Source organism: Calonectris borealis, chromosome 1 (genome assembly GCF_964195595.1).
Source record: "Calonectris borealis chromosome 1, bCalBor7.hap1.2, whole genome shotgun sequence".
NCBI lineage: Eukaryota > Metazoa > Chordata > Aves > Procellariiformes > Procellariidae > Calonectris > Calonectris borealis.
In genome coordinates, this window is record NC_134312.1 from 71,611,367 (window position 1) to 71,755,545 (window position 144,179).

The following is a 144,179-nucleotide window of genomic DNA, read 5'->3' on the forward strand; positions in this document are numbered from 1 at the left end:
TAATATAAAGCTAAGATGTGTTTTGAAAGTTGGATACTAGTCTTTCCTTTATGTTTTCTTCTGTAATGTTGCAGTTACTTGTTATTCGGGATATTAAGTCAACCTGCAGATGCAAATGCCAAGAGGGGGACCTCATTCTGAAGCTTATGCTTTTATTTTTTTGAGGGTCATCTCACTTTGCAGTTGCATTGGATCTCTGCTGACACTACAGATGATTACCTGCTGAGCTCCATTTCTAATATATAATTCAACAAAAACAAAAAAAAATTTGTGCTTTCATTTCGGAAAGCGTGTGGTTTGTTTTTACAGATTTAGGCTGGTCACCATTGCCAGATCTGCTGGCTACATGCCTTCCCATAAAAAATAAACTCGTTTGCTTCTCGATGAACGGAATTCAGATTTGTAGAGTGTGGTGCTTGTTTGCCAGGCTTTTAAACTCAGCTAAACAGTTCACTTCTATTGTACAATTTATTTAATTAATGTTCATCTCATTAGTAAGGATCTATCTTAGCCATCTACCGTTATACAGTAAAATGCTTTAATGAATTCTGTGATTCTCTCAAAATTCCCAATCAGATGAGAGGCACTGCTAATGTAATAAGTCAAGAAAGTACAGCTTTGGAGATTCATTAAATTTTATTTCTTAAGGATTGTCTCTGGAAAAACTCTGGAAGAAACACAATACTAAAAAGGGGCCATTATTAGACCTGCTTGTTATAGATGACCAGAAAGTATGAATTTTAGTTTGGCTTTGAACCCCACTAGCGCACTGTTGGTTTTTTATTTTGTTTGGGTTTTTTTAAAATTTGTTTTTATTTATTTATTTAATATCTTGTAGGAATGGGGGTCTACTTCAAAGTATTATGGTCAAATTCCCCTTTAAAATAGGCTGTCCATGTCTGAATTTCTGCTTTGGCTTAGCTCAAATGACAGAATAACAAAGTGTGTTCTAAGAATAGTCTACACAAAATGTGTTTAAATTCAGTTGGAATGTGAGTTTACCTGCACTGTGTACCAGAAAGGATTGGACAATGTGACAAAAAAACCAACAGTATTGATAATTTTCCACTTAATTATTTTTCCTAACCTTTTCCCTTTTGCCCTTCAAACTAACACTCCTCCAGTTGAGCTAGTATTCAACCTGATCAAAAAATCATGTGGAAAGGAATTAGAGCACTTATTTTTGTCAAACTGTTTGAGAATAAAACCCAAATAAAGAAAATTATTAATATAATATCTTTTTCTTCATTCTCTATTATGTGAAACAAAACAAATACTTGAGTTGAAGGTATCTGTTCTACGTTTTCACTTATTTTCCTTTATATTCTTTACAGAGAAGGTAGGCTCATGCCCCTAACCTGTATCAGAGTGGTGGTTAAGGCTGATGATGCACTGTTTAAATAACAACTGTGATGCAGAATGCACTATCTGATTGTCAGCCATTACTTTGGCCACAGCCTTCACCTGGTTGAGATCTCTAAATCTTAGAGGTGCCTTCTGCTGCATAGAGTGAGCTGTTACCAGTCTCTGCCCAATTTTCTATGCCTAGAGAAGTCTTTTTTCACTATTTTAACTTTTTTCACTTCATTATATAGTTTATGTCCTGTTTATGCTGCCCCCCAAACTCTGCTGTCAATTAACACTATGCTTCGATGATGCAATTTAATTTTCAGACAACTTGAACACGCTTTTGTTTACAGGCTTAAGTGTCTAGATACTTCTTCTTATGTCTTATTGTCTAGATACTTTTTAATATGGAAATATCCTGCAGTCATCTTCAACTTCTAGAGGTTTATAAGTCTTTATGTTGATAGTTGTAAAGATGCTGAAACATACAGTATGCTTTACATTAATATGCACAAAATGACATGGTACCCCTTTCCTGAGGGAACAGTGCCCAATACAAAAAAGCTCACAAGCTTCTACAATGATCACAACATAGTGCCATTTGGAACTGTAGCAATTTAGTTAATTAATACAGTATTTTTTTTTGCTGCCAGCAAAACGGGCAGTTCTACTTTTCCTCTTCTCCCTCTTTGTCCCGGTGTCTTCCTCAAAGCCTTGAAGCACAGTTGTTCTCTGGAAAGCGACTGTGTAAAAGTAGCATCATCCAGCTCAAAATATTTGCTTCCTGTGTGTGCAGAGACACACAGCTGCTACATTGTACAAAACAAAGTCTTCAATCCTTTTCCTCTCTTGTCAGCACCGCAGAGTTAATACAGAGGCAGAGTGAAATAAGAGTGTGCACTTGTGTGGCATCAATGAAAATGTTTATTTGGCCACAGTCTAGTTACTCTTGCACAGCCCTAGGAACAGCAAGCGTTGCCCAGGTGTTGTCGTAGGCAGCCCTTGCAAATGAGGTGTGTGACGGAAAAGAAGCCGCTCTTCGACTCCCAGCTCCCAGGCTGCCTTTCCAGGGCTTAGGAACGTTTAGGCTGCACCTCACTGAAAAGAGATAAATGTGGAGTCTCCTCTGCCCCTTTTTCAAAGTTAAAGTATAGTTAGTTTACCAGGAAAAAGAGGAAATGTTTTGCAGCCAAATTTCCCATAAGCATAGATTTGTTTTCCTGCTGGAGTCAAGGATGTATGAGGCTGCATGAATTACATGTAATTTTTCAGACACCAGTTTTCTTGTGTAGGGAAGAATAAGGGTAAGTCAAACAATTAAACTTTTTTCCTGTCCTCTCCCTCTCTCCCGAGTAACTATCCCTTTCTTTAAGCTCTTTGGTAGTCCCCATTCATAGGGCAGTAGAATGATGTTCCAATAATTTCCCTTCAGCAGCAGGAGATACACTGCTGTATATTATGCCCTTTAGCTAAAAGAAAAATTGATTCTGTCATGTATACATTTATATCTCATCTATTTTTTTCAAGGAAACTTTTAACTCTTCCTATAAGACTAAGGTAGGAAATATAAACTACTGACGTACATGACATGATTCTCCCATCTTGGGAAGACTGTCCATCTTGAGAAACAGGAAATTCAGAAGCAAAGCTAGACAATGATTGGAGTTCTAGGTAGAAAGGAAAGGGAAAAAAAAAAAGAAAAAAGCAAAAAGCTAGAGAACGGAATGCAACATATGTCAAGTGGAGTCTTACTTTCTGAATCCTGAAATATGAAAAAAATATTTTTTCACAAACAGCCAAATTTTAATCCATGTGGTATTAAAAGGTCTATTATCTTGAGATAGCTGTATGTTCTCTCTAGGAGCAGGAGAACCTTTTGGTTAATTCACTGGGCTAATCAGGCCATCTGGCTTCTATTCCTGGACTGTCCTGTGTGATGTTGGCCATCTCAATTAAAGTCTGTTTCCTCAGCTTCCAATCTGAAAAACTGTGATAATGGTTACTTTGCTTCACCAAAGTGGAGAAGAAAATATAAAATGATGATGCTTGGTGCACAAACAGTTTGTAGCACTGAGCATCCCCTAGGTTCCGTAGAAAAACAAATGCAGGCTGTATTACAGTGTTCTCATCCCAAAAGGTGGTCCAAAGACTTCTATTAAAGGTTTTCCTTGTAAAAGTACTTTTCAAGTCAACACAATCATTATTCATGGGTTGTTGGGCATTGACCAACTTCCTACATAAAAAAGGGAGGCAAAAGTAAATAAAATAGTCAGAATGAAAAGTTTCTCACTTTCTTCAATTACATTAGTAAATATATAAAAATCAAATACTTTGAGCCAAAAAAACCACTGAATATTATTTTGCCGATGAAACCAAATATTTATTTGGTGTGGTGATTTTTAGTTTGGATTTAATTTGAGATCAATTTAAAAATCCATTTTGAGGAAGTGAAAAAGATGCTCTCTGATCAAGTGCCCTGTTTTATAACTTTGTTTCAAAACTGTTTTTCTCATGCTGTCTTTTTCAGCATAAGAGGCCTGTAGCTCTGTAGCTATAAAGGTTCTTTTCCTGAGCTTGAACCCTAGTCCTGATTGAAAAGCATTGTTAAAAGTTCTTACTACCAGATATATAATTTTGATATTCCTGGATTTTTTTGGTGTGTTTTTTTTTCTTTTTCCCCCGCTTTAGAGTAGCTATCAATGATCCTGGTATTTGTTATTGAAGGCAATGGGCTCACTAAATTGGTTCCCTCTGACTTAAAATTTTTATTTCTAAGCATTCTGCAGTTAATTCCACAGTCATTATCTTTACTGAAAACTGAGACAAAAGTATATGTTTTATTTTTTGCCCATATTTGTGTTGCATTTAATGTTAAGAGCATTTACAATCCTTTTCTGCTCTGTCAGAGAAAGAAACTACTGGAGACTGAGATTGAGAAAAGGAATTTGGAAAATATAAAGCAAAATTGATCAAAATAGGGAAATTAATACTATCTAACTGCTTTTCAGGAAAACTTTTTGGGTGGAAAACTTAACCAAAGTCAGAAAACTTGGAGTTGCCAATGTTGTCAGGGTTCAGTAATTTGAGAGTTGGATGTCTCATGTTAATTTTCCCCGAGTAGTCTAGATGAATCACATTTCCTGTGATTCCACACAACCTCTTATAATGTCAAAGAAAAACCTAAAATCGTGGGAGCTCCTAGTCGTTACCCACTATGGGAAGTTGTAGGCTGGATAATACCCAACCCAGTCTGTCTGATTGATGTCAAGCAAACATACCTTAAGATTCACTTAAGAAGGGGGAAAAAACATCCCAAAAAAACTCTACAAATACATTTTCATTAACTTTTTCAATGGAAAATTTTAATCTGCTACAGTGAGGAATAAATGGACAAACGTGGGGAAAGAACTTAGAACATTTCTATATGTAAATACATGGACAAACACGTTTTCCTAAACTGAAACTCTTTTTGTTGTAATAGTAGAGGACATAGTGTTGCTGGGAGAGGAAACTTACCTGATATAGAGGAAGATCCTTATTCCAGAATGGATTCTATCCTCTCAACTTATACCAGGCCCATGTATGTCCCCCTGACTGAGGATCCCCAGCTGTATCATCTTTTTTTCTTTTTTTTTAATAGCAGCACTTCATGTTATCTATGAAGCAAAGTGAGCCAAATTCTTTTAAGAACATATGTTTGATTATTTTATTTTATCTTAGTACGTTAAACTTTAAAAAGCGATTTAGAATTAATTCATTGTGGAACCCTGGAGGTAAGAACCACATGTCACAGGTAACCAAATTAGAAGTCCATGGGTTATGAGATCACAACCCCCTAGAGAAATATTTAGCGGTATGTTTACTTAATATCTAACAGCATGTGAAGTTTATTTATTAATATGCCTGCAGGTTTCTCTCTAATCCCACTTCTCAAAGATACTCACACATAGATAGAAATGCCAGGAGGGGGTGAATTGCCCTGGCACTATTTCCATCTAATAGAATAATGTATCTGTTAAAGAAAAAAGTTAGGGTACAGTACATACCTTACTGACCTTGACCAAGTCTCAAGTCCTGTTTTATACAGAAGGCTGTTGTGTGCTGTTTACAAAGAGCAGAAAAGCGCATGCACAGCAACTTCCTCTTAGGGTTATGAATCTTTAAGTAAGAAGAAAATTTATTTTTTAACATAGTCGGAAGAGCAATTGCTTTCAGCTAAGCAATGAGAGAGAAATTCACCCCTCCTTCCTCACACCATGCTGCAGTAATTGAGCTTAGTGGAAGGATTTCTGCAAGGAAGGAAATCTTCCCCCTTCCCTCCCTGTTAACAGCGGTGGAGCTCTGGTCACCACTCGTATCCCAGCCAGGGCTAGCAAACGGAGGACCTGGCTTGGCTCCCCCCGTGCTGAGGGGCCAGGCGCTGCTGCCTGCCCCTCTCTACCTGCTGGATGTCGCCCACAGCCCTGACGGACTCGTAAGGTCTGTTCTGCACAGGGCTCAGGAGGTGCAGAAGTATGTCTGTCTGTATTGGACTTGGCTTAGCTGCCCGGGACTGCTGGTGTATTTTGGAGGCAGCGTTACCAAAGGACAGGGCACTGCTCTGCAGTTCGGGGGATCTTTGTTGTACTCCCAGACCTGCCATTAACTCCCAGATTTTTGAATGGATTTTTATGGGTGTCTGTGCAGCACAGGAATACTAACATTTACCTCCTTAATGAAGCATTTTGAGATTTACTGACAAAAAGTTTTATGTGAGAGCAACAGGGACTAGGTAGTTGATTACATTGCTGAAGTACTATGAAGGATCAGTTCTTTGTGTTTGCCAGAGTAACTTCAGCCTTCTTGATCACTTAGCGTCCTATTAACGCACTAGATAAAAAATTAGATCAAGGCGCTGTTAAAAAAAAAATACTGAATCAACACTATCCATCCTCTCTTGTTCAATCTATGCAGCAGATCACTAACTTAAATGTTAATAGGTAACTGCCTGTATTTCCTCTGAGTTTATAATTATCAAGCTCATAATAAACCTGAAAATTAAAGGCAAGAGAGGTATTTTTATATTCTTGTTAAAATGTCAAAGCTTCAGAAAGTTTTAGAAAACGCTGAGCTCTTTCTGTCTTCTGTGTCAAGGGCTATTACCAAAGTAGGTGCTGAGACAATCTGGGCACCTGCAATCTCGAGACAGATTCCATCAAGCTCCTATCTGTTAGAAGCTGCAGTGCTTGCATTTGGATTCGATGTCTAACAATAATGTGGTATTTTATAAACATTAGTGGGCCTGATTTTGCACTGGTCAGCAGAGGTAAAAAATAGATACTTTTGGAAAACAAATAAAAAAGGAATTGGAACTGTCTCAATAAATAGTGCAAATTGTAAATTTCCCAAAGATGTAGTCTTTTGCTCAGGCATAAGAAAATAAAGTTGGCAATTACAATATTGAGGAATTGCACAAACTGCTTCTGCAGTTAAGGCCTAATATTTACTTGACAATACTTTTATATTATTATATATAGCATTACGTCCTTTTAATATAGAGAGTTGCAATTTCTCCTTTCTGTTGCATCAGAAAAATATTACCTACTATCTCTGTATATGGAGTAAACCCAAGAGTTTTCTGACTCTTTATGTCAGATGATATTAATGTTTCTTTTTGGTAATGCTTTAAAGGAATAAGTGGAATATTTGTATTAGGACAAGTATGGAAACTTGGTTGAAAGCTGGAAACTGATCTTCACAAGTCTATTCCATAAGCTTTTTTTGGTATGACCTTGATTAAGGAATATGCTCCCTATTTTCCCTGAGACTAGTTCCCCAAACCTCAAAATGAGAATGAGAATTTTTTACCCACAGAATGTAGGAAATGTTGAAGTTCTGAAACATGATTTCAAGCAATACAGTAACTTGTGCCTCTGAAACATCATTTTGATGAAAAATATCATAGTCCTATTGCTAAACACCTGTTTCAGAGTGTGATTTTTGGCAAAGAAGCTCAGTGAATATTAATGTTTAACATATTCCACATTACCCCAACGGTTTGGTTTCAACCAGTATTGTTTTTCATCCAAAAATACCTTGTAAGTGGCAAATATATATTTTTGAAATGGATACTGAGAAACACAGAAATATAGCGATGTTTAGGTATTTGAAGAGGTGACCTGCTTTTCAGAGGAGTCAGGCACCTCATTTTCTTTGGAAGCCTGTGGCCGCTGAGGGCATTTTGAATGTTCAAACTCAGTAAGAGCCAATGCACGTTAATTTGAAGTAGGATTTGGTTAAGTGTAACTGTAGAGTAAAATGTGGTTGAATTATCAGCTATAACATAGCTATTATACTGCAAAAAGTTGCAGACTGCATGTATAAGGGAAACTGCTGTAAGGACTTTCTTCTCATTCACAGTGTGGGCAGGTCATCTTGTCACACAAATTTGGTTTAATTTTCATGCGTTTGTTATTGTCTTTGTAGCGTGCCTACCCACTATGTGGATTACAACTTTTTAAAAATGTTTATTTGTAATTTGTGGTTCTCTGGTTGTCTGAGTTTTGACAAGTTTTCAGGGGTTTGCAAATCTATCTTGCAATGATTATCGCAATGAGAGCTGACCAAGACTGACTATGGTCAGTCCACCTTGCACAGCTTCCATTGTTAGGTAAAGTCTGGTTTTCAATAAAAAGAAGCACTTATGAAGTAAGAGAAAAGGCATGCAGTATCTACACAGATCTGCTTCACAAGTAAATGAAATGCCTCTCAAGTTTTCCTCTTCCTTCACTAAAGCACAGCTCAGTTGGTGCTATAGTTGACCAACAAGCACAATTCAGAAGACTGATTGACCATTGTCTTTCAGTTGCTGGTGTGGCTGCATATTTAATCTATTGGTTGCTTTGAATTTGCACAGAAGATGGAACTGAGAGCTACACCTCAGACTGTGGTAGCCGCATTATACCAGTGTCTAAGGAATTAGCAAGAAAACCTATTTATTCACAATAAGTTAAATTTCTAATGAAGGCAAAAGGCAGATTCTTAAGCAGAAACAATTTAGAAAAAAAAAATTGTGAAGGAAATAGGAAAGCTCCTTTTATCTTTTGTTTATAGATAACCTAGACCATCTAGAGCATGTCAACTGTAATCTATGGTAGATGCTTTTCTTTTAGAAAAATACCTTAAAAATCTCAAAACTATATTTGAGCTTGTACATGCAATCAACCTTAGGCTACAAACAGAATCTGTCTCAAGGAACTTTCAGCACAATTTCCATCTGTCAAGCACAAGCATTAAGGCCCCTTAAATGGTGTGGAATTTCCATTTCCATGGGAAATTTCAACATTTCTACAAAAGTACAAGAGTTTTACATTTTTTACTTCTTTAGACTGGAAATTCTAAAATAGATACTGATCTTGGGAATGCTATCTGTTTTTTTGACATTTTGATTAAAGCACTTAGTTATCCCCAATATTAGAATACTTTCATTTTTTTACCCATGCAAATCCATTTGCTTTGGTAAAGTTCTACATCGAATGGTACTCTTCCATTATAGTACACACTCACAAGGAGATCTGGAGTTCAGAAGTCTAATCCCCCCTTTTAATCCAGATAAATTAATTCCCCCAAAATACGTCTGAATCATATAATTCCTATGACAAACCTATCAGCTCTTTCTTGCTGGGCATTCTATGTTGCACAAAGACATAGCTGAAGATGGAGAGCATCCGGAAGGTCAGTCTCCAGTATTAGTTCAATATTGGTCCACACACAGATTTCTTCTTCTCTCTGCAATGTTTCTGTGGCACATTTTTTCTTAGACATTTTGATTATTTGGTTAGCAACAAATGGACATCAGTTCTTTCACCTTAAACATGTACAGTTTATCTTGAATGAATTGTTCTCCAGATAAAAGGGTGCAGTAGAGCAACATACAAACGGTACAGCCACTAAAAGTCAGTTTTCTTTCTTTTCTTTAATGGCTTGCAGCAACTATTATAGACTATATACTAATACACTATTTCAGTGGCGAAAGATGTTTAATAGTCCAAAAACATCACATTGACTTCACAGTGACTATGTGCAGGGAGTAGGCATTGCTTACTGAAAATGGCTTTCTGGATGAGACGTTACAGTGAGTTAATATTTCTAAGCAGCAGCAATACATAGCATGATAAAAGAGAGGCATTACACTCTAAGAGAGATGGAGAGTATCAACATTAGTCTGGAATGCACAAATTATCATGGCATCCCATAACTACTAGTGTATGGAAGTTTTACTCATCAGGTCTTTGTAAGAGGTTATTTCGTTTGTTTGTTTGGGGTTTTTTGTTTGTTTTTTTTTTTTTTTTTTTTTTTTAATACTCCATAAGCTTTGCAAGCAATGGCAATATCTTTTCTTGAACTGAGTGACAAAGTTGGAGGAAATTATATTGAACTAGAAAAAATATTTTCCCATCAAATCTATTGATAAATTGATCAATTCTCCCTACAAAGCTCGTCACAGATATGACAGCATTACTACGGTTTTAAACTGTATCAGTCTAAAACCTGCCCTGGCAAATGTGTTACCAGATTCCAAATATTTGATATTTGATTAAAAAGAAGTCTGTTATAAGTCAAGTTATTTCCAAATGAGGGGTCTTTAACAATGATTTCTGTTACATTTCACATAATTTCAGTCTTTGTGTTACAAAAAAATAACATTGTTCTACAAAAACTATTAAGAAGTGCATTGCAAATTGCTGGGGTTTTTGAATTAGCTGGTGAATAAGCAAAATTTCAAAAGAAGATATTTTACTTTATAGCAAATGCTTGTAAGTTTATTTGCCAAGTGTAGTTAAGCTGTAATTATTTATGATAAAACGTTATGCAAGACTTAACTGAACATTCCTCATTGTAGTTTGCACAATTCAGAAGCGAGATAGCGGAATTACCTCCTACTGTTCTCAGTTGTAGTTGCACACATTTATTCTATCCTGCTTTAGTCTTTAAGGTCTTAGCAACTACAGCATTCTGCTGTTAAATTTTGATATTCAAATGGAAACTGAGTCTGTTGTATTCAAAATAAGGCAAGGTTTACAAATGTTGTTGTACACAAAATATTTATTCTGTATGATGATAATTTTTAATAGGTGTGACATAAGAAATACATATTAATACATCATGTATAATTCTGGATAATTTAGCTGAAGTCTTCAGGAGTGAATTTTGTCCTGATTTGCAGCATAAAAAAGAACTGCTAGGAAGCTTTCATGTCTACCAATTTTCCAAATATTTCTGCTTGGGGAAATAAAGATGGGAGGTTCAGATGTCTAAACACACATGTCTAATGCTATTTTAGGTGCCACAGGCCATGACGGACACCTACATATAGATGGCATATGCCCTAGCATAAACTGGAGACCTGTGTCCTTCCAGACTGGCAGTTGGGGAGTTTGTAGGGTACCTTAGGGTGACTAAAATGATGCTAAAACCTGGTCTAGGCAGTTAAGTCTAACCCTAAGTTTCCGACTGTGTTTATCAGTGCAGGCATCTCAAAGGTGGGCTCCTGAGCACCAGATCTTTTCCATGAAATATCTGCATGCCTGCATACCAAGTGTTTGGAAAAAAGGTGCAACATAGTTTCAAAATAGATGTATAAATGCCTGATTTTATATGCTTATTCTAAATTGTTTCAATACCTGCTATCATATTAATTTACAATTTCATCTGAAGGAAGCTGATTTATGATTCTTTTTTTTTTTAAATTTTCTTTTTTTCACTTTTTTCGCCAAAACATCCATGATCCTGGGTTGGACATGAATCCTTCATCCCAAGGAGGCTGTGCTTGCAGGAAGCACAGCATCCATTCTGTGCCTTGATTATCCGTGTGCTATGCTAGTAGAAAGGGAAACTTATTCATCCCTCATCTTTGAAATGTAGTTAAGGTAAGATAAGTAACGTGGCTTGCCAAAGTCTGTATGTGTAATGGATTGTAACCAAGGTCCCCTGACACTGAGTTTGTGGCTTAACCACAAGACCATTGTCTTCTATTAAAGAAATGTTAACCTCAGAGAAGTGGAGGAGTCTATAAGCTTTATTATCTTTCAATGTCTGGCTTAATGAGCTGTGGTGTCTGATTTTCAGTAAAGAGGAAGGCACCATGGAGGAGCCTGAAAAGCAGCAAGAGATGCGAGTTAAACACTGCTTTCCTTTTATTTCTTATTAGTGGGTAGAAATGGTTAGATGAGGTGCTAATCTGAGGGAGAGTATTTCCTCAAGCGTTTTTCACATCTCTCTCTCCATCCTGTATCCATCTTGCTGACCACTGGGCAATCAATATTCTCATAACAAGTACAGAAGTCTAGAATATTAAAATAAAATGAAAAATCTGTAAGAATAAGGAAAATGTCCTTACGATTGGAGATGATTGTTATCCATCACTAATATCAGCACTTTCCTTATAGTAGTGAGAGTAACTACTTATGGTCTAGGGTTTGACTGCTCTCTTCAGCCCTTTTAGTTTCACCAACTTGAGCAGAGCTGTTCTACCTCAGAAGCCAGAGGACTCCATGAGGAGACACAAGTGACTGAGAGTTGGCATAGTTTACTCACTATTAAGAAAATGTATTTTAAGATTCTTCATCAAATATAGCGTTACCTAAAATGGGCTTGCCCTCTAGTGTCAGGAAACCTGAAAGATGATCTAATTTTTATCATTTTTGTCTCTCAAGGAAGATTCTTTCCTATTTCAAGTGGTGGAGCTGCTGCTTTGCAATCTGTGACTTGCCAGGTCAAACCTAAGCAGAGCTGACACCTCAGAGAGGGTGACTCCTCAGACAGCGGCTATCAAGTACTGTCTCTCTGCCAGTGAAATTTCAAGGACTTACCATTTTACCAGACTGGTGTTTACTGTTATTTTCAAAAATCTCTTAAAAAAGTGAGGAAAAACACCAAAACATAAGTCTGTTTCGTGTTTGTATGATTAGAAGCCAGTTGGTATCAGGTTTAAATCTCCTCTGTAGAAAAGATGCTGTTGTGACTTAACTCCAGTCAGCAACTAAGTATCACACAGCTGCTTGCACACCTTCCCCCCCCGACCCTGGTTAAAAAAAAGTAAAACCCATGGGCTGAGATAAAGACAGTTTAATAGGACAGCAAAGGAAGAGAAAATAATAATAATAATAATAATGATAAAAGAATATACAAAACAAGTGATGCAAAGAATACACAAAACAATGCAATTGCTCACCACCCTCTGACCGATGCCCAGCCAGTCCCCAAGCAATGATCGTTGCACCCCCAGCCAACTCCTCCCAGTTTATATACTGAGCATGATATCATATGGTATGGAATATCTCTCTGGCCAGTTTGGGTCAGCTGTCCTGGCTGTGCTCCCTCCCAGCTTCTTGTGCTCTTGGCAGAGCAAGGGAAACTGAAAAGTCCTTGACTACTGTAAACACACCACTTAGCAACAACTAAAACATCAGTGTGTCATCAACATTATTCTCATACTAAATCCAAAACACAGCACTACACCAGCTACTAGGAAGAAAATTAACTCTATCCCAGCCAAAACCAGGACAGATGCCATACTAAGACTGGCAATAAATGAGATGGAGGACTTTAGGGGACATTGATGCACAGTGGGCATGCTATAAAAACATGCTATATGATGTTATATATAATGATATTACAGTGTTTGACTCAGCAAGCTGTAAACAGGCTCCCGGTTTTCAACCCCACCTTCTCCTCTGAGAAAGCCCAGATCCAAAACTGTCAGAGTTGATGAGAGAAGGAATCAAACCAGAAAGAACAGTTCTATTCTAACTGAAGAAACACAAGATGCTTCCTGGCTGATTTTGTGGCACAGAATGAATGAGAGCCCTGGCAGATTGTATATCCTCCATCCTGCAGTACTGCAGAGCAGATGGGAATAGGACAAGCAGGAGAAAGCAGGTTCTTTGTTTCATGAGCTGGAGGTAGGGGTGATGATCTGAAGGCCAGGGCTGGAAAGGTTACATGACCCTGAAACCATGCACGAGACCACAGAAAACATGGCTGAAGACCTAACCTTGTGAAAAAAGATTTGGGTCCCATACTTGACTTCTGTGAATTTTTCTTTGTAGACTGCACATTTGCTCACTGTGAGTGCACTGGTTGGACTGAGCAAAGACTTCTGAGTGGAGGAAAAGGTGTTGCAACAAGTGGTGGTAGAAGAAGAAGGTAGCCAAATAGATGAGGGTCCTAAGGCAACACAATTAATGAGCTGCTGTTTTCCACAGGCTTCCAACAAAAGGAATGAGAAAGAAGGTGTAGGAGATCAATTCCAGTGAAGGATGATCAGCACTTTCTGTACTATTGTTGCTAGTTTGTCTCCATTGGGCCTCTGTATTTCCAGCTTTCTAGTTAGCCACTCCTCTATGTCCTTGTCTTTATGGTATTTTCTGCCTGTCAGGTAGTGCGTGTGAGGGCCTTTAGAAAGGCCACAAAGAGTGGCTGATGATAAATTCCCAACACCTGGGTTCCCATGAAATCACAGGATGGATATTAAGAGCGTTGGACAGTATATGTGTGATTAATAGTATATTTTCCAAAATGGCTGGGAATGTCATTATAGGGGAGGAAAAGAATGCTGCAAATCCATTTGCAAATTTGAATAGAATCTGACAAACTGAGACATGAAATTGGGGAGAAGAAATGGGAAGATTTGAAAACATTTTAATTCTTGTGATGTAAAGTCTCATTTCAGAAAAGATGTACTTTTTCATTTAAAAAAGAAGCTTCTCATTTCAAAATAGCACTTAAAAAGTTATCTTCAAGTGAAAGACAGAAAACTACTACAAACCAAATAAACAAAAAAAAAATTACTGAAATCTTATAATAGGTTACAACCAAATGTTTAGGGTTGAATGAAGTGATTCAGAAAACCTGTGTTTCATGAAAGTTGCAGAAATAAGGGAGATGAGTTCACATTTTGATGTGCTTAATTCTGCTTTGATATAATGCATTCTTAGAACAATACTGATCTGTGGCGCTAGCAGGGCTTATGGTAGGGAAGGTCACGAGAAAATGCTGTTTTATACTCTGTAAGGTAGACAAAGATCTGACCCAAAACCCTAGATTCCAGTTCTTCCCTTTTCATCCTTCCTTCTTCTTTTCTTCTTCCTTACCTGTCTTCCTCCTTTCTGCAAATCCCCCAATATTTCAAAGCTTCAAGATCCATTTTTTGTTTAGTCTATTTTAGCTATAGGTTTTGAAATTTGAAATTTTGAAGTTATTTGAGAACGAGGAAAAACATATTTTATACTCACAAACATGGTTGGTTGGGAAAAGGGTTTATGTTTGATAAGAAACTGACACATTCCAGATTTTTAACAAAAAAAATCAAGTCTTCTCATGAAACAAGTTCTTTAAAATATGAAGTTGTAGTCCATAATTTAATTTGGATAATTTCTCATCAGTTCATTTTGCTCATGGCAAAACATTGCTATACAATGTACAACATATAAACACTGCCTCATAGAATCTCATATATCTGCTGTTGCATCAACGTGTTTGGCATAATGTGAAATTCTCAAATAATCAAAATTATGATATCTAAACAAAATATTTTTATCTCTCTGAAATAAATCACCTCAATGTAGAAAGGATCAGTATGGACTTCTCTGGTTTTAAAAACAAACAAACAAACAATATTCTAAACTAGCAATTTCCTGCAAATTTTTTTTAAATGAAATTACATTTCTGCGTTGGAAAATGGTTCTGTCAAAAAAATTTTTTTAGTTCTGCTTATAAGCTTATCATTGACTAAACTGTGGCCTGAGAAGGGGTAAGAACAGCATTTGCATCAAGCTTGTGTTACAAGATGTCCATGATGCCTGTTTGTTTGCCTAAGATGTGAATGCTGTCCCCCGCCTCTACACAGTCAGTCTGAAATGTCTAGTCCAATAAATTAAAACAAAACAAGCTGAATCTGAACCAAGTTTTCTCTACCCATATTATCCATTCTCACCACTCCTGTAATAGTAACGAGCAGGGTTACCATACAAGTTTTCTATTAAATTAAGAGATTAATTTAAAACTACTTATTTTCTCTGTGCCTACATGAAATTAGTCATCTTCCTCACTCTAAGTGGCTTACTATTTAACTTAGGGACATCTTCCCTGTCGAGTCATTGTTTTAGAAATATGGATTTCTAATTCCTTGTCTTTTTATTTATGATCTTGCTACATTTTTTTATCTGTCTATGTTTGTTTATTTTTTATTTGACAGTCAATGAATTTGCTCTAGCTCTGTCTTTTTAGTACTGGCTGATGTTTTATAACGTATTGATTCCCAATATTTTAAACTGACCCACTGTTGATATGAGGATCACACTGGGAGGTAAGATGTTTACATCTCACTATGAATAGCAGATAAACGAAATAATAAAGGCTGTCAAAAGCTGAGAAATAAAGTACACTGGGTTCTTGTTTGCTCTCAAGGATATATGGCTGTGCAGCTCAGAGCTAGCAAACTTCAGAATTCAAGGCAAGTAGTTATGGACTCCAGTTTTCTCTTTAATTCTATCGTTTGGTTTTTTTTTTTTTTTTTGATAAAAGAAAAATAATGCCAGTATCCAGGACTATAATTTACCAACAATGTTGCATGAAAATTGTGACTTCACCAGCAATTTTCTCCTTCTTCCAGCTAGTTCCTTTATAAATAATCCATGTTCTAACGAGCACATAAATGAAGAAAACTAACTTTCTTTCCTTTTTGTATTTGATCATGTTGACTAATTAGAGACTTAGAATATGCAGAGATATTGACACAGATTTTTACTGGTTTCGCTTACAACTTTCTCCCATATAAGAACATTTTTTTTTTTAAACTCTCCTTTTAAATTGCAAACATTTCCTATTGAGCTTACTTCCTTCTGGTATTTACTGCAGTAACATTAATCATGATGAACTAATCTGGTATTTAATTTTGATGCAATTTCAGTATTTACTATTTCTGAATTAAAATACTTATTTTGTAGACAGTGAAAAATTATTTACTGATTATAGCACAACTCTGTGTGTGTGTGTAGATATAGATATATTGTATACATTAACGGTGACATGTAATTTAAATCTGCACATTTTGCATTATTCAGTAGTTGGATGCCAGCTGCTTTTCTTTTGTACTTTGTGATTAATTTCATTGTCGGTAGATTTTATGTTTCTGAAGAGTCTTTCACAGAACCTACACAGGATTCAATGAAGAGAATATGAATACCCAGTTGTCAGTTGTGTTTTAGCCTGATCTACAGCACTAAAGTTCAATGGTCAGAGTTATAGGATAATGAGGGAGGAAGAAAAAAAATGAACTGTGGCATTATTTTCAAAGAATAGTTAATTGACTTTTATCACATAACTAAAAGGAATTAATCCTCCCCATCACCCTTTTTTAATTTCCACTGCAATAGTTTGTCTACTTAATGGAAACAAATGCAAGGTAGGGGAGTGCTTTGTCTGAATTTGCATGGGTGTTTTTCCATGCAACGGGAGAGACATCTTCAACTCTGAAAAGCACAGAGCTGCTATGTGCTTTTAAAGAGTTTAAATGCTGGAGTTTTCAAGCCTGTTTTTTATATTGCATTCTTGCTTGCTTGATCAGGACAGCTTGAAACAAGAGCATGTGGAAACAAAAAGCAAGAAGTAGTAAGCGTGAAAAAGAAATCTCAGCTCTCAAAAGCACTACCAGCAATTATGAGTTCTAAAGTTCTATATCTTTTGTGTTTGTTTTTAAAAGCAATTCAATAAACTACAAAATTTTGGAACACTCTAGTCAGGGAAGTTGCAGGTAGAATTTATACTACATTTCTCAAAAGACGTAAATTCCCCTTTTTTGTAAAGCATTAAGTCCCTCCCTTAATTAAGCCTTCTGGGGTTTAAATGTGTTGATCTCATTTTAAACTGAGCTCAACACACACTGAGAAGATAGCAGATAATCAGCACACACAAAAACATTTCAGACATAAATGTTTCATCCTGCCAGGCCCAAAATTACTATTTCAGTTTTTTTTTTTTTTTTTTATCGAGGGGCAGGGACGGGGGGAGGAGAGAGAGAGAAAGAAAAAAAATTGATTATTTTCAGCTCGTCATACATCTCATTTGTAGTGGGTCAGACCTTCCCCATTCACAATTACCACTAGTTAATCTTATCAGAGAAAAATTCAATTACATTTATCAAGGTTATTCCATACACTCAAGTTATTGCCTCGGAAAAATCGGGTTTCAGTGTTAAGAATGTTGGCATTGTGTATGTGTATGGGGTTTGGCTTTTTTTTCTCCCTATCTTTAAAAAATAAATAATTAAATCCTGCTTTTACACTGACGTTACTAATATATAGTTATAATAAAGTAATATTTGACAGCTTTGTAAAAGGGATCATTAATACATAGATTATGGAAGTTTAGGAGGGAGGCTCATAACTGTTAATAGACTTCAATTCTCAGCCTACACTGACATTTTAAAAAATCTAGTTTCAAATTTGATAACAGATTACCAGCTAGGCTGGGAGCCAGCCACCTGATTAAGGCAATTTAAATGCTTGCAAAGTGGTGAGATTAAAATCAAATAAGTGCCGATTTTTTCCCTGCTTCACTTATCTTTCCCTGGATTCGTTCCTTAACTACCAGGTGGCAGAGGACTGTGGGTAATTTTCCTCTGCGCCAATTACCCCAGGATGGTTTTTAGGGTGAAGCAGAATAATTACTGCACTATCAATCCAAAATGGGCTGCTTAATGTGTTTAAGAGAGATTTTGAGCCTTAGCAGGGAGGCTGCCTGAAGCGTGCTATGCTTGTGGTGCCAAAGCCCGCTCGGCCTGCTCGGGTAGTTAACTGTTCGCGGAGAAGGCAGCACACACCCAAGGTGAAAGAAAACAAGGAAAACTCCTGGGAAGCTGTGGGAAAGTTAATGAGCTGCTTCCAACGCGTGGCAGGCTGCGGTTGCAGGTGGCTGACAAAGCTAGGCAGGTTAAGAAAATAATATTTATCATCCAGCTGCCAGGACCATCTTTATCAGAAGTCTTTCTAAAATCCATACAACACGCAGAAAAATGGGTTTGAAACAACAACAAACAACAACAAAAAAGGTCCGGGGGTGGGGGAGAAAACGGGGAGAAAAATGCAGTCAGTGAAGCAGCGTATCCTTGATGGGTCATTTGCAAAGCTTTGTAGGGAAGCTGATCTGATATGAGGACACATTGATTTTAATTTTTTTTTTTTTCCTAAGTAGGAGGAAGGATAGGTTTGTGATTACAGTGGAGAAGGAGAGAGCTAGGGCTGAAGTGGGCTCTGCCATGGGGCTCCGGCGTGCCTGGTTAGCACCAGCCTGCTCGTAGAGGTCTGCCGACGGAGGGGGTGCCCGGCTGAAGCCTGGCTCCCGCTTGCTTCCACGCGGCTACATCCGCCCATTGGTTTTAATTGGCGCTGCGCTGTAAAAGGAGGTGCTCTCCAGATGCTCCCCCGTTGACACTCTAGATGGGAGCCAGCTACCCTCCCCTGATCCTGGGACTGCTGGTGAAAAATTTGGCAGTAATTCTCCCACTTTACAGCTTTCTCCCTGCATAACACGGAGAAAGTAACACTTGGCTAAGCCACAGTATAAGAAATAACTCGTTAATTATTGGTTCATTAAAACATTTGAAGATTATTGGAGGAAAGGCAATACAGAAAAGCTCAGTGCAAGGTGAAGAAGCGTTGTGTTCTGTTATCAAACTGGTGTGCGGTAGGGGAGGGATGGAAGAGCGGAGCGGGGCTTAAGCTCAGCTGAGACTCTAAAATGACATTACTAGATAGTATACTGTAGCAGCCACAAAATAAGTATTATCTTCCATCTGGTGACTATGCACTGGATTTCTTTAATTATTATTATCTGAATATAAATTGTGAGTTTCAGCCAAGAATTCTGGAAGGTTGTCCTTAGAAACAGAGAGATAATTAAAAAAAAATCATTATATTTGTGAAGGGGTTGCTGCTGTTGCTTGCCTTTCAGTGATTTGCTTACACAGTTTTCCATATGATCTCTACCTACTTGATGTACAGAGCTTTTTTATTATTTAATGAAAAATTGATCTGTGATTTTGCTTAGCAGATGGTTTGGATAATGCGAGTTAAAACATTCAATTTTAAAGAGAAAGTCCCTATTCTGAAATTGTTTCAAGGTGCTGAGTGACCTCAAGTGGACTTCAAATATATCTGAAAATCACCAGATATTTCGTGAAGATGTTGATATCTCCCAGGAGCACAGGGAATGGGTGTGAATGTGCGTTTGTGACTGGAGCTGTGTAGCTTATGGGTTTATATTCCAGTCCAATTTCCCATGCAAAACTCATTTACCTGTGCACCCACCCTCTGCTGCCTTCCTCTGGTAGAACAGTGCCCTCCCAGGAACAGGAGGAGCAGAGGAAAGAAAGATCAGCTCCGTGATTTAGATGCCAATTTTAAGCTGACCGTGCTTAAAATCACAGGAGTCTCACCTGCCACAGAAAACCTGTTCATGTCCATCTCGCCAGATGTGACAGTTTATGCAGAAGTGTGTCTTGTAAGACACATGCAATCCATTTAAAGATTATCACATGAAACCATATTTACTTCAGAGGCCTGTAATAATTACACCTTCACTTGAAAAATCCCCAGGACTTTGGCTGCTGTGCCACAGATTTATACTCAAACATTTTCATTTGATGCGCAAAGTGTGAAGTACTCTTTAGTGGCAAGACAATTATCTGATTCTACTAATAAATGAATGCACTAGTAGTCATTTTTAATTGAACAATTATAGGATATTGCACTGTCAGTTGATTATAGAAGTCATTTCATAAATGTCAAAAATCTCTTTAAACGAATTATGGAGCTCCAAAATAACTCCGGCAATCAGCCAGCAATAACACAATAATCTGTTTACCCTGTTGTCAGGCAAACTACCGCCATTTTTTTTTCCTTTTGAGGGGGAACTGAATCTTACTCCCTCTCAGGTTGCAGCAACTACCGAGACTTTGATTAATAGAGATTGTGAGTGTTGTCAAGTGCTCTGACATGTAATAAATGCAAGAGAAATTAAAGTTGTTTTAGAAAAACGTCAATAGCAAACAGAAGGACAGATCTCCTCTTTGAGCAAAGAAGGTGGAAGTCTGAAAGGTGCTTCTAACATGTTCCTGTTTGCAGATGCTTCAATTTTTATTTTGGCGTTGAACGCAAATACCACTTCCTTTCTGTTGTTACGTGATAATCTATTTCCTCCCTTTTCCTCATTGTATGTACAAATGATAAGCTTGGACACACAAACAGGCTGGGGCTGCTTCTATCTATGAACACCTGTGTTCATGAACGTTAGTCACACTGTTTTTTCTGCCTACTCATACAAATGAAGACAAGAATTTGGCTCACAGGTATTATGGATATGGCATGTTCTTCCCTAGCGGATTCATCCACTTTCTGTCTTGGAGTAGAGTAACATAAAATAGTCCCAAATGCAATTTAGGTAGGTCTGTAGGGATGGATTCCAGTATCAGAAGAACTATTCTGGCCAGGGAAAGGTGAACCGAGAGCATCAAAATAAAGGAGGTTGGACCATTGCTGTGGCATAGACTTGATCCATCTTTTGCTTGCTGAGAGACAGAGAGAGGCCTTTTTAATCAAAATAATGAGAGTGTGGCTCATAGTTTTGCTAGTAATAAAAGGCTTTGAAATAAAATGTGGGTGAAATGTGATCAAAGGTAGAATTAAAATAAACATATTTTGAAAATTGTTCACTTTCTGGAGGTTTTAGGTGTGTAGATGGAGCGTGGGATTGTTTTGTTTCCCTGTTTTAAGTGCTCACCTCCAGATACCTTTGGTCTGAATAAATTTAATGGGATTCTACTGCTTGAAATAATTTCTGGAAATCTGATGCCCAGTTCTAAAGCTGGTGATCTCAAAATGAGTGATTTTGCAATAGTGGATCGTATTTTGGGGGCTGATGGTAGTAGAATAGATGTACTGCTGGTATACGACAAAAATCTTTAATCCCTTTTAATCCTTAGCAATAAAGGAAAGATACCTGCAGCTTTGGGTCTGCTTCTCGGCATATTCCTGTTCTCAGATGTTGAAAACTGAAATCCTCTGAAATCAAGCTCAGAGTGGGGATGACAAGAAAAAGGGATTTTTAGTCATAAATGGTGCTAGAAAAATCCAGTCTGGAGTCTGCATGACCTCATGATGTGTTAAGGGAGGCATCACCATAGGAGCAGAAGAACAGGGGCCCTCTGCATTGTCTGTGCCTCATGGAGTAATCCTGTGCCAGCCCTGCATGAGCTAGCACAGAGGGTAGTTTTGGAAATGGAGCCAGAAGCATTATGCAGATTCAGTGTCATAATCATCCTATGCAAGCAAGGTATGCCTGTGGCTGTAGCCATACTTCCAGCTCTGGAGCTGGCAGTAGTGATACTGGGGTATATTTTCATATTGACCTCTTATTCACGATTCCCACAAGAGGACTGCTTGTTGGAATCAGATGCATAGAAGCTAATAGAAGTTCTAAGGAAACGTCTGTGTGTAGGGCTTGATTGCTGAAGTCTGGAATTGGAAAAAATGAATACTATTGTTCAAGTGCAGAGTTTTAAGTTGGCAACACTGCAATGGTTCGATATGCTGGGAGCTCTAAGTTTGCCATACCTGGCCCTTTAGGCTGACTACTCTCTAAATAATAAATCCAAATATTCTCTCCCTATTAATAGGGCAAGATGTGTACATGAGCGATGATGTCCCTATTTGCTACATATTTCCTGAGGTTAGTGCATCTATGTTATAAAGAGTTACTATGCTTTGACACCAAAGAATAGAATGGTCTGAAGTATTTGGTTAGACAAACAGAAAATTGTAAAGCAGTAGGAATAGTCAGAGGTTCATAAGGAGATAGCAGATAGTCAGTACTAATATTTATTTCACTCCTATTGTGAGGCTTTTGATTTACAGTTTAGGCAATTCCACAGATTTGAGGTGAGCTGGATGGCATTTTGCTTGGTGAAGATGCGGCCCCTAAAACCTGAGGATCTGCTTCTTCCCTGACTTATACCTGTGTCACCATGTATATTTTTGCCAGGTCTGTGCCAAACATGGACAGTTTGGCAGTTTTCTTGCACTCACTTTGCTCTGAATTTAACTGACTACACAAAGTGCAAGGCAGTCAAGAAGCAGCCTCTGACATTTTTAATTGGCATTGAATTTAAGTCATCATCAATTATTCTGCTTTAAAGGCAGCTTTATTCCTTAGAACTGCCATGCATGCTATTCAAAACTCTTGCAGGGATCCATCCCTGGTATCTGTCTTGGCTAGTAGGATTAAGCCCTTATGGCTAGTAGGTGGCTGAGACCTTACCATATGCTGCTGGTAGACAGCAGCAAAGCTTTACCCTGTGATAAGCATACTAAAAGCAATCTGTTGGGCGCTTTTTTTTTTTTTTAATATAATACACCAGCACGTGGTTAATTGGCATTCATATTATTAAACTAACTTGTAAATAATGTGATTCTCTCAGGAATCACATCAGTTGCACTGTGGGTAAGTTTAGATTTCAAAGGTGCCACAGTGCCTCATTCTGTGTTGACGGAATTGAACAGCATTAACCTTTTCACTTACACTAACAAAGACAAGTTAAGACAAGATGTGCTATGACTACTGCACATCTATGTTTTGTTTTTGCCCAGGGCCCTGTACAATTACCCAGCACTTCAGAGCTAATATTGGTTGGATGTTTACATTCCCTCCCCTCCCCTTCCCCTTCAATATTTCTACAAAATGACAACCTCAATTTTTGACCAAAAAATAACCAGTTACATAATAAATATATTCTCTTAAAAAAAAAAAAGAAAAAAAAAGGCTAAAAAGATATTTCAGGCACTTATAAAGAGATTCTAGCAATGAGAAAAACACACAGACTCTGCAGTACAGTTCAGCTAGCATTTTCTCAATACAAACCATTCTGCTGTCATTCTAAATTCCACACTACATACAAAATGGTATTGATAGCAATGAAACATTATGCTGTGCATCTATCCCAGAAAATAAGAAAACAAAAAAATCCTCAACAACTTACAGGCAAAGAAACCTGGTTTATTTATTTTTTTTAACATGCAGGCTCTTTACATGTGTGTAACTAACTAGTTCGAATATTATCATTATTACTTGATGTTAGCCTCAACTGTGGTACTGAAGAACCCCATGCATTTACAGAATCTGTTTGAGAGTCTGGTGGCTAATTAACTGTAGCCTGACCTGAGACATCACAGGTTTTGAAATAATGGTCTAAAAGTTAGAAAGAATACATATATGCAAGCTGCAGTGATTGCAGGGCTGATATTTTCAGGATATTCCGTAGCACCAAATACATGCTTTGGCTGCTATATAATTCACTTTAGAAGCAAAAGCTTCCAGAGGGCTGACTGAAGAATAGCCTTCTCCCTCCCTGTCTGTGGTGGAGAAAAAAAATGTGGAAAATAGAGCAGAAGCACAGAGACAATTAAGTGTCTTCCTTGAAGTCACATAGCAGTTGTGCAGTGGCCAAGCCAGGAACAGAAAACTTATTCCGTGACTTTTATCAGCTGCTCACTACGTACCTCTATAAAACTCCGCAGATTTACAGGGGGGATATTCACATAGCTTGTTGAGACCTGACTTGTTTGGCATATGTGAGATCGGTAACTGATTTTATCCTAGCTTCCATAGGACACTGTCTCTCACAAATTCACCATAGGCAGCACTTATGATGAGCTTTCTTTCACTTAACTTTAGACATCTAGAATGTAGGTGTCTCTCTTGGAGGTACCAAAAGTTTCCCGCTGTGGACAAAAGGCAGGAACACTGGTTCGGCTCATGGTAATGCTGACATCTATGATGTCGTCCAGTTATATCATAAAAGAATCTATTTTTCTCTCTTGACCTACGGGAATTCCAAACAACCGCCCCTATATAAATGTCTGTATTGTAAATATATCCCACCCCTTGTTTCAACATTCTTAGGAGACTAAGCTTAGAAGAGTGAATATAATCTTGATCATTTGTGAATTAGCACAGTAAACCAAGAAATTATTCCTTAGATAATTATCAAAATATCACATCACAAAATCTTGCAGGGAAGACAGCAATGCATATTCTAGGGTTGATGATTCAATGCCTTTCATAAATGTTAGTGAATCTGCCAAAATCTGGAAAGATGTAACATACAGCTTACATAAAAAGCACCTAAATCCCACCAATTTTCCCTGTAACACTAAGAATACAAAATGTTCTTTCAACTGAGATGTGGATCAACCTTTATGAATTTCTAGTACAAACTGTAACCTATAGTTATGATATATCATGACTCTCATCTTAAAATTGGTCTAAATTTTAGTAGGTGTACAATAGTAAAAGTGATGAGAAGAGAGATTGCCAATGGTCTAAATGTAGATAAATGCAAGATATAGCCTTGGTTGCCGTGGTGGGTATCCCTGAGGAACCAATTTGTTCATTTGGTAGTCAGTTTTGTGTGTAAACCTTAAACATGAATGTATGCTGTTTTAACATGCTGTGTAGATTCAGTCTTAAAATCATAATCAGTGGAGTTTATACCTATGATATTTCTCCTTGCTGTTCCATAATGTCTTTGCACAATTAAAAATGTTCATTGGGCTGAGGTTTGGACGTTTCTTTTGGGGTTTTTTTGGGTTTTTTTGGGTTTTTTTTTTGTTTTGTTTTTTAATTGTCTACAAACTTCCCATTAATTACAAATACATTTGGAAATAAATGTCATGCATTTCACATCACAGGGAATGTGGAAGCCTTCAATTTTTTGTGTGGTCGCAGAATTGCCGCATCTTAGGCCAGTGCTAGCTGAATGATGTACTAAGGTTTGAAATCTGAGTCCAGGTTAGTTTTTGCTCTTTGTTTCATTGTTGTTGGTCTTGTAAGACTTCATTAAGGTCAGAGGACCAATTTCAGGTTTACACTGATATTACAGCATTGAATCTGGCCTTTTCTGTTCAACCAAGTCACTTATTTCAAAAGTGAATTACGTGACTGATGTGATGCAGCAAGTCTGGTTTATTCAATCCAAATGTTGGATTATCTTTAAAGACCAGTCTAGCTGGAACTCTGAAAGGTGTTGGGTATGGCCAGGTCAGCAAGCAGATATTATTGATGGCAGTAGGCCTTAGGGGCAGGAAGAAGATGTTCAAGCAAAAGAGGAGGAAAGAAGTCCTTAAGAGAAATAACATTCTGTGATCTTGACTTTCCACAACCTAAATCTCTGAGCTATCCAGATCCAACCCATGCCATTGATCTCGGGACAAGTGGAGTGTTGCGATGAGTTGAGGCTTCCTTCCTTTGGAGGTTTCCACCATGCCTTCTACCAACATGGTAGAATGGGATGGAAGTAATTTACAGACATTGCGTGTTATGTGTTTTTTGCGTCTATGGGCTAGAATAAAAATGTAATAAAGCAAAAGTACTTCTGAAACTGTTGTTTTGGGTTTTTTTGCTTGAAAATGTCACTTTAGAACTGACATCAAACTGCATTGCCTAGGAGGTAAGGAAGGCATTTTAAGGTAATAGGTATTTAACTGCCATTCATCTTTCTAATTCTTTGAGTTTTAAAAAGAGTTTTCCTCTAATAATTTGACACTTCTTCCCCTTTCTTATGATAACCATTGTACAGTAGAACTCTCTTTAATAAGGCATACAGAGTTCTACCTTCACTGACCCTTGTGTTTCTGGATTATTTTGATCAAATTCAACTTTCTTGATTCCAGCAGACTGTTGATAGAATAACATATTTAAATAAACACCTTATCAGTTCAGGTATGGATGTAGAATTAGATAGCATTCAGGAGACAGACTGCTTTTTGTAGTGGGTGGTGAAAAAAATTGCGTGTCATTCACAAAATGGTGGGAGAATAGTCAAGATAAGGAGGAAGGACTTGGAGAGGACACTGGAAAGGAGAAGCAAGGATTTAGTTCTAACAGGCCTTGAAGAATTAGAATTGGAAGCTGAGCTAGTCAGAGCAGCACGAACTAGTGAGAAACAGGTTAAAGGTACACCATTAAAGTCAGATTACCTTATCAAGAGACACAATTATTTAAAATAAAATGGACTTTACACTGTGTCAACTCATGTACTGAATAAAAATAGGAAAGTGGAAGATAAATGAGCAGGACTTAGGGAACCCAGACATTTTAGTCTGTCATCTCTCTGTTGTTTTCACCCTCCTAAAACGAATCTGGTATTGACACATTTGAGAACAAGATTCAGTCCATCTAACTTTAACTGTGTTTTTAAGGATCTAGATTCTGTTTATGAGTGTAGAGGCACCTCCAATGAGGTTAATCTCCCATATTCTAATTTCTACATCCAGCTAATGATATAATTAATTGTGTTCTTGAGTTGCCGGTTTCCTTTGTCTGCAGAGAAAGTATGGACAAATAACTTTAAATATCTAGAAGTTAGACATCTAAAGCCAGGTGAGGTGAATCCTGTCTTGAAAAACTGCATTATGGGTTAGATATGCAACTCAGTTAATCCAGGAGAGTTGGTTTTCTGTTTGTAACAAAAATATTCAGCTCACATCTTTTGTTCCTGAATGTGTGATAACTTTGATTAAACTACCAGATTAAATTCTCCTGGTTTAGATTTTAAACTTGTTTGAAACAAGGTTAGATGGCATTTAAGTTCCATATCACTGTGTCTCCCCTAATGAAAATTAGTCTAATAGGCTAAGGTACCCATTATTCAGGCTAAATTAGCTTCCTGGGAGAGATCCCTGTAAAGTAGCCATCATGATGAAGAATGTACCAATTAAACAAAGTAAACCAAGCTGATTATTGACATATTCTGAATTTCTTTTAAACCTTTTTCTCTTTTACATCCTTTATGCTTCTGCCTGTTGCAGAAGATTGGATGCTATTGAATGGAGAGAAGGATAAATAAATGTGGAAGGGAAAGGGAGGAATTGTCCCATGTCTTGTTATTGCCATTGTTTTGACTATATATTGATTCATTCTTGAAAGTATATCCTTCTTTCTAGATCTTCCTTTGAGATCATACAGGCCATCCCCTTCCCCACTAGCTGCCATTGGGATGATATGTCCTGACTACAGCAGCTGTACATACGGAGAAGTAATCAAACAAAAGTGTTTCATGTATTTTTTTTAGCTACCTCTTAATGGAAATTAATATCTGGAAGAAGACAAAACCAAAAGCCACTTGGTGAGCTAACTTTTCACAGATAAGAGTTAGAGAAGCATCAACGTGTCCTGTTTCTGCTGCTGATGCAATGATTGCTGAGATTACCTTGGTGATCTCAGAAGCTTTCTATTGATAGGATTTCTTCTGATTAAATGAGGAACGGGTATTTTGGAAGATCTGGATTGTATACTTCATCAAAGTTACAGAGGGTGACAGCAGAAAGACACACTGGAATCAGTTTTTAGGAGCACCTGTCCCATTTTCAGAAGTCATTTGGATTTAGAGGAGCTTTTATTGCAGAGATGTAAAACATCACTATCGGGTAATGGTTAGCAGAATGAAAATTGTGCAAGTGGCTTTGTTGTTCCAGGTCAAATTCTACCGTCTTGGTTCTGATACATCTTCACTAGCAGTTTCAAACAGTATGCTGGGCTTTGCATTGTAATGGCTGAGGGACAGGTACGTGTTTGTTTCTGCTGTGGATTTGGTATGCACCATTGAGAGGTGAGGATGACGGTAAGAAATTGCATCAAAGCCCTTACACACTTATATCCATATATCTAGGCATTACTATTTTAAGCATACCAAGCTAAGGTGACATGTTACATAAAGGTGAATTAGTCATGACTTCCAGAAAACCAAAATTATTATTCTGAAGAATGGTCCTCAGTGACTTAGGTGGTCTTGACACATCCTGTATCTCCGTTTCACAACTGTGAGATGGGAAAACAACACTTACCTACTTCTAAGAGATGTTTCACTGCATAGTTTTCGTGAAGCACAAGCCTCCTGTGGAATGAGTGCAAAGTATTATTCTATTTATTTTTATGAACTTTCTGTTTTACTGCAGTAGGAAAGCTTAAATTATCCATAGAGTTCTTGAGCACATTGGGGAAGCCAAAGATCCTGATTTTGGCCACTGTGCTCCTGGCAAAGAAAAGACCCAAGGGAGAATCCTAAATGAAAAATACAAACAAAACCCTGAAGCTACTCAGACCCTTAGAAGATTAGATTTTTGAAAATATGTTCTTTATAAGATAAGTTAAATGCATTCTTTCCCTGATTTTTTCCCCTGGTTTGGTCACAGGTTGCTCCAGGCATCCAAATGGGGGTATTCAATCCCTTGCTCTATTGATCCTGACAGGGACACAGGCTAAGGTGCCCTTATGCTCCCTGAGGCCATCACTAACTGCAGATTTAACAGGTCCAGCAAGGAGAAGGAGAGGTTCCAGGGGCTGTCATTCAGCCTGGGGTCCATACTTCACCCTTTCAATCTCATCCACCTCTCTGTATATTTCATTATTGTCAAGATGTGCAATACTTGAATTTCCAGTTGTACTGCAGAGCCCTTTCAGGGCTGGTAGTTTTTTTGGGGGGTTTAGTGAACAACTCATAAGTGGGAAAATTACCTGTGAGACCAAGCAGTGCTCTTTGCGTCACTCACGTGGAGGAGGGACAGTAGAAAGAGTGGAAGCGTGTTTTTGTGTGAATTCTTCTTCTCAAGGTACTTTGGGCGTTGGTTGCATAAAAGATAAGATAGGTGGTCTAGATGTCATTTTTAGATTTTGACTGCAAAGAGACATTTTAGGCATTTTTCTTTTCCTTTTGCTGATACCAGCAATTTAGAATTCTGTTATAACTCTTCAGTTTTAGATTTTTGAATAAGTGGTAAACTCATTCTCTCACATTTGGATTTATATTGAGTCTTGCTTTTGCTTTTTTTTTATTAAGAATGTTATATACTTGTAAAAGTTAAGTACCTTGATAAAATGCTAGTGTGGATCACTGCTTTTCTGTTAAATATGACCTAGGCTCCATGAGTTGGTGTGTTACCCTGGAGTTTTGTAACTTGGTGCTTTTAGTCAGTGTACTCAAAGGTACATTCTGTGAAATAAACCAAGGTTTATTTCGTCAAGGTTTTTATTTCTAAAAAGATCTCAAGGCCCTTTACAGAGGTTTCAGGAATGTATACGCTGTCTGTATGGAGCACTGAAGTACAGTATGAACAGTGTCTAGCTAATGTATAGCTCTATTTGTCTCAGTATTTCTAATTAGCTTTTCACTGATATAGGACATAAAGGCAAAATTAGTATTGGAGATGAAAACAAAGGAGGTGGAAACTAAACTGAGGGTGAAATCATATTATGTGGTTGAGTCTGAGAGTCTGTTATCACCATCAGGCCCTTGTTACTCCCTGTTTCCCCTGCTTCTCCAACTCCTCCCCTGTCCTTAGCAGGTGCTTTGTCATTTCCCCTATGCTGGCTCAGGTGTGTCAAACCAATGGTCCTGCAATGTTTTTTATTCCAGGCGAATGAGACAGACCAGCTCACTAAAGGTGAGAAGAGCACTAGATTTTTGAGAGGAAGGGGGGGATGTTAGGAGCACATGGCTAGGAGCAGCGTAGGGATGGGAGGAGTGATACAGGGGGGTGTAAAGGGTAGGAGATCCCCTACCCAGTTTTCACAGCAGAAGTCACTGAAGTGTTTAAGTGTTGAATAAGAATGCACGAAGGAAAATGGGCTTTAATTTGGTCCCAAATGCCTATATTTCACGTATCCTTACTTCTCAGATTTTTACAGACTGATATGGCTGTGAAATTTATCTTCCATTCTTCTCATTTACAAAAAATGCCTCCTATTGCTAGTGCTTTCCCACCCACCCCTGGACAACATATTCTTTTCAGAAGACTTGTACTCAAGTGTCACTTCAAGCAATTGAGTGACTACTCAACCACTAAAAAAATCAGAGAATCTAAAGCAACTAAATGCAACTTGGGTGAATACCTTAGAATTAGCAGTTATGTGCTTACCTACAGTTAGGCAATGGACAATGTCAATTAACGCTTTACAGATTGTTTAAAGAGCAACCTCTCCTGCTTTTTCTCTGGCCCCTGCTCCTCCTTTTCAGCCTCTGCCTCCTGCACATCAGGAGAAATATCTTGTTGCTGCTAGTACCTTGGGCCATGCACTGTAAAATGCAGAACACAGGAGTAGTAAGATGGGTGCTGGCTGTACGCTCCCTGACACTTTGAACTCAGCTAACTATTAATACAGCAGTTAGTTGAAGAGGAGTGGTAGTCAAACACCAGCTACTCTGCAACAGTAAACAGTGTCATTGTTTAGTAGCATCCGTGATGATTTTGCCACCCTTGATATGCTTCACACTTCGAACAGCAACAACCTGTGTTACACACCTAATTTTATACACGAAATTCCTTTGTCACCAACCAGATGGATCACAGTGGATCATAGCTGTGGCTGCAGCTCTGAGCACATCACATTGCCTTTTTTTTTTTTGGCCTGACCATTTTCTTATGGGCTGTGATGTTAAAGCTTTGGTTCTGTGTTTATTAATACTCATTAACTGCACTTGTGATCTACTGCAAGATCTCGTACTTACAGGACAGATTAAATACATGTCTTTTATGGGTGACAGCAGAATGGGACAGCTTATCGAGAGTTTATATTGTCTTCAAGATTTTATTCTGGTTTTTATGTTGTCTTTATGTTGGAGGACAGTTGATACTTAGTCCAGCGTGAAGTTAGAGAGATGAGGACAGAAAATGCATAGCCTAGTTTAATGCCTTTACTACAAAATTAAGCCATTAAAACATTTTCATTACATTTGATGGGGCAGTATGAGCTTATACAAGATCAGTGTTTTGTGTTGTGTGGTCTCAGACATTTTGACCTGGTACAGAGAAGACCTAAAGCTGGATGCACGATGTTGTCACACTCTGGCCTTAAAAAGCATATTCTTTCAGTCTTCTCTGAAGTCTTGGGAAGCAATCTAGTCAGCACTCCTCAGGATGAGCCCCCATGTCTCCATCTGGAAATAATGCTTACCTGCTCCATGGGGATCTGTAAAAGTAAACTGATTACTCATTTAGTCGGTGTTTGTACAGCACTTCGAAGATAAAAAAGCTGTGCTATGATTGTAAGTGCTATTCGCTACATTACATTTCCTATGTAATTATATATTTTTTTTTTCCTGAGATTCTTAGATATATTTTAATCTTTCTAATTGATACTACATAAGGTGGAACATTATTCTATCTCTAGCTAAACAGGGTACTGTAGAACTGTAGGGAAAGAAAATGATCTATCTGCTGCGTTATCCACTCTGTGCTCTTAAAATATTTTTGCGAACTGCTTTCATCAAGCTAGTAAGGATTTGTCAAGGTATTTACCTGTTGGGAATCTCAACATGATTTCTTGAGGGTGCAATCTGGGGCTGAGTTATGTTTTCTCCTCTTCTGCTCTTCTAACTATTCGTACATCAAAATCTCCACCATTGTAATTCTTTTTGGCCTGCTCTTTATTCAGCAGTTGCTGTACAAAACAAATATATGTTGTGCTCAGAGAATACTGTATATCATATACATTTATCCACACAATGAAATGAATGCATTCAGTGCACATAAGCAGAAATGTCTTGTTGGGGAAAGCTAGTGGTAGCTTGTGCCTCATGCTGTTGAATGCAGTATAAGGAGTAGTGTATTGGTGGTGTAAGACAAAATTAAGCAATGGAAATTTTGGATGAGTATCAGGAAATATTTCTTAGTACTGAGCTCAGGCAGTGGAACAGTCTCCCAAGGAACATGATGGAAAGCCCATTGCCCGTGTCAATTAAAACTAGAGTAGTTTTAGAACTGGGGAATATACTGTAGGGAACAATCCTGCACAAGTCTAGATGACCTAATAACTCCTTTCCATCTGTAATACTTATGCCTGAGTTTCAGAGTTATGTATTGCAATATGATTTCATCCTGACTGAAAAAGACTGAAATATCTTTCTTTCGTGTAGGATTTTTCTGACACTATCCAGAATTTTCATACCCACTGAAAACTGGTAGGGGAAAAGAAAGCAGAACCGGGTCTACACGTGCAGTACTCTTAAACCACTGCTCAGGCAAGAATCTACCCACTCTATTTGCACCTGCTACTCAGGGTGGTTGCAAAAAGAAACCCCAGACATCATTCCCATAGATGACAACTTGAAGCAAGCCAGGCCTCACAGACACCCTAGGCAGGGCAGAGTAATGTTTTGGAGATCCTCTTTTTAAGCAGCAGTCCCAGGATTTGTCTTCCTGTTGACCACTGTTGAGTTTTCTCTCACCTATACCTGCAGTCATTGTGGGGAGCCATGGCTGATAAGAAGGTGCAAAACATGAAGTGTGCACTGATGTGCTGTTTTGGGGGGAGTAAAATGTTTCTAGCACATTTTAGATTTCTTTCTTGCAAGACCCCTTGCAAAGTTCTAACATGACATTATTTTGAAATACAAAGAGGCATTGAGAATAATCAGTGATGCATCACAGAAAGGCCCAATTTTTTCCATTTAACAGGGAAAAGGTTAGAGTAGTACATCATCTTGTGCTTCCATTCTGTGCATTAAGAAACGGTCTGTCCAGCCACTAATTGAGAAGTGAATTTGTATACAGAGAAACCAGTTTAGTAGTGTCAGTAAAGGAATTGGTAATTTTCCCACTAACGAGATGCCACATTGGTAAAATAAACCCCTATCAAACTGAGACATATAGTTTATCTGCTCCTTAAATATTTCTTGACTGTGAAATATGAACACCTGGCTTTTCCTTGCTTCTCTTTCCTCCTGTTGACTTTTTTTTGTGGCATCCTGAAGTTGAGGGGAAAAACTTGTAGTAACATCTGACCTTCTTTCCTGGATCTAACACACCATAAAATACCCGTTGTTCTATAAAGACTTCTTTACGTTCCCAGAAAAGTCAACAGGAGTTTAGTCATAAACTTTGTGGACAGCATGTTGAGTACCTAAGGCTTGTACACTTGCAGCATGGGCAGGAGGCCAGATGGGCTAGAACTAAAAGTCCAAGTTTCAATGCCTGAAAGTTTGCATCCAAACTTTGTAGCCTGGCAAATCTCTGCAAACAATCTTTCTGTAAAACAATCTTCTACCCAAACCTGTTACAAGTCTCGCTCAGTTTGCTCCTCCTTAATACTTTGTTTAAAACCTGTTTCTTCAATATTAGCTTGAATCAGTTTTTTTGAACGTTTGCTTACACTTATTTGGCTTTCTCTCTTTGCCTTTTCTCTTGTCCCTGATCTCATTTTTTCATCTATATGACTCCATTTCTATTTGCATATATGCTGCTATAAAAAAGATAACCTAACTAATGGTGCCAGCCTTCCAGCAAGGACTTTGAGGGACTTTTTTGTCTCTCTGACTAATTCTTTTTGTGGCCTTGGGAAAGTCACTTATCTTGTCTTTCTCAGTTTTCCCATATGAAAAATGGAGGTAACAATGTACATTGATATCCAAGAGATCCTGTTTGTGTTGCACTAAGAAGTCAGCCATCTCCAAATACAGATTTACTCTATGTGAGTATGTGAGTTAATTAAAACCTAAGATGTTGTAACATTGTGGATTAATTTTAACCTCTGTGGTCAGCGCTGACTGCATCACTGAGGGGAAAAAATATGAATTAAAATGAAGAGCTGGAAAAGTATTAACTTCTTTTTGTTATTAATCATTGTGTTATTTATTGCTGTTTATTTTGTAATTATTGCTTGGGAAATAAAAAATAAAAAATCTGTCACTGCTTTGTGCCAGCTCTAACTGCAGCTGCAGATTTAGAGAAGAAATTCAGGCTTCAGCCTTTCCCTGGGGCTGATGGACTTCTCCTTTCGAAGTAGGACACTTCTATCTGATGTCATTAACCATAAAATCCCCCATTTCAAGTCTATGATATCCTGAAGGACAACGGCTCATTTCATTTCTTATCAAGAAATCGGGCAGATCAGTCATATTTCCCGAATCAAATGACATTTTCAGAAAATTCATTTGAACCAAAAATGAGGTTTCCTCTCCACAGACTCCAATTAGTTTAAAAGTGGTTTTCTGATGAAAATTCTTGAAATAACTGAGCTGTATAAAGAAAAATCTATATCTATATATGTATGTATATAGATATATGTACACATGCACAGTCGCTGTGAAAGCCATAGCCAGAGTACCCTATCAAGCAGAATAAATCTTTAATTTTGGCGATCAGCAGTAACGGTGAAATACCTTAAGATCTCTCCTTGCTTCCTCCTCATTTTTCTTCCTCTCATCCCATCACTCTGGCTATTCCAGTGGGAGTGCGCACACTCATTTGCTCCCTAAGTACACAAAATTAGCTGCTTATCTGTTGATCTTCTTACATGATCCTTTAAAAATCCTTTCTCTGTATGTGTGTCCAAGGCCGCTTTTGCCTTCAGAGGAAGCCCAGACAAGCCAATCCTCAGCCTTTCCCTTACCCACTCACAGGGGGCCTGGGCCTAATTAAATTGCTCTCAAAGACAAGAAGGGATGAATTTCCTTCTTTCCATCTCCCTTGTCACCCATTTAACTCAGCTGAGATCCGTTCGTTCCTTTTTAGTTATGTTAAAATGGAAAGGGGGGAGCTTGGATCGAGGGGGACGTGCGTGGAAGGGGGAGGAAAGTAGGGGAGGAGGAGGCGGCGCGCGGGTTGCGCTGCCGAGGTGCAGCATCCCAGGCACAAACAAAGGAGCAAAACCCAAGTAAATAGGAGGTGAGCGGAAAAGAGCGAGGGCCAGAAGAGTGGCTGGGTTTCTCTGGTTGGGGCCTCCTCTGGTTTTGTTTACTGTCCATTTTTGTACTCAAAGTGAAGAAAAATGTGGCGTTAAAAAGACAAGAAAATATCGATGTACATTTTTATGCACTCTTTCAGAGCAACGTTTGTTCCTTCCCCCACACCTCCCAAGACCTTTCTCCGATGAACGAGGAGGCCTGGGAAATTAGGATGACCCTTGCCTGCTCGTGTGGCATTGCCCAGGAGGGGCAGAGGCGGCTGCTTTGGCTCATCTATGGTCAGTTGCACCGGGAGGGTGATGGGGAGAGCTGGGGCAGCAGGGCTGCTGCAGTGGAGGTGCCCGTGCCTGGGGAAGGACAGCCCCGGTGCTGCCAACGCCAGGGTCCCCACATGAGCTGAAGTCTGGCAGAGGCCTAGGAAGGGCCAAGCAATTAGCCTTTGAAGGTCATCCAAAGTTGTCGGGTTTTTTTTTCCTTTTTTTTTTTTCCCTTTTTCCTTCCTCTCCCCCCACTTCTCTATTCTCAGTGCTGTATCCTCCTCCTCCATCACCCAAACCCCAAACACATCTGAGGAAACCATTCAATTAAATCTCTCCCGGCTCCAGCTGGCTCCTGAGTGAAAGGTCAGCAGCGTCCGGGAGGGAGAGGCGCGTGCGAGGAGCCGGAGCCGGTGCTGCTGCCGCAGCTGCCTCCGTTTTCCCCTCTCTTCCCTCCCTCCCTCCCCTCACCTCCCCTCTTTAATGATACCCAATGGTCAATCACTCCCCAGCAGAGAGAGAGATGCCCTGAAGCATCATTGTGGTTGGGAGCGATCGATCAGGTTTTTAAAAAAAAGATGATAATGATAACCCATGGACATAATGTCAGCGAGTTTGCGGTGCCTCTTGGAGGCCGCGCGTGCTCTGTCTGCCAGCTCCAAGGAGAGGCTTGGAGGGGCCCGAGAAAGCCTCTTCCCCCCACTGAGCCCACTTAGCCCTTCCTTAAAGACAGCTAATTAGACCGAGGGCTGCTACGTCTGTTTACACCGGTGGGGGAGAGCGGGAGCGAGGAGGGCCTCGCACCAACGGCAAGCAGGACTAGAGCAACCTTTGTTTTAAAGAGGCTTCAAGTTAACTGGAGGTAATCATACAGAGACACGGCTATAAATAATACATACCTGTGCTACGCGACCTGGATGCAGGCCCTCATAAGAATACTGCGGTATGCAACGGTAATCCACCACTTGCTACCCCGTGTGTTCTTTGGGGCCTTTATTTTAAGACAGATTAGTGCTTTGTATTGCCAGGCAGACAGAGGTAATCACCGGCCCACGCCGGAGACGGAGATCTGAAAATCACCGGGAGGTACTTATCAACATGCGATCTGAGCACCGGTGGATGTGTACAGACCTTTTAAAATTCTATTAGTATATGTCTGAGTAGATTGCGGTAAAAATACAAACAGTTTTCTAAAGAAAAACTGTCAGTCTCTCTTCCTAAATCTCCTACCCTGCAGCCTAAGCATGGACTTCTGTTTTTATGGATAAATGCGATTTGTCTTTTAACTGTTGAGATTACACACTCACCGGAAAGACTGCAGACCCTGCTTGGAAGAGGAAATCTTCCCTTTATCCCAGTGTACACTTTATCAGAAAAATAATAATCAAACCTGGGGGCCCTCTGTCCCTTCCTTCCATTGAGGAGATATAGGACAAATAGCTCCATAGCAATAATTTCCCATCCCAACACACAGATTTTTTTGTTGTCACGTTATTTTCTGCATCATTTGATGAACAAAACTACATTTTCCTCTGCACCTATTAAACTATTTGATGATGCCTTTTATTTTGCACTATAATTGGGAAAGCAATCATGTGATAAAATGTAAGTTTGTTATGAAATAAAATAAGCAGTGTTGAAAACATCCAAATTATATTGTCCGAGAAAGTTTCTCAGATGTTCTATTCATTTAGAGAAATGATACTGTTATTATTTTTAAGTTTTTTGCACTTTTGGGAAGAAATCCTTGAGTATTACAAGATACTTCTAACAGACATAGCAGTAATGACTCATGATTCTGCCATTACCTCTCTCTTGCAGTATTAAAAAGGTGGGTAGAGAGTGTTAAAGTAGGTATGGTCTGAAATAGGACATTTATCTCATTTCTTTCTTGGGCAGCTGGCTTGTGTATGTGAAATTTGGATCCGTTCGTATGATTGAGCTGGTATAGAAAAGCTGCCAGGAGCTTGTATTAACATGCACTAGAAGGACTGAAAACTTTGTGTAGGCTTTAAGAGAAACATGCAGAACAAAATTTGATGCCATTTGGTATTCTGCACTAAAGAATCACAAAACGCCCACGTGGATTTTCTTAATAAAACACCCTTCTTTTTAATTAAAAACAGAGGCATAATTTCAGAGAAAGAGCTGAAAATTGGTCTGACCACTTTGAAAGCCAACAGACAATATGCAGCAACTTTGTCCTATATTCAGCCTCATTAGCGATGCAGGTTTCATTTGGAACAGTGGTCGCACAATTAATTGTATTTTATTGTTCCCAACCTAGTGAATCAACCTGAAACCCCACTTTATAACCATGCAAGTTTAGAGTGTACATAGGAAGCGTATATGGGACTCATTAATTCTTTAACGTGTTGAAATCAAGTACTGCGCTAACCATGATGAGGCATCAATAGGCTAGGCTTAATTTCTATCGCTGCTAGATACTACTGAATTATTTCAGATGGACTACTCATCTCCCTTTAGCAATACAAAGTAACAGATTAGTTGCTCTGATACCATCCCATTAGAAACATCATAGAGTGTTGTAACTAGAAGTACGATATCTTCAGGTGTATTTTTGTGTTAAAATAAACAGCAACAAACATATGAAGCCATATGCTGCAGATTAAATATTTGAGGATGAAAGGTGTTTCTTACTGTTTTAAAGACTTTTGAAAGCTTCCTATCCAACACCATGTGTAGGATACTGCACTGTTCTCTTCATGAAACTAGGTTACTAGCTGCTGTTGTAACACTAAATAAATTCAAACAGTGGTACCTCTCTTTATGGTTCCTTTGTCCACTTTTTTACTACTTTGTTTCTGCTGTACTGAGCTGCAAAGTGCATTTTGTAGACTAACATCTAAAGCACTTTTCCCTTTCCTGCTTTATTCATACCTCCTGTTTTATCCCTGTTATCTTTAGACCCTTCAGCACTGTCCAACACACTGTTTGGTTTCTCAGAGAAGTAAGCAGGTGTGAAGTAATGTGTGAGGACATTTTGATTCCATTTGGCCATAAACCATCCCAGGAAAAATGAATTAACCTTAGCACTGGTACAAAATTTTCTATGCATTGAATTTGCAAATTATTCACCCAAATATTGAATTGAGTACTGACTGTCTGAACAGATAACAGATGTTCAACCCCAAAATATAGGGCCTTTTGTCATTAAAAGTCTTTTTAATACTGCATTGCTTACACAGTATAACACAAGTGATGCAGAGATGTGGCATACTTAATGCAGAAAGAGCTTTAAAAAAGTGGTTGTAAGCATGACCTTATAGTGTTTTATATTTATTTCGTCTGGGTAATTCTACGTCAGATTTACTCAGATTTAAAACCAGACCCTCTCTGCTAAATGCCAGGGCTGTAAAAAACAAAACAAAGCAAACAACAACATCCTCCCAAACCCCAAAAAACCCCAACCACCTGAAAAAGAAAATCCTATGATGTTGTTTCTGTCATTTACATCATTGTCAGACTTCAAAATTATGTTTGTCTCTGATTTCTCTAATCACATTTAATCTTCTAAATTTAGCAAGTAGTTTTGATTATAGTAATAGATAAAGTACACAGTGTAAGCTTTTGCATAGTTTCAGTAGGATTGCATATGGAGTTTGATGCTATATACTATGGACAAGGATGCCAGAATCTGAGCTGTTCTGACGTGTTTGATGATATTACTCCAGTTGTCAGAAAGCAGTAACATTTTAGAAAAAACAAGTCCCACCTCAAATCATGCTGATTGGGCTGAGCGGTGTATTCACTCATTTGTCTGTTTGCTTCTGTGATCACCTTCTGTGAACCTATTTGTCTTAGCAAGCTAAGTATTATTGGATTGGGTCATAACTTGAAAAGTTCCTAAAAAAAAAAAAAAAGCAAACCAGAAAAACCAAAACCCAAATCAAACCACGAAACACATTCAGCATTGAGCTGCAGATGAGCATTTCTAGAAATTAGGCCCCTGCTGTAGCCCAAGGGCTGTGGAGTGTGGCCATTGCATCCCTGTCAGTGTTGGTTTATTGCCCTGGTACGGACACAGTGCCAATGGGTCCTTAAGCTGCGGTGCGGGTCACTTGCAGCAATAATCTTCAAACGGCAGATACCCAGTTTGTACTTCAGTCTGTCTGAAAAATATCAGGCTTCTACCCTTTTTTGAGAGTTAAAGGTATCATAACCACTCTCTCATGGTCTCCACTGCCTAATTCAATGCTAAGTAAAGTATGTTTGTACGTTTACAGTGCCATATATAAATGATCATTGCATTAAGCATTTATAGCAAATTTTACTCTTTAAGGTTCCCAAAACCACTTTAAGAATTTAAAACCAATGTAAATGATAAAAAGGGATAGATCTGGTTGAACTACTTATAATGAATAATTAATTTGACAAATCTATTTCTTTTTTCCTATTTGCAAATTATCCAAGTGCAGACCTGAATTCTTTTGTTCATCAGTTGAAGTTACTTGATTAATAGTTTAGGGAAAGAATTTCAGTCTACGGATTGCCTGCAAGCTGTTTCACATGGCCGTTATGTCATATATTATCTATTTATAATCGATCATTTTACCTGCAAGACAATGACCTGCTGTAAATGAAGTGGTTTTATTTCTCCACATTGTTTGACTGACTTTAAGAAGTCACTTTTGGATTAGCATTTGTAAAGAGAACTAGAGCATAGTTCAGACCAGGAGGACCTTGAAAAAGCCCATGAAAACATCCTTAGCAGGACAATAAAATGTAGTCCTTCTTGACAGCTTTCCTGACACCATACTAGGCCATACTAGAACCTGCAGGACATTTCAAGGGAATAGAAGGACAACTGACAATCTTCTGTTTTTCTAGATCAAAGACGAAGAATTTGAAGTCAAGCCTAGGTGAGGTATACGTCAGCAGGATGTAGGCTGGAACTAATACCATATCAGGCATCATCTGACAGGCTGTTGATGATTTCTTACCAGAGGGATGGGAAACTCTGATTCTGTTGACCATCTCAGTAAGAGCCATACCAGTCAATGAAAAACTGCCAGAAGGGCGTTAAATTAAGCATGGAGTTGAGTAATAATAAAGGGAAATTACGGCAAATATGTACCTGTGTGTTTGCACCTCTGTGTGTGAATTACCACCAGGATACCAGACATGCAACAAAACCAAGTGATAAGGGACATAACAGATTACAAAAGAATTGTTAAACTAACATTCAAGCACCTTGGTAATAAGTGGGCAGAGGTAGTATTCATATATGAGAAGAAAGGTCATATAGTTAATATTTCTGAAACTTGGTAAGATGCCATAGTGCTGGAATCTCACTGAAAGTGGTTAAATTTTTTAATCCTCTTAATAAATTAGGAAGAGGGATTGGAGATGGACTGTTGCATCAAATACAATGTCGCATGTTGAAGAGTGAAAAATAATCAAGTAACAGGAACTCAGTACTTCTGAGTCAAAATATAACTATAGATAGGGTATCCTTGTACATTACAAAGAAAAACCAGCCTTGTAGACAGTGGGATGAGCTGCTCTTTCAGCATCTTTCCTTCAGTATGGGGAGAAAAAAATACCCTCTTCTGTCATAGTAGAGTTCACACTGAGGAATATTTGCTGAGATTTTGTTTTGCCAGCATCAGGATTTCCCAGAGCTTCTAAAAGTAATAGCAGATAATCTTAGAGTATAGAAATTCATCCTTCATAAAGAAGCTCAAAACTGAACATCATTCTTATGGCCAAAGAGATAAATATTGCCTACCAGTGACCATCAAACAGGAAGAAGAGTTAAGGACTAGTGATCACAACCTGGTTATATTTACTTTTTGAATATGAGCTGTATGTAACACCAAGTAGGCATACTTAGATGTTTTAGAGGGCCAGTTTATCCAAGCTTGAATCAGTTAGCATAACTGAGCAGGAATGTAAATTTTAATTAGGAAGTATTAATGAATACTGGGAATTGTTCAAGGACATAAACTTGCACACAAATAACGTACAGTAGTCAAAATGTCCTGATTAAAACACATAAAAGTAGTGTAAAAACATAAAATAATGATGTATCAAGAATGGAAAAAGAGAGGATAAGTTATATACTGAGACTTATAAGTAACTGATAAAAGAAATTAACAACTTGGTTAACCATCAATGGCCAATATGGTTAAAAACAACAAGAAGGCAATTTAAAAACATTTAGCATCAAAAAGAATCTTAGGTCAGATATAGTTCCACTGAAGATGCAGATGGTGGAAATCATAAATAATGATGCAGAAAAGGCAGAAATGTTTAATAAATATTTCTGTTCTGTACTTGGAATGAAACAGGAGGATGTATCCATCCCATATGATGTTGTGGATGGAAATGGAAGTTTGCCATCTGTAACAAAGAAAGAGGTAAGACGGCAACTGCTAAAATTGAATATACTCATATCAACAGGCTTAGATTATTTAGGCCCAAGAGTCTCAAAGGAACTAGCTAAGAAGCTAAATTTAGCCAGTTTATCAAAATGTAGAAAATGAAGGTATCAGTCCTGCCCTGTTGTCTTGTAGGCACCTAACTTCCGTGCTTTGGGAGACTAGTGGAAATACCTCTCCCCACCATGCGATGCAAAACCAGTATAACCGAACAAACATAAAACCTTTTTCAACTCTACTTATAGTGTAGGGTACTCCTTAGGTTGATACAAACACAGTGTGGTCAATGGTCTTTGTTGCATACTAGGATTTCTCCAAGTTACTTTCTTTAGGAATATATACCATCTTTTTAAAAAGCTATCAAACAAACAAGGGCCCCAAGCAATCTATAGCAACTTACACTGTACAGGATTAAAAAGTCACAATAAACGCATTAAAAACTACCCTAGTGACAGACCTTAAAGTGAAGATGTTAATGAAGAAACATCATTGAGTTACAACATTGCTGGTGGTGCTGACCAGGGATCAAGGTTTGATCCAATACTATTCAATGTTTTTGCCAACCATTTAGATAAAAGTTTGGTGAACACAAAATTGGATAAACATACCAATGAGAAAGATGAGCTACTTTTATAAACTGATTTAAATTGCTTAGTTAATGGTCAAGAACCAGCAAAATACATTTAAACAAAGCCAAAAGCCAAGTAATACATTTTAGGAGGAACATTTAGGCACACTATCTCTGAAAAGAGTGACTCAGAAAAGGACTTTGATGGGTCCTCAGAAATTATTCCACAACATGAGCTCTCACTGCAATTTATCTTTAGGTGGATAAAAGGGAAGCTTACAACCAGCATGAGGGAGCTAAACTTCATTTCTACACCCCACACGGGAAAGAACATGTCCACCTTTTGGAAATGCCCATTAGGAAGAACATGGAAATAAATACCAGGACAAAGCAGAAAGGAGGACCACTGCATCGTTCTAGACACTGGCAAATAAACCTTATGGTGTGATGTACCTTATGGTTCTGTGTATGTATTTATGTGAACAGGTATAGAAGAGAGCTGACAGATCGAGCCTTTTTCCTTTGCAGATGTATTCAACAAATTCTACCTTGCAAAAGATGTAGATTTCTATAATTAAATATCAGAACAGTTTGTTGAAGGAAGTAGTAGACTCATCATAGGTTGGCATCTTTAAAACGAGATATCTCTCTAAATGAGGTCTTATGGAAAAAAATTTATTACCTACGCATACCAATGGTCAGACTTGATTATGACAGTGAGTTTTTTCTAGTTTGGGAGTTTATAAATCTGTGAAAAGAAAAAAATAATTGTAAAAATGTTTGTGAAAATTATTTGTGGACTAAAAATGTAGCAAAAATGTTCAATTTTTTGTTGGGCAAATCCTTAGAGGAATTTTTTGCGATGCTGTCAAAGGGGCCTGGTTTTACTGCTAAAATGTAGCAGTTCTGTGGTGGAATTCAGCAGCTGTGGACTCTGCAGCACTTCTGAAGTTGGAAAGGGAATGATAGATTCATCTTAAACCAAAGGAAAAAGAGAGATGACAGAACGGATATGATTGACATATGGGTAGGGCATTGGATGATTTGAATAAAATTGCAATGAGGGCTTGAAATAGTAAGTCATTGGAAAGGTTTTAGCTATGTTTAGTATATCTTTTTGAGATTATACAGTGCATTGAAAAAGAAGTGACTGCTTAATTGTTTAAATGGAATAAATTTTATGGTTGAAAGGCATAAGCTTCTTTGCTAGGATGGAAGGTACTTCATGTGGATGCTTCTGTTAGCAGAAGACTCGTAAAAGCTTGTACAAATTACAGTATCTGATGTTACTGTCTACAAAATTTTTGAAATGTGTGTAAATGTAGCCAGTGTTTGGATGTTACCAAGAGCAAATGTTCAAAACCTGTGACAATGAACAGATTTCAGAAGTGTCCACCTCCTAAGTGAGGGCAGGTTTTCAACAGTGCTTGTGAACTAAAAAACGCTAAGCCTACCTGAACATTACTAGAGTCACACAAATGAAAAATTAATGTTAGAGGGGAGCCATTCCTAGCGTATAGTTTTGTGTTTAACAGCGGATCACTTTTTCAGTGTCATCAAGGAGTCATCTATCTTTAAGACAAGCTTTCATGGTCCCCATATTCTTCTGCAGCCAAACACAAGTTCAGCCAGGCTAGCAGCTGTGAGGAAAAGGGAAGCAATAGGCCCAAGTTCATAAATGTTCATCAAATTGAAAACAGTGTAGCTGACTTAGTGCCACACGAATCACAGTTTCTAACTGGCTTGAATTGCAGACACATCTTGTTCCCATCTTCTTGTAGAAGATTACACAGCTGCACAAGCAGCAGTAGAGCTTAAAACATACAGTTACAAGTGATGCGACTTGTCCACACTTCAAGTGAGTTCAAAATATTTCTTCAAAATTGTTTACCTTGTTACCATCAGAAAATCACAGTATTATCTTGTGCTTCAGAATATAGATGCCAGTACAGTTATGGTAGGATCTCCCAGACTTTTATCTCAGATCCACTGCAGGTGGGTAGGGAAAGTTACCCCTCAAAAACATGTTTATAGGATTGTTTTGCTGCATCTGGATGCAAGTTAGCTGGCAAAATGAAGTTAGGCTCTTAAACAGTGCTTTTAGATCTTTTAGGAAGAAACTTCCAGCTCTGGAAAACTGGCTGCCTCTTTAAAATAAATTTTTGGGGGAATTCTGAAGAGCACCTACTTTCTTGCTGACCAAAACGGAGACAAGTTGAAAAATCCAGCATGCAGCTGAACATAATGAAGAGTGTGTAGGAGCCAGTGTATGACACTGGTTATGCAGCAGCAATTGATGTTCTAGAATAATATCTTAGGTCTGAGTCATAGCAGCATAATCATTGCCTAGGTGTGGAGATTTACAGTAACAATTTGGCTCTTCAAATGATTCACTGTGTGGCCCTCAGCAAACTACTTAATTTTGCCTTTCAATTTCCTTGGCTATGAAATGGAAATAATTATATTTCTGGAGGTTTATAAACACTTTGGGATCTATAGCTGGAAAGTACATAAACATGCTAAGAAACAACACCAGATATTTTTCCTCTAGTTAAGACACATACAAGGCCAGCTTCATCTAGTTTTCATTGTGCAGGTGATCTACCTGAAGTTGACAGAGTACAAAATTGCTCTAGAGCAAATTTATAGTAAGACTAATTTCTTTATCATCTTTATTCTTTTGTTTGTTAAGGATTTTTCCTTTTTTATTTTTCTTTTTTTGACTCATTTTTTAAAGGCTCTTATCAAGTCTCTCTACTTTTCAATAGAAGTAAATATACCAGTGCTGATGCCAGGCATGTCTATCAGACATGTAGTGGCGGCTGCTGTGCAAGGTGTGTTTGGAAGATGAGCAAGCCAACTGGAAATCATACCATTGGCATTAACAGCAGCCACAAATTTGGCTATAATTTGGGTATATACAGGGACTAGATCTTCCACCATCGTAAGGCAGCCATTTCTGGGATAAAACATTAACAGCAAATAGTGATTTTGAATTTAATCATTAAACAACACTTTGGGACAGAATATGAAGATGCTAAGAAAATTATGGAGGCAGTAAGTTAATTTTCTGAGTTATAATTTAGCTGAGAACTTAATGATAATACCTATATTTATTCCAGTGCACTTCCATTACTCAAAATACGTACCATACTATGTATAGTATCATTATATGTTAGGAGTTTCCAATAGCTAAGGGTTCTCCTCTACCTCCCACTCCTTCTTGGCACTTCCCCCTCTCCCAGGCAGAGGCTCGTGCATGATGATCAACTCATAGCTTTGACACTAGAAACATTGCTGTGCAAGCACATTTGTTGCACAGCTCTGACTCCCACCCACCCCTCTGTAGTCATCACCTGCATCTCTCCCAGCCAAAGGTCTAAAATCCAGTGCTAGTGAGAAAAGAAAGATTATGTGTTAGTCAAAGTCTAATGCTTTTATATTCACAGCTCTCCTGTTTCCTGTTGGGTCTATGTTACTATTTACTAAAATATTTATATTATATCTGAAGATCAACTTCTATCTAATAGGATATTTCTGGTTCTAGAAAACTAGCGATAGTGTCGTTGATTTGTTGTGGCTTCTCAAACTCTTTAAGACAGCTGTATTCAGAAAAAAAATCTTTTCCTTCCCCAGAAAGGAGAAGAAAATTGAATATGTTGTGATTTAATGTGATTTTGATGATACGTGTAATGTTTCTCTGGGTGATTTTGCAACTCATTCAGGTTTATACATAGAGGGTTCAAAAGCAAAGCTGTACCTGCCAGATCTACTGATGAAACGATTTTTCCTTCTCTTTGTGGTGTAACTGTTACAGGATGACACAGACAGGTAAAAAGAAAAGAACTGCCTGGGTAAAAGTAGGACTATGCTTTTTAAAAGCTGGAAGTAGTAAGAGGAAAGTGTCTGGAGACTACAGTTTGTTTTGGTCTGGGGAATCAATTTGTTTCCTATTACCTTCTGGTAATTTGTTCTCTTTCTTGAGTTGAGCCATGAGCTCAGGGTTAACAGGCAGGGATACAGGCTCTCTTCTAGGCTGGAAAGTTTCCAGTAACAACTGCAGAACATTGCTGTCTTATCCTAATGCTTTCATACTGATGACAAAAGATACCAGTTTGCGTCAAAATTTTATCTTACTTAAATTGAGACATCTCTGCTGATACAAATTTTGCTGCAACTTAAACTGAGTAGAAATCCAAAGTATTTCTTGATCTACACCTTACTGAACTCCTTTCTTGTCCTTTGGCTACAAGATTAAATAGTACCAGTTCTGCACTTCCTAGGAATGAATCCATGTTTCATCTTGAATTTGAAACACTGGAGAATTAGCGTTCACTTCACTTATTCAGGCCAGTGTTTATGGGGCCTAGCAGTTAATGACAGCTGGGTCCTGAGCATTTAAACCTTCACTGCACTGCAGAAGTTAGGTGCATAGCAAAAATTATTCTTCAATTTTACGGCACTAAAAAAAACAAGAAACGGAAAGCTAGCCTCCTGTTTATAGCTAGATCTCTTGGCTTCCAGTATCATTTTATTTGCAAGTTGACAGAAAGGGAAAAATCCTAACTAATAATTCAGTCATCCTTCTGATTTAGTTTCCCCAGCAGCCCAACACGCTGAGCTAAACAAGGGTCCTATGCTGCCAAGCTCTAGTTAAAATCCATATGTTCAACAAAATACCATCACTTATGTCATGCAGGTTCTGAATCATTAGGTATGATGTTCACATTATTACTCACTAAACAGTTTCTTATACCGTTCAGGCCAATGCATATCAAAATTCATGAATTCTGATGGTTACAAAGAGCTTTTAATGATACCTTCAGAAGATGAAATATATAGGTTTCAAAAAGGTATGCGAAAATATGGATATTAGGCATAATAGTTAGAGGTAGGAGGAGCACACAAGATCAACAAGCCAGACAAGTTCAGAAACCTTTACTGATTGTGTAGCGATCTGTAATGAAAATTCAAGTACCTTCTTTTTAATGATCCATTTATCTCTTCGACATTATTTTCTATCATTCTAACTGGCATGGCTCCTGTTTTCTGAGTGTTTATTGCAAATTTGTTTTGTCAAACAAGCCTTTAATACCAGACAGATCAGGCTGCTTCCTGAAGATTTTCTCCGAACAAATTCTCTTTTCTAAGGAAAACACAGATGAATTATTTTATGTGTGAAGTAGTAATACTGATATGATTCTTGCAGTGAAGAAGGAGGAGAATTGTAAAGTCTCTAACATGTGGTGAATTATTTCCATATCAGGAATTTAACTGTATGGAGTCATCACTTTTAACCTATACTATGTTTTATATGAATCAGGGTGGAATTCACCCAGGGAGGACAAGGTATCTAAAAGGGTTGTGTTTTCTCCAATGTAAACTGCTAGTGCATATATCCTCTAGGTACATAACGAGAGACTGGTTCTGCCACAGTGCAGAGTACCCCGTAACATGGCAGCAATATACAGTTCTGTTGGTTATTGCCTCTTCATGAAGCGACTTGGCTGTTTGGATTTTTGCTTCGGTTTTGCACGTGGGATGGAATCATTGTGCAATTGCAGCTCCCTTCTGAAATACCTTACTCTTTATTTAAAGAACTACAGTCAAATTAAAAACTCTTTAGCTTTAATAACTGTTAATAGCAAAAATAACACATCTTATTCAAACTCAGAGTATTGAAAAGAAAAAAGGTTAACAAACCCCATCATGCAACTCGTTCCTTCAGTAGAATCTTTTAAATCTAACTGTCTCAGTTGTTTGAATCAATATTTCCTTAAATTTACGGACATGTTTCTGTATGTGACATCTTAGTACAAATCAGCAAAAATTGCCCTAGACTTGCAGTACAGATCTCACGCACTTCAACTTGTGCACAAAGGGAACCCTGTGAGTAGGTAAGCTGGGGTGTAAATTCAGAGTATGCAGGCACTCCACAGTATCTTCCCTGCAAACAGTGTTCCTGTGGGTACCTCATTCCATTTTGAAAGTGGTGCATCACTGCAGAATGAGAGAGCTGTTGCAGAATAGCTAATAACCTTGTAAATTCACACTCTGTAGTGCAAAAACCTTCTCGAACCATTAGTAAGTCATTCTTATTGATTTCAGAATCCCATTAACCTTAAAGGTATTCCTCACACATGGTAGAATCACTCAGGAAAGCAAGAGCAAACCCTAAATTTGAGGCTTTGGGCCCTAAAAGGCATTCCCTTAACTCTATCCCTTCTCCCAGATATATTCAGATTCTGAATATTTCTATTCCCTTACTGTTTCTTATGGCTTACTCTGTAGGTTATTGCCACAATTGCTACTAGTGCTGTCTAGTAGCTTGAAGTATCCAGGAGAGACTTGGGGAGCAGAGCGAAGAGAGTAAGCTGATGACAGCAAGCTGGAAAAGCAGCAGCACTAAGCTTTGTGATAGTGATATATGGTAGAATATGGGAACATTGGTGTAGCAATAGGATTTCCCTGTCTTTCAACCTCAGATCCATTGTCCACATTAAAAGTAAATGGGAATTCTGGGGGAAAAATTAATACTGTATATTGTATATATTGTATATGCTTTTCATAAGGTCTTGGTTCTTCAAACTGGAATTATGAGCATCCTATACATTATGGGATACCTGATAATTCCAACTGCTGTTGAAGTCTAGATTAAGAAAGTCCTCTCTAGATTTAGGTGAATTTGGGGAGTCAATGTTGGGAAAAATTATTTTCTGTGTTATTTTCAACCTGGACTTGTGATAAGATTTCAGCTTCCTAAGGATATACATGTAAATGCAAATCCCCCCCTGCTTTAGGCTTTACAAAAAAAAAAACCCACAATCAGAGAAGTCTTAAAACAGGACTCATGCTGTAAGAGTCATTTCGACAGGTGTTAGTTACTGTTGACTTTGATGAAGATATACCTGAATAGAGACTGTAGCATTACTTGGGGAGAAAGTAATCTCAAATTACCTCAGATTATAACTTTAACAATAAAAAAGCAATAGTAATAAGCACAAACATTTCTTTTGTGATTGTATATTTATCGCCATAATGAGAATATAACTTTATGTCCTTCAAACCAACAATACCCTTTCTTCAATTATTTGCAAATTCCCAACATTATGTTTTTATGCACTGTGCTGTAATCCTTACACATTAGCTTCTTTTTCTTTCTCTCACTCAACAAATTGAATTAAAAAAAAAAATAGTGAGGACAAACATATATAGAGTTACCAATACCTTTTCCCAGCAAGACAACAAATAGAATTTTATCACATTTATCTCCGTTCAGGGAATAGGCAATACCGTTGTAAATTGGGAACCTAATATTGGATATGAATTAACTGTTTTTTTTAAGATTATTCTTAATAAATTCTTATATCAATAGCAGCATATATTCTTAACAAGTTCCTATATCAATAGCAGCATACAAGGGAGGCATAAACCATGATCCAGCACTGGACCCGGCTCTGTAAGTAGACATACTGAAGTCACTTGTCATTACTTCTGTATGCAGATGCTTTTCACTGCATCGAATCTCTCCCTTATTGTCTCTGAAGAAGCTTATGAATCATTTTTACAATTAATAGACTGAAGTTAGAAAATATGAAAAAATGTAAGATGGTGCTCACTGTTTTAGCACAAGTTCAAATGACCTAATTTATTACTTTGATGTGATGTTTATCTTGTGACTCAAGTATTTTACAGATTAATCCAAAAGATGTGATTAAAACAGAAAATAGCTGCAACTTTTGATTAAGGTAAATCAGACTCAGCAAGTGTGTCTTACAACCAGAGTCCTTTTAGGTATTGCACTAAGCATTTTTTGTAACCCCCTCATCTTATTATATCACTGCAGTGCCCATGTAAAACAGATTCCAACTTGCTTAACTTTAAGTGTTTAGACTCTTGCTTTAAGTTAACTGCATGTTTATGTCTCTTGATGACTTGCCTGCTTCTAATGCAGGATTTAACAGTCCTTGTACTGCTGACATTTTGCTAGTTATTCTGTAGACTGAATTTGAAGATTTTTTTTTCTTAATTGGGTGAAATAGAGCACTATTTTACTGTTTGCAGTTTATTGGAGATATGTTAAGCTCCACTGAGGCTTCAGGGATCAAAAAATCAAGCAAAGACAGAAAGAAGAGAAAAGTGAATCAGCTGGGTTATATTAGTAAATAATTTAGACTGCTTAAAATAACAATGTTCACACATTTTTAATTTAAAGCCTGTTAAATCCTTTTAAAATTCATTTGTATTTGCAATTACTTAAACTGTGAGCTGTGCACTGAAGGGAGTGAAACTATAGATTTTAAGTACATAGCTGGAGGTAATATATAAATTCAATTGATCAGTCTGGCAGAGAATTGATGCCACAATTTGTACCCAGTGGCACTTTCTCTTTCTTACCTGACTGGCTTAGAACATTATCAGAAAGTCAATATGATACGCCAATATAGTGATATACTTGCAGTCATAAGTCCCTTGTTTAGATTAAACCCTAGGTGCTCACGATGTGGATTGTAACGGACAGACAGCCTGTCTCCATCCCACTATGAGCTGTTCTGAAAGCACTCAACTCGACTCAACTCCAAGGTTTCATATGGTTATCAATGGCCCCAGCAGCCAGCCAAACCAGTAACAGAGGATGTCTGTCTCTGCAAGGCAATGCAGTGGGCAGGGTATAGTACGTATGCAATGCTCCAGTCTGGCTGCAGTCCCCTCTCTATCAGCTGCCTGTCTCTAACAGGCTTTGCACTCATCGTGATCAGGTTTCCTTTATAACTCTTCTTTAGTCTCATGTTTTGGTTCTCTCTCATCCTTGTAATTTATTAATGATTTCACCTCCTCTGCATTATCTTTTGAAATCCTTCCATTCTATAAAAGGAATCTTTATGAAGCCTGATGAGGAATGACTTCCAAAGTCTGCCTTTTGAGAATGTGCCTTTCTGTACGTACAGTAAATACAGGCTTATATTTGTGACTGCACTGAGAGCTGGATCAGGCCGCTAGCTGCTAATTTCATACAAAACACTTATTTGAGTAAAAACCCATTATGTCTGGTGTGACATATAAAACTAGAAGGTCATCCACAAATCTGACCTGAATATATTTTCCTCTCAGGGACTTCAGTTGTATATAATATGTATAGTAACATCTGACACATCACTGCAAGTGTTAATTTTTTCCTGCAGCAATGACCCTTACCTCTCCACCTACATAACGTGATGCTTAGAATCGGAGAAATAGTGAGGAGAGCTGTTGGGTCAGCAGTTGTTTAACCCTCTCTATGATAATGCAGAATTATTCTAGCCAATACACCACAAGTACTTTGTTTTGTGCAGCTTTAAGTGACACCGCTGATGAGCTCTTCCACCACTTTCCCCTCCTGACACTCTACTAGACTTCATTGTTCGGAATCTTTTCCTGGTCCTTGGACTAAATTCTCCTGTGCTCTGGTTTATACCTAATATATTCCTGACCATTTGCTCTCTCCAACACAGTTCCCACCTTTAGTTTTCTTTTTGAATGCTTCTCTGTAATCCCTATGTTTTTTATTGTAGCGTAATCTTTAGGAATGGACAGCTTTCAGAGGCATGGGACTACTGTTTGTTCCCTTGATGCCGGGAAGGGCTAGGAAATTACTTTCAAGTTACAATTAGTGTAGAGGTGCGAAACATTTTATACATTGTCTCACCAGTGAAAGGGAATTGTGTATTTTCTTTGAAGAGAGACAATTCTGAAACCCCACAGTATGTCTAAGTCTTGCAGTGTGCAGTATCGTATTTTCTATTTCCACTAGTTTGATTCCATGTAATATCTGAAAAATGAAAGTCTCATATTTATTTTGTGACCAAATAAAGTCAATTGTAGGCAAGTCCACATGGGTAAAGCTCTCCTGCAAACACTCATACATGCACTTGCCTTTATGTTCATGAGTAGTTATGTTGTTTTCATGGACAAAGGAAAGCTGACATATAAGTGTCAAAAGGGCAGGGTTTTAGACCATAGCTACGGAGCTAGGCAGTCAAATGTATGTGTAGCACAGAAGATGCACATAAATTTCCTATACTCTGCATATGTCCATGTCAATGAATTAAGTAGAGTGTGGGACCTCTAACCTTCAGGACAAGACAAGCTGTACTCGTTCTGGTGCTGTTTCGTACTGATCTATTCAGTCATCAGTGACAAAATCCTCTAACTGTAGATTTGATTCTACTCATGACAACAAACCCTTTTTGTTAGACTGAGATCAGGGTAGAACCAGGCTCTTAATCCATTTGGCTTTTCTATTATTGTACATTGATTGCTTATCAGGAAATAAATAAATGTGAAGGTAAAGGACTTGTGCACATCAGGGCAAAAGCAATAGCCATTAAGCCTGTAACTTACAGTATATGCCCTTTTAGCAGTAAGGACACCGCTTGAAATTGTCAGTGTGACAGATTTACTCTTAATAGCTTAAGCAAATTTCACAGTTTACCCAGGTCATTTTGAAGTAAGAAACATTAATGTGTTTGGAATAAAAATTAAAGATTATAAACTTCATGCACATCTGCAGAGAGTTAGCCATATGTTTCATGTGTTTATTTAAAATATTAGGAGGTGATTGTTGGGATAGAATATGTTCTCTCTGTGTGTATAATACAAATAACCTAAAGGCATTTAAATACATTTTGACATTTAAGCATATGTTTAAATCAATTTTAACGTATTGATTCAGTCTTGTTCTATCACTGCACACCCAAGACTAGAGAGCGTAATACTTCCCCTGTACTGCTTGTACAATGCACAGTGCTTTACGTAGGTTCTTATTGTATCAAGTCATGGAAGAAAACAAGGAAGAAAGGGGAGAGAAGGTGTGCACCTGCACCTTACAGTGAAGAGGTGGTTGTCTTCCCTCAGGAAACTGGGCTGCTCTTGCCTCTGCTGCTTTCGTTTCCTTGTGGGGTTGGAAGGGCAGCCACCATTTTGGAGCAATGTGCTATGCTTCCAGCAGCAGCTGGCTCATAAGCAAGCATAATTTTCCCAGAGCATATCATTGGATTAAGTACAAGTTTTGCTTTGGACATGCATTTTTTATTTCAAATTGTTGATGCAGTGGTCTTCGAGTTTTGGCTTGGCTCAAAGGTGAACACTCCTTAAGCAGCACGATAATTTTACGCAAACTTCTGTAGTGAAAATGAACACCAGTTGCTGCTAAAAGCAGGGTGCCAATAGCTTAGTTTGCTACTGATGTCATTGTTGTTGCTACAATGATTGCAGTGGGACATTTTAGAGATACAAAGGTGACATAAACAAAGCTTTAGGTCTGTTCTACTGGATGCTGAGCCTCTCAACCTAATCCTGGAAAATAATTCAGCATGTGCTTAAATAGGATGGTTCACCTACTCATAGCTAACTTTTGAGGGATTGTTCAAGCATTTACAGTTAAGGACACACCTAATCGCTCTGCTAGACTGGGCCAGAACACTTAGCATTCTGTAGGATTGAGCCCTGAGTGTCTAATTACCATAAAAAATATACGGTGGGGAATGATTATGCACTGGTAGGGGGATGGTAGAGTAACCTTAATAAATCTTTTTGATCTTTAATTTCTCTACTAAAGTATAAATCAGCTCTGTATTTTTCTAAAGCCTGGGTTGGTAACAGATATTAATGTAGCTGAGGCTAGAATTAAGACAGTGTGTCTGAATATTATTGGAAGGAGTTGACTGTATCACTGAGGGTGGGGTTTTGTGGGTAGACTAAGATAGTATGTTGAAACAGCACAGCCTTTACTGTGAAACAGGATGAATACCACAGCATGCACTTCCAGTGAAGGGACAGTCTTCCTCTAGCCTCCTTGTAAACATATCCAAGAGAGTATGTTGATGAAAACTAGAAGATACTAGGAGAGTGAGTCTGAATGTTTACATGCTAAGACATGGACTGAGATTACTCTGGTTGCTCATCTCAAATTTATTACTAATAGTCCTTGATGGCTGTAGATCCAGATTTCCAGTTAACATGAATTTTTCTAGCACTGTACTTTCTATGTGGGTTAGACTTAAGAAATGAATGTAGACGACCTTAATTCTCTGTTAACATTTTTGTGCGTATGGGAATATATTTATATGGGAATATATTTATATGCACAAATACTCACAGACATACAAGTAAAATATAGCAAAGATGCATTAATTTTACATTGATTCAAAATATTTACAGTTTCAGTTAAGATCATCGTGCTAAAGTGACAGAAAATAGTAAGTATTAACATTGCACTGTAAGTAATGACATGTGCTGTAGATTCTCACAGAAAAAAACAATTGCCTGTGGCATCCACACAGTATTTAAATTGGTAATCTCAAAAGAGAGGATGCTTAGATTTTCAAGCTTGGTTTTGGAAACTCTTATCTTAGCTGAGAGTTGTAAGTTTAGGGGGAGTTGATAATTTAGATTCTGTTTTGTTTTTTCTTCTTGAGAGTTAAGAGGCTGATGTCAGAACTTCTTGGATAGGAGCAGTTTTCACTATCTTTTTGATATATTACTATTTAACTACAAGGTTGAAATCTCAGAATAATCTCACGCCTGGAAGAGTCTCAAAAGGTGAAGATACATTTCACCTGCATAGACCCATTTTGTCATTATATATTCCTTTCATGATCTTTGCTCTTTTTTCATTTGCTTCTAATTTTTTATATTATGTGACGGTTAAGCACCTCTTGCCACACCCATGAAAGCTACCCTTCAACAGATAGGTAAGATGATGTGTCAGTAATGCTTATTCTCTGAAAGTCTAAAAGGGTGAAAGGAATTTCATACACCTTTGTTTGAGCCTTCCCTGGGTAAGTTCATAACAAGTGGGTTTCTACTGTTCTGCTTGGTCCTGAGTTAGAGGAACAGTTCAGCACACTGTAAAATCAGAGGTTTATGGTCATCACAGTCTAGAGGAGGGATGGAGAATGATGTCTCTCTCTAAAATTTGAGCACAGGGTATGCAGAGAAAATAAATGAGTAAAATTTGCAGTTATCTGGGAATATGCAAAGAGGTTTGTTAAATGTTGTACATGTGAGTGACATTGTGGTTTGTTTTTTTTTCCTATTGGACTCTTTTCTGTTCTGGTAACATCAAGTCCTGAAATACTTCAGTGCTGGGAGAGCAGCTATAAACATCTCACAGCATTGTTTAACAATGTCTTTTGTATAGAGTAGAGACCTTTTAATATTTTTCCACTTAAGTAGTTGTTGCTCAGTCAAGGAGTCTCATTGATTATTCACTTGGTTAACAGCTGAAAGAGAACTGAAGATCCAGTCCTGTGATGTACCGAGAAACTCCTCAAAGGAATTAAGTTGCTTAGGGTAAGTGAGATCACTCTGTGCCACATGAGTTCAGTTCTTTAATTGCTAAAGTCATCCACCTAAAGAAGGAAACACATACAGAAGGCAGAGTTAGAGCTGATGGAGAAAACACCAAGCCTACCCATGCTTAGTGTTATTTACAAGCATGTTTGACATTTCTTATTTTCTTAAATTATATTTAAGTTGTTAATAAGGATAAAAATCTCAGATTTTTTTTCCTTTGCTTTAAGGATGCCAGAATAATTATTCAAAGGAACACATCAGGTCAAGTGTTAACAATATGTGCTTTAAATGAAAAAAAAAGAAAAGAGGCAGAAAGAAAAGCACCACACACAAGAACCAACCATCTGTTCCAAAAAGCTCTTACAGCAGCATCAGTCTTGGTAACGATTTAAAAAATTTCTGTGTTAAGATTTATTATAAGAATTAACAGATTTTCCTCAGTTAAATGATCCAGACTAACTTCTGTACATTGTATATTTACAATGAAATGATCATAGCCAGAAAGTGCAAAATGAACAGATCTTCTCGTATGGCTGGTTTTGTGTGAAAATAACATTACTTAAGACAAACAGCAGTTTTCAAAAGCAGTATCTTCAAGATATGATGTAAAGTGACTCAATTCCTTTAGTGTAGAGTTTATGAAATATTAAGAGAACTTGGATTTTCTTCCCATTGCTGAATGAACAAAGTAAAATGAGTGTCGGCATAAAAGTTATTAAAGGCCAAAAAAGTCAGAACTAATTTTTTGGTTGGAAAAATCCTCAGCAATTCTATTGTCCATAGCTGGGGTTGCAAGGCTACAGCTATCTCTTTTACTCAAGGCTTAACTTTTTTCTCTGTTAACTGTAAAGTAAAACAACTCTAGGCTAGGCTTTCAGTGGCAAAGAACTTAAATTTCCTGTAGGAACTACAGTATTAGCTAGTTGATTCAGGTCTTGAGGAAGAAAGTAAGTAGTGAACATTATTTTTTCTCATGACCCTGATGGTGTAAAGATAGTTTAAGGAGGTGAGGTGAGGTGAAAAAAGGTTAGAATACACTCTGAAGGAAGCACTGGGCAAATTAAGTATGTATGACTTACCTTTTCAGGGTACATTCTATAATACAGTAATTGCATTTAAAGTTACATCTTAAATGTGAATCAGGTAACATTATGGAACAAAGTCCTGGGAAACAATGCATTTATTCATATAATCTGTGTGCTCAGGGAAGGGCCACAGATTCAGAGCCTGGAGAGCATAAATCTGGTGCTCAGTCAGCAAGATCTAATGTTATGGCCTATATCATAGGGTGTTATTGTGGTCTCGTGCTCCCACTCATACAACATTTGGCTTGTAGATTTTTGCTGCACGCACTTCTACTAAATAGTCACACCACATCCATCCCTCAACCTGAATACTCCCTGCTCCTCTGTTCTTTGTGACGGTCTTCTCCTGAACTCTCTTGTGTTTTTAGTGCTCATTGGAGGTTTACAGGACTGGATATTAATTAGTCCTCCCAGCATGAAACCCCTCAGTATATTATTACAGCAATGAAAATATCACCACTTGCATAAGTCAACATACCTGGTAGGTTTTGGTATGGGGTTGGGGTTAATCCCAGACTGAACATCTACGGATTTGAGAGGAATTCAGATCAGCAACTGTGTAGGCAGTTCAGGCTTATTTGTAGTTAGAAGTATGATTGGGCTTGACTCTCCTGTCTGGATTGATCCTGAAACTTGCTGATCTTTTGTTCTTTTAATGGAGCCGGAAAAAAATATCAGTGTGGATCTTTGTGAGAGGCACTGTGTTGCCTCTTTTATTCAGCACAATGCATTGAGCATGTTGTGTGCAGTTCTCCATATTTAATGGCTCTTTTATCAAACAGAGTTGCTTTAAGCAAAGGAATAAAATGAACTGTGTGCAAGTTGTTTCCTTGGCTTCCAATATCCCCTCTCAATCCAAATATGCTGTTCCCCTATTGCCTGCAAATCAAACTGCACATATAAAAAGGGAATGAAAAGGTTTATCTGCTTCCATTAGCAAATACTATATCTAACAAAGAGATTCATGTCATGAATAAATAAACACATAGGAGGCACACAGATGTTTTGCCTAAGTATTTTTTTTTTAAATAAATTTCTGAAAAACACAGTTGAGTCTGCTTTATTGGCACAGGAACCCCAGCAGAGAGAGGAACATGACAATTAAGCAATCAGTCCAGTGATCAGAGGTGCCATGGAATGTCTATGCACCTTTTGTGTTGGTAGAAAGCATGTGCCGAATCCACAGCTCATGTAAATTGGCATAGATTTGTTGAACCCTGATGTTCTGGCCCTTGATTTGGGCATTTGTGTACTGGAAACCCTTTAACTTCCTCTGCCAATGTCAAACCTTTGTAAGTAGAAGTAAAGAATAGCAGAAATGAACCAGGATTTGCATGCTAGGTCACTTATGCCTGCTTCAGTGCCTTTGCAGGCACTAAAGTAGCTTTCTGGATACTGTCTAAAATCTAGGCATGGAAGGAAGATGATCTAGGTATAATACCTAGCTCTGTCATTGACCTTCAAGAAGTAAGTTTATCTCTCGGTGGAAGATACTACTACATTCCAACCTGTAAAAGTAGAATTATAGTATCATACCATTGTGCTGAGGTTGTCCATGTCTATTAAAAAAAGGGTCAGTGCACTGAGGCAGAAGATGTTAGAGAAGCTAAAAAGTCTATAATTTTTTATTACGAATTAGACTCTGCCATTTATGGCTTTCAGATTCACTTATGTGTGTGGTCATAATCTTTCATCTGACTACTGTGACTCCTGTAAGAGGTTAATTCGTAAGGGTTAATTCTGAGAAGTTGCTATGAAAATGTGTCCTCAGGGAGGGACTGGCCAATTAGAACTTGCTCTTATGGCACAATATTTGCAACTTCATAACCTTTACTAAGCCTTTAATATGGCTTGAGGAAAAAAATGAGTGTGGTTTGTTCTCAGGGAAGATCCTAAGGTACATAAATATGAACTGAATTTTAAAACATTACTTAAACTTAGGTTCTCAAATCCATATTCAGGCACTTAAGGAAGTGGAAAGATTTTCAGAAGTGCTGAGAATTGAAATTTAATCCAGTCTGAGCTGGTGGGTAACTCGCCATTTCTGGAACCCAGCTTACTTATAAGATATCTAAATATGGATTTAAACTGTGTTTTCAAGCATTTATCTTGATCTAACTTTCCAGACCATGGAAAATCATGATTTTAAAGACTTACTTTTCCTCCCATTTCTTAATGAGTGTTATTGCAACCAAAGCTTTTTAATTCCCAACTACCTACATCTGCTATGTCTGAAGGTGCCAATGACTAAGTGGATTGTCTAGACTACATACTAACTATATCTAAGGGTATTTGCAAGAAAAGGAAATTCTTTTTTTCTCAGGTAACAGCTTTCCTGTAATATATGAAGTTGATGCCTTTGGTCCTCAGCACTGGGCAATCAGGATGAGAAAAGGATGCAAAGATGCATCCTAAACCTCACTGATTTTAATTGGAAAGAGATGGCTAAGTCAATTGCCATCATTTGAAGATGCTACCTTGAATGCCTTGTGACCTCTTTATGTTCTGAGAACATTGTATGGTTGGATGGTGTTCTCATCATGTAGAAATGCATCATCTTCTATGTGATGTGGCTCTGTGCATTTTAAAGAAAATGTTAAACTACTTTGTGTCTTTAGTTTTCTCTTCTTTTTCTATTTTTTTGTTCCTTTTTAGTTTTCTTGGACTTATCCCATTGCTCCCTCCGTCTGCCCCAAATGCTGGTGGCTTCTAATTTAAAGCTGACCTTTTCAGGTGTCTGTGGCTTTTAAGAGTGCTTTACCCTTTGTTGAAGTGGTTTTTAACTTTACTTCATATTTTAAAAAAAGATCAGTTGGGAGATTATAATGCTCCCAATTCAGCTTTTTTACTAACAGTGCAAGTTAAAAGTCAGCATGGCTGAGAATAAGGGATAGAAAGGGAGAGCATGAGCAAAGGAAAGTGCATATTGATGCATCAGAGTAGTGCATAGGAGCCATTATCATTAACATTGTCTTATTGTTTCTGTTATGAATGGAATTCTCTAGGCAAGGATTGAATATATTTACTGCTAAATCATATCCAAAAATCTCTTGAAGATATTGTAAGAGAGCACTGAATACTCATGACCTGTATTAAGTTTAGAAACCCTTGTGTTGTCTGGAATTTTCATCTTCAGATATATATTGAAATGGCTATAATTTTTATTGAAAAAATATTTATCTATAAATCTATCCTGTGTCTTTGATAATATCTACTATTCTCTCATCTTCACCAATCGAATCCACAACCAACCTGTAGATATATAAAAATCTAAATTCACTTGAAAAAACTGGGGGAGGGACATGGGAGCAGTGGTGGTGAGGAGGGGGAGACGAGTCTGGGATTTTCTATTGAACTGAAAATCCAATTTTTATGTAAAGTAGCACTTTATATGTTTCTTCAGAGCAAGTTTCTTAAATAAGTTTTACTCCAAAAGTTTAGGCTTGTCAAAACCCATGTCTCCCATTCCCTACATGTGTATTTGTTCTGAGATTTATTAGGAAGTGGATGTGCATCTGGTGGTTTCACACATACAAACTATTTTCTTCAGATAAAAGTCTTCTGAAGGACACAAGACCTGTAAAACCTCATGGGGTCTCATACTGACTTGGATTTTATGACAAGACCATGTTGAATTTTCACAACATTTTTAATCCCACTACCTAACATCAAAAGGAGCCTGATTCATAAAACATTACTTCTATCACTTTTTTTTTCTAGAATCTTGCTATAGATCTTTTGGAAATGGAGGTAGATATTGTGCATTGAATTGATTCGTAGCAAAAAAAAGAAATCCAGCCCTGAAGTGTTAGTCGGTATTGGCTTGAGGAAAGCATCTTGGCAATTGGACAAATTTAATTTTTCAAAAATCAAAAAAGAAGGGTAAAGAACAAAAGAGTGCCCATAAAATACATGAAGCAGATGAATTCCTGTAGCTGAAACAATAATATATCAACACTGTCAAAAAATCATAATTGTCTCAACACTGTAACATTATTTATTTAATATTGAGAAGCTATTATTGCACTCTAGTTAAAAAATCCCACTCTTATCTTAAAAATGCATGAAAATAATATTAAAAATTAACACTGAAACTATACAATGTGGCAGTAGGAGGCTCGGCAACTTGATAATGGAATAAGAAGACTTTAAAACCAGGTCAGAAACTACTACATGATATCTTTTTGATGACATATGAGAAATGAGACATTAAATATGCCCGTTTTCTAGGAAAAAATGAGCTCATTTGTAGAACTTTGCCATCAAAAGAAGGCATAAAATACTGAAGGATGCCTATGGTACTGAGACCAAGAATGAAGTAAGGGACTTTACAGAGTAAGCTTGGCTATCTTCTTCTGGAGTAAACAGTAACTAAAGCATGCTGATGGAGCAGCATAGCGTGCCTTCACGACTCAAGTAAATGTGATATGGATGGAAGTGTACAAATCCAAAACGGGCAACTTTCCACTGTACTAACTGTTCATTTAAGTTATGCTTTAACTATTCACGTTCACATTGTAGTAGGGCCGCAATGCAATCAGCAAGTTGGTCTCGTGCTAGATGTGTTGTGAAGTAAAGACCTGTCATAAAATCCATATGCCTATTTGAGCTCTGTATTGAAAGTGTAAATCAAGCTTTGTGTCAGCTTTATCCATGGTGAGTTTTCATCTGTGGCATTGACCACAGTGGAAATTGCATGTCCTCAGGGCAATGGGTTGGGTTTCCTGTTGCTACAAGTGTCCAAATGGACTCTGCTCAAATAAATGTGCATTTGGCTATTTTCTTCTCCTTTGCTGGAAGTAGTACCATCGTGAGAAAATGTTCATCAAATATTTTTATTTGCAAAATGGGAATGGTATCTCTTTAGATCAATCTAAAGAATGTCTCTGTCCTGCAAATTAGGACTGTGTTTTTGAGAACCTACAGAAAGAGGGAATGAAAGAGTGAAAAGAATTGTTCATAAAAGTGAAGGAATCATTAATATACATGTCATGTGTAGTTTGCAGAATAGTTGGAATAAGGGTAATGGAGTTTCTGGAAAGAACAAGGTACTGCTTTCATGATAGAATGATGACAAAGTTGTAGTGACAGTAGGACAGTAAGTAATAGACTACTACAAACCTGTATGTGATACATTACTTTATTGCACAATTAACTATACCATTTAACATATAAGCCTGCCTGCCATTGTTCCTGCACCCACTGATCCATCTTTTATGGTGTATTGTTTATTCTTCCAGGTAGGGTTTCAAACTAGTGTCCAGGTTGTATCTTCAGCCAGTCACACTTTTCAAATTTCCTTGAAGAACTTTCTTGGCCAGGCACAGTCTCTTCTCGAGTACTTAAATTTGCAGCCCTTTCATGTTTCTCCTCTGTTCTGCATCTCCCTGGGTTCAGTTTTGAAGAAAAATTTGTATCCCAGACCTGAGACTTTTCTCTCACCTAATTTTGAATTTATTTTTACATTCCTGGGTTGAGAATTCACATGAAATGATTCTGAGGTTTCACAGGACATAAAGATGCTCTAGCCCTGAAGTGGTATCTAATTTTAGAAATATTTAAGTTTTGTTTTGGGAAAATGGTTCTTAATGTCACAAATAAACACAAGCAAAGAACAGTATGCTTGTATTGATACACGCAGAAGTAAAAAGAGAACAAAACCCCCACGTAGTTTTCATCTAAAACACCTTTAAAGACAAAAGAAACCACAGCTGGTGGGGGGAAGGATAACAAAATCTAGTAATTTCTGTCTGTTCCTTTTGTAGGGGGTGCTGCTCTGCCCTTAACACTCTGATCCCAGCTGCTTACAGTTAGAATTGTCCACTAGGCTTTCCATTATGAATATGATTTCAGTGGTACACCCAGTTTTTGGGTTCAGGTTTCAAAAAGTCGCTGTTTTAAAGGAACTTGTAGAATGGGTTTTTGCTTAAGAATGTCTTTGTTTAGGTACCTTATGGTTGGTATTCTTCTTAAAAAATGAATAATTATGGTTCAGGGAAAGTGCATTATTACTTTAAGTTACAACTGTAAGGAAAAATGACAGTGGTGCTTAAATGAAGCTTGACAGTCTGCATAGCAGGCACCAGCCATCTGTGCTATGGCAGCACTGTTTGTATTTTAATGTTTAAACATACAGCAAAGATAATTAAGAATAACTATAATTAAAAATGATTACAACAAATTACTTTTCCCTCAACAGTGATGTGTGCCTGTAACTTCTAAGTTACTTGATGAAGTAACCCTTTGGTAAGGCAGATAGGATAACTTTGCAATTCTCACCCTGTTTCTGACAGTTCATAGATTTTTCACGGGCTTTTTTTTTCCCCAAATGATGAAAGCATTTTATGTACTGGGCTTCATACACCTATTTGATGCACAGTAATTATCACTGAAATTTCATCCTTCATATCAGTATCTTCACTGTTTTTATTTTTTTTTCTTTTCCCTGAGACAAGATTAAAAGTAGCATATTTCTCAGGCTAAGGACACAAAATGACAAGAAAAGAACACAAACTCACACATTTATTTTCATTTTCAAAGAAAAATATTAATATTTGCTCTTGACAAAAGCAAAACAAAATTTTAAACAGAAAAAACTTTTAGGATAAATTAATGCAATTTCTGTTATGACTTCTTATACTAAGAATAATAAGCCCATTTGATTTTGCAGCCCCATTTGTATAAAGCTCGAACTCTTCCATCTTGTGTTAAGTCCCATACAGATTCTGTGCTATTGATGGGTCCTGATGTCTGTGCTCATGGAGATGAACATGTTTAAAGTGCATAAGGTGGGTTAAAGACAAATTTTTCTTAAGTGGTCATGACCAGAATTTCAGTTTATGAATGCCTCCTTTTGAAGACATAAATGGGCCAAAAAAATAATAGTTTCTGTAGCTGGCTGTAGGAAGCCCTTAGTACTGCTCTTCAATTCTGCCACGTTCTTAACAGCAAGATCCTGCATGGAGGCTGGATGTGGCCAGACCATGGGTGCAGGCTCAGAAACCAGAAAGTCCTTTGAGGTTCCTGTAGTATAGATATAATCTACATCATCTATGATGTTCCACAGTCATCCTTCTTAATCATTTAGTATGTCTTTGGGTTTCTTTTGTCTTTAATAGAAAAGGCGTTAGCAACAGCTTCTATGAGGCACAATTGCATTTCAGAATCCAAGTAGTTCTGGTTCAGCAGGTTTTAGCTTTCTTAGAGAAAATTGAATTGTTGCTTGATTGATTATATATGAAACAATTTGTCTGTCTATCCATCACTTATCAGTTTAGATGGAATATTTTTTAGCAACTTGTTCAATACCTAAAGTTTTTAGTGATGCTGCAAATTTGCAAATTTGACTTAATGTCACAACTACCATGAGGTGCCTTGCAATAATTTCAGAAAGACTCCAAAGTCATTTTACAGATGAGTAAGCAAAGGCATATCATTTTGTTATGACTATTAGCATTTTTGAGGCAAAGTTAGAATGATAGGTTAAGATATTTTGATTTCCTTAATTGATAGAACAAGAATAAAATAAAAGAGAGAATTATTGCCCATGTTTCTGCTTATTAAAGACAACATCTCCACATCACTGGCAGATCTCTTAAGAGAACTATTTTGGACTGCTGCCTTCACTTACTTTCAGAAAATTGATATTTGTCATTTTGCAGAAACTATCATTTGAAGATTGCTCCAGAACTTACCAGTGTTTTACTTGACATTAGTGATGCAGCTTGGTGAAAAGAGATTGATAGATGAATTAAAAGACACATGTTTGTAAACTGAGACTGCCACAGTGGCATTCCTCTTGCCCTGAAGGTGGTGGAGGTGCTGTGCAATCTCAAAGGAAGCAGAACTGTGTAGAACTGTGTTGTTTGATCGCATGCTGGTCACTTAGATTAACAGAATGAAGAGAATATATAAGCAGGATATGAATAAAACATTGCAATAATGTGAGGAAGAATCCAAATACTTTTCCAAACTAATGTTTTATTTACCACTCTAAGTAGTTTAGTGCTGTTCTGGCATGTAATATTTGATGGGTATTATGTTTTATAAAGTTTGCATTGATAAAATTATCTGTCTTTCATACAGGGGAACCACATGGTCTTCTTGCTTGAGAATAATATTACTCCATAAGGCTGATTACGGCTATGTTTGAAATTAATTTTGTATTTAAATAGTGCGGGCCAAACTGAGCCCTGGTGCAAATCTGCTTGTGCTGATGGACCTCCACAAGAGGAATGTTTGACCCTATGGGTTAATGTAATGAAAAGATAACAGCATACTGTATGATCGTATAAATTAAAGATGGGAAATACCAATTAGGTCAGCTAGTCCTTACCCGGGGGACCAATTTAGATTGTTCCCTACACTCTACTCTTAAGTGCTTTGCATTGTTTTAAGAAACTCGTGCAATAAGACTCATGTCTTGGGAGACTATGCTGTAGTTCATCAGATCTCACCACCAAAAAATGCTTTCTGAAACCCAGCCCAAATTTTTTTTATTCTCAATAACTAAGTCTCAATATCCTTGTCATAAGCTTTCTGTTTCACTGTAAGCAATATTATTTTGATTTTTCTATTGGCTTTTCACAAGATATGCCACACATGTTTTCAATAAACACTTATCTTGGATTCACTCACAAATAGAATGTAGGAGATGTTTTCTTCATTATTATTATTATTATTTTTAGGAGTGAGTTAAATTGCCTAGGTCAAATAAGAATTAATCAAAATGTTTTTTTATCCTGATAGATGAAACAGCCATTAAAAAGAACCAATATTATTTCTGAGTTGGTTGGGGTTTTTTGTTTGGTTTGTTTTTTTTTTTTTTTTTTTTGAGAAAGACTAGAAATACACAAGCAATTAGGAAAGGTCTTACTTTCATCCCAGATAAATCTAAGTAGTACTGAAGATTCCAGGCTTAGATGAGATAAAACCCAATTTCCAGATGTGTCTCCAATGTTGTACGCTTCTGGCTACAAAGCTAACACAAACATTCAAGCTGTCATGTACAAGAATGGTGTCAGCCAATGACTCAGGCAACAAAACTTGGTACATAAGCAGTGCCATTACAACGATGAATGCTTTCTTCCAGTGTGACTGGGTCATCACACAAATACATTTGTCCTTAATTTGACCTTTTGGTGAAAACAAGACTACATGCAGGTCAAGTAGTCTTCATTCTCTAAATGGAGCAAGTCTCCTTGCTTTCAATATGAGAAACTGGTTTTGATCCAGTGTGTGCCAAATAGATTCAGGAGTTTTTTAGAAATTGATTGGCTAAATTGTTTCCCGTGCTGCCAGTACATTTCATCTGAGACAGACTTAAAAAATTTGCTTTGGACTACCTAGCTTTTCTCACAACGTGCTATACCACAACAAACAAATTTGGTTTTTTTTAGATTTTGGCAGGTTAAATATTTGATCAGATAGTACAGTGCTTACTAATGCCAATTGTTAATAATTTGGAGGGCATTCATACAGCCTAACTTTGACACATAATTGTTAAGTTTTTTTTTTTTAGATTAGAAGCCTCATTTCACAAAAATCCTAGTATAGGCAATGTAATGTCAAAGCAACATCAGAAACCAATTTTAAATTAACCTAAGTCTTCTTTTGCTATGGTTTGCCCCAGAGGGCTCTTTCTGCTTTTACTAGAAGGGTCTCAGGCCCCCTGAGATAGATGTCTGTAGATATCATGAAAAATTTCCTTGCTTACATTTTTTTGGAATGGTGGAAGAAGGTGGTGAGTTACATATATTAAGTCCTTTAATAATAATAACAGTAACTATAACAAAAGTTTCTTAAAAAAAATACATATCTGTCTGAAAATATAATTGATTGAAAAAACAGAAATAATGGAGGAAAGTGAGGAAAATACAAGGTAGGCCAAAAAATAGAAAAGACTAGTATCTGAAAAGAATCCAAGAGAAATCAGTTAGGGAAACTAGAAGAAATTATAAGGACTGGAATATTAAGGTTAACTCTATTTTTCCTTCAAGGCCCACAAAACCAGAAATGAAAGCATATTAATATTACTGATTATGTATTGCTTAGAAAACATACAGTAAAAGATTTCCTTGATTCATAAGCTCTTTCTGAAGGACTGCCACTAACCAAAAGCTTCTATGGCCTTAACCATATGTCATTGAACATAATAGAACATTTTTTTTTAAAAATTATTTAATTGAAAGAAGGGTTACAATTTTAGAACCACTGTTAAGATGGCTGTCAGGCCAGATTGTTGCCTGCACTGAGTTTTTGTTCAGGTGTGAATGGGCATAGTGCCATTACCTACATCTCCCCAAATTCCAGGACTGGCACCAGGAACGACAACATATCAAGTGGCTGCCACAGTCTTTTTCCCATAACCCCTCCTGCTCCAGGTTCTATCACTGCGGCTCCTCCTTTTCCCAACAGCAGCAGGGAGGCATGGGCAGTGAGACACACAATTTCTTTTTGTAACCAGACAATTCCCTAACATGTTTTACAGTTGCTTTACAGCCCATTTTTTGTCACCTGAGTGTCACAGAGGATGACGCCCAGCTTGTGACTCTGGCCAGGTTAATTTTATTTATGTAAGACATATATGTTGAGAAGAGAAGTGAGAACATACAGTTTAAAAAAGGCTAGCATAGCTTCAGACAGAGTGCTAACATACTTAAATTATCTACCTTTTAGATCTGCATTCATGAGAGATAGGAGAAAATCAGAGGATGGCACTTTGCATACTATTTCACACATTCTAATAATACGCCATAGACTCTTAGATTTGCACAAGGCATCTGCTGAGTTTCCATATCAAAAATTAATAAGAAGGAGAAGATTTAATGAAACAAGGTAAAGAATAGAAATTCTGGAGATAAATCTTTTTTACAGTAGACCTCCTTGAATAACTATATTGGGTTTTAGTCACGTCAATGCCCAAGCCCAAATACACAATTAAAAATTATTTTGGGTCAGCTCTAAATTAAAAATGCTCAATTTTTCTTTAACATTCTGAAAAGCTGAAACAAATTATTTCAGTTCAAACTGAAGGTGTCATTCAGATTGAAACAAAAGGTTTTGTTTAGCTTCTTGACTTTAATTGACTTTGTCAAAGATTAGAAATATTTAAAATGCAAAGATACTGAATTTGTAAGGAAACCAAATTCCATCTGAAAAGGGAATGTTTCTTTCATTTGCTAGCTATCAGAACAAAATACTTCCAACTTGCTTTTCATAATTTTTTTACTAAAATTTGCCTGAAATTGTCATACTCTTCTTTACCAAAATAAGCATTTTTTTGTTTTGTTTTATTTACGAATAACTTTTTCAGCTGTGAAGTTTAGAAGGAAAAATGACCAGTAAAGGTCATGTATGTATTCAATGGCCTGGTTACAACACACACGGAGGGTAAGTATATAGATATCTATGTATAGGTATTTATTCCGTGATTGTAAGGGCTTACTGATTATCAGTAAGCCTTGTGAAAGCTTGAAAACAAAAGGTATGTTTTCAAAGAAAATTTTCTGCCTAATATGCATGTAAAAAGTAAATGAACATATAATTTTTATTATTATTCATATGGAATTGCAGGAAATAGTCATCAAACAAAATAGTTGCTTCAGGATGCAGGGCTTGTTTAAAGTTCAAAAGAAATGGCTCTAAGTATTGATGTTATACATCCACGGCTTTGTACATGCTTCACTTTGTTTTATAATTTTTTTTAAAATTTTAGTATTCTTGAAAGATGCTAGAATGAATTTTCTTGTCTTCAGCCATAAACTATGCCATATGGAGTGGTACCAAGTCCTTGTAGCTCAACCAATTAACAATTTCATGGGGAACCATCTCTAAGGAAGACGAATTTACCAGACAGTCCCTGGTTACTGGATCTACAAAGGCAGTTGATAGATAATTGACTCTGAGCCAAATTTTCGCAAAGAGATACTTTTCTCGTGTGAAATTCTCAAAAGTTAATAGTACTTTTAACATGGGACACTTGACAAGTTTTTATGGCAAGGAATTCCAAAAGTTGGTAACTCAAGGCTGAGTGGCGCTAGTTTCCTAGTGAGAAGGAGACTGATTTCCTGAGCTGTAGAGTTCTCATTCTCATTTTGCCTATCACTTTTTCTTTGCCTTCCTCTGTAAAACCTGTTTCTTTGTATTGGCATACTACAACTTAATGTATGAAATCTAAACATTTATTTTGCACTTATTTCCAGTAACTTACTGTAACTTTGTTTGATCTGACCTTTGTCTTTGTTTTTCATCTTTCATTTACATATGGTGTGCTTTCTTTTTACCCTATCTTTAATTTTTATGTTAATACATGTTTTATATTTCCTTAGGCTCTAAGACTGCTGGTTATTGCATGAGATCATATTACCGCTCAAGTGAAAAAGTCTGTAAGAAAACTCAGAGCCCAGAGCTGAGGAAAAGGCTGATTTCTTGCTTTTCTTTAGTTGCTACAAACCTTAGTTATTGACAAAAACTTCCTTGTATACAAAAGCACAAGGGGGCAGCATTACATTAAAATAAATTGTTGCACTCTCTGTGTGTGTGTGTGTGTGTGTGTGTGTGTGTGTGTGTGTACTGAAGAATAATCAGCTAGGTAACACTACAGTTGCAGAAAAAAATATTATTTGAGTTTGTTCAGACTGCCTTATTAGTTTACTTGTCCTGATGGCATTGGTAGGTTAGAAGAAAAAAATTCTGAGGCCATGGGGAGTTTTATTTATTTTCTGTTGTGTGGCAGATCCTTCATACCTCTTCCTTTCCCTGCTTTTCCCTCTCAATAAATATTTATTTGTTTTTTAAGGACCAGCATAGTTTTTCAGAAGACTTTCCTTCATGACTAGTTGGCATGAAAAACAACTCTTTGCTCCCTCATCGATATAGTACAGTGAATGCACTGTAAAGGATTTCTGCCAACCTTTGAAACTTTTGAAATTGATCATCAAGGACCCATTTGGAAAAAACCAGTTGAAATGGCCTGTTCTGTTGTGGCAACACTTATGTCAATGCATTGAACAGACAGGCAGCTGGCTTCATGCAGAATTCTTAAAAACTCATTTTTGGATGGAAATGCTTTGCTGTAGAAGCTTGACTTCAAGGAGCATGAATGTTTGTAATGACTTTGCAAGCATCTGGTCGTGCCCAGAGTGTTCTGTATTGTTTTCCTGTCATTTATTACAAATTGTTATTTTCCCAATTTTGAGTAATTAAAATCCCCAGTGTCTTTTTGAATGGAATTAATCATCTGAGCCACTTTCTAAAACCTGAATTCTGCTACTGTAAATTTGTTGCTTTCAGTTTAAATTGACTGTAAGGTCTGACATTTCTTTGCTGGGTTGGGTCATTTTGATGCTATGCCCAAAGGATGTAATCTATTAATTTTTTCCAGAAAGTGTAGTGCCAAGGGTTGCTATCAGAGGTGGCTCTATAATGATTCACAAACTCTGAAATATGAAAATATATTGCCTGTATTTTGTATTTTTCAGCTCTTTAGAAAAGAGCAGTTATACACTTAGTGACAAATCCTAATGCCACTTGAAAGAATAATATCAATGACTAGGGAAGGGTGTCAGTATTTGGTTGCAAAGACTGACCTCCAGCCATTACTTTTGGTTTCTTCTCCGGGGATGCAAATAGTTTGCATCTTATTTGGCATCACCTGTACTGGTGGAAGTACTCCAGAGAGTATTCTGTGAATCCACTTGTGTGAATGACTGCTTCCACCTGTGTTAACATATCCACACTTCTTTCTCACAGTCTTTCATATAATTTACTTCTGAAAAGGAGAGTTAAAAAGACTCTTCCAGGGCCTGACTGTTGAGACGCTGAGAGCCCTCAACAGAGTCAAAGGGGTTGATGGGATTCACTGCTTCCTGGGGCTATCTCAGAAGATAAACAGAAGTTAATGCACAGGATAGGTATTTGCACCTGTTTGAACTAATATTTTGCTCAGATGAAATGTAAAAAAGTAGTGCCTGGCTGTCGGCCAAATAAGTATTGCCATTAATCTTTGACAGTTGTCAGTCCTCCATCTAAGAAATTGACTGTTGCTTCCTTTCCATGCCAGAAAGGCCCAAGTAGTTTATAAAATGTGGACTTTAGGACTGAACTACATAAAATTGAAAGGTTGGTAATAAAAGTTTTAAAAAGTGATATTTTTTTTCTCTCAGTACACTCAGAACCTAAAATGGTGAAAAAGGACCTTGTTTTAAGAAGGAAAATTTGTAATAGTAACTTCAAGACAAAAAATATTTGAGAGATAATTACAGGGTCTTTTGTTGTTTTTTTTTTTTTTTTTTAGTTCTTTCATTAAGTGAAAAATACACATTTGTTTTGAAGTAAAAATGAACAGGTCAGGTCACTCAGTTTGAATTCTGCCCCCATGTTTCTATTAAAAGTAATCCAAAGATGAACTTTGGGCTAAGAATTGGTTTTAATACTATAAAAACATGTCCTTTCCTTCTGACAAAATTGCATCTTTGTATTTCACTCTTTCAGCTGCTTTTTGGACTGTTACTATGTTAAGTTTAGTCTTATTTATATGGAGTCTTTTTCTGTGATTTTTGTGCTGTGAGAGCCCTTCTCAGCTCTTTTTTCTTTTTCTCCGAACATACGAAATGCCATCTTCCCACCATTTTGGGAATCTAGTTATGTTATTGTAGCTATCTGTTCTTCATCCAAAAAACTGGAGAATTTTTCTCTTCTTTCTAAAAACAAAACATAACAAGTGATGGCATCTGCCCCTGATTTTTACATGGCTCAATAGGTGTTGGGGTTGTTTGATTTTTTTAGTTATATCAGATCATCAGAGATACACATACCAATCATCTCTTTTCAGGAAAAAAGGTATGTTACCAATCATATCTGCTTCTATAAGACATGGTTTATATGTATATACACTCCAGTATCTTCTATCTGGAGATTTGAACAGGAGTTTTATTTCTGTCTCTCCATCTCCCTTCTCCCCAAAAAGGCTTATTCTGATATGAAGTAGTTTATCAATTTAGCAACACGAGTCAGCACACACTTTGTGTCATACTGCTTCTACAACAGACTCATCATTAATGAAATGTCCAGGACTCATCTCCTCTTTCCATAATAAGTTCCTGTTGAAATACAGCTCTAGTTACCTGTCCCAATAACTTCCATTTCTCACAGGACTTCCCTTAGCTATTTGGGTACTTTAGAGATCACTTTCCTATAAACATAATCTTCTTCTCTATATAGCTCTCATTTTAATGGACATCATTCATTGCAGTCCAAAAATTACCTCTAGTGTCATTCAAATTTGGTAACTCCATGGTTTTGGCTGCTATTTCCACAAAGTATGAAGAACTGTTAAATAACAGTTGTAGAGAGAATGATTAGTAGCAAAAGAAGGATTCTCCTTGTATTTTAAGCCTCATTTGACTCTTAATGATTTTTTTTTTTGTCATTCATTTTGATTGTTTTTTCACAATATTGTCCTATGTTTGATCCAGGTAAAGTAGTATTCCTTCTACATTAGAGTAGTCTCTTTCCCATTCTGAGCTATTAACCAAGGTCAATAAGTAGGGTTAGGGAGTTAGCTTAAGATTTAGGACACTGTATCTATAGAATAAGACTCATAGCAACTATTGAAAGTCCTTTGGCTATACATATGGAAAAACAGCTGAAAGTAAGGAAGAGTTCATTTGTTCAGTTTTGCCAACAAAAAGAATTTTGTCTTTTTCACGTCATTGGGGACCAGATAGCAACTTTTCTCTGGGACACTCTAACATACTGTAAGTTTGGGATTTTCTGAAGGACTGGGTTGGACTACATTAGTTCTACCTCTAAAAATGAACTCAACATCGAGGTTTAATTCACAGTTTGTTTCTTTGGCTTAGCTCTTCCTTCCACACAAAACATGCTTAATAATGAATTTTAAAAACTCTACAGCCAGTGTATTGTTTATTGATCAATTTATATCTCTCATAGGCTGAAGGAAAAGGGGATGGCACTTCCCACTGATTAGACTCTGAAAATACTGCAATATTAAGGTGAAGCAGCTCATAAAAATCTTTAAAATAGGGTGGCTAAAGAGTAAGTGAATCATGCAAATGTGAAAAATAATGTATCCTTCTTCATCCTGTTCATGCTGTAGGTCCTTCAGCTTCAACATACTCCATCTTTTCTGAGTCTATCATTGCCATATAAACCTTTCACAATAAGCATTCTCATAAATGTGAATAAACAACAACAAAAAAGCCTCCTCTCTCCCAACACCTCCTGAAGTGTTGAGAACTTGCTGAAGCTATCACCGTAGGAGGTAATGAGTAGGCAGAGCTTTGCTGGTTTCTGCACCTGCAATGCCAGGGGCAAAGTGCCGGCTCAGAGAGGCTCCCTCCCGCTGGCCTCAGAGCTGTCATGCTCTCCACCTCCGGAGCGGGCCGAGCACTCAGGCCAAATACCTCACTCTGGTATAACTTCCTAGTCATTCTTATTGCCAGTCTGGTCGTCTGCTTTGCCCTCGTTCTCCCCCTTTGTCAAATAAGACACTGTTATCCTGCTTTGTGACAAAACCTAAAATGCATGTTCTTCCTTGCTTGCAGCGGCTGAGAGAGCGAACATTGTTTTCCCTGGCACACACCATCCCTGCAGCCTGGGTTCACTGTGTGTGGGGCCAGAGCCAGATGCTCTTTGAGCAATTCCACAGAAGTTATCAAGATTGCTGGGAAAGCATCACTGCATGGTGTAGTATAATATATTTATTTCTTAATACCCATATTATACATAAAACTAACATGTTATTGATAAATTAGGAAACATTTTTTCCTTGATTTTCCTTTTGCAAGTGGCATGACATAGCATTCTGAAGTGAGTGTCCAAAGACTACTTAATCCTTACATGTGATTTGCAGGCAGCTTTTCTAATTTTACTGTATTTTTATGGAGAAACTTTATTATGAATAGACTTATTCTCTAAGTAAAAATAAAAAGGACTATTTGGTGTTCAGTAAGGTAGATGTAAAGGAAGAGTAAATAGCATTTGCCTTATGTCTAGAACTAAGAAGAGAGCTAAAGAAGTGATCTATTATTCAAAGGTGCTGCCCTTTGCAATTTCCATTGACTTTGGGCTACGTATCCAGGTACTTAAGTGAGATAAATTTCCAACATGTAAATCTAGAAGTGATTTTTTTTTTTTTAGGCATATGCTCCCAGTTTTTTTCCCCAGATTTCTCCCATTTCAAATTTTCAGCTTTTGCTGAAGTTAACCAGATCTTAAAATCTTAATGTAATATTTTGTTACACTTTTTTTCTTTCCAAATTAATGACTATACTGGCTAGATAAGTTCCTCAGGTTCTTTCAGCTTCTGTAAAGTAGGCACAAGTGTTAGGACAAAATGGATAATATTGCTCTGTATTGCATTCATTTTACTCAATCTTCTAAGTAATGGAAAAAGGCTGAGCTTCTAATTAATGGAGAAAGGTTGATTTGTATAAACTTACATGTTCCTTAGGGGTTTTAAGAGGAGCCAGTGGGCTATACATCTGTCTTTAAATGCATAGGTATTTTTAACTTGTATGTATTATTCAACTGTACAAAGCTAGTTTCTAGATTATGGTTCAAACACGTAGAAAAGATTTCCTTAATAATCCAGGAAAGACCTTCCTCGGCCCAGGCTGAGTGAGCTGACCACCTTTGCTACCTCCTCACTGCAACACAGGCATGGGGTATATGGGGAATCTTCTTTTCTCAGTCTAGGTCCAAGAGCGGAGACACGCTTAAGGGCTTGTGAGTTTAGAATTAAGACCCCTCTTCACCGGCACATTTACAGCGTAAGCTTGGGCAAGGCACTGATCTTCTTTTTGCTTGGTTTCCCCATGTGTAAAAATGGATAACCCTTCCTTCGGAGGATGATATCAAATACTATATGAAGATGAGACAGTTCTATAAGACATTCTGATACTATAGAAATGGATGTTATACAAGTAAATACAAATAGTCTTTTACCTGAACTGAAGAGGGAAGGAGTTAAGGGAGCATGGGTAAGGAAGGCAGACATCCAATTTATCATAAGAACACAGAAAGCTCTCAATATGCAAGATGGGAACAACTAAGAGAAGGAAAAATCTCTCCCTTCTCCCTTCCCTCAAATCTGCATGGCCTATGCACAGGATAGTAGTTTCTTTCTCTTTCTCCTTTTCTAAGTTTAAGAAGAAAACTCTGTACTTTCCTCAGAAGGGAATATCTCTAATTCCTCTGCATTCCCCTCTCTTTGGCCACAGACATTACTGGACTTATTCCATTACTGGAAAACATGTTTCAGGAAGTTGATGTTGCTCAAGTGTCTCAGTCCCCTGTGCTAGATCCTTAAAAGCAAGGAATTACCAGATTCAGAGACACCTCTTTGGCCTCCCCTCACACCCACACAGCATGTCTCTATTGACAGTGACAGATACTGCATCTTAATAGGGAACCTACTTCAGCCTCCAGCAGAGCAGGAAGCACTCTACTCATTAATCTCCCTCGTAGTATAGTACGAACCCTTATTTACAGCCTCAGCAACATTAGCGAGCATTCTGTGTTGACATATGCACACAGGTTAAGCATGTCAGACAGTATGAGCTTCTGGGGGAAGCTGATATTTTAACGAAGGGTTTGCCTTCTCCCCATCAGAGGGAAGTACTGCCTGCTCTACCGCTCACCATCTGTAAAGTAGCATCCCAATGGCATTCCTCATCAATCCAAACCCACACCTCTAAAACACAATACGAAGGTGTTTTGGTGAAAGGCTTCAATCAGCCAGGCCTCAATGTTTAAAGCCATGTCTACTTTCAGAAAAAGGTCTTGTTTCTACGGTGATGGGCAAGACATGAAAACCTGGAAAAAGAATAAATGTCTATCCAAAGTGTCCTACATTTCTGTCGTGCTTAATATATGATCTACGTTTGGGCCCTTTCACTTATCTTCGAAGGGAAACATTGTTTTGCACCACTCACCAAGAAAGGAAAAAAAAAAGATCACTTAAAATAATTTCAGAAGCATGTATGAATCTGTCTGTTGTCTAATGAAGACCTAATCTGGGCAAAAACAGTGCCAAGTCTTGAATGTTCTGCAGTGGAAAGGCTAAACTTTGAAACCATTATGTGGGACATGGACTCAGAAAACTGGATAAACGAATAGCTTTGTGTTTTTACCACCTACATTTCAGAGTATGTAGCACTAGGGAATGTCTAGGTGTTAGTTGCAAGTTTATAATACGCTAAAAATGTAATACTGTCAATACTACAAAAAGGCCGGTTTGTTTTGAGCTAGTTATCTATACTAAGGATTAGGAATTAGTTATTTTGGTAGGGCTTAAAGAAAATTGAGTGATGCTCTGGAAAAGAAAAGTAATGTTTAATTTAAAAACAAATATTGATTACAGTATTAGAGGGATACTGTATACTTGAAATACGCTAGCACTTGAAATCAAAGGAGCAGCGTGGCTGGTGTATGAGACTTGGACTGAGATTAGTGAGAGTTAGATTCTGTTTCTGGCATTTACTGCCAGTAACTTCCTGCCTGTCTCTAAGAATTTCTCTGCATCGCCTTCTCCCTCCTTCCTGAGCGTCATGCTCCCGGGAACAGAGTTTGCCTGTACTTGCTTTTTGGTACAGAGCCACTCACAAGAGAGCCTTGGCTTTGGCGGGGTCTTCTACTTGTTATGATGCCTCTAGGAGCATGTCTATGCAAACGTGCCGTCTCGGGGTGTATTAATATTTTCAGAGTACATCTTTAACATGGTTTTCCTGCTACAGCTTCCTAGATCTCATCAAGACTGGTGAGTTTGAAGGTGAGGCAAAGACCTTTGGTCTGTCTGAATGCTTCTATGTAAAAGCACCTGGAGATATTCTGGCACCTGAAGGAGAACTAGATGAGGTATACTTCAGAGAGTTGTACAGGTGAGTGGTTGGCCAGACAGCAATTTTCTGTATGTGTTCTCACATTAACTACAGGAACTACAAAGGACATCTTAGTTGCTTGATTCCCATATATTATGTCCTATCTTGCCAATAATACTGACTAGCTAAGCTCTTCTAGGAATAAATAGTACTAATTTCTTTTACAGAATGGGGACAGACCCATGTGAAATTGAGAAATAACCTGTATGTCAGGTTTACATTTAGGGCTATATATTCTGAACCCATGACTCTTGGCCTTGCTATGTTTTATATTAACCCATTTAATTTAATCCAGACAGGTCTCTCTCTCCTTCTGTGAAATTCACTTGACCCTTCCTTGCTCACCTATATAAATTCCAGTATAGATTTTTTGAGGGATATAATCTGAAATGTTTTATTCATGGTACAAAATCACACATTAGTATCACAGTGTCTGATCCTTTGAATAATGATTGCTTGAAAACATGCTTTTTATCTGACCAAATGCTTAGCAACTCCTTATTGGATATGGGTCATGGGCCATTAGCCACCAGGTAAGGGACATTCCTTAAAACATAGGAGGATAGTCACCCTAACTTCAAATTTATCTCAAATATTCTCTAATATTTCAGTAACTGCATTAGGGTTATCTGCTGTGCTTTACAGTGTTAATCTATATTGTTCTGATATCTTTCATGGAATAAAACCAAGATTTATCAATAGTCTTAATTAATAAGAGGTAACAAACTGATTCAGGGGCACACAAGCTTGCCACATTTGCAAGTATGTCCCTGTAATTTTTCTGAAAACGCTCACTGCAATGAGACGTATGAAAGCAGATTTCAAAGAATGTGTCTAGCAAAGGGTCTGGAGGAGAAGCTGGGTTTTCAGATAAGCCAAGCACTCCTTGCGTAATGCACATAAACCACCCATGAGGTGTTGCTGTCAGGGCCCCTCTTGCGGACAGAGGCTGTTTGGAATTCAGTTCCTTTGCCTTCACTAGAAGCGTAGATGGTAGTGAATGGTATCAGCCCCTTTACTTTGCGGGGAAGGATTAATCAGATGCAAAAGTCACAGAGATTGCTATCATCAGTATCTAACAAGACTTGGATATTAGGGAGAAAAATAATGCACTTCTCTCATGGGTTGCTCTTTAGCTGTAAATTTCCAAGCATTTAAAAAAAAACCAGTGATCATTATTAGCTTCCTTTTCAGAGTGCCAAAAGAAACTGAGATGCTTACTTCTATTCTGATAAAATTACAACAAGTTAAAGATCCTGAAAAGAACTGAAATCCCCAAATGGGCTGTGCCACATTGCCAATAAGTCTTCCTTCCAAGAATTCCTGTGGCAACGAGTGAGCTCTCGGGACACTGAGGAACAGAAGAGAGGAATGAAGTAGTATAGCCATAGTACTGTGGAGTTTGGGCAGGATGATAGTCCTTGGGGCACCACAGGGGGGGATCTACAAAACGGGCAAGTCTGCTTTGCGTTTTTGAAGGCATTCAAGATGTTCAAGCTAGCTTCAAAGCCATGCCAACAGTCATGTAAATAAACAGATAAACTTTTTTACTCAGATGCTTAGATGGATTTTGCAAACTGTACTTGAGACTTTTACTGCCAGGGCCCCTTTACCTTCAGCGTCAGACAGTACCTTATACTATGAAACTAGCTGGTAGCTCATTTGGCTGAATATATACTGCATTTGCAGTGTTGAGATACCCTTTCAGAGGCCTGTTATGCTGTTTGAGTAATCCTGAAGGGGTACCTCCAATCCTGAGAGCAGCCCTATCCTGTTCTTGGGGCAAAACACCACATACTCTGCTATCCTTAGTCCACAGGTCTTGTGGTCTATATCCAGGGGCCTGGAGGGTGGTCGAAAGGACTTATCTAAGGTGTTGCAGACCCTTGCGGCAGAGTTGGATGCAGACCCCAAGCCACTTGACATCTGGGGCTGTGCCTTCCTCAGAACTGTCCCTGGAGAAAATAACAGCCATGTTAACTATGTTTTCCTCATTAATCTCTTTCAAAAGCAGTACTGAAAGAAAGGTAAAAGCAGTGATTACAGTGAGCCAGTCAGGTTATGAAAAATATACTCCTAAAAATCATATTTGACTGTTAAACTGCCCAGCCTTGATTAAACTGTGATTCTTTCTCATGCTCCCCTCACACACCTAGTTTCCTGCGACTTCTGCCCCCTTACTTGTGTTTTTTGAGAAATCATGTTATATTAGCTAGTACAATATTATGCTGCTTCTATGGGACGTGAGCTTTTTTATTTGCTGCGTAATAACTAATCCATCACTGCAGTTTCTCAGCACTACCAGGTGTAGAATATCAGTCCTTCACTGTTTTAGTTCTACAAATGCACATATGCATGCTCTTTCAGACACACACACACGCTGTCACACAAAAACCCATGCACTCATTTAGCGGCTTACTCCAAAGGACAACGTGTTTGTGGATTTTGATTTCATAATTTTCACCTTCTGGTGTTGGTAGGAAATGCAAGGTGAAAGATGCGTGGACACTAGCACAGCATTTGGCGTCCTCCCTAGCTCCCAGTATGAAAGCTCCAGAATCTGCTGTTAAACACTGCAGAAATTACAGAAAAGGGAACTGGCTCTGCCACCTCAGAACCAGCACAGGATTTGTAAGACAAGCCTTAGTATCTGTGGAAAAAATACCTACCAGAAGTACTTGGATACTGACAGCTTGTCTCTAGTCAGCATCCCACAGCAAAGAATTATTACATCTTATGATTATTTTTTATTTACATACACATCAAACTGACAAAATGAGGTTTATGCTTTCTCCGCTTTTTAGTTTCCAGCTGACTATCATTTTCTTTTAAGATTAAATAAGTAATTTATTGAACTGTTACATCAAGTATTTATTAGGAAATTGCTGGGTAATTTTAACTGTATCTTTTTTTAAAACATAAATCTGCATCCAAGGCCTCCAGTAACTTTGTGCGACTCTGCACCATTAATTTCTTCCAGAGTGACATTCTGATATGAGCTGAACAGATGGAATTGCAGGATTGTTCTAGCAAATTTATCATAAAAAATGCATCCGACACCTGTGTAATTTGCCTAATCATTTTCCTAATAAGCTCCCACCATTAATTATGCACGATTTCCACAATGCAATCAAGATAAAAGTAAATCTGATGACTTAATACCCTTCAAAATAATTGGTTCACCCAACACAAGGCCTCCTTTGCTTTCCATAGCCATTCCAGTTAATTAGAAAAAGGGTGCACCCTGTAGGAGTCAGCAGAATGGAGGCTGATCGCATGGTGGGAGGCAGGCCTGCTGGTTTTTTGGGCAGGAGTCAAGGATATTAACTCATGAAAGAGAGGAAGGGGCCCTCCCCCCGCCCCCCCGCCTCTCATGGTTGCCTCTCGCCCCCCTGCCCACCCCACCCAGCAGCAAACAGATGCGATTAGTGTTCTTCAGCCATCAGAAAACTGACTGCAGGACTCCGAGGGTCTAATGAGAATCAACTTTTCGGCGGCTGCTGTCTTGCGGTGCAGCCCACCTGTCACATCATTAGGTGCAGCATGTGCCTGGAATTCACTTTGCTAAATGAGATTTACAGGCCCCAGTGAAACCCATCCTGCAGCATTCCTGCTTCAATTAGCTAAAGATTAATTGTCTGAGAAAGGGAATGAAAGTTTTACTTCAACTGACCTGAAAAAGGGGGGGGGGAAGGATGGAGGGGGAGCCAGGGAGGGGGGCAGAAAGTATGGCTCAGGTATTCCACATAGGCCTCAGGCAGTGTGGAAAAACGTGATAATTTAAAGGTGCTGCAAATTTCCTACACCTCGTCTGGATGAGTGAAATTAACTAGCACTAAAAGCTGTCAAATTAAAGGTTGACTTCCAGATATTAGCACCTTAAATGTCACCGAATATTCTCCGTCTCTCCCCTCCCCATCCTTCCTCCTTTCTCTCCCCTCTCCCCCCTCCCCACCCCCCCAGTCGTGCCCCCCCCTTTTTTTTTGGCAAACACGCACGTCAGCACACCTGCACATGCACACAAACATTATCCTACTGCTGTTCCTGCTAACTGCTTGTGCGTGCTCAGGCCGGAGTCGCTCGGTATAAATCTCTGATGTAACCATGGCTACAGAACAACTGGCAATTACAAAATTTCCTCCATTTTTAATGTTACAGTAATTATGTTTGAATGTGTTTTAATGGAGAAAGGAATTGAGGAGATGAAACAGTGTTCTGTACGCCAAGAGCGGGGGGAGAGCCTGTGTCCTCCCGTCTTCGACAGCTTGAAATCCAAGCACAGGAAAGGCAGAGAGCCTCTTGAAATGAGCTGGTGTGCCTGGGAGCGTAGGCTATACGCACCAACACGTGAAATACGCGGATTAAAGTTTGGAATCCAGACGGTACCACCAAAACAAGGCCACACCCGCTCATAAGTTGGGAAAACAAAATCGCAGCTTGATTTGAACTTCAAGATGAAATGGTGGCTCCTCGTACTGCAGTGCCATCGCTTTGCATGTCCTGCTGGCCAAAGGTGGGGCTTCAAATCCGAAGCTGGTTTTGTGGCTTTTGTTCCACCTGTGATTTTGCCCTAGAAACCATTTTCCTTCTATTCTGCATAGTGTAAAATATTGGGGGAGGTGGGGAGGTGGTTTCCAGGCTTGTGCAATGTGTAAAATGGCATGCACTGTCTGCAGAAAGCTTTGTGGGATCAATTTTGTTACCAGTCGTGCTCTCAGCCCCTAGGTCTGATGTGTTCTGCTTGTGTTTCATCGCAAGGCTCTGTGTCATCCAAACACGTATGTCATGTCAACGCATTGCGAATGAAGCCGGTAGGTCCTTGTGAATGAGTGCCTCCTGCCTCAACTGAGGTGTGGGTGGCACAATCCCAATGCCCCTTTTTTATTTTAATGGCATGCTGGAGGGACCTGTGCTGTCACCCAGATTATTCTGGGGCTGGGCATCAGCCGCAGGGCTTTTCATCAGCAGTGCCTAGTGGGTACCCTGCCAGGGTGCGGTTACAGCTGGATCTTGTGCTGGTATTGGCAGAATGCCTTCAAGCGGGGCAAGATGAGACAAATAGAAGTTAGTAAAAGGGTAGCATAGTCCTCCTGGCATTTTGAGCTGGGGTCACAGGGATGCCCTGCAACAGGCGTAAGTATTTGAAGTATTTTTTTTTTTTTTATAAGACCCTGATTTGGTTAGATTTTACTGGAGGGGAGGAAAGCAAGCAAAAAACCCCAGCAAACAACATTTTGCATCGTACTACTCCATCTTCTTCCTTAACCTGGTAATTTAATATGCATGCACGCCCACTGCTGAAGGTGGGGTGGGGATAGTGTTACAAGTTTCCTCACAGCAGTGAGCTCTCGATCCCAGCTGTGTCTTCAGCGGCATGAGCCAGCTTGATTATGCTAAAGCACCCCTGGATCCCTTCCTCTTTTGTTTCATTCTACCCAGGGTTTTAAAGCTTAAACATTTGACATGCTTGGGTAGTTTCTTCTCTAATTTTATCCCAGCTGACTGTGCAATGAGTTTAACTCAGAGCCCTTAGGTGCAAGCCACTTTCCACAATGTATATTAAACCTTATAAAACTAGCTGGTATGTCATTACACAGAATATAATTACCTATATTGGAATTTGGCCAGGATACTGGGGCTAATATTGTTAGCCTTGCAAAAATTGGCGTGGGACTTTTTAATGACCACATGTGGTCAGTGCCATATGTTTCTAGCTCATCTAAAGGGTGGTACCTCTCACACAGCCATGCCCCCTTGAAATCACTTCAGGGTAGGAAAGCAAAAGCTCAGAGGCCAGACAGAACAGACAGTTGCTAGTTCAGAGACTGATCACATTTTTGATGTTGGGCAGGAGAGAGCTCCCTAGCAAACCTCAGCACTGCATGGCCAGGAGCACTTACTGACCCAAGCTTTGCACATTCCCTCCCTCTCTTTTGCCAGCCCTCATGCTTTGGCAACCTAGCCTGATAAGAAGGGTCACTGCCCTTTCTGGAGTTGATGTATTTTATGTAAAGCTAAATCTTTTATCGCTTATCATGAGAGTGATTTCATCCACTGAAGATATTGGTTTAGACAAGATTGGCCTAAACCACAAACTCAACTGGAAAAGTTCTATAAAGCCCTTTTATTTTTTTTAAGTTCCATGTGTTGTGTGCCAGACAGTCATAACATGTCCTAACCGAGGATGACTATGCTTTAAGGTGATTAAGCTAACATTAATATTCACATTAAAAGGAAATCCCATTTAAATATTTGGTGCAATGTTTCCATGTTTGCTCTGTATGCCACTATGAACTTTGGGATAGAAGCTTTCTCAGAGAAAACAGGTGTAGTTTACCAGTGCTCTGGTCAGTCTGATGAGACTAATCTCCATCTCATTCTTCAAAATGTTTATAAAAACATAAAAAAGCATTGGGTTTTGAGCCCCTCTCACAGAATGTCATTACAAGATTCAAGATGAAGCTTGCACTACTCACCGTTTTTCCTTCTTATCCTGACGAGGAGTATTCTGTGTCCTTGTCCTTTCTTAGTTTCTTCTTTGTGACTCTCCCGAGTCTCTTCTCAAAGAGACCACGTCACCGACTCTCTTGTGCTGCCTATGTGCCTGGGATTCTCTCCCCACTCTTTTCCTTCCCACTTTCCTTTGAACCACTAAACCATATGCTCTTTAAATTGTACAATGAAACCCTCCATTTACTTTAGCCTGCAATAAAATAGATTTTCATTACAAAACATTTGATGGTACTGCACTGCTTCTGGCCTATGTGGCTTGTTAAGGCACTAGTGGTGGTAGAAAAGTGGTGACCTACCACCTCTGTTTTAAACCTAATTCTCTCCTGATTGTCAAAAGTTGTGAAGAAGAAATCAAATCTATTATTGGACAAGGTTATCATTAAGGAGGTTAGCAAGCCTTCATCTTTACAGCCTTCAACTTTACAACTATCCTTTGCTTGAAAGATCATCGTTTGGCTTTAACGATCTGTCTTGCCACAGGTAGTGTTTAATCTTCCCTTTTTGATTAAACTAATAGCGATGGTTTTGCCAAGTCATATCCAAGGCTCTGTTTGCTTCAGATGTCCTGGACTTTTGACTTTGCTACAGCTTTTATACCTGAATATAAAACAAGGCTGGTATTTGTAACTTTGGTTGTTGATCTCTTACTAATAATGACTAATAGTCAATTCATATAATTGTGGCTCCATTTACACATAGTGAAGATGTGGCAGATGAGCAGAAAGAAATAAATATATGTTATCAAAAGTCATTATTGTCACAGGGGTTAAGAAGCTCATAATTTCAGCATCTAGTTAGACCAGCCACTGTGTTTAGATAACTAAATGGCAGCTGTGACAAGGTAAGCCTTTTCCAGCTATGCTTGTTGAGAAGGCACAACTCTTCACGCTTCCTGATTACAGCACAGTGACACATCATCTAGAGGCACCCCAGACCTGGTGTGGTTTTTGAAACCAGGAATAAGCTCACACTTTGGGCCTCATCGCAGGTGGAGAGGCATGGGCTGGCTGTAAAAAAATTCATCCCCTGGCAGTAGGAGCGTGTCTGGGCAGGAGTCTCCAACTCCTCTGCAGGTGTCTCGGCCACCGCCAAAGTGACTTGCCAATAGCAACTTCATCCACTCTTACCGAGATCTCTGCTTCTCCATAACTAGCCCACTTTGGGACTTATGCTTTATAACCTGCATCAGTTACCACTAAACATCTGCATAAAATTTCAGATATGGATGCTAACTTTCAAAAAACTAAATAACCTAGACCCAATCTAGCTTGAGGAGGGGGGTAATTTTTAGGGTTATATCCTTGTGATATTCCAACCAGGAGTATTTCAGTCAGTCTGGCAGAGGAGGGCTCCAACAGAGGTGGGTTTTCGCTGTGGACTCCAGAACTTTGAAATTCACTCCTTTGAGAGGGACAGTAAAATTAAGGCAGCAAGGGGTAGCAGGGCTAGAGACATGGTGATTTACTGGAAAAATCTGGATCTTTTTGGGGAGAAAGGGCTGCCTGCATTCAATATAACTGGATGTATATCTAATTAATGGCAGAATGCCCAGTGCTTTTGGAAAACACTTACGGACCCAAAGAAATAATTCATTGTATGATAGATCCATAGCAAAGGACCTAACTGTGATCCGTGCCAGGACCACTCTCTAGCTTGGTTTCTCCTTGCATTTTATGTTGTGATGCATATTTGCAGCCCTCCTGAAGCCAAGATCAGTAGGTTAAAACTCTGTTTTGTAGGAGAATTGCGTCCACTTATACTTATTCCATCTTCAGCTCATAAAATTTATTCTTTGCTATTCTGTGACATTGCTTTGGAGTGTTCTAGGTCTATTTACTAGGAGCTTAGGCACACCCATATGTCTGGTACAATGAGGTTGCAGAGGTGTGCAGCAAATATTATAAAGGCCCTCTATGCCTTCAAAATACATTTTGAAGTTGATGATTAACTCTGCATAATAGGTTGACTACTTCTACAGCAAGGTGGTGTGACAGACTGGAAAATCTATTCATTTGTTTTTCTATTTAAAAGAAAAATAAGTGCAGAAGCATAAATAAGGAGATGAAGCATAACCACTTAGCACACAAATGTATATTAAGCAGCATTTGATGGGAACGTTTTACAATTTGTTCCTGAGAGCATTGCTGACCTGTGTAATTTTAAATGTGCAATGAAATGAAGGCCTTCTAGATGGATCCGGCAATATCATCTCACAGGATGCTCTGCAGAACACCTGGACAATCGCAAAGACAACTGTAATTAATTCCAAAGGTTGCTTTTCAGGTATATTTTCTGGAGGTTCGAGGTTGTATTTCCACAAAGAGGATATCTTGGTATCTGAGGAAAATGCTATTTTATCAGAAGTTTGAAAACACATTTTGGTTTGTTTGTTGTTTTTATTTTTGTTTTGGTTTTGTTTGGTTGGTTTTTTTTCCCCCCAGAATGATGGTAGGGTTTTCTCAAGGGATTTCTGAGAGCTGCTGAGCAAAAATTTAGCTTCAGTGAACTTTACTGGTATTGTTATTGTTTTCATGTAATCATCACTTTTTAAGTGCTCTTCTACTCTACCTCTGACTGGTTTTCTAAGGGTTTTCTTTTTCAGAATGTAGGTCCCTTCTACATATCCCATTAAATCTTACTAATTTCTAATGATGTTTAAGTGTCTTCTAAGAAAAAGGCAAGGGAGGTAGTGTTTTAAGAATCATGAAATGCTTACTTTAAAAGGTGATTTTCCTGTACTAGTATGATAACCCACCATTATTTTTTGTTTTTTTTTTTGTTGTTGTTGTTGTTTCTACTCTGAATTAATTATTCAGTAATGTTGGGTTTATTACTACAGCTATTATTTGCCTTTCAGATAGTCAGGCTTGGAAAAGGCAATCTGAGGCCATTGCCCCCCCCCCAAGTTAAAAGGACCAGAGCTCCTGCTGGGACACCCTCGCTCCCAGCCGCAAGTAACAGTAGGAGACTATTCTCTTTTTTTTTAAGCTCTCAGTATTTCTGCTGATACTTAGGTAGGGATTGCTGACTTTTTGGTATTTCTGAAAATGTCTGTCTTGTCTTAGCATCCTCAGCAAACGGGAGCTCAGCTCCAGCAAAAATTTGGCTCCAGGTCTGCATACTTATGGCAACTTCCTCTGTGAATAGTGAGCTCTTCTGTTAATTAATGCAAGCTGTGTTATCATTTCATCTACTGTTGTTCCTTCTGTTAGGCAAATTTTCTGTTTATTATAACTATCATGATAGTGTTTATAGGCCTTAGTCAAGAACTTGGGCCTCATGGTATATGGAAATAATAATTACTACTAGTTTCCTTTTTTAGCTTGCTTTCTTAAGGAAACATGGGTTATGCTGTCATGCTGTTTGTCTGGCGGCCTGCTCCAAATAACTTCGGAATCTTTTAATTAATTTCAACCAAAGTTTACTGTGGGAGTTCTACCAATTTTGTGGAAACTGGCTACCGGCAAGAGGAGAAGGTGATGCAAATTAGGGTTCCTGCTGCAAGGAAGACTGTGTTGTGAGCTCGTGTTATTTTCTTTCTGGGAGCAGGCATGTGCTGGCTGGCCAAGCAGCATAAATATAGCTCTTGTGCTGCCTCTTCCCTATTCAGTAATTAGGAAATCCGGGAGGGAGGTGCCTGCGCTGTGTCCTCATTTTGAACAAGAATGCAAGGGTGGAGGGAGGTTGTAAGTAGCATAGAGGAGGACTTGGATATATTGAGTGGGGATTTGGGAAACAGTCTTCATTAGCTCTGCTGCTCTCAGATTAACTAGATTTATTTTTTAGTGTACTTTGGAGTGCAGATATTCACTAGGATTTTAATGGGAGTCTTCCTAAGGAGAACTGGGAAAATCCATGGGAAATCCTAGAAGTGATGATGATGATTTTCAGGACTAGTGATGGTAATATCATTTACATACAATGTACAAGTAGATAATTCAAATTTGTGCACATTTTACAGTTCTCATATCTATTGTCTGCGCTAGAGGTGTCTAACAACGATCAGTGTCCATTTGCATTCATTTTGGGGGAGATTTTTTTGCAAGTTTAAATTGTCAGCTGCTTATTTTTATTCTGAGTTTCATTTAATCATTTATAAAGTCAGCTGAAATTTTGTCAAAGCTAGATAATTTTTCCAAATCTGTAATAAAAATCATGAGTGTCATATGTTTAACTAGGAGATTATCATGAATGAATGCACCCCAGAGAACATTTCTTTTTTTTTTTCCCCTTTTCTCTACCTTTGGGTCCCAAAGAAAACCCATTTTGGGTATCACAGATGTTCTGCATTGACCGGATAACAAGGTAATGTGATCAAGAAGTAAGAAATTTTGCTCTGGTTTGGATAGCATTAAGTTTTTTTCGTTATTATTTTTATTTTATTTTATTTAGCATTTTAATGTTAAACTAGTGTCCTGGCTGAACTCCAGCTTCTGGAGGAATGCCAGCTTAAGTAATTGCATCCTATCTAATGAGTTTCCCTATCTGGCATTAATTGGAAAAGCTATTCTTCACTTCCTGTCCTAACCTGGTCTATAATGTTGCTGTGTGCTATAAGTTACTATGATCAATCCTGGAAATGGCTGCATTTTAATAAATACATATGCACTGGGCAAGTTTAGGAACAAAGCAGTTAGACAGATATGTCGCACTGCCATCTTCTATGATGCATCACTTGCGAAGCATGAATACTGTCCTCTTTCAAATAAAATTATTCCTACTCAAACATTAGTAATCACACTCTTCTCCAGTAGCTGGAAACCTTAAAAAAGAGGATATAAACTTTAATTCTACTTATAGGTATTAGAAGGGTTCTTTTAGCTGGAGTGGCAAAGATCCAGAGTTAAAGGTTTATTCACAGTGTCACAGGGACCTTGTTGAGGTAAGGCTCGTACATGTGCAGCTGGCCGTGCCTTTGTTCGTGTGGCTTTAGGGGGAAGGAGGAAACCTTACACAACATAAATCAAATGAGAATTCTTTACTACTGTTTTTGCAAAATTAAATTAAATTTCTCTAATCTCAAGTGGTATTTACAATATAAATTATCTATATATATTCAGCCTGTTAGCATCCAATATAATTAAAGCCAGAAAACCTGTTTCTATTATTGTTTACTGTTTACACACCCTCATAAATTCTTGGGAGTTTTTGGCCATATTGGCTCTCTATTCTGAGTTTACCTTCCAGGAGTTGCATGCTGAATTTAAATATGCAACCTTAACTATTGAGAACATATTCTTCAAGATTCCTTTGTTTTGCAAGGCATGCTGAGACCTACATATGAAGACAAATTTGAAGAAAATTGGTTTAATAATGTTATACACAATTAAAATGTGCAAGCACATGCACAAAGGACCGCTTTCTTGATGTGTATGTATATACTTGGATACATAGAACATAAAGTATAATTTTTCTAAGCTTTCTCAATGTTAGCATTGCTGTGGGGCAGAAGGCTGGTTTATGGCAACATAGCTAATTATTTTGTATATCTACGTGTTAGGTTTCACAGACTTTTCCAAAACTCACTTGAGGTAATTTGATGACAATCTGATCTGTCCTGCATATCACAAGCCATCAAGCCTCACTTGACATTCTGCCATCACAGTAATGTCACTGTGGGCCAGAGACCTTTACTACAATTCCTGATGTAGAGACTATGGGTGACACAAGAATTGATTACAGTCCTACTGCCTAATACCTTATTGTTAGGCATGTGCACTTTATTTCTGAGCTGAATTGGTGTACCTTCAATTGTGTCTTACTACATCACGGTCTTACTGCCTATCAAGAACATCTAGCACCAGGAATTTTTTTGGGGATGCAAAATGTGGTTAATTCCTTTTTTACCTTCCATCCACACTTCATGTGAGGTATGGTAAGCATGTGCTTCTTGTTAAAGAACTAGAAAATAAGGGTGAAAAAGTTTCTGTGTATTTTTCACTGAAATGAGAATTGATGGATACTAGCATGCTTCCCATAACTATTCATGTAATTTAGCTGCTAAGAAAATCTAAATTAAAATTTTATTACATGGTAAAACAAACCGAAACCCCCACCCTTATTTTTTTTGTTCAGAAATATTTGGAAAATTGCTGTTGAGCCTTGAGTACAGGTTGTTACGGGATACTAAATATATAATTAAAGCAGTCTTAAAATTTTGGTAAGTTAAACAATAAGCCTGACCCTCAAAGAGCCTAATCATTGCTTGTTTTGCAGGCAATATGTACTCTGATGTACAGGCTGGCTGACTGTAGATCAAAACTGGAGGTTTTATTGATTAAAGTCTTCCTACAGTGGGGATTAAAAAAGTATGTCTTATCTCACTATCTATTTGAAAGATATAGATTCCTGTTATTTGCTGAAGTAAGGGAATGTTGGCGGTATCAAGTTCTTTACACGAGGGCTGACATGACTAGACGCTCCTTTGAAGATTTAACTCACTATCTTGGAGGAACAGTCCAGCCGCTCTGGCAGCAAAACTACTGCATCTGGGCAGCCCTTTGCCTATCCGTTTGACTAGCATTGAGCTGGTTCTGCACCCTTGAGTAGGTTGTTTTGGGGTTTTGGTTGGGTTGTTAGCGGGGGTTTTTTTCCCAACTACTGTTTTGGTTTTTGTTCATTTGCAAATAAAATTGAGTGCCAATTGGTTTTCAGTTACAGTCTTCACTTAAACCACTGCCATCATCGAGAAGACATTCAGACACATACTTACTCAGAGTATGGCCCTGTATCAGTGCAGCAGCAGGAGAACTGGGTGAAGCATTAGTATGTCCCATGTGAGAGTACTTAGGGGGTGTCATGTGGAGCAAGTTCACTTAATTTTGGACCTTATTCAACAAGGACCAACTCAGTTAGACCTAATTAACAAACAGCTAGTTAGCAAAAGTAACCCTTCATCTTTTCAAATGTGTCATGACATTTGTGCTGGACAAATAATGCATGCAAATAAATTACAGCCAGTGATTTTGTGACCAATAGCATTAACTTCTCCTGAGAATAAACTTCAAATATTCTAAGCAAGGTACATCCAAGCCCCCTTTCAGGCTTAAAGGCTTATTAGGGGTTTCCATGAAATGGAAATTGTAACTAGGCTATGTGGAGTTTCAGCATTGAATGAGAGAGTGGGGCTGAACACCACCCCACACAGGACAGAAGCCACAGCAGGCAGAGACCACGTGCTGGTCCCCCTCAGTCCCCTTGATCAATTCATGCAGCTGGAAATCTCGCATCAAACGTGACCGTTTATAAGGTTTCCTAAAGATCGTCATTCCTACCTCTAGAGCTGAGTGGAAAATAGCAATTCTGTTTCTGCAAAGATTTACACTTCTGATATTTTTCTTTTATGTTCAAACTGTACGAAACAAACTGACTGTTCTCTGCTCAGTGTGGCTGGGCTGGAGACTGAGAGCTTGGGACCTTTGACTTTAGGAGCTGGCTAGGTTTCTGAGGAGTCAGAGAGGATTGCTGGCAGTAAACTAAGCAGTGTCTGGTTAGAAACCAACTGATAGGAAGATTTCAAAACATAAGTCCTGTTACAATTCTGCAATCCTGACTGATTTTTGGCAGGAGCTTATTAAACCTGTCTTTGTCCCACAGGTATCTTTTGATTTCAACACGTAAAACTTTTTTTTTTTAAATTTGTTTATCTTCATATTTAGGTTTATGTAAGTACTGGTACCATATCAAGTAGACAGCATCAAAACCTGACTACCAAGTTCACGGTAATGGGGTAATGCACATCTTACTGGATTTTTAAATGTTTTTTAATCTATTGGATTTTATGAACTATTCATTTTGGCTTTCTGTTTCTTATTCATGATTCTTCTCATATGAAAAGTCATATATATCACAGGGTATTGTTTCTGCTTTCTTGTCTATTTTTTCTCATTTATTTGAAAATTTATCTACTAACAGTCATAATGTGCTAATATGTGCTTTATGGAAATAATCTATGAAGCCGGAATAGTGTTGTACCCATTGTGCTTTCATCCTTTAATTTAGGAATTAAAGTCCAAGCCACAATGACATGCAGATTTGGGGTGACTACCTTCTCTGTCCACATACAGACTGATCTCCAGAAAGGAGGACTTAGAAAAAGCACAGCCACACAGAAACAGTGTTAAATTCTTCTCTCTCAGTTCTAAATTCTCCATAAATAGAGATAATCTTGTTTTTTCCTGGTCCATTTTGCACATGGTCCATAAAGGGGTGCTCTGGATCACTAATAACATCCTTGTGTAGGTTATAAACAGTATAGATTATAGGCCATGGATTTACCTCCACGATGCATAATCATGGCATGCTTGTTACTAATCTCCTTATTTCAGAAAAGTTAACCATGTTATTCAGTGGACTGGGCTTTGGTCCCCTCAAGAACTTGAACTAAAGACTCAGTAACTCTTTCTATATTAGTCAATTTGTGGTCTTAATTTAGCAGCAGTACCTATCCTATGTTTTTCCCCATACTGTATTCTGCTCAGTCAAGCACTGTCTAAAAGAGTTAAACCAGAAAACAAATGCAGTGTAAACATTCATTTTGAGTTCTTATGATTAATGTGATTGATTTGTGAAAAGATGAAATTATATTGTAGAGTTAATCATTAGAGAAAATAAATGCCTGAAGGATCTAAGCTTAATATATTGGGCTTTTCTTTTCACTGAGTCAATATAGATTGACAAGCCATATTTTCCATTCAAAGAAACGTTGAACGTGTTTACAGATTTCATGAAAGACTCTGAAGACAACATCACTTTAACAATGTTTTCTGTCAAAGGCTACAATAATAACCTGATTTCTGCTCTCAGTCATGCTGGAGTAACTGTCAGAAATGGTAGAGCACGTTGGTTAAATAGAGTAGAATTTGGCCTAGCCATCTCATAATGCTGCAAAAAATACAGCTGTTTGGGGTTTTTCTTTTTGTTGTTTTGTTTTTATTTTTAATCCTGCAGATAGAGGTGACTGTGAGGTGAAGTAGACACGTTGTTCAGAGCTGCCAGTTCTCATAGCTTGTCCAGTAGGGGACACTCTGACATGAACAAGTCACTACCTTGAGTGGAAACATCACAGTAAAAGGTGTTAATGTTTTTGGCACAGCATCACGTTACAGCAAATGCCATTGCGCCTCTGTGGTGTTGATGAGTGTCCTTGTGACACAGTAATGTTTCCCTTGTGCTGACATGTTGTGGATCTCTGTGGAAGTGCACAGTGTCCCTGTGAGCTGGGGGGATGGATCCTACCCCACTCACTCCATGCCTTGCACTGTTCACTGTGAGCTTTGCAAAGCTGCTGGTCAAGGTAACTTGACTCATCCCTCATGCCTCTCAATTAATAGAAAGCTGTGTGGCTCTTATCTTTTATAGCTAAAATATTCCTTTGTAAGATACCCCTGGTCTTTTTGTAGGTATTTTGCCTTTTAAAAAATAATAAAAAAAAGAAAATCTTATATATTCAAGACCCTTATTTAAGTATTAGGAGAGAATTGAAGTTAGAAGTTCAAGCTTTTAGAAGTCCAGAATTGTCATGGTTAAAGTTTCATTTGCTGTCCATGAGAGGTAATTACTTGCTTGGGACCTTAACATATGTTAACAACCTATATTTGTTTGCTTGAGGCAAGCCAGTAATCTGCTGGTAGTCCCCAAGTTATTTAAGACTATATATGACTTTGAGGACATCCTTACTTCTCTTTGACTTGATGTGACTAAAGATTTGAAGCCTTCAGGAGTCATCAGGGAATCATATACTATTTGTCAAATACTGAATGATAATAACATACAATTTATCGTAGCACTTTTGTGAGATATGCTGGACTTTAGTAAAGCCTTTGACACTGTTTCCCACAGCATTCTACTAGAGAAGGTAAAAAAATGGCTGGATGGCCGAGCCCAAAGAATTGTGGTGAATGGAGTTAAATCCAGTTGGCGGCCAGTCACAAGCGGCATTCCCCAGGGCTCAGTTTTGGGGCAAGTCTTGTGTAATATCTTTATCAATGATCTAGTTGAGGGGATTGAGTGCTCCCTCAGTAAGTTTGCAGACAACACCAAGTTGGACGGGAGTGTTGATCTGCTCGAGGGTAGGAAGGCTCTACAGAGGGACCTGGACAGGCTGGATTGATGGGCTGAGGCCAACTGTATGAGGTTTAACAAGGCCAAGTGCCGGGTCCTGCACTTGGGTCACAACAACCCCAGGCAACGCTACAGGTTTGGGGAAGAGTGGCTGGAAAGCTGCCCGGAGGAAAAGGACCTGGGGGTGCTGGTCGACAGCCGGCTGAACATGAGCCAGCAGTGTGCCGAGGTGGCCAAGAAGGCCAATAGCATCCTGGCCTGTATCAGAAATAGTGTGACCAGCAGGAGCAGGGAAGAAATCATGCCCTTGTACTCAGCACTGGCGAGGCTGCACCTCAAATACTGTGTTCAGTTCTGGGCCCTTCACTACAAGAAGGACATTGAGGTGCTGGAGCGTGTCCAGAGAAGGGCAACGAAGCTGGTGAAGGGTCTGGAGAACAAGGCTTATGAGGAGCGGCTGAGGGAACTGGGGTTGTTTAGCCTGGAGAAGAGGAGGCTGAGGGGAGACCTCATCGCGCTCTACAACTACCTGAAAGGAGGTTGTAGCGAGGTGGGGGTTGGTCTCTTCTGCCAAGTAACTAGCGATAGGATGAGAGGAAATGGCCTCAAGTTGCGCCAAGGGAGGTTTAGATTGGACATTAGGAGAAATTTCTTTACTGAAAGAGTGGTCAAGCACTGGAAGAGGCTGCCCAGGGAAGTGGTTGAGTCACCATCCCTGGAAGTATTTAAAAGATGTGTAGATGAGGCACTTAGGAACAAGGTTTAGTGGGCATAGTGGTGTTGGGTTGATGGTTGGATTCGATGATCTTAGAGGTCTTTTCCAACCTTAATGACTCTATGATTCTATGATTGTATGACAATCACGTCAGTCATACATTCCTTTCATGCACTTCTTCTGGATCACACAAGATCCAACACATGTAATTCTAAGACTGTCACCATATTTTATATTGCACTAATTCAGTACAGCCTGTAGTTTGAGTTCCAGTAAGAAGAATTTGAGAACTAGCAACTAGTTCCAGCTCTGGCATTAACTTTCTATGTGAACTTTGTCTCTGTTTCTTTTTTCCACGTGGAATGACAAGACAGTGTTTCCTTTCTACTTATAAGTATGATGTAAGGATGAATTAATTATTTGGAAAGTCCTTTGAGATTACTTAGTATTGAAAAATGCAACTTATTAATATTTGATTATTAAAGTCTACTATTACAGTTAGTGATAATAATAGGACATATCCTAAAGCAAACAGATGGGAGAGACTGATTTAAAAATGCATGGACAATTTTAACTTCCAATTTTTCTCACCTTATAGTACACCTGTGCTCTTTTATATCATCTCATGTCTTTAATGTTTTCTGGGGTGTTACCTGTTTTGACTAATGGGGAATTTTTCTTGTTTATTATGCTTACTTTTGTTGTATGTTTTGCAATTTCCAGTTTTGAGCAGAAACAGAAATACCACGTTGCAGAGAGCGATAATTTTCTACACATGCATTGCTTGGGTTTTGTTTTTGTTGTTGCAATTGTAACCATTAGAAGAAAAAAAAAAAGGAAAAAAACCTCAATTAAAATATCTCTGTTGAGCTTTGAGTAATTAAATGAAGCCTGTAATACTTTGGCACTATTGTTTGCTTGTGTGCTTCAGGGGCAAGTTTGAATATGGAGAACAAACTTTATTGGTGATAGATTCAATTTGCTTAAAAGAAGGCACTATATCTGACAAGAAGCATTTCTTCAGGCACTCTACATTTACTGCCAGGTAAATACAGCTATCTGTAATAGCTCCATCTGGTGAGTCACAGCATACAGCAAAGCCCACCTCTCCGCTTACTCTTGTTAGTTCTTTGACACTAATCTGGATCTGCAGATAAGTCATCACCTTGTACTTCTGTTACGTGGAGATCTTATTCTAAAAATGTGTATTATGTGTCAAGACTGCACAGAACTGATGTAACAGTTTATGTTGCTTAAGCTTCTTTTTTTATTTATTATTCTTCTTTCTCAATGAGGAAAAAAACAAAGCAAAACAGAGAGGTTTTCCTTATTGTATTCCCACACCAGAACAAATCAGAAATGTCAATATCTTGAAATATATAATCTGCTCTTTGAGACCCCAGAGCTTCTCTATAGGCAGCACTTCTAAGTGCTGATGCCACCCCAACCAATGAAGATGTTTATTGATTTAGATTTGTCAATGTTTAATTATGCACCATTACAGAAATATATGATGTCAATGAAAAAGTGGGATGTATGAATAAAAAATTCTTTGCAGTAGAAGAACTGCATGCAGAGCAAAGCTTTTAGCTCTGGCTTTTGAAGTTGAACAGTTATTTTTTTCATGTAAACAATTTCACCCACAAAAAGGGTATAAATTTGTTTAGGAGGAAGAAATCATGCATCTAGGAGCACAGCTTCTTGCTTTGCATGTTCAGATGCCTGCTTGCATGCAAAGAAATATGTACATGTCCTCTCTGTAAATACCATTGGTTGTATGTATAACTAATTATATAGTTATATAGATCTGAATCTATATTCAGATTAAAGACCTGAAATAGTGCTTAGACAAAGAAAATGTATTCAGAAAGAACTGATGCTGCAGTGATGTGGCTCCCATCACAGTGACACCACAGTGGTGACACAGGATTCTTCTGGAGATGAATGAACCCTGAAAATAGCCCAAAAAGTTGAGTTCTGCAGTCCCGACATTATTAAGTGTTAAAAAAAAATACAATAGAAAAGAGTCATAGTTTTTTGTGTTAGTTTTCTGGCATAAACAGAATTTCTAATGACTTCACATGGATAACTGTGTGTTCATGGGCATTAAAAACACATAGCCGACAGAGGAGACTGCCAAAGTCTATTTACATCTTGTTCACTTTTTCTCAAGTGTATGCAATATCGCCTTTTCATTGAATTTCCTGGCTCTCACCTCAGTGCTATAAACACCATCTTTCGAAGAATTATTTCTGCCTTTAAGATGTATGCAATGGGTGCTAGAAGCTTTGAGAACTGCTTATAAAATGGCACTGTCAAGGCTTGCAAACAGGGTCTCAGGAGACTAGTGGGGGAGATGGCCTGGGGTGCTGGGTACTGGGGCAGCAGTTGCAGGACTGGCTGGGTGAGCCTGACCCGGCAGGTGCACGGATGTTGCACAGGATTTACAAAAGGGCTGAAAACTTCCCACACTGAGGATGTGGGCTGCAGGCCTCTATTTCTCTGTGTCACCACTTACTTTCCTGGTTTTTCAGTGTGTAGGAGTTTCTTAACATCAGAGAGAAGCCCAAGCTGCAGTATCCAGATCTGGAGACAAGCATCCTTAAATTATTAATCTATAATTTATCTTTGGTTTTAACAATGGGGGAACAAGAAGGAGGGTAACACTTTGAAAAGCCCTGTGAGATCTCCAGTTAATCAGTTAACACTGTTGACTTGCTTCTTATAACCCATTACGAATTCAGTGTGTGAAGTCTCTGAAAATTATCTAATTGGAGAAGGTTGTCTTGCATTTGACCATTTTCTTTTTGCAAACCATTGATCTGCTGATATATTACAGTCAACCAGCTCAATGCACTGTTGAGATATTTTATTGTAATACATTAACAGAGCAATGGTCATTGATTGATAACAGAGGAGCAAAGGGAGATTTCTTCTATATGTTTTGCTTAAAATAAAATATATTAAAAAAAGATATACTGGGCCATATTCTGTTCTCACTCCGTTACAAATCCAACACCATTTCATTGACATCTGTGGGGTTTCTCCAGAGTTAAGGTGGTATGGCTGAGAACTGAATTTGTCTTGCATGCACTAACATCAAGTCAATATCGTCTTTACCGGGCACATGTTCTAATCTCAGATGCTTTGTTTGTATTTAAATGGAAATCAGATATACAGTTGTAATTTGAGTCTAGAATGATCTTTGCTAGTTTTCAGTCAGTTTAAATGTGTGCACGTATGTCTCTGTGTGTGTGTATTTCTTTGAATAATGAACAGGATGAATAAAGACACACTTTACCTCCTGGAAAAGAACCTAACTTTTTCTTATTCAAATTTCATGTCTTACGCCAGTTTTTGCTGCTTTTCTTTTTTTAAGGATATTTTTATAAGGAATGGCTTTGTTTCACGGAGAACCGTTGTCATGCTAATTGTATCTCAGCTCTGATCTAAAGGGAGAATTTCCACTGGAAAAAAAAGCATTGTTTAGTCTTTAGGTCAATTGAATCTTTGGCCTCTCTGCCAATTCCGTCAGCACTGGTGCCAGTTACTGAGCATGGTGATTTTATGATATCAACGCTTGTCTTTTGGGGATTGGGCTGCGACCTTCATGATCATTTTATACAAACCACTACAGGGTAGAGTCTTTCTAATCTGAACATATTGGGACTGTTTTACCATTTGGATTAGTGAAAGTTCATGCTACTGCAATGCTGATGGTGTGCATTCTTGAGATGTGCAGTTCAGGTTCTTTGCATGGACATTAAATCTTTTGGCAAAAGTTAAAGAAGCAGTGACATTAAAACCTGTGTAGTAAGAGCAGTAATGCACGTTGCAGCGTGGAGGCTGGAGCGTGAGTGACAGATTTACATTTTTCTGACCAGTGCGTTTGGGACCATGTGTTGGAGCCTGGTGTTCCATCATACTGAATGCATTAGAAACCGTGTTCAGCATTTTTTTATTAGTATGAAATCAAACGAGTTTTTTAGTGATTTAGGAATCTAAATTTAAAATGTAAAAAGGATGAGGTATTCAGTATCTTAAGTGACACTGAAATTCTAGGTTAGAATATGTAAATTCTAAATTGTAGATGGGTTACAAATTTTTTTAATTGATCCATTTAGAATAATGCTTTTGCTGTATCACTTTGTTTAGTGTAAGAGCACAGAAATAATTTACCTATCCATGTTAACTCTCATTTCTCTTAAGATTTTCCAATTCTTTCATCTTCTGTTATAAACATATAGGTGGTTTCCCATTTTCTTTTTGCCCTTTTTCTTTCTTTCTTTCTTTTTTTTTTTTATTTGCTTTCAGACCTCATTATATATTAGAACCTCATGGTTGTGTTTGGGTTTGCGGGACTTAAGAAGAATGAACCGTATTAAAAATTCTTTGCTGTAATTCAAAATAGGCTCAAAGGAAACATTGTTATCCACATTACCATTCGAAATCCTTCCCTGAACAATTTGCAACCTATATTTATATTCACAATTTCCCCCATATTTTTTTAAAAGCAAGAATGACCTTTACTCAGTACTTCTGCAACAAGTCATCCTTCATATGACTTCACAACTTGCATCAAATTTCTTAAAAGGAACCAGAGTGGTAATAGTGGAACCCTGATGCTGTCACCTCTGACTTTGGCAATGATCCTGTGTTTTAAATAGTTAAATATAAAAATGTGATCTGAAAACACTTGACAAATTTAGCTAGAATAAAAAATTCTGTATTTATTTGGGGGCAAAATTTGGGAAACCAAAACATTTCAGCTGAAAAGGATACAATCTAGTTAGTTCCATATAGTCTCTAGAAGAATTGCAGTTCTGATTCATCATTTCCCAATTTTTAAGTGTTATGTTCCTCTATCCGTGTTCATGGGACTACATTTTACGTGGTATATGATGATGCCTTTTCTTTGGAAGAGGATCATTAACACTACAGAGCTTGGAAGGTACAATTGGATACATAGAGAGGAACGGGTTAGAGAGATGTTCAAATGTTGTCCTGCGTGTAATGAATAATGAGTGGCATCGTATTAGAATACAAATTTATGTATGTTTATATGTGTGTATTATATGTAGTGCTTTTATTTTCTAATTTAAAACCAATTATTTTTCCGTAGAAAATAGTGGCTTTCTGCACAGAGAAAGTTGCTTAGTTTAGAATCATATCTTGGCCTTGTCTATTCCTGAACTGCAGCTGAAATTTGTGCTTTCAGACCTTTACTTGTGACATTCCATTTTATATTGCTTCAGTGTTTACAAAGAAGAGAAGGTTGTTGGGTTGGTTTTTTTTTAAGCAAACCATCACTTCCTAACTCACTAGTTCGTGCTAAATTGGTTTCCATTTTAGCAGTATGGAGTTGTCTTAGTTCTTGGAAACATGCTTCACTGAATCATCAATCACTGTCTTCACTATGATGGTAGTTTTATTTATACAGCTGCATGCAATGTTCACTGTGAAGTACTACACCATATTAAGGTCTTGTGGTTTTTGTGCTTTGCTTCAGACTCTGGTCTAATTTGCTGAAAAGTTACACTGTGGTTCATAAGCCTTTAAGTAAACATGGTCTTATTTTTGAGCTAACTTAGACTGGTTTAGGGAAGGCGGAACTATTTGTGTTATTAATAGATTAAATCAATGGATTTAACTCTTCTTTTGTCATAGCTTGCTTGTAAATTACATAGATTTTAAGACTGTGTTTCTTACTCAAAATTACCCAGCAAATATTATATATTGACAAATTCTTGCCTCTGGACTGACATTACACAGTTAAAGTAGTATTTCTGAATTTACTTTTCAAGCCGATAGGGTCATTTTCTTCCCATATATTTAATCCTTGATGTGATGCAATTACTATTACAGAATGACTGAATGAAGAAAATATTGAGACTTTCTTTTTAGAAAAAGATAAGTAAGGCTTAGGTAATTTAATTAGGATACATTAACCTTTTTTTTTCCCCTCAATTATCCAGCCACTCTCACATTCTGGCAATGCTCACAAACACCAGATTTTTAAAAACTTCTTATTTCCTTCTGGCTGAGGGATCATGACCTAAATTGCTGAATGCTGGACTTTTTTGCTGCTTACAGTAAATGTTTACATTTAATTTTCTCTTGCTACATTGATACCACAGAATAATGCATGCAATACTTCTTCTGAAGAATTCAGTGAGATCCTTGTATAGTTACTGTTTCGGTGCTGAATGTAGCTATGGCTGCATTAAGCAGTCTAAAAGTCCATTAGTGTAATGCTACCCATTTGCCCATTTCAAATTATTAAATGTATATTAGTCACAGGCATCTGTCCTGAGACTTTAGGGCAGGGCTATTTTTATACATATACTGTTGCATAGGGGCTATTTACCATAGTAAATAGTTCAGATGTGAATATGCATTATTGTCCCTCAATTTAAGCAAGTTCCCCAAATTTCTGCCATTACTGTTCACAGGGAAAAGAATAATGAAAAGAATAAGAACAAAATCCAACTTCAAAGTTGGTGTAATCCCTTGCTATTTACGCAGCTGCAATCATGAGACATTCATATTTTTGTTGTGAATATTTGAATCTGAATATCAAAGTGAAACTTACAGAATGCCACCCTGTTGACCAACATAATAGAAAATATTAGTACAAATCTCTCAAAGCCTAATTCTTGGGCAGACATGAATAATGTCTTACTGAAAATAATTCTTGTTCAAAGCTACAATGATTTCTGAAATGTATAGGGCAATCAAATCAAGTGAGCCAAGCCTGAATACACAGATAGAAATTTGACCCATAATGCAAAGAATTCTTTTATTAGTAATTTTTAAAATGGAAAGCAATTTCCAAGCATCTTCTTTGTGGTAACATTCTCAGGTCCCAGGACTGGGTATACGTGTTTTTTCCTAATCAAACAAGGAAATATCCAAGCTTTTATTGCCATCTATTGTAGAAACAATGGTGTTGAAATAGCTGCCTTGATGTAAAATCCCCATGGAGAACAACTACAAGTAATTTTGCAAAGCACAAGGGTTCCAACCAGCCTAATATACTTTACCTGCAGTCTGCTTTCACTAGCTGCCTACAGTGAGGTTAAAAAAATAGTCATCAAAAAATCCCAGAAACATTTTATCCCCTGATTTATTTTTCTAGCAGAGGAAATTCTTCTGTTTGCTTGTATGACAAATTGGCACCGATTAGCGCATGATTTTCTATTTGGAAAATACAACCAGAAATACAGCAATATCAGAAAAGTCATCTTTGACTCAAAACGTTTGATAAAACCAACATTTTATTCACCAAATATTTATGGCTGTAGTGCTTCGGTGTTTCAAGTAGAGATTAAATAGAAATAAGTCATTGACTGAAGGAAATTGAGGAGAATGACCAACTATATAGATTATATTTAAAAATCTTGAAAATAAAAAGGGAAAAATACAATAAAATAATAATAATTTTAAAAACCCTAAAACTTAGGATTGGTCCTAAAGATTTTTCTAATTCATTCATCACAGGTTGTGTAACCAAAGAAAAAATTTATGTGTCTTTGGAATCTTGATATGAAAACCTCATAAACAAAGTGAAGAGGTAGGAGATTAAAATGTTAAAAGGAGAATATAGGATTTTCTAACACATGGCTAGATTCCAGGTGGCAAGAACTGTTGGTCCGCTGCCCCAATGGCACCATTCTTCATAAGTCAGATCCTAAATTTGGAAGGATTGGAAGAAATTCCAGTATCTCAATGTATTTTGCTAACACTATTCACCATACCTGGTAAATTTTACTTTCCTAATTGGAAATTATGGCAATTAAAAAGATATCTGGAATAATTAGAGCAAATGATTCAAGAAACAAAACTTAAGGACAATGGTATTGCCAAAGTGACTGTAAAATATATCTAAAATAAATTAAAACCTACAAATTAATCATTGTCTGTCTATATACCATCCAATGCTAACAGAACCACAAACCCCATGTATTTAAACCTACATTTTATAAAAGCTCACTGGCAAAAATCAATAGAAAGCTTCAGTGGGCAGAATGTGTGTAATAGTAACAAGTAGAAAGGTTAGTGTAGAAGTTAATGGTTCTATCAAGAATAAAACAGAGTTAAAGTCTGAAGGAAAGCTCTACCACAAGTGGTTCATTAACCTTTGAGAACTCCAGTGTATCTTCAAAGTAAAGATTACAACAAACCTGAGTCAGTCACTAGTAACACTTGTTAGCTCTTGGCTTCAGAAATCAACAGCTTTTTCATTTGCATTATGAAACTATCACAAAGCTTTCATTCCACTAAGATGTTTGACCCTGTAAACTACCTAGATTAGTTAATCCAAGGTCACATAGAGCAGCGGGAATGATGGTGAATATCTTACATAAACCCAGCAGCATGCGCTACTAGGTAGCTGAGAATTTCATACTAAAATGATCGATAATGAACAACATCCATAGTTAATTGGCATCACAATACCGGGGAACTAGCATTGCACTGATGGGGCTGAAGATAATTTTGATTAACTCACTTATGTACCACTGCAGGTTTCCTAAACCAGCTAAGAAGTATGAGAGTTTTTCTGCCTGCAGCCTCACTGTGAGGTGGATGCTGGACAAGAGGCTCAACATCTGTCTCCATCTGCCTTTTCCTCAGCAGCAATCACTGCTGATGGCAGCAGGTCTTGGTCCTCTTCTTCCTACAGCTCTCCCACATCTCCTTCTAGACCTTCACTTCCTACTTACTTTTCCTGGCACAAATGTTTGTAATGCTTCACAGTTAACTGGATCACCGAAATGGTCTGGAGTAAATAGAAAACTTGTACATGCAGTGTGGTTGTTCAAACTTATAATTCTCAGATACTTCTATTGGTATCACATGAAAGTGAACAGGAAGGTAGGAACTCTGAAAGCCACTACTGTGTCCAAACTAACAAAAAATTTGGAGAGGTTAGTAATAGGCTACCACATGTAGTAGCAGTTTCCAATTCAATAAAAAAATGTGTTGCCATGTTGTACACTAGATCTTAGAAAAGGCCAGCACAAGTAAATGCCTCTTGAAAATGCAACCAATGGAGTCCCGTTTGAATAGTAAGTACAGAAAATTTCTTTTGGGATACATTTTTATTTTAGTTATATATGTTTATCAATATGCATACGTATTTATATGTAATGTTTTACAACTAAAATCTATGATCTAATATCACTATATTATAGTAGTATGGTTGTATATTCTGCATAATTACATATATTCCAATATATCTTTCAATATGAGAATGCTATGTTGGTACCCCAAGGATTCCTAGTTACAGTGCCTCATATTCCCTTTTCTTGCTAGATTTCAGGCTCTGCATCTGGCATTCAATTTGAAATAAATGACAAAATGAAACAAATATAAAGAACATACTTTTGGGGAAAAAAGTCTGATGTAAGTAAAACATAATTTCATGTGGGAAAATTCAGGCAGGAAATTTCAGTGGAAAATACCTGAAAAATCCTGAACTAGAGCTCCCACTTTGCATAGACTCTTTTGAAAATTGTGCTGATCATTTGGGTCACATTTTTGCAGCTCAGCCTAAGCTGCTGCTACAATTTATCTGCATTAAGGAACCCTCCAAAGCCAGTGCACTTAGTTTCAAATCTCACATCAAGCTACAACAACACAGGTGTATGTAAAATCAAATTCACTTTTGGCATCACAATCAAGAACCTTCCGACATACAAAGTCAGTCAGTTTCATAACTGGACTTTGGATAGACTTTTTCCAGGTGAACTATTTTTAGGATGAAGTGGCAGGGAGTGCGCCCTATTAAATACATTTTTTCCACTTTCCAGTGTAATAGAATAACAATTCAGTTAAAGTATGACCATAGTTGCAAAACCATAATTCAATTTGCTATGAAAGAACTACAGGGAAAGTTGGTAACTGTCAGATGTATTATGCTATAATGACCCAAAGATAAAAATGATGGCAGCCAAAGGGACAGTTGGGACCAAGAACCATTAGCTACACATTGACAATTCAAATGCATTTGTACAGTAGCCAGTTTATTTCAGTCTCCAGTCCTTCTACTATTTTTTCCCATTTCACTCTTCCCATCTTCCCCCACCTACTGCTGTAACTTTTCTTCCAGCAAGTTTTAGGGTGGAAGTTTAAATGAGCATCTGCCACAGCACCAATGCCAATGCTAGCTGGCCATCAACCAGCGGGGCTACTCTTGCATGGGATGCCTGGCTCCCCTTCGGAGACTGCGCTTAACCTTTATGACATACTCAGATTCCACCAGCTTGGTGCCTCAAATCCCGCATTCCTGCTTCTCTCCAAATTTTCCAGTTGGTAACATATCCTGATGGGGAGACTCACACCCCTGCCCTTCATTTTCCTTCGTGTTTCTTTGCAAGTCAAAACAAAGAGGTTTTATTTTATTTCACGTTGTTTTATTACATTTATTTTTGCATAAAAAAAGTGAGACGGGGGGGGGGGATTCACTTCATAATTAGGGGAGGAGTCGTTTTTGGACTCAATCCCCAACATGAAATCTGTTATAAACGGGTTCTGCCAAATTGCTGAACAGAGTGCAAATTTGTAATGTGCCAGTTTTTTAATAGGTTTAGTTCTTTGGGCTCTTTCTGCAAGTCCAACCCTCATGTCATTTCACTGACACTTGTCCTTGAAAATCTTGTTCTGCAACCTCCTTTTCAAACTATGTGATACACGTGCTTAAGCCTTCCCAGCTGTGACAGCTCAAGACAAAAAAGTCAGCCTTGGTTTTGGCACACCTAGGGTCTTCTTAAAGTAATCCCATTTGTGCTTGTCCTAGAACTGTTCTTATTAGTCAGCGTCCTTATCTCATATCCACAGCCGAGGATGGCATTGTGGCTTCCCAAAGCACGGTTACTACACTGGCTAAAGGGACATCCAGCTCTTAGTTACAGCAGACACCATCTTTGGAATTGACTCCAATGGAAAAATTGCTGAAGCTCTTCATCTGTTTTATTTCCCTTGCTTGAATGATGGGTTAAACAGGCATACTTAAGTGTACAATAGCTCCAGCCATTTGAAATGCTAATTTTCGTCTTGGCCACAATATGTTGAGCATATCAACCCCTTTTATACCTTATTGGTTGTAAAGATAATGAGATTCTTTTAAAAGAACAGCATAAAATCCATGATATTCAGTATTCAGATTCCCCTCAAATCTTGCTCATGCATGCAAGGACTAAGAGCAACTCCAGACATAAGAAAGCATTGTTTAGATTTATTTATAGCTGAAACATTAGCACCTCTGAGAAGCACTTCTTCACACCGGATAGAGGCAACTAGTAAACACTGAAATTTGTTCCTGTCTTAGAAGGCCTGTTGAACCTTCCGAAATGTTTTTCTTGGAACTGGATCTAGTGATCCGGCTATGTATACTCTTGCTATATTTTCAGTTTATTTGAAGGCATGAAGATATCGCACAAGCACCTTTGCAAAAGACCAGTCAAACAATAAAAACAAACATGTTTTTCATCCAGATTGTCTGCTGTTGACCCAATCTGTGCTTTGTATTTTCCAGACTGTAGTGTAAATGTTTCCAGGGACAGATGTTGTGAGAGAGCTCTGAAAACATCTGATGCTACTTCCAATCTTTTCCAATGATACTTTTCAAAACAGAGAAATATTGCACATATTAGTTTTATGCAAGTGTTTTGTTTCATATTATATTTACATAATATACTGACCGATACTTCAAAAATCTCTTTTTATACAAATAAACAATTATAACGCCAATACTAGAATCATGGTGAAGAGGCACGTGGAAGAAAAAATAGTCCTAGATTTTCAGATATCTGTCTGAGTTTGCAAAAATGTTGGTAGCTTTTAAGATTGTAAAAACATTTGCAATAGAAGTGAGGGAGAAGGAAAAAACATATCAGTGTAGAATACCAAATGCAAACTGTTAAGCTTTATTTCCCCATTTTTAGACTTCAACCAGATACAGTGCATAATTGTGAGTGGAAGTAAAGGGCAGCTTCTGACTTAAACTGGAATTTCAGATCTGAAGTTCAGCCCAGGTAGGTGGATATCAACCATTTCAATGGGTCACCTGGAGTTTTAGATAGCAGGAAGACTTGAGAACTGTCCATGAGGATTTATCTTTAAGAAGAAATGGCACTAAAAATAAACAAAAATTTTTAAGCCTTCTTCATTTATAAAAAAACCTCAGAATTCTTTTTTTTTTGTCAAGAAGTAAAATATTTCTGAAAAAAATAATACTTTTTGGAAAAAAATATTTTTGTACTTTTAAAATTAAAATATTTTGTGATTAGATAAAATCTTTAAAGAGAATTACAGAACAGATTTTTTGAATGTGTTGTCTGTTGTAAGACTCTCAACTGACAGAACTACAAATTGTGGATATAAATTGTTTAAGGAAAATCATGTCTATACTGGAAATGAATTCATTGATACAGGAGAGGTTTTTTGTAAGTTCTTCCTTAAATCTTCTCTTCCTGATTCCCTACAGTACCATGCCCTGAGAAGCTGCAAGTTTCTCCAGTTGATAATATCAGATAATATTCCATTTGGAGACTATAGCATTCCAAACAAAATGGAGAAGAATTGGCAAATTCACAAAAGAAATTACAACCAAATCCCAGTACCAACATAGTTAAAGGTACAACTCGATAGCTGAAGTTTTAATTTTAACGTCAAGTAGTTATCTGGTTTTAGGCCTATGCTCCTGAATGAAGAGGAATCAATGAATCTAGAAAAGCATTTCAGTAATTCTCTTTGAAGAAGCTCACTGTATCTGATTGCCAGTGAGATGTTTAAGGTTAGCGAGTTGCGTTAGTGATTATAATCATTTTAGCAGGCAGAGTCTCTCTGCTATTGATAACTCTGCTGTGGATGGAGAGCTGGAGATGGAGAGCTGCCACTGGAATGGTGCGGGAGTCTCTGTTTCTTTGAGCAAGGATAATGGGCATCATGCCTTGCTACCAGGCAATGCTTGCTGCTGACTTCCGTGCCTGAAGACAGGGATTAGGGCATCTTTAATTTGCAAGCCATCCTTTTTCATAGACATATATCTTTTTTTTCCTCCCCCCTTCTCCTCCTCCCCCTCCAACTGTGATTTTCTTGCTGTTTGCATGAAGGAGAATATCTCCGGACTCATGGAGCACTAGCTCAGCAGAGGAGGGTAAGGCAAAACAATGTGGCAAACAAGTGTGCAGTTTAGCAAGAGCCCATTCAGGTTCACTGCAGTTCATTCTTAAAAGCCTTCACATGTGACTTAGACTTGCCCAATCTGGCAGTGGGGGAGCACTGTAGCAAATGGTAACTGTAAATAGAGATTAAAAATTGCATAGCTCTTCTTGGAAAAGTGACTTTAGAAAGGCATTTTTGATACAACAGATCTGACTACTGCATTTAGCAAAGCTAGTTCTTCAAATCTGAGTGATGAAGAAGACTGTACTATTTTGTTTTTCTTAGAACTTCAAAGGCCAGGCTGGAGGAGGTTTTATGTAGTGTCTCCAGAATTATTAAATTGTAGTAGTGGGTACAAACTGTACATCAGAGCACTTTTCAATGAGGAAATTACTATCAACGTTTCAATGAGGAAAGAGACTTTTTCCAAGAGTATATAAACTTTAAGCAAAGATGCAGGATTTAGTAAGAACCATGCCTCTCAGATGTCAGGATGAGTTTCTGGAGTTGATAGCTGAAGAAAAGGGAATAAAAGTCAATTTTTTTTTTTCTCTCCAATGCTGTGTTCTAGGAAACCAGTAATCCATCCCCTCACCTGCACTTCTGCACTTCACAGAATATGCTTGTCATCACAATGTAATGATTTTTTAAAATATTGTTCTCTATTTGTATCACTACAGGACAGAGTTCAGTTTTTTGTTTTATTTTTTAGTACTTTTTTTCCTATGGATAAGGCCTCCACAGGAAACTTTAAGAAAATTTTGCCCTGTGCTATCTCACAGTGAGTTGAAAAAGAAACTTCAAATTTAGGTTTTCTTTGTGTTAATCATTTAATTATTTATGGACATATTTGAACATGTACCTTAGCAGCCTTATGTCAATCTGGAGCACTGTGAAGAAGCCAGAGTGAATTGGCCAGTTAAGCTGCATTTACAGATGCTTTGCATTGGCAGAGCAATGCAAAGCAGCTGGGTAGCGTGCCTTAGTTTTCCCTCTACCTTCTGTCCTCCAGGTTCACACTGTTGCTTGAACCTCTCTTCTGTTCCCCTGTCTACATCTAGCACAATTTCCTGGTGTTTCCTTGCACTTGTGTATTCATGCGTTTGCCAGGGTTCTCTTTCTTGTTCTTCTCATATTCCCCTTTTCCTACTCTCTGGTTATACGTTTAGAAGAGAAATATTTTTAGGAATTGTGATTTTCAAGAGCCAAGAGAAACTCTTCCCTCCTCCAAGTTCATCTCACTCTCAGAAGGGATGATTACTTGCACAGTTATGAGCAGGATTAAATGTGCAACTTCTGTCTTTTAAAAAAAGCATTAACCCTTTCTCAGCATCTTGTGAGAGCAGAGTCAACAGTGATATTAGGCAGAGGATTTCTGCAACCATAATTCAATGAGAAACAGTAGAAGATTCTTCCCAAAATGGCCACCCAAATGTCAGTAAACCAGGAGCTAATACAATCATGAATGGTAATTAGTCGTTTGTAGCAGACTTTCATACTTATCACAAAATCTCTCTGATTCTACCACTGACCTTTCAAAATCAATAAACCAGGCCACCTGAAACAAGGAAGTTTTCTTTAAAACAAAGAAAAAATAATTTAAGTTTAGACCTTCTGTCTGCTGTTTTATTCTGAAACAATAAGTCACATTTTTAGCTCTCTTTTATCAAGCCACAGGTGTTCAAAATGCGTTACTCACTAAATGAAAGATGATTTTCTTCTTAATTCAGTCATCTGATTTCTGGAGATTGTGAGTTGTAGAGAAGGAAATGATTAAGCATATTTTTGAGGAGACATTATTTGTCTGTTCTTCCTGGCAACTGAGTTACAAAGTTGAGTCAAACTCAGTATAAACTCAGTTATAGATCTAATTAGATTTTTTTTTAAAGGATTAGAATGCCAGAGTCTTAATGGAAGGTAGGGTTTTTCGTGTTTCATTTTGGTGGATAAAACAGGGTGTGTTCTTGCTGGTATAATGAAATCAAATGTTAATGTTTTTGATTAATAAAAATAATTTTTGATTAATAAATTTGATTTGGTTTTTGATTAATAAAATTAATCAAAAAAGAGTACTGGATTCCAGCTAAAGAGATTGTTGAAATTATTTCTAATCCATTTCTGTGTTTATTACCTAAAGAATGTTATTGACCAGTTTGAAGCATTTATTTACTGAGTATCCCACTTTGGCAATACTTCGTCCTTATTTCTTCAATAGGCAAAATGTAAATGATTAAATCTCTGTATACAAATGCTAAGTATTATCTTTCTTTTTACGTATATACAAATTAGTTTTGTCGACATAGTTCTTTTCATGTGTCAGTATGCATTGACATGCTTTTGTTTTTCCCCCATAAGAAAATATAATCAGAAGCTATTCAGCTAACAAAAGCAAAGCAGAAGAACGTGATGAGAACAGTTTTGTTTTTCAGGTTCTTTCTGTCTGCCTTTTAACTTGTGTATTTGTAAGTTCTTTAGAAAATTAATCACATGTCCAAAGATCAGATCTGATTTTGACAGTCCCCTGTATTCTTAGGACATACAGTGTCCATACTGTGCATACATATTCTCTCATATTAACTAGGGATCTGTGAGTGACAGTAACATAATATGTATAATGTATGTAATGGAAATATCACTTAGTAATGTACATACTGAATTCAAACTTTTGGAAAAATAGCTTCAGGAAGCCTGGTGTTTAAAAACATGATATATTTAACCAAGTGTCATTGAGTAATAAGGCAAAGGGACAATTTCAAGATCTACATTAACACAAAGTCAATAAATACATGTGCAGTCCAAAGATGTGACAGATAGATATATTGTACAAAAAGGATTTCTCAGACAGATTCTGTCAATATAAATATATTCTGTTGCCATACATGTGCCTTGTCATGCTGCCTTGTCATAATTGCAGTCTCAAGAGCTTTAATTATCTCTTTAAACTATCAGTATTTACATTTGGTTTGTCTCATGGTCCTTCATTGCTAATGTGTCACAATCTTTTTTGTTCCCATGTGGGGGGTGACAACTGGTCACTCTTCATTAATAAAATGACAAGGCTCTTATCCATGTTGTACTCCAATAGGCTTTAGAAAGTTAAACTTCAGGAGATTAAATTCCCTCTGTGGTTATCCTACAGAACACACACTTCAACAGAAAATGCTTATACATCATTGGTTTTTTTTCTGCCAAGACTAAATTCTGTTTTCTGAGACTAAGTAAAGTTGAAATGAAAACAAGAATATGACTCTCAGAATCCTGTAATGAAGCAGTGACATGTATGGTCCATCTTTATAAACTGTAATGTAATAAGGAAAAAGATATTCCTGTGAACATTATCAGTCACTTCACTAACAGGATAAGTACATAAAGAAAATCTTCTAACATTGTATTTTAAAGACTCCTTATGAAAACCAGTAAATTAAGTTTTGGTTCTGAAATCCAGCATTACCCCTAGACTTCACAGAATCACAGAACAGTCAAGGTTGGAAGGGACTCTGGAGGTCATCTTGTCCAACCCTCCTGCTCAAGCAGTCACCTACAGCAGGTTGCCCAACACCGTGTCTAGACAGCTTTTGAGTATCACCAAGGACGGAGATTCAATTTGATCAGACTTTCGTGTTCATATATGGAGGTCAATGTCTTGTTCTTTCCATTAAAATTAGTGAGAGTTAAAGATATGTAGCACTTAGAAATAAATACCGTGTCAGTTTAGGGTTCCCTGATCTCTTTCTCATGGATGTGTTTCTTTTCCCTTCTTAGGTGAAACCACAGAATTTGCTGTATGATGAACCATGAACTACTGGTGCCAGTTTACCTTGAAACTGTGATTCTGGATACCTGCCTTAACATCTGATGAGAGTGATAGCAATGATGGTGCCTCTAGGTGAGTTTTCCATCTATCTAAAATCATAAGCTGCCCTAAACAGGCTATAAACTTGCTGAACACAATATCATCTGAAGCCTTTTTCCAACAGGTAGAAAGACTGTCACTGATCTGCAAGTCCCAATCTGTTAATTTAAACAGGAATCACAAAAATTATCATTTCAGCAGGTGGTGTTTTCAAAGTGTGGAAACGCAGACCCTTGTTTCCGGGCATGCCTGGAACATAGAGCACTTAGGCCCAAGGGACTTTGTCAAACAAGAGACAAAACAGCTATTTCATGGACCAAGGTGAGAGAAGGCTGTGGCACATGCAGCCTTTCCCTTGGAAGCCAAGTGGTGGCATATGCAGGTGGCATTAGCTGTGAACTTGGCACTGGCACGGGTTATGCACCTGTTCTCCAAAATCCTGCTTTGGTGCCCTTGGCATGCTTAGCTTCATTTCAGCAAACAGAATAATAGATATAGTGAAGATGCAACACTGGAGAGTCCAACCAGCCCCTCCAGGAACCCTGAGCACCTGTATCACAGAGTTTTCTCTGAATAAATGATTACGAGACTAGACATACTAACGAAGAAGTTGGGAGTTCCTGCATTTTGGTGAGATCATAAGGGGAATATGTGGCTCTCAAACTGCTACATTGCCCGTCTGATATAAAACTCGGGATACTACTGTCCTAGAATAAAACTGGTTTCAGTGTGTCATGCCTCTGACTGCCATGGACAGACGGGCTTAGGATGTGATTTTTTTGTAGGGGTTATATAGCTGTACTGTCTTCTTCCAGGGGCTGTCTTAGGAACCAGCTGCAGCATCGCATGGCCTGACCACTGCAGGGTGGCTCGGCCGGGCAGGTAGGAGACACAACCTGGCACTGAAGCCATGGCACTTTGGCTATGCAGTTATTTACAGGGCTGGTTTGAGTATGCCTACAGTAAATTGCAGTGACTGCAAAGTAAGCATTGCCCAAGGCAATGAAGCGCTCCTGCAAATTTTATTCTTCTTAAGTGGCTCTCATCAGAAAGGGGATGTTTAGGCCTAAAAAGAAGATATGTGTGGAAGAAAACCACCACCTCTGTCCAATGGGACCAGTTAGAATGAGGATTAGTCATAAAACTTAACAAATGCTGGAGACATTTACAACTCTCTTCTAACGTAATGGCACCTATACCAAATACTTATATTAAATTGCAAATTTTATGTTCCATAATGCTATGCACAATAAATTAGCAAAGCCTGTATCAATCTCAATGTGAATATGAAGACAAACCAGAAGAATCATGTTTATTGTTAAGGATAAATAAAGTAAAATACTTTATTGCTCAGTGACAAAAGATTATAGAATACCTTACAAAAATAGAGCACATGCTATAGTCCATCAGAACAAAAGGATTGTCTGGTTATGGAAAAGACCTAAAATCAGGAGGGAAGGAAAAGATGAGGTTTAATAGTATTATTTGGTATTAAATCTTAACTTATTCCAGTGAGAATGAAATAAAAAGCTTTAAGGAAATTGATTCCTAGTTTCAAAAAAAAAAGTTTCTTTTAAAGGTTAGTACTGCTATAGTGAAAATTGGTGGCTTATTTTGTAGGAAAATGTAGTGTTTAGGTTTCTGTATGCATTCAAGTTTGTTTTCACAAATAGTGAGATGATAAATCCTACTTTCTGTTCTCAGCTTTGACTTAAGTCATGACTAGAAACCAATCTTAAATATTGGAAGAAATGAAATAAGAAACAAATTACTTTACAATTACACAAAGTTTTTCATCCTGATTGATCACAAGGGGTTTTACAAAATGTAGGAAAAAAATAATTTAGATTTGGCTGTGCTGCCTTCAGGCAGTGTGGCAATGCAAGAGAGTACGTATAGTGAAGTTGGTTGTACAAAACATGACAGGTATACCTTGCTGGCACTTACCATATCTAACACTGATTTGGCCTTGGGCAAGCATTTTGTTGCTCAGGCTTTCATCTCTAAACCAAGATATGACAAAGCCAAATATATGTGCTTAAGAAAGAGCCTCACCAGAGAATACAGTAGCTCTTACTATGTTTTATGATACTTCTTTAGGAACAAGGAGGTCTCAGTCTCATTTACAGTTTCTAGGCACTACTATAGCAAAGTAATGGGAAATTTTCTTTTTGCATTTTGAACTTGATTACATCATTGTGTCCTACAGACATAAGATATCTGTATCTGCATCTGTCTATATGTATTTTTTTTAACTATAGGGGAAAAAAGCCAGATTTTAATTTTTAATTCCCTAAAACTGAATGTTAAGTTTCTGCAACACAAATAAAAGACATCTGGATATCTTTTTTTTTTTTTTTTTTTTTAAAGCAGTTTCTACTGCCACAGATGTGAGTAAATATGGGTATAATTAATTTTCATAACCTTTTAAACATGTAGTAATTTTCTACTAAAAAAAAAAGGAAACAGGGAAATTGTGCTTTAGAAACTTGCATAATTCAATGTTGTAAAGATTAACCAACCCTGAAATAGTATAATAAATGGGAGACGAGAGATGTTCAGGATACAAATGCATGACCTTTGGAAATAAATAAATAAACAAAGCACAGGATTGTCATTTACAGCTGACTGTGGTTAGATTTTCATTGGAGGTAGCAGAACACTGATTCAATAAAACATCATTCAGTGAACTGTCCTTTTTCAGCAAGACACATAAATATTTGCCTAACTTGCTTAAATCCCACTGAGTTTAATTCTATGCTGAATCAGGTAATAGGGAAAATGATGCTTAAAAGCAAGGTACAAATTTCAGCCTTCTGATATTCTCATTAGTTCCTTACTTCCTCTCGCTACTTTTGCTACTCTCTTAAATCCCTCCCCAATTCCTAGCTGTTACCAACTGAATGCTGCTTCTTTTTTGTATAAAAAAAGTATTTAAATCCTCTGAAACAACAGGTATAGCAGTATTTGGTGAGGTACGTATCTGCACACCTGGACCCCGTGCTAGGTGGGAATTCTTTGTGCCTGCTAGAGGGGAGGAAAGGGAAAACCCAACTCAAAAAAGTTAAATCACATTGCTTAATACTGATTACCCATAGCTGCTTCACTTGTATCTGTTTTGTTGCATTAACTGAGTTGTGTTTCTTTTTTGACCGTGTGAATGATAATTCCTTTTTTTTTTGCACTCAAGAAAGTGTACAGAAGTACAGTTAGAGTGAAGACTTACCTTTGTCCCAAACAGTTGGTTTCACTATCTGACTAAAGCAAAAGGTCAGCAGAAGAGGATGACAATTCCCTTTGGATGACTAGAAATTTTGCTATAGGGAGCATTAATTTGCTCTGGCTTCTCCTTTGGTAAGTCTTTGATCTATGGGCATGGGGACTGGAACTAATGCCATTGCTTCAGAGGAGACTTCACAGCAAAACCTAGCTGGATTTGCTCCTTGAGAAGTAAAGTAAAGCAAAGCAGGATTGACCTTAGCATCCAGCAGGCTAACAAAAACAGAGATGATATCCCAGATATGGTCTGGTTAGTAGCAGTTCTGTCTCAGTTACAGACATCTGGTTAGATGAAAGCCAAATGGATACCAGTAGCACTAACTGGATTTATGAGAAAGACTATAACTGGAGGAGGGCTGTAGCAGATCTAAGACTTGCAGAGAGGATAGTCACGCTGTGGGACAGTATGTGTGACTCCTGTCCTGGTGCATATCTGTATGAGAAAAAAAACAATGACTACCTGAGCTTTATTTTTATTTCCAAAAAGCTTAGTCTCAAAACACTCTTCTATTTCTGCCCCTAACTTCCTATCACTTTCACTGTTATCTGGCAATTATATTAAAATATTGACCACCCTGGGAAAAATATAACCTAAGCCATTTACCTGTCTTCATAGGATAACCATGATTGGTGATTAGATTGTATTAGATCTGCAGTTTGTCCTCAGAGGTAGTTCAGTCTTTGGTGATTGGCTATCTTCTGGAAACTGCATAGTTTGTATAAAGCACTTGAGAAACCTTCCAGTAGCAGTCAAAATTTTCTAAAAAGGAAAAGCACTAGAAATTAATGACTGTTTCTCCTTACTGCTGCCTATGAGACAAAACAGTAGAAGCTGTTTCAATGCGTACAAAAAAGCTCCTCATGACAGCGCCCTTTATCAAGAGACTACACAAACTTTCATGGGTAAGGAAGGAATACTTCTTGTAGGTTAACAACTGACTTAAGAAAAGAAAAGGAACCAAAAAAAAAAAAATAGGATTAGCAAGTCTTTCAGGTCCTACCACAACAAAAGTGAAGGAAGAAAAAGGTTTTGAAACTTGATCTGAAGACATCCCAATGACAGGAGCTCATGAATTGGCAGCAACCGCTCTAACCTGATCAGTAACAAAGCTTCTGACATATTAATAAAATTTGTTGCAAGTCCTCTTTAAGTAAAAACAGAATCACCACAACACAGGTTTTTATGGTAAAGGACACTGAATAATGCAAAAATGGAGAGTTGTCATCTGATCATGAAGATCCCTCCCCTTTTAACATAAAATGTGTAAAATATCTAAAATATTAGTATAATTGTACAAGGTCCTGAAAATCACAAGGAAAATATTTTATGAGTATCTTTAGTGTGCCTGTGACCTATAGAGATCATTAATTTGAAGCCTAATAGCCTACCTGATACAATACAACTTCCACAACCTGATTTGGTAGAATTGCATTATATGTATAATACTGTTAATAATGTAAAACGTAATCGAATGCCACATGGTATTATAAATACAGGAGAAGTAGATAATTATCAGTATTACAATATGCCAGTAAGAGATCAAAGAATATAGATGTTATATGGACAAATGAAAGTCTGATGATCCAGTAATTTCCTTTTCAAGGAAAGATTACACCACTGGAAAAAATGGACACAATTCCCATAGCTTTTGCCTTTAATAAAAAAAAAAAAAAAGAGAGTGTGTGGAAAATTAGAGACTCAGTGCAGTAGATTTTTCTCACTTAAAAATATAATTTAAATGATTAGAAAGCACTGCAATTTTTTTCAGATCAAGGATACTTGATTGTCCTTATCATCTGTACTTTTTCTGCATCCCTGCCTGATATAACTCCTTATCACTTAACTAGCTAATCAATCACTAGACTTTTCCCTACATTTTAAGCACTGCAGAAGAGTGTCTTACTCGAGTAAGAAAGGTGGCAATGTGTTGCCCTTACTCTGAATCACCTCTGTTCACTTTATCATCTACATCCCAAAGCTTAAAATAAAGCGATTATATATTAGAATTCAACAGGGCCTTTAAGAATTGCATGAGTAATATTTATTAAATGTTCACTTTATTAGGATTAAGATTGCCTGTAGTTGTAGAAATCTTCCAGATAAAAAAAGTAATTAAAAAGAATGAACTGAAAATGATATATTATAGTGGTGTGCACAGACAAGGCATGCCTCTAGTGGATCAGGGCTTTGCTTACACTAAACGAAGTACAAGTGCAGAGAAGATCATGGAAATCCTTACCTGACTCTACGTTCTGAGAAACCAAGCATGTCCGCCTTAGCCTGCCATTACATTATTATAATGCTGAATGAGACACAGTGCTGTGACATCAAGTATCTCAAAAGGTACAAATGATCCTAATTTTTCAACATCCTCACCCACTTACTTTTCTTTTTTCTGCTGGGTGGATCAGAGGCACATTATTAAGCACAATGGGCCAAATCGTGCGCTGCCCTCCCTCTTTCTGCTGCCCCTCAAGTTGACGAAGCCTGTGGCTTGCATGTCTTAGAAAGAAAAGATGATAGTATAGGAAGAAAAACAGTATGGTGAGTCCATCAGGACTTTCTGTTCTTCTTTTTCTACCAAAAGATCCTGTTTTAAAATGAAATGGTGCATATGGCAGGATTTAATTGGGAAAAATATTGCTGCTTTCTTTAGATTTCTATTGACATGCAGGGAAACTAGCGAGTTTGCGTTAGAATTAACAACATAATAAAAAAACATGGAACTTTGCGTTTTCAGAATGGATTTTTATGGCTAAATGGATGTCTCAGTATTACCACAGTCATATGTGAATGTAGAGGAGCTCATATGCTGGTGCTGAAAGGGCCAGCTGAAAATTTTGCATGAGCAAAATGAAGGGTCCCAGTTACAGATTCAGGATTGGCTATGGGCTGAAAGTTGATCAAAGCATTTGGTCTGAAAATCCACATGTTATTTCAGAAATGTAAGAAGTATAAAGCATTTGGCATAATTCTTAAGAACTTACATGTCTTTCCTTTCTCACTACATACTTGTGATAATGAAGTTATGAAAACCCTATCAGAAGAAAGTAAAATATCCCCACTCTATTCCGCTTCTACCCGCTGCTTCATAGACCTTAGACCCTGCTACTGAAGTTTGTGTGATTCTGACCTTTGTAAAATGCTCTGTGAAATTACCAGAGTTAAATCTCTGTGAATGACTATACACCCCTTAAGAAAACCTCTTACCTCTCATTTTGTGGCTACTGCTGCTTACAAACAAGAGTATCTGAAAGAATGGAAAATTTTGCCTGACTTTGGGATAATAGAAAGAAACAGTATTTTTGATATCAAACACCTTTGTGTTCACATTCACACACATTCTCAAAGAGTAAAACATTTGATGTCACACAAAAAACAATCCCCAAAACCTGTACTATGAAACCAATTTATTTGGTATCACAGGTTTTTTTAAGAGTAAATTTAACAGGTACAGATTTTCTTTTCTTCTGTCTAGGCACAATGCTTGGCATAGTAGAGTCCTTGCTTCTCTTTCTATGACAGTAATATAAATAAATAAATAAATACTATTGATATTACAGCAACATCCGTAAGCCCAACTGAAAAGGAAGAAGCATTGTGCTATGCGTGATACAAATACCTAGTGAGAGATAGTCCTGGCTTGGAAGGGCTTAGAATTTAAACAAACAGAGCAGACCAGGTGGGAAAGAGGAGATAGAAACAGAGGCAGAGAGATGTAAACTGTTTTGCCTAAAAAGTCACAAACAAAATCACTGGCTGAAAATAGATCCCTATTCACTGAACTACATTGCCTCCCCCAGCGGTGTTTGCGTAAAGAAACACCGACTCTTTTCCTGCAGTGCATGTGGATATTCAGATCTGACTCAAACAAAAATTAGTAGTGGAAATGTGTGCTCAGCCCTCTCTGTAAAAGGCTGAGCTGACTTTCAGGCTTCAGGGAACTGCAATGGTTATCAAAGCAAGCATCTCTTCAGCCATTAGTAACAGAAAGACCAACATGAGAACGGAAATAACAAATGTGTTTCTCTCGCACCTACTGTTTTGGAAAGTGATTTCTGTACCTGTTAACCTATGCTAGCTGATAGGGGAAAGTTATTTGTGGTTCCACTTGATTGGTATTTCATCAGACACATAATTTGATATGCTTTAGACTCTGATTTAGTTTCCTTCTAGGTCTGTGCCCCAAGGCTGAGATGACTAATTCTCGTATCCATTTCTAGCTGTTATCCTGATTTTTAAAGCTGGAAATGGTGAAAGTATTTTCCTCTTTTCTTGTCACGGTTTCTTCATGTTAGATGAGTCATTTTCAAAATGAGGTTCCTTCTCTAGACTCATTACCTGATTATTTCTAAATTGATCCGTCTTAAATATTTTTGTTATATATATCTACCTTGGAAAAGCACACCTTCTCAGGTGTGCTTTCCACTGTGAACATATGGAGCTGTGAAGTTTTTAGAGGACATATGAGAAAGGTTCTCTGTAGAGGATTTATCTCTATAAGAAGTAAAGCTCTATATGCAGTTTCAACACGATCAGTTCTCCACCATCAAAATAGAAGAGAGCATCTTGGCTGCTCTTTGGTAAGTGTTAATTAAGAAAGGATTCTGTTCCCTCAGACAGATCAGCGTTGAGCTACTCCAATGACATTGATTGTGCGTTTGTAATCAAGACTCAAAGGCTACCATAGGATTAGGTACAAAATAAAAAATTGTTATTGAAAAAGAAAATCTGCTGAATCTATCAACCATAAAATACTCTAATCTACAACATGTAAATTTAATGAAGACTTAAATGACAACAGAATAAGAGGGAAATCAAGGGAACTTTAAGAGCTCCAGAGAGGTGCATATGTCCATATTGAGGCCATACACATGTTTTCATAAACTCATATGCTGGATATGTAAGCCATTATGACAAGTTACAATTTCTGATTTTGCGAATTTAATCTACCAATAATCTACACATTTGAATACCATTCTTAATCATAACATTTTATCTACAGAGATTAATATTAGGAGGTCATAATTTGCCAATTATTTTCCTTCATGCTATTAACAACTAAATAGAAAAAAATGTATTTGGTGTTCCGACATTTTCTGTTTTCAGTTCAGATTCAGCCTTTCATTAATACTGATCTCTGTATAGGGAAATATGCATGTACCTTCATGCTATTTGGAAACTCTACTAGTCCTCCTTTATGTCCAATTATATCATAGTGACCACAAAAATTACCTAATGTTGAGGGAGTACACAAGATGGAGAGAGATTTAAATTTCTCATTTCTGCAAAACCTTGTCTTGGCAAACAGATTCATTTTAAGATCTGCCCAGCCAACAGCTTGTCTGTTTTCTGTTGGTTCCCCCCCCCCCCCCCTTTATTTGCTTAGTATTTTATGTTCAAATTCTACAAATGAATATATTTATGGTTAGGTTTAATCAGTGGGATTCCCTTCATTCTTAGCTTTAAACACATGTAAGGATTTCCTGGAAGGAGGCTTTTAATTGTTGTCTTTTAATTGCATTTTCAAGAATATTAGCTCCTCCTTTATGCTTCTCATAAGAATTGCAAGGAACCATTATTTACTTTTTTCTCCACATTCTGAAATTTTCACTTAGGATGTGTGTAAAAAACGTCTTACACTCCCTCCTCTAGCATTGATCTCTTATATACTCTCAGGTGCTGCTATTTCCATTTAATTCAAGAAAAATAATAGTTGCTAAACAAACCTTGTCATCCCCACACTGTAAATATACAAGCGAATATTTTCTATAATAATATCTGGTTTTACAGTCTCAAACTGGAAGCTTAAATAATTATGAGTGCAAGATTCCATCAATAATATTCTTGGAAAGAATTTAGTTCTTATACCCTTTTAAATAAGTATGATCTATCTGTCTGAATGATGTGATGCGCACATACAATTTGTCAAAAATGCAGCACCATGCCCACAGAAATGGGGTCACTGATTATGACTAAATTGAAAATGTCCTTTATGGGGTAATTTCTGTGCTCACTAACATCAGACATCGCATTTTGCATACACTTGCATGATTTGATCTGAGGGTAGAATTTTCCTCCAAATTTCCTTTCTTACACCACTTGCAGTATTTGCGCCCACAGCCACCTCACACCAGCTACAGACCGGGCCCCTTGACTTGTAGAAGTTAGAGATGGAAAAGATCCATTATGTCCTTTACTCCATTCCTCTGCTCGTGTGAAATTGTTCTGTGCAATCTTTTTGCGAAGATACTGCAAAGTATAATCCTGCCTAGGCAGGGGGATGGACAGATGACCTAACAGGTCCTTCCCATCTAAAATATCTCTCATGTTATGACTAACTTCACTGTCCTTGTTATCTCCCACTTGCAAAATTCAGCGACCAAACATCTTCATGGGAACTGCTCATGACATAGGCTCTTACTGCTGCAGTTGTCGCTCTCTCTTTCAAGCTTCCTCCCCACTGTAAGCTGTCATGCATGAATTTCTTTTTTCCACAATATGTTGAAGCTTCTATCTGTTGTAGGTGCATGGTGAAGTGTGACTTGCATTGCTGGGCTGATATATTTTGCTAGTTATAGCCATTTCTGTTTGGTAAAGGCTTCCTTTTTGCTTCTGCTATGATATACTGTAAGAGCTCTAGCAAAGCAATGCATGATAACTTTCATCCTGAAACATACAGATAACATCAATGAAAGGATGTTAAGTCATCTACATAATTAAATAGCAATTGGCCTTAGCCATTACTCATTACAGTGTAGCTTTTTGTCATTCTGTTTGATGCTAAAGGATGTTCAGCTGCTTGTAATTGATAGAGAGGTTTAATCTGCAGTGGTTTCACTGTAATGAGCCAAGCATGAAACTATTTTTTATTTTACAAAGGCTAAAAGACCCTTGTTTGGGTGTAGGCATGGGGACAATGCTTGAGGTTCCTCAAATTCCCCAGATATAGAAATAAGCTTTTCTTCTATATTAGTTGATTTTCATAAAGTGTTAGTTGAGGAAAGATTGCTTTTGCTTCAGATGTAAAAATGCAGACCTATTCACAACAACTGAATCACACGGAAGATATTGGAATAATGTGTTTCTAATCTGGGGACTCAGAATAGCAGAGGGGTAGAAAGAAGCACTGAGCATTTTGCCAGAAATGAATCAGGAAAGAGTTTTCCTTACTTCTAATGATCCTAAAATCTCTAATGAGGCTTCTAAAATTTGTAAAACAAAATGGATGCATTTGAATAGCAATAAATGGACTATATCATGCAATTGGTTTTTGTGAAATTCTAAGCAATATTTATAGATATCAGCTTTAAGGGGAAGTCAGCAAGAAAGCTTTGAAGATGGATTTTTTTTTTTTTAATTTTACAGTAGTATCTCTAACATATTAATGACCATGGCTTGAAATAGTGTTATAATTCACATTACCTTAGCTAAGTCAGCAGAAGAAATGTCCAGTTAACGGTACTGAAGGGTTCTGACCCATTGTCTTTAAATAAATGTTTGCAGTGGTTTAATATACTACCCAGTTGTTTGTCACAGCTCTGTAACTGACAATTTTTGCCTCCATCACAGGAGCAGCAGAAATAGGCGATACTTACTTACAACTCAGACGTTCCACTTCACCATCCAGAGTGTGTGAATTCACCTTTATCTGTGGTTTAATCTAATACTGAGTTGCTGTAGTTGAGGTATAGGCAAAACTTTTGTTTTGCCAGCTCCAGAACTGTGGCAGAGGAGTAGATATGACAGCTGGGGCATAACTATAGCAGCAAAAGCTAGTCAATGAGCCCTAAACCAGATGAAAGACAGGAGAACTTTTAGTCCAAGCTTAATGATCATCAGCTATTCAGCAGGCAGAATGTCAATAAAAAAATAAAGACACTCCTTTTTCTCCTTTCCAAGTTAACCCTGTACCAATGGTGAAGAATTCCTCTGAGAGAAATATGTCAAGACATTGGGAGACTCAAAAAGTATAAGAAATACTGGAAGGAAAGCAAAAAACAAAACTTGAGAGAAAAACAACAACCACAACAATAAACCAAACTACAAAACAAAGCAAAGCAAAAAACCACACACAAAAAAACCCCAGGCTGCTTGTTCCTGAGCAATGAGATTGATCCGGAAAACATCCCATAGAAACTGTCACAAAACATTCAGCTAAAATCATAGACTATTTTAGTTGGAAGAGACCTCTGGAGGCTATCTAGTCTAACTCACTGCTCAAAGCAGGTCTTGTCAGATCAAGTTGCTGAGGGTTATATCTAGTTGAATCTTGAATACTTCCAAGAACAGAGGTGACACAACCTCTCTGGCAACCTGCTCCAGTCTTTGGCTGCCCTTATTGCCATGTAGTTCTGAAGATAATGGAGAGAGAAGAGAAGAACAATCAAGAAAATAAGACTAGAAATTCTGTGTAAGACTCATGCTTTGCTCCTTATAAAGATATGACATGGGGGAAATCATACCCTTTGTGCCTTTGAAAAAACTGTTTGTATCAGTGGAATTTGACTGAAATATAGAGGATGCATTCTTAAGCATAGGAGTTGTGGTTGATGGCTGAGTAGTAGTGAGTTGCCTAGTGCAAAAGCCTAGGGAGAAATATACTTTTGTGATTAACATGGTTATTTTGTTTTCTGCATCAAATCAATATGAATTTGTCTTGCTTGTGGTGATTAAAAGTTTTGAATTGCCCACCAAGAGATGATGACCGAGACTTTTTATATTGAAGAGAATTTGCTATAGAAAGAGATTTTTAAAAGTTCTCGGACTGTAAAAGTAAGAAATGAATGCATAGATCCAGGGAAAAATACAGCAAGATTTACAATTTTTCAGTTTGGAGTTTGTTTTTTTTTTCTTAGAGAAAAGATCAAAACAGCAATACATTCATATTGAAAGGGAAAGAACAACACTGCTTCTTCATCAACACAAAGGGAAAAACATCATTGTTGTTTTATACATTATCTAAAGGAGTGCTTTAATCTGATTTTCAGGTAGCACTTTGATCCTAAGATAATCACAATCACAAAAAAGGCAACACAATCATTGTCAAATAGACCTTTATTCTTTTTGATGTAACAGTGTAATTAGAAGTGACTGAATTTCCGTTCCCTGAGAAAATTCTGATATTTTAAAGTTTGATTTGATTTCATATCAGGATGCAATATTTATATTCTAATTTTTTGTCAAAAGAAATATTTCCACTTTCTCCAAAAATTAGTATTTCACTTCTCTAGTATGCTGCCAAATGATAAAAGGATCTATTTGAAACAAAATATTTCAGTAATATCAACATAATTTTTTAATTAAATTGATATGTTCCGAAGAAATACGTTGATATCATAAAATCATCATTAAATAATGTGCCCCAATGAGTTCTAATAATCAATTGAATATTTGTTAATAATAAAGGTAATCCCTGATCCTAAAAATCATGCAAATCTCTGTTCCTAATCAGCAAGTAGTTCTAACATGGGATTCTGTCGAATCACTGGGAACTGTAGCCGGCTTCTAGAAATATTCCTGCATAGTCTTTCTTTTGCTTTGCAAGTTTTTCTTTTATTTTTAATATGCACTTCCTTTTCTATGAGTCAATAATATAAGTAAATATAATATGCTGGCATGTAAATGAGTTATGTACTTCAGTTTTATCAATTAATATGGTATAGGTATAAGCTTTTACTTTGCAAACAGTGATTCATCACTGGTACTTTGCTTAGGGCTGGGTGACCATGCATCATGATTTTCCAATAGCTTCTAATTTGTGACTTAAAAAATCAAATTGAAACAACCTGTAATACTTTTCCAGTATTCCTTCAGAATTTCCATCAGCCATTCTATGATTATTTGAGAAAAAGAACCAGAGTGGTGTCCCCTTTACCAGGTTGTTCTGTTCTTCACAGTGAGAAAGCTTTTAGCTTTTTTTAACAAAGAGAATTTTAGGATCATAGCAGATAGATATGACATATTAGATGGCCAGGTCCATGCTCCTGCCAGTTCAAGATAGTCCTACTAATCAGGTATTAAACCGCTATTATAAATGACCTTAGGAGATAACTTAGCCTGTAAAATTTCTTTTAGAAGGTCATGAAGAGCTTCTGGGGATTTAGTGAATCCAAGGACCTCACAAATCCCCTGCATTCTACTTTTTTTTTGCCTCTTATGGCTATATTCCTGCACAAAGCTCTGTCTGTTGAGTTCGACCTCCATGTAGCAATCCTGGTTAACAGTAATGCTTAATCATTGTAGTCCTTAAAAGGTGCAGAACATGGACATACATCCATGTGACTAAAACGTCACAACTAAGAAAAAAAGGCCTGCCTGTTGCTCCTAAGAGTGGAAGTGGAGGGAAGAGGGGAGTAATATAAGCAATCAAAATAAATAGACATGCTGATTCATACAGTCTATAAGGCAAGCTCTCTGCGGATGACGTATCAGTTATGCTTTGGAAGACATAGCTGAATAACGTGGTAAGCATTGCAGTAGCATGGAGTTTCTCCAGCAAACTGCATTACTTCAACTGGCAGGAGGAAAAATAAAGGTAGGTATTTTACTTGATTTTGAAGTTGTTGTTTGGAAAAAAAAGCACACATCAAGGCACTTTCTGCAGCTTTACTGCCTTTCATACAGATCTTCATACTACAAAGGGAAATAAGGCACAAGTTGGCAATTCTTAAAAATAATCAGTCTGAAAAAGGAATTGAAAGAAAAGAAATTGTCACTAAAGATCTAGGGACTGCAACTTGCCTGCAGTCTACAGGAGGGACAAGTCTCTAGGTTTTAAGTAAAAGAGAGATGTAGTTCACGTTACAGTCCCAGAGTTATCTCCCTATTTTTTTTTTTTATTTCACATGTAATTCCTTTTTCTAGAAAGCACTAATGTGATTATTTCTTAAAATATTTTTACCTGTAACTCCCTATTTTAATTTTAAAAAATGCAGTAAAGATGTAAAAGTGAGATGTAAGAGAAGTGTCAAAGAGAGATTGCTCTAATAAGACATTCACAGGTGATTTGATTTCCCCTGCTGTTGCAGTAAGTTGGTAGTTTAAAATCATAGTTTAGAGTCTCCTAAAATTTTAGAACTATTCATGAGGAGTATTGATGACATTGCTACGGTAGTTAGGTATGTCTTTTAATTTTTCAGTGAAGAAAAACTGTTGTTACTGTTTCCACTAGAATACTAAAAAAGACATGTATGTTAATAGAAGGAATTGAATGTAAGTACCATCCAACAGAACGTTAATGTTGTTAGTCAGGCAGCTATAATTGTAAATGAGTGGTGATTTTTCCAAACTGAAGCTCCAGTTCTTAATGCTTCTGCACTATTAGGTCCCTGAAACTGGGATCTGCTTTTAGACCCAAATAATCTCAAAACTCTTTCACTCTTTAAACTGTCTTATATGTCAGGTATGCAATAACCTAATCCAAATACTATTTTTCACATATACTCTTTGACAATTGTTTCAATTTTTTTATCAAATAATTTATGTGATCAGTAGTATTTTGCTGCATTTTACTAGCTTCTGCAGCTTTGTTCAGTAAATTATTTAGCAAATAACAGAAGCGTTCATCAAGTAATGTAATCTGCAGTATTGGATTCTTTAGGTGTTTGACTGGCTTAGATAAAAACATATCAGCAAAATGGAAGCTATGAAAATATAGTGATAAGACTATAGCTGCTGCCCCAGAAAGTGTCACAAACCGGAGTGGAAATAAAAAAAACCACTGCTCATTGCTCATGTTCTCTTCCTTCTTACTTTCTTATTTATTTTTGTACCACAGGCATTAATTAATTGTTTAATTGGAACAGTAAAGATATTGTGTTGTTGGGCACGTGACACCAGTAATTCAGAAGGTGTACAGCTGGCTACTGAAAAGCGAAAAATCAAAAGACAGGAAAAGAAAGATCTAATGAGGTGTTTTTCAGCTGTTGAATGAGTCAAACAGTTGTGTTAATAATTAACATATACTTTAAGATGTGTTTATATACTTAGTGGGGGCAAAGACGTAGACTATATATTGCCATCATGTGCTATAAGGAAAAAAAATGGCAGGTGTCTACAGTGGCTGTACCTTTACTGAGATGGTCAAATCTCTGAATATACTTAGGTGGTGTTTTCTCACACATGGTGTAAGCTGTACCATGATCTTTGGAATAACACAAATGAGCTCAGAGGAATCACACTGGGAGTTCATGGTAACAATTGCAGAGATATGATGAGTTTGGAAGAGTGCTCAGTAACCTGCAGAGAGACATTGCAGGTGAATTTGACAGTGGACAGCCTAGCAGGGTACCTGTTTCCATGGGTGTGATGTGGTCCTATCAGACTGCCTACATCAGCCTGAAAAAGTTGTGCAGGTCCTTACCTGTGCAAAACAGGAGCTGTGAACACAGCCCATGTGCACAAGGAGATGACAGAAAGAGCTCTAGAAATTTTTAGCTTTACAGTCTTGATCCAAACCCCATTTGAAGTCTTTCTCTTGATTTCAAGCTAGCTTTGGTCTGGTTACAGGGGAAAAAGAGACTGAATTATCAAGGCAGCTAGGGGTGATCTTGTTTAGAGTGCCTTTGTAAAAAGCTGGTGGCAGACAACAGCTGATGGCATAAAGACATACTTCATCAAATTATATGTCCACTTCTGGTGTTAAAAACTAATGGATTTGTCACATGCAGTTGGTCCTAAAGCAGGCAAAAGTACTTCACAGCATGTCCTCTGAGATCTGTCATAAATAGAAATCAGAAGAAATGCCAAATTCTTTAAGGCTTGACAGCAAATGACGTTTTAATTTAGTGGACATACAAAACTGTCTTTGACATCTAAACGGATGTGTGTCATTAGAAATCTCTCCCCCTTCCCTCAAATATTTGTGACAAAAGAAGACATGTACACAAAACTAATTGTTTATTTTAATTTAAAAAACAGAATTTACATAGTACAGAAAAGGTTGCCTTCAGAAGGGCTGAGCCCACATTCCAAAGATGGAGATGTTAGCAAATTAAGAAAAAAATTATCTCAAAGTGGAAATAGGAGTCTTTAAAACTGGATCCCTATTCTACAATAACCTCAGCACAGGCTGGAGTACACTGGCATCCATAACACAAAGAATAAATTTTATGATCCCAATCCTTTACCTCAGGATTGGCCTAGTGACTGTAATTACAATGAAGCAGAAGGTCAAACTCTTGGAAAGGGAATCTTATTGCTTTTGCAGCTGTTACCTGTGTGAAAATGTTTCTGTTGAATCCCCTAAAAACCTAACTACCAAGTTATTTGCACTTCGAAACCCAGAGCTATTAAACAAGAGGGACAAGACAAAACTAAAATGATGTAAAGCGTCCTTCAGATTTAGTAGTTGCCTTTGGGATGCTTTCTGACCCTAAACCTAGAAAGTTACATTGAAATGAGCAGAGACAGTTTACTATTGAAAGGTGCTGACCTTTCAGCAAGGTTGCTGGTTCATTTATATGCTTCCTGAACTACTCATCACATTCATTTATGATTAATAAACTCCAGTCATCCTGTTTGCACTGGATCACAGGTTCTTTGTTAACTTTTCTTTTTCGTATCCTTTGGTATAAATGCAGAGTGCAAGGTTTGTGGAAAGATCTTGGACTTTGCTGTGAAAGATGTTGTAGCTACATATGCAAAAATTAATCAGGTAGGACTTTACAGCCATGATCATAGCATCCCAAAATATGTGATGAACTTTGCATGCAGTGGTTAGATTATAGTAGTGCTGACTGAAGTTTTGGTATTTTCGTGTTTGGGTATGCTTATTCTCACGTATGATTTTTTTTTTTTTTAATTTATTGTATTTTTCTTATAGACTGCGCTGGTCTGCTATGTAGCTATCATTCAAACAAGCACAATTCCAAAGGAGGAGAGCAGGATTCAGGGAACAGTGCACAGTTCTGCCACTTCCTCAGGGACTGGAATTGCATGCAAAAAAATGTTCCTTCGTAAACTTGTTATTCAAGGCTCTAAGCTTCTTTGGCAGATTCATGCATGTCTAAGAAGGGAGAGGCACGGTTCCTATCTGTCATCTTTTCTCCTGGAGGCCCTGTACATTTTGGAAGGACAGGACACCTTAGCACAAAACACAGTGATGTTTTTCTTAGTCTCTTGACAAAATGCGGCCTGAATTATGTCTGCAGAGTGGACAGAGGACTCCGAGCCTTCCTGCATCCTATTTATCTTCCTACAAAGACATACTGTTATGTGTGTATGAATAATGTCCTGAAAAGCTACAAAAAGGCTAAAGGAAATTTTGATTTTGCAGAAAAGGTAGACAAATCTGTCTTTTATATCAACTGTTTTAGAGATAGCTTTTAATTAATAGATAATAGAATTACAGTCCAAAAAGTCCCCCAGCAAGTCTAATAACTTGTGATGTTCCTATGTATGTTATTTCAGTGGGACAGGAAAAGACCTCCAGAGTTCTTCAGGTTCAGTCCCCTTCCATGACACTTGCCAATTCATATATTCCATTTCATAAATGAATCTATCTTTAAAAAAAAAGTTAGATTTTTTTGCCTCATTGTTTGTATTACAAGACCTCACTGGGTCCACAGCATTCTAGAAAGTCTTCTTTAATGGTCCTCCTGATTATGTCAAATGTACTTATTAACTCACCTCAATAATCTTTTTCTGGTGGTCATCTGTTAATGTTGTTATAGTTCATGGCTTTGTCTCAGTGTGATTTTAAATGAGATGCCTTTGCTCTTTTTAAGGCCCCTATAGTCACAGCTTTTTTCTATTAATTGTATAAAGGAAATAATAAAGGTTATTTTGGTTTGTTTAGTGTCTATTTCAGTCAAAAACACTTTAGCTAGCAGTTATCTTTGCATATTAGAGGGAAAGATCGATGGTCTTGGGGATGAGTTTCTTCTCTTGAATCAGAGACAGACAGTTAATTTCCTAGCTTCTGGGAGAGACTTGTTCCACAGACCCAAAGACATTGGAGGTAGGATTCAATTAGTTTAATTTTAGCTGGCCAAAATGTTGGTGCTTAATCTAAGGAAATTATCTGGATTTCTTGAATCAGTGAACAGAGACAGGCTGTAGAAACCTCTGTTAGCGTGGGAAGAATCATTCAGCGGCTGTTTCTCTCTGTCTCACTTTCTGTCTCTCTCTTTAATGGTGGAGGAAGTCTAAAGTGGCTGCATAGACTTTAAGACTTCAGATCTTAGATTAAATAAGTCATATCTCCCTCTGGACTTGTTCCTGAAAAATGCCAAGCACTGTAGCCAATCCAACAAATCATTTTAACTCATTTAGAGTTTTAATCTGTAACTACTCAATAGGGCTATCATATTTTATTCCTAAATACAAGCATAACAGCTTTCTGGATCCAGCTACAGAATTTATCACTTTGCAAGGCTCATGTCTCCATGCCCATTTCCCAAACTCTTCAATAGTTCCTTCTCCCTTTCATGACTGAATCATCTGGGATTATGGATGCTCACTATGTATTTGAAGAGTAAAATACTTGCACAATGAAGCTTCAGTTTCAGTGGCAGCCGTAATATAACACTAAAATACAAATAATAGATAAGAACAAATATGATAGAAGTTCTTATCCTGCATCGAGCGATAGAAAAGAAATAAAAAACCTGAGCAGCAAGCCTGAAGCCTGCGTTCTTTCAGGCTCAAAGGAGACTCACACTTTAAAGCTGCGAATAGTTGTCTCAGTCCAAAATCCAAATTTACAAGAGAAGTTTGACTATGTCAGAGCTAGTTCTCTTACCTTACATGTTGTAAATACCTTTGAACTCAATCCTATGAAACAGAAGTGCTTTCAGAAGAAAAAAGTTGGAAAGATAAGTGGCTTACGAGTTACTGTAATTAAAATCTAAAAGATCCTTTCCCAGCTGTTGCTTTTGAAGTTATGCTTAGTAGATGGCTAGGTGCCAGCATTCAATTAGAAGTATGCATTTTTATTAACAGACTATCATGTGTTATGTTATGTCAATAATTCCTTTTAAATTAATTCTTTTTATTTCTTGCGATAGTCACAGGTGTCCGGGTCATTAAATATTAAAATGGGTCCCACTGACAATTGTGCAACATCCTAAGTTTTTTTGGTGTTTTATTTGCACTTCATTTGAAGTTCAAAATTAAAATATCTCTGAACTTGTAGAAAGGAGGGTTTGGCCAAGATAAGTTAATGCCTGAGGGGAAAAAAATCAAACAGATAGATGCACAGTCTATGTGCAACTTTTTGCCTGCTTTTAAGTTTCTAATTATCATGGTTTCATGTACTTACTCATCACATTGTTGCAAGTGGGGGCCTCATTATTTTGATTCACTTTCTTAGATGCCAAAGTCTCAGGCTGGAATTAGTATTGTGAGGTGGGTTTGATGTTTGTAGGCTGTTAGAGGTACTCAACTCTGTGTCAGAACAGCACAAGGATCACTTTCCTGAAAACAGTGCATTTCCTAGTCTCCCAGCTTTTTACTGCAGGATTCATCTCACTTAACTTTAGATGGCTGCAGTGTAGATACCTTCATCTAAGTTTGATGGCTAAATTTTCTTAATCTGGCTAATTCAGACAGCTATTTTGGGTCGAGATGAATGGAGCCTGGAAGTGTCTTTAGTCTTCTTCACATGGTGACAGGAGCTTTAAACAGCAAAGTCAGACAGAGGTTAACTACTGTCTGAAGAGGCTTGAAGTTAGAAGAGCTGTTCCCACCCATATTGCCTTCATTCATGGTTAAGACCCTACCCAGTATGAAAAAGGGTTGAGGCATATTCATTTTTTTCAGGGTGCCAGTAGAGGTTCAGGATACTATCCTGCCGTTTAAACCATAATATACAATATTGGGTTTCCTCTTCCGTTATAGCTTAGTACCATGACAAATTCTGGACTGCAGGTCATGTAGACTGAACTCTCCAGCCTGTGCAGCAGCTGGGCTGGTGTCTCTCAGGACTTGTTGCTAACTAAGAAGGTCACTTCTGAGGGACTGAGAGACCCTCCACTCTCGATCAGTTTTGGCTATTCCTTTAGAAACGGCATAGGGAGAAAGTTAAATTGCACTGTTAAACACAAAGTTAAAAGCAACAGCCTGACTGCTTGCTTTTTCTCAGTAACCACTCTCTGGAACTGAAGATCCTTTAAAATACTCTCTTAATTACTAGATATCAATAATGATGGTAATACAATACAAATCCAGTTGGTAAAATATATATAGTTAGTAGTGTCCTTCATTTATGGTTTACAAAGGGTGTCAAAGAGTTTTGCCAATACAAATTAATTTCTTCTTGTATAATATTTTTGAGTAGCTGCCCTCTTCATTTTACACATGGAAAAAAGTGATCTGCCCACGGTCATGTTGGAAATGTGCTAAAAGCTAATTGGAAACCTAGAAATCCTCGTTTCTATTCCTGCTTTGATGACTCTTGTAGATGTGGCTGAAAAATGCTGTTTCTTGAGATATTCTGGAGTGGATATTTCCTAGTGGACAACGCTAAGAAAGCAAGTGGTATATATGCTCATCTACCACCCCATTCCAGCTTCTCATTTTAATCTCAGATGAGGAGGGCAAACCTCTCATGAGCTCAAAGGATGGGAAGGAATTGTTAGAAATAACAAAAAAGAAGAGAGAACAATTACAGTGACAGAAGAGAATAAGACAAATAGCATTTAAAATCCATTTCTTGGTAACAGCTTTTCTAAATAATTTAGCTAATTAAAAAATACAGATGTTGATTTGACCTATTAGTCATTTTTCATTGCACTTTTATTGGATCACAATGTATTTTTAACCGTCTGCAAATAGCTTAAGAAAAACATATATGCCAAAACATTCTTTTTATAACTGAACAGCTCTTTCAATAAAACCTGAATTTTCACATAGATCTGTGCAAGAGCCGATGTTTCTTCTGTCTCTGACCTATCCCTGACATCTCTTAGAGCTACCTTCAGGAGATATATCACTTCCCTCCATTTATAGCCCCTCTTCCACTGAATAGTAATTGACTGCTGGCCTTTGCCAACATCAAATTATGACGTTAGCTGCATTGTCCAGCTGTGTTGTAGGAAAGAAAGTCAATGTTTTGTCTACTTCTCACTTTTTTCTTCATGCTGTACCTGTCCATTCATTCCAGAGAGGCCCAGCACCCTCAGTTTATGTCTGTCCAATAATCTAAGACTGTGAGTAGCCTGAGGAAGTTGGTCACTTGCCATCCAACCCAATATCCCACACATGAACACATGGGCCACTTGTCCATACATGTGTAGACTAAGTGATGGATTGCAGGATGTAGCAAAATCTGCCAGGCACTTGGAAGGATTTCAGTTTCTTTGGTAGGTCTGTGACCTATTTATGCATGCTGTATTGATAAATGAAGTGAAAAATCTTTTACACCTTTCAATGAAGGTGCCGTTTGGTCTGGCAACAGTGCTGACAATTTTAGTGATGTCCTATAGGAAACAGCTGGGATTATTAATTCATTTTTACACAGGTCACTAAGCATCCAGAAGTCAATATTTCTTTTAAATTGCTCTCAATCTGGACCAAATCCATTCTGAAGGTGAAAGGTTCCAGATATATACTGCTACCAGCCATTATTAGAGTCCTTTTTAAGCCTTGCCAATTGTTTTTCCTTGGTTCAGCCTGAGAATGACTGTATTAGGCAGAACAGAAAAACTGTACATGCTCTTTACCTTTTGTTTTCAGCTCATGGTGTGATTTCATTTTTTAGTTCTTGGAAATATACTTTATTTTATTACAGATGACACCAATCAGGGTGAAAAAAAGGTAAGAAAGACTTAGATTCTGAATCTGAAACAATTGCTCAGTGACTCAAGACTAAAATGTAATGAGGAAGGAAGAATTGCAAGAAAGAAAGATTTACACAGGCACAGTTAAGGGTAAAACTGAGCAGAACTGTATGGTTTCAATTCACAGGAATTTCTTCAAACCTGTAATTTGACTTTGACGTTGTGAGAAGACATACCTGCTGACTCTGACATTTGATGAAAGTCAGAGCAAAAGTACTAAACTTCAAGGTGCATGATGTCAAAACTATGAGTCTGAAAAATGACCTTAACATCTTCAGTCTGTGGAGGAGAAAGGAGGCAAAATGAAACTTTGCTGTTGATCTCTCAAGTGATAACGCTATACGCCTGGGTCTTCACAGGTTGTCATTTACACTGCTACCTGGCTGGCTTAACACATTACTGATTCTCTTTTATAATCCTTTTTCAGAGTTGTGAATGACTAAACAAGAATCAAGCCCTATATCATACTTGGTTATTAAACAGCTGGAAGAGAGAAGAGCTACTGTAACTATGCAAGGGCTGGAAAGAGTGCTTCGCAGCAATATGTTACAAATGCAATACTAGCTCTTTAAACAGAAGATCAAAGATGATTTGATTACAGTGTGTAAATTCTTTCTTGGAGAGACACTAGCGATACCTGAAATAAGAGAAACAAGCAGTACCAGTGGCAGGAAAATAAACCAACACGTACTCATATTAGATATATAAACAATCCTCTTGTCATGGAAATTAGAAGAGCAAAGAGCGGGCCAAAGTGTTGGTACCAAACCTGCATGTCGTTGTGCAATATAGCTTTCAGCCAAGCAGAAGAAATTAGTCACACTCTAAGGGTGGGTGGATGAATTAGTATCACTGATGATATGCAAGAGGTCACACTAACTGGTCCTGTGGTGTCTTTGGGTCTTGATTTTTGTTGCTTGACAACCCTGACTCTGTCCTGCCTCCAGCCTTGATGTGAGGTTTTAGAGTGCTCCTTGTGTTTGGAAATACCTGAAGCACTAGAGAGTCTGTGGAAATACCCAGACCGACTTTCAACATTAAAAGGCAAGTTAAAAGTTGACTTGAAAAGTTCTAGAGCTACTCCACTTTGGAAGTTGGTTCTATAATATTCATTCAGTTAAATTTGCATTTTTATTACAGGTGGACTGATCAAAAATGTGACAACTTTGTTGCTACTCTCTTTGATTTTAGTAATTATGGGCTTTACCCTCCAGCTGAGACAAGTAGGCATGCAAGCAGCTGGACTGGAAGCATTGCAAAAGACAAGAAAGCCAAATATTCAAGAAGCTTTCTAATACAGTTGTCAGACCAAGGAGATTTGAAGAACGCCAGTGGCAGTCCCCCAGAGGTTGGGGACTTTCATAAAATGATCTCTCTTTAAAGAAAAGTTTTCTGTAGAAAAACTTATTTCTGCAGATATTTTTTGAATTTACATCAGGAAATCCAAGTCCAAATTATTTAGTTTTGGGCTTGTTGGACCTGAATAAAATATCTCAATTTGTTCAACTGGCCAGAAACAGTTAGTGATGAGCTGGTTCAATATTATTCTTTGTTTTGTTGTGGTGGTGTCCCTAGGGATTTGCTGTTCTCCTAACTCATTCCCATTCTATTCTGTGGGGCAGATTGATTATCTGTATATAATACAGCTAGATCTCCTCTGGAAGCAAGAACTGTGGTGCAATGTGGGAGTTCTGTAATGTCTTATGGAAATGTCATCCCTGCAGAGAGCACAGGAAAAGGAGCAAATGTAGGTATTCTTAGGTCAGGTGGAAAAAAGAAACAGCATGCCAAGGAACCATTTTTCAGGAGTATCTGCATTATGGTCTTTATGATCAGCTGAACTATTACTGAGAGAAAAAAAACCCAACAATTTTCCTTCTTTCCACTACTATCACCTTTTCTTTTATCTCCTCTAAGCTCTGTTTTTCTTTTTTATCAGTCATGTTGAACGCTGGTAAGATTCTTCTTCATCCAACCTCAGGCACTCATTTTCAGGAAATTAACTTGGCATCGTAACAGCTCTTAACATCTGTGACTCTTGACTTGGAGATAGTTGACTAAAGGGGCTATGCAGAGTTTTAATTTATTGCCAAATAAATTATTGTTGTTTTTTTTTTTTTAAGTAGGACTTAACAGTTTGGTTTTTTCTCTCCGTTATATTAAATTTATTTGGGTACGAGAATAACACAAGGGATAGAATGTGTTTTGTACTACACATATTTCAGAGAATAGGCCAAAGTAGAATATCCTCATGTTTCAAAAAAGCCATTATACCATGTCTTTTATGGTATAAAGATTTTTTTGTTTTATTTTTAGACAGATATTGATAAACCCTTGCTGTGAAATTTGAAGTGGATGTAAGGTGCTAAGAATATTTGCTGCAAAATAGCTGTGTTCTGTTTTACTCTCCTAGTTCCAGTTCAGCTTTAACTTCACCTGTGTTTACACAACAGTAAAACAAAAGAACTCAGAAAAAAGCTACCAACCAAGCATATTTTTACAGAATAGTGATACTGTGATGAAAACACTTTTGCTTCCGATGAAGATGTAAGACAGGCAATAAAGAGCATAATGTAACCCTATGATCTACATGTGGAAGATCACACTGAATCACTGTATCCAGCTGGTTCTGCACCTAATATTCCATTCCTAATGTAATGTCATATTGATACTAAATTTACTTTCCACATCTTATTCCTGATCATCCTTTCTTCTTCATGGTCTTTCGGATCTTTCTTGATTTTATTTAAGTTAATCATCACAGGCAACAATATCAAAGCCTTGCAATCTGGAAGAACTCTTCTGCGTTATAAGCTGCCTCTTTTTTTTTGTTGTTTTTCATAGTTTTCATTTTATTCCCACTCTTTTTCCTGTTATCACAATTTTCTAATTTAACTAGAAAGGCAAATACTGTAGTTACCTTTATAACAGTTGAGAATTCTTTCCACTAAGCTGAATCTGCTTTGGCTAGCAATCACACTCAGACACAAACTGAATTTGGTTCTAGATTCTAAATTTCAGGTGTTCTCCTTCCTGCAAATGAACTGAAAAAAAAAATCCCTTGAGTCTTGACAATTCTGAATTTTTATATCTGAATCAGCATGTTGAAGATGAAGTCCATTCTAGCTTTTCCACTCAAATTCCCACCACTTATGTAGTGGTACCATATTTTTTTCTCTTCCTTATATATTTTTTTAAAATAGTAATTAACTAAAGTTAGCTACATTTCTACTTGAAATATTAATCCAGCAGAACACAAAACATGGATATTTGGGTAGGAATTGTGTATATGATTTTTTAAATGATCATATACTAAAATTGCTAAGCAACTGTCTTAAAAGTGACCGTTCAGAAAGTTCAGAACTGAAGTGTTAAATTACAGCCTGATTTTTCAAAAGTAGAAAGCATTGATAACCCCCAGTATAATCACAGAAAAAGCAGATTTAAGTACATATCTTTAGATGTGTATATTTGAAATTTTCAGTCCAAATCTGCAAATCTCTAATCCCTTAACCGTCCAATGCCAAAGCAGTATTAAACTGGCGTGCTTTGGTGTTCCTAAGACTTAGTAGATCAATATTAGGTATTTTTCATGTAAATTCTCTGCATGCATTTCTATAATTATGTCAACAGTACCTATTTTGAAACTCCCCATTTATCAATTTATGGAAAGGGACAAATAGCCAGTGTTTAGAAAATTTCAAATGTAAGACTTCCTTCACTCTTTTTCCAAATAATTTTATTCCGCATTTACATACTATTTCTTCTGCACTACAGGTCCTTTTTTCTAAGTGCAAAACTTGTCTTTTTAACCAACTGACTTTAAAATGTTCATGCTTAAACCTCAGTATTTTTGTTACTTCTAGTATGGAAGATCAATAAGTCAAAAGTACTAAAAAAAATTTTAAGGGCTGTACTTCCTATTTGCTTTTTGCCTTTTACTGATGAAACAAGTCTGTTCTATGATTCATATGTTTCAAATAATTGTAAACACAGATCCTTTTTGATTTGAAGACAGAGATATAGAAATTATTTCACTTGCAATTACCATACTCCTCCTCCTCCTCTCTCTGTCTTCTCTCTCCAGGAAACCTTCCAACCAGCCAAACATGAAAAATTTTAGAACCCAACCTCAGCTGATGACAACCAGGAGAGATGTCCTGCAGTACAACCCACGTCCTCTAGGACCAGATTCCCAGATTCTGTTCACAGATAACACCCTGGACTTGGTGCCATTTCTACTAGCTCGGAGCATTAAAAGCCCTGATCTAAAACCCACCGGGAGTAGTGGTAATCCTACTCTTACTTTCCCTAAGTTTTTCATTAGGATTTATGAATATACTGTACCATTTATGCAGGACACTGAGACAAATGAATGAAGAATTTTACTTCTTATTATCTTTCTTCAAAAAATCTGATTTTGGAACTATTCAGTTAAATGAGTTATGTCCTTCCATTTTCTAAACAGGAAAACTTTGTTTGTAGATTTCCACTTTGCAATATGGTTGGATTTTTTGTTTGTTGGTTTGTTTGTTTGTTTTTCTAGTTGAACAGTGGCTTGTAGAAAAATCAAAACTTTATGGAGGAAAATTGTGATGTCAAAAAAACAGAAAACATCCCTTGGTAAGAAGGAATGTTTCATCTTGGGTCAGTTAAACCTATATAAACTATATCTGAGTGGAGTTTTTTTTGTTGTATTGTCTCCAAAACATTTTACCTGTATGTCCTAACAGAAGTATTGCCTTGTGGTTTGGTTTAATCACACAGTACAAAGTTGCTATTCCTTCTGCCTACCTGATCACTAACAACAGCAGTGCAGACACAGTGGTACAGATATCCATGAGGGGTGGCAGTCCTCAGAGGCACATCATACCCAACGGCATGCCTGTTCTGCAGTCACATTCTCGGTTGTTTTGCATGACCCTGCTAGAATATGGCTGAGGACGTCATCCCACCCCAGGAGAAGCTGGTGAGAGGGACCTGCAGGGACTTCTGCAGTCCTTGGTTTGCCCTGTTTTGCTTCCGTAGGGGAAGAACCTTAACCTTTGGTTTATGTTTTGATATGTGTTGTCCTGTTCAATAACCAGAAACAAAAGAGAAATTGGCATTTTCAGCCTTTTTGCTACTTTCTTTCCTGATAACGCTTGAAATGTATTTAATTCCTCACCTAAGAACAATTCTTCTCGTCTCCTTTTTAACTGGTTAGCAGGTAATAAATGTTTATTCTGTGCAATAATTGACAGTCCTATGGCGATCAGCATAGTATAAGAGCCAAGATAGAAAAGAATGCGTGTTTGTAAGCTCGCAGACTAGGGATTTAGAATTTTCTTTTTTCAGCTTTAAGAAAATATTGTAACCTGTGTGGGCCATCCTTTTAGGTCAATTTCATGCAGACTATTTTCTCTTTTTCTATATCAATCCTAAATTAATACAGTAGGTGCTCTGGAGCCAGCATGGTTTTGCATTGATCTTGGCCAGCTTGTTTACAGTGTTTTGGCAAGTTGCTGATGTACTTCTCCCTGGGGATAGAGCAGGGGTTAATTGCTGTTAAACTCTCAGTGCCAAGTAATGGTTCAGACTCTGTGCTACATTAAAGATGACACTAATAAGGAAAGAGTGCACTGGATTGCTCTGTGTTGAAAATTGGACTTGTGGTGACAGAAACTTGGAGCAGAGCTGATGTAATAGGGAGGCTATAATGTAATTATAACTGCTGAACATGTGTCATATCAAGTTAAATGATACATTAATGAATCAAAACAGGTGATGGAGTGTTGCTCTTTCAGCAGATAGAGGTGTTTTCAAGGTCAGATTGTCATTAATTTAATAATCTGTAAACTGGATATTCTTCAAATTATAAGCAAAATCGACTTTAATGTTTTTTTTTTAGTGTATTTCTTGTCCTGTACCAAAGGGTTGAAAAAACAGAAGATGTTATTCCCAGTACAATTTTGTTTATCCCTCTTTTATTATATCTCTATTATACCTAATACAATATATGTGTACCTAACATTTTTCAGCCAGGTGTGAGCTCTGTTTCCCTGTGCTCAGAGCAGGCTGAACACAAGCCAAGAGGTGTGTAGACATATTAGTATAGCATCGAGCCGAGCTAATAAGCTTTGCTGAGAGACAGAATACATTACACCGAATACAGTCAGTAAATGGCTTCAAGTCAGCTTGAACCATGGACAAAACAAGTTCATGCCTGCTCAGAGCAGAAGTAAGCGTGTAGTAATATTGTGAGTTATATTATGTATAAATGCTCTTTGCCTATTATGATTCTGCAGCAAATGAAAAACCATCTCTTACCTCAACTGATTCCTTTTTTAACTGTCATGGATGAAGTTCCTACTTTTTAAATTCTGGTAGGACCTCTATGTTCAGGAGTTAAATAAAGGCTTCTGTTCCAGGTCAGGTGACAATCCAAGACACCACTATACGAATGCAACTTGACTGCCTGAACATGACAGCATGTATCTATCTCTCCAGCAGGTTCTAAGTACTTAAAGAAACCCATTACCTTTTTTTTTTTCTGAAACCTACAGTATTTTTACAAGTAGCCTTCACCGAGACATTAAAACAGGGCCCCACGAAACAAAGAATATAGCCATATTTGAGGAAAAAAAAATCCTTTCTTGAATGTTCCAGTCCTCCAATTCCTGCCATGTCTAAAAAAATTGTTTATTTCACATTTGTCTTGCATTCCATAAGCTTCTCATTTATCCTCATGCTGTTAAAAAATGAAGCAAAGATCTTTTAAAAGGGTCTAGCTGAGTCCAGTGCTGAGTTTCTATTAAAAAAATGGGATTTTAATGCCTAAATCAAATTTGGTCTTTTGAAAATGTCACAGTCAGGTCACACTTTGACTTTATTTTTTAATTCTTAATTTTTTGTTTCTAATATGGTCAATAAATATTAAAAAATGGAATTTTGCAACAAATTCCTTGCTAAATGGTGGTTCTGTGTTGTTTTTATCTTTTCCTTTCTTTTTCGTAAAAGTTTTTGGGTTTGAACTGCTTGCGTTTGAGAAAATCTTGGATTTTGCCTCATTTTCCCTCTGACGTCATACTACGTAAGGGCGGCAGATTTTTCCTGTTGGGAAAGTAAAATAAGATTAAAACTATAAGCTCTTATAGGTCTCAGGACGTCTGCTAGAAACGAGGTCCATGCCTGCTCTGTTCATCATGTCCTGTCTCCCAGCGCTGGTTTTTGGCAGAGTACATCCTGGAGGCCAGGCACCTCCCAGGCACGAGTTTGTGAGGAACACCTGAGGTAGGAGGAACTGTTCACTTATTCTTTCTCGATCTTCCCTGTTCCCCACCCTCCTGTCTGCTTCTTTTCCTCTCTATATTTTGATGAAACTGGTGATAAGCTGTGCAGCTCAATGACTTCCTTTTATGGCCACCCTGCAAGGATGAAGAGAAGGGCAGTAGCACTTGTCTTCAGCAGATTAATTTTGATTTGTTAAGCTGCTTCCAAGTACATTTGCAAGAGAAATTTTTGTTCTTTCCACAAAGTTCCAGTTTGGCCTAAGAGCCATTTACATTTAGGGATTACTGAAATAAAAGACTTCCCTTTCAGAAGTTGTCAGGGAAGTCAAACTTTCCTGAAGGGAAACATCCACAGAGAAAACATCACCACTGGGGACAAGAACGGCATTGTCTGTGTCATTTGGCATCCATGGCCCCTTGAAATACTGGCCATTCATTTCTGGTGGGGACAGGTAGAAGAAAATGTTGCTTCCACAGTATGTATTGTAAGTTGTCTGCCTTCACGGTCCGGTCAACATTTTTTGTAGATGGAATCTCGGAATGATTGGTTTTTTTCCCCTGAAGATTTTATTTCAAGCCATGTCCGTCTTAGTGAAAAGTGAACATTGCTTATTGTGCATTAAAAAACTGTGGCGTACGGTGTCCCAGCACTACATCTACTCTAGTCATCCTCACTATAGAGGCTTGACACCCCAGCACTTTCTTGTTTGGCTGGTCAGTTAACCAGATCTAAGAATCATGGATATTTATTATGGTTGCCAATCTAAGACTGAATTTCACCTTTGAGAGTCATAGGAAATTTCATTGCCCATTTTATTTATCACAGTGTAATATTAGAAAAGAATGGCTAAGCACTATAATGCTCAAGATGGCATTCTCAAGGAAAATTTGTTACCTTACAAGGGATAAATTATCTAGAACATTTCATTAAGAAGGCTTTTTGCAATGCCCAGAAGTTGTACATGTTCAGGGGAACTCATTGACTCTCCAAGATGTAAACTGCCGCTTTCTTAGTGGGAGAAAATAGAATCCTTTACCATGAAGCAGATCTGATCAAAAATGTTAGGTTGTCAACATTGAAATGTTCTGTGGGAATATAGCAAATTTGTAGAGATATTGTGGGGAAAAAAGCATTTTAGTTTTGGAATGGACCATTGAAACTTTTGGATGTGAAGCAATGTTTTGTGTCAAGTTGTATTGGATTTTGGATTGTTAACTGTCATCTTTGATTTAAAAAGTCAAGATTAGACTAAAGGATTTTAATTTTATAGAAGCAGAGCATAAACCTAGCACAAAATTAATTTCCCTCATAAATTTTTACTTAAGTGGAATAAAATAAATGGAGAAACGCTCTTGTTCTGACTGTATGAGAGGCATAATATGAAGAGGAATGTGAACCAGAGTTGGAACACGTGGGGTCCCATCCAGCAGATGCTGAAAGATTACCTTCAGAAATCTCTCATTCCTGGTGCTCCCTGAGACAAATATATTGATACCCTTGTTGAAAGTCAGTGATTGTATGAGATTTGTCAGTCTCTGGCTCACCAGCATGTTGTTATTGATTCAGAAAGAAAATAGATCTAAAAAATTGTGGTATATGCTGCAAAATGGAAAATTCAGGCTTTAAACCAAACTTTAAAGAATCTCCTGATTCTGCTTTACTCCAAATCTCTCCATGCAAGGCAATGTCCCGCTCTTTGGTACATGTCAATGGTAAAATTTCTTTCTGAGTCTTTATAATCATGAAGAATTGCCAGGGTCTGTGGAGTTGCTCCCATAGTACCATTACTATGCTACTTGTATGACATCATCAAAATAAAAATTACATTTAGGACTAAAATTACAGTGTCACCAAGTGCAGCAGGGCTTCTTCCACTGACAGCAGTGGCAGGTTTTCTGTCCGGTACTTACATAATATAATAGCAGGGTCATTTGCATCATTGTTATCCCCATATAGAGCCTATACTGGTTATTAAACATGGCTTCCCATGTTACAGGCCTGTCATTCTAGAAGTGACCCTGGATCCATCCTTGTAAAATCTATCTGGTTCTTGAAAATAAACAAAGCTCCAGGGAAAAATTTGATATCTTAGTATTTCTCTGCTACCTTTTTTAAACCCATATGTAGATGTTGAGTTATAGTCTTTATAGAAGGATTCCTTTGAAATATATTGAACTGTGTAATGTAATTCACAAGAAATTGCAATTGAGTTATCACCTGTTACTGATGACCACAAAAAAAAAAAGCTCAAATCAGCTATTTGAGGTTAATGTGCCTGAAATACTATTCAAATTTCTCTGGTTGGGTTGTAGAGTGATTAAGTTCTCATGATTTGGTCAAACGGATTTTTAAATTCCTCTCTCCAGTAATCTATTTACTATGGTCTGAATCCTGCACATTTTGCTCTGGGGCACTGAGAGAGAATAATATAGTTTAACATGTCTGAGTATAGATAAAATTAAGTCTTTGGGGCCATGTGAAGGTGGACTTAGGTAATATGTCCACTTGGCCCAGGATAATCTACTCCTTGGAGGAGGAACTAACTAATTTCTTACTATTGCCCTTATAATTGCAATGCTCCTTTCTACCAAGTGTCAGATCTTGAAGACACATATGTCTTTTCTAAGGAAAAGTAAAGGTGCATTTCAGAGACACTAGCACATTTCCAAAGTCAATGCTGTTTGTTCTTCCTGTTCCATACATTTTTGCACTGGAAGCACAAATACTTTTATGGCATAGACACTTGAGTTGTGTGCATTATCAATATTCTCTGGCATCATAGTCCCTGTATGATGCAGTTAAAATCTGGAATTTCACTTTGCTGATCTCTGTACAAACACAAAAATGGTTCCTGTCCTAGGGATTTTACAATATAAACATTTAAGAAAAAGTAGACAATGATTGAATTCAAGAACAGGAGACAAAGAAAGGAGACAGTAACAGTCTCAGCACAGCTGGGAGATAACATTTATCAGGTTGTGTTGTGAGTTTTAAGACTATGAAGATGAATAAGAAGGTAGCTTTACAGATGATAATAAGGTACTCCTTTGAGGGCTATCTTCAGCCTTTCTATGTTTTGAAATGCATATCTTCCTCCTTTCTTATGTACCCTTTGTAGCCTGAGCATGCAAGAAAGAGGAAGAGGAGCACTTTAAGGTCCATAAGAAGATGGAGACATGTCTCAGGTGTTGATTAGAGGTCAATGTAACACTTCACTGAGCTTGCGTTTGCATATAAGATTACCCAGAGATGAAAAGTAGAGAAAAAAAAAGTGGACAGAGGACAAAGGCCCCCCAGTAGGACACTGGAAGAGGATAAGGAGCGTTTATCAAGGAGTACCCTGTAGGAAGGATTAGAAAAGTAGGGAGAAAAGCAGGAAAGAAGAGCATCACTGAGGCCAAAAAAGAACAGTTTCAAGAAGAGAGTGGTTCGCTGCTTCAAAGGCAGGTAACAGGTCAGTGCAGATGAAAAGGAGGCATTGTCCTAGCTACCTTGAGGTAAGAGACCAGTCATTTCAAACTGAAGAATAATTTCATTGTACGGGAAAGAACATGATGGTATTTTTGATGGGATTGTAAGAAGTATAATCAGTGAGTTCACAGATAAAAGGAGACGGCAGATAGCAACTGCAGCCCAAACATTGCCAACTGTGGGATAATGAGAATATTTAGTTAACAGGAACTGTTTATGTTGATTTATGAATTAAATGAAGCTTTCCTTCATCTACAAAGTTCTATTTCTTGTATTTTCCTGAATTTGCCATGAGTTTCAATCGCTGTTTATTTATAGTTATTTGCATGGGTTTGGGTTTTGTTTTGGTTTCTTTACCTTGCCAATTTAGAAAATGCAAATAGACTATAAGC